This window comes from Bacillus rossius (genome assembly GCF_032445375.1).
Source record: "Bacillus rossius redtenbacheri isolate Brsri chromosome 4 unlocalized genomic scaffold, Brsri_v3 Brsri_v3_scf4_1, whole genome shotgun sequence".
In the NCBI taxonomy this organism is placed as follows: domain Eukaryota; kingdom Metazoa; phylum Arthropoda; class Insecta; order Phasmatodea; family Bacillidae; genus Bacillus; species Bacillus rossius.
Genome location: NW_026962010.1, coordinates 19,143,292 through 19,287,470, shown reverse-complemented (window position 1 = coordinate 19,287,470; position 144,179 = coordinate 19,143,292). Strand labels below are relative to the sequence as shown.

The 144,179-nt window shown below is 37.7% G+C and overlaps 1 protein-coding gene across 1 annotated transcript; it reads right to left on the bottom strand.

Annotated features, from left to right (window-relative positions):
- Positions 1 to 34,757: 34,757 nt before the first annotated feature.
- On the bottom strand, positions 34,758 to 142,930 carry LOC134541733 (uncharacterized). The gene is made up of 9 exons (XM_063385381.1): positions 142,792 to 142,930; positions 85,059 to 85,324; positions 80,651 to 80,868; positions 74,322 to 74,531; positions 73,868 to 74,276; positions 69,092 to 69,337; positions 65,064 to 65,206; positions 42,003 to 42,417; positions 34,758 to 37,796 (listed from the first exon to the last, which is right to left on the bottom strand). Exons 2-8 carry the CDS (start codon positions 85,317 to 85,319, stop codon positions 42,042 to 42,044), a joined length of 1,863 nt encoding a protein of 620 aa, XP_063241451.1. The 5' UTR covers positions 85,320 to 85,324; positions 142,792 to 142,930; the 3' UTR covers positions 34,758 to 37,796; positions 42,003 to 42,041.
- Between the last annotated feature and the right edge of the window lie 1,249 nt (positions 142,931 to 144,179).

The following is a 144,179-nucleotide window of genomic DNA, read 5'->3' as shown; positions in this document are numbered from 1 at the left end:
TGAGGTGCAAAATGTGGCGCCGGAACTGGGCCGCCATCTTGAACTGGTCTGGGGTCCTTGAAGCACTCTGGAATTCTTGAGTACTCTGGGATTCTGGAACCCTCTGGGATTCTGGAACCCTGCCTATAACCAATAATCCACCTGGATTAGCTTGGTTAGCGGGCAGTTTATGCCGGGCGAAGTTAAGGCCAAAAAATAGGCAACCTAACAGGTTTGTGTGGGACGAAGTGCAGCTTACCTTAGCTGGCAGGGTGAAGTAGATAGTGGCTGTCCCTGGGGGTGATCCGGGGACGCGCGGCGCGGGAGCTCGCGGTAGCCATAGAAGAAATAATTATGCCGAAAACCAAAAAAAACTAAAGTTAAGCTTAACTATTTGGGCAGCTACGAAGAAAAACTAAAAAAAATCTAGGCGACATGGCCTGGCTCAGAAAGCAACTACATTATTGCCGAAAGCGGATCACGATAGCTGCTGGTCGTTACTGCGACCTGTTGCGAAGATGCGCGCTGGACGAGAGCTGCCCTAAAAATCCCTGAAATGGCGCCGGGACGCTAACTTAAAATTAAGCCCGGTCGTCTGTTCCTCTGGAGGAGGGGATCGGGAAACCCGAAGTGCTCCGAAGGGCTCCGAAAGAAAAAAAGGGCTCCTGCGACCTATCGACTGAGTGTGAGGTCGACTGTTTCTCCTGGTGGGGATAGGATGGTCAGTAGTGCGCTCTCGCTCTCAGCTGGTTCGTCCTTTCGCCGATAGATGGTGTGGGCATGCGGATCGGAGTCTCACAGAGACCATTGCGGCACTTGGTGGCCGCCATTTTGCAAGGGGGGGAGGGCGGAAACACCTGGTGAATGACCTGCCCTGGGAGAGTTCGCCGTCCAGACGTTGGGACGTGCGGCGGAGCTTGAAAAAAGGACACCAAAACGTGTTAGAGACCGCAAACTTCAGCACACCTCCGAGAAGGGGTGGAGGCGACCATGGGAGGCTTAGGGCGGCTACTTTCAACACGCGTAGCGCTAAACTCGTGACGAAACGCGACGGCCAGTGGATACCGTTGCTGATGATAGCCCTGTAGTCGGCTAGACCCATCAAATTTGGTGGGAAACGGCGGTGAGAGCACTATACTGCTCAACAAGCTAGCCTGCCGGTACACTCGACCTAACAAGTTTGGATGGGGCGAAAGCAGCGGGCGAAAGAGGAAAATTAAAGTTATAAAAAAATTTAAAATTTGGCAAAACTAAGAAAATAAAAAAAATTCGTGCCTAAAGTAGCACTGATTCGGCACAATCTGCACAGGCCCAGACGCTGCCATGACTTCAGTAGCCGGGCTACTGCTGGCAACACCAGCATACGACCGTTGCCGGTCGCCCACTCCGACCTTGGCAGCAGCACTCATCGCACCGGCGAGGAAGACATTAGCATGGACCAGCCGGTCAATTGCATTCTGCATCTGGCACACCCGTGCCCCAATCTCACGCGCAGCTCCGCTGGTGACTCGCTCGCCGTCGGAACAGATGCTGTACAGCTCCGCCACAAGTCGATTCACTTCGAGTGCCTCACTGCTGAGAGCAGACGGAGTCATATTTAACTTCCTATGTTTACCCTGTACTTGGGCAGGAGCCATTTCTGGGGCGTGCAAGGGCTCTTCACCATTTGCACTACTGGGGGGTTTTCCCCGGGTTCCATCAGCGGAGGGGCCCGGCAGAGCATCTGTGGCCTGTTACTGGGTCAACTCCTTGTGCAAGCCCTTACGCTCGCCTTCACCTCGTTCCGATTCCTTTGGCCGCCTTTCTTTCCTTGACCTTTTCTTTCTCATTTCTTTCCATGGCTGCTCGACCATGCGTACCATCTTCCCGCCACGAGACCCGTTGGGCATCTCTGAGTCTTCGCTGTCCGCCATTGTCTTGACTTCCGATTCGGTTGGGGGGCGAGCCGGAGATTTTTAGTGACCCCCCCCCCCTCGTGCCAGCTGGCGGTCTTTAAGCATACGCATGCTTTTGCTGGGTTTACGGAAGACCTCGCGCTCCTCATCGGGGTTCATCCGCTCCCAGGAGTTTGCAGAGGTGGACGGGTCCACCTCTACACATGCGCCTATCCCATGTCTCTCTCTTCGCCGTGACAGGGAATCCGCTATCGTAATTATAGCAACACAGTCCTGGCAGTTACTTGTCATCTTATTACCCGCCTACGTGTACATTCACTACCACATGGAGGTGGAGAGACGTCACACGCAGCGTGTCTGTACTTTGCAGCGCAGGAGCACTTGTCGCCGTACACTAGGCCATAATCACTAAATAACCGCTACGCTAGCAAAAACAACAAAGTGCCAGAGATCCATGGTCTTCCGCAAACAGGAGATACCCCGAGAAAACCCATGCTTTGAGACAGCTGGAAACACTATCATGCAAGACGAGTGCCTTTCTCCTTGATGTCTACCGATGCCCTCCTCTTGCGATCGTGAGTGTTCATCCTGCATCCTACATGAAAAATAAATGATATATAATTTAACACGACATGTGGGGACATCCGTTGGTAAGAATAGAAACTACTCGCTGCAATTTTTTTGTATGAGTCCAATTAATTCTCGCTGATGAAATATTAAAAATTATATTTATGTAAATGTTCCAATTTAAAAATCTAAGTTTGCATCTGGCATTATTCGTAGAAGCTAATATGGATCCTGGTATGTTGCCTGCAGCTGTATCGGAAGGGCACTGCTGTATGTTATGTAGCAAGGAATGATAGAATTCACGAGACCAATGATTGTGTTAAAACACACTGCGTCAAATTTTAAGCTATGATCGGTGTAGAATATTTTAACACGAATTTATAGCTTAAAAAGACACTGCAGAACTTGTGAAGCCAAACCCTAAGGAAGAGTGTGCTGCATGATGTAAATAATTTTCATTGTCTTAAACATGATTATGTTCATATCTCTCCTGATCTTCACAAGGAACTTAAATTGAAGAAAGCTGACGGTTTAAGGAAGAATGAAACCACTGGAAGTATCATCACCTTAAAAAGTGAGAAAAATCTCATGTAAACCTACCATACTTTAAAAATGATGGACATTTAATAAGGAAGTTTGTAGACGATAAAGTTGTCGTGGAAGTAAACAATTTCGAATTCTTACAGTACCTACATAACCTAGGTGAAAATGCTAACATATACGTTGATGGCAACAGTGATTCTGAAACTGGTGACAAGATGCAAGACTGTGCTGAAGCACCTAATTTTGGCCAGATCGAAGTCTGTGATGATGCCCTGAGACCAAAACGATGGAAACGACGTGATAAAATAAATTATTCTGATCAAGCTTATGATGATCGTTGGGACGATAGTGATTTTAAAAATATTAATGACAAACATTCCAGGAAGATGAGGGCAACAGAAGAGAGAGATTACACATCATGGGAAAATCCTAACATATTGGTAGATCGTCGGGGACTACTCGTGGCTTGGCTTAGTACAGGAAACTACTCGCACCTCAATGAAGTAGTCTTCTTACTCAAAGAACTTAGGGAAGCTGGCTGCATACAATAATGGCTTGTTTAACGTGCATTTGTAAAAAAAAAAAAATTGGTTGTCTGTAAAGTCGGTTTACGGACGATAGTTTAACGTGACGTCATAACAAAACATTGATGAAATGGTTGATCCAGAAGAAAAGGAAATATCATATTCGGCCTGAGACTGAGCTGTAATAGGTTTTTGCAACCAAACCATTTAGGCATTAATAATATTATTTTCCTTGAGGAAGAATTTTTTTTTATTTTTCTATCTTTTGTATGATAAAATCTATTCCTGCATACTTTTATGAATAAAATTGAATCAATTTTATTGAATTATCACTTTTTTGTATGGATACAAAGACGGAGTGATGAAATGTACAATTTAATTAATAAATGTACTTTTATTTGCATTCATTAATTCAAATATATTTATAACTTTTGAAATGTTGCGTGTGGCGTATTTATTTTTACAAGTACAAAGAAAAAATTCGCAGCTGCTGGGATTCGAACCGACATCCTTTGTAGTGGCAGTCAGCCATGCTAACTGCACGGCCACGAGGCCATATATAAAATAATTGTTTCAGATGTTATAAATTAATAATATTCCACGCACGATATTTGTTTGAATTTCTTTTAACTAGCATATTCTCTGTTGGACTCGAAATATTTACACGCAGCTTCGGCCTGAAACGCACTTAGAGTCTTCCCTACCCAGACCCCTCCCAAATACACTTAGTAATTAGTTAGGTTAGGAAAAAAACACATCCGTAGTGGGACATCCGTAGTGGGACAATTTTTCGTTAGTGCAGCCAGCGTTCATAAATTTATTAGACGTTGTCACGTCAAAATGATTGTTTTATTCCTCGATTTATGATTTCTAACTAACACGAGTTCTCGCGACTGCATGTTCAGTGTGCGCATAGAGTGTTTATTGCATGTTCGGTGTGTGCAATGCATGTCCAATGTGTGTATTCCATGTTCGTTGTGTGTTCATTGCATGTCCAGTGTGTACTGCGTGTCCATTGCGTGTCCAGTGTATGTATTGTGTGTCCATTGCACGTCCGTTTCTTTTGTTGGATTTGTGTCTTTTCTTTTAATCTGCTTACTTAAAACTGTAGACACCGGACATCGCCTGTTTAAAATGTTCGTCGAGTATCATTGAAAAATACCCCTTGGTTCAGAGATGCTTGGCCAGTATGAAGATTTGTTGTTTCTTATTATTCGTGGCGATGTCTTTTTTTTTTTTGCGTATGGCCTGGATTAGACTCTGGTAAATGCACTACAAAAAGTTTCGGAGCGGTAATGTTACATTCATAGGATAGTTTTTAATTCTTGTGCCCATTTTTCGTACTTTGAAGCAATTGCATCAAGTACTTTACTTGTAACGGGTTAAGATTTCAACCTTGTTTTTACATATTTCCGCAATGGCTGGGAAACGAGGCCTCGAGCGAGTGGCCAGGTGAGCTGCCACCTGACACTTATGCTAGCTTACAACTCTCGCGCGAGGGGTCAAAGTTCATCTGCAGGTGTCGTTAGACGTGCCTCATTGAGCCAGCCTCCAACCTCAAGAATTTTTTTAAAAACTTTGTAGCTAAGCGAGCTTGAATTTTGGTACTTTGACAAGTTGTACGTGAAAACTTTCAACTTCACATATATTGGAAGTTATTTTCTACGAAAAGCAAAAATAAAATACAAAGTTGGGTATCCATCACATGGTCCTTACCACATGAGTGACTGGCACTTCGTGTGTGCTAACTCATGTCTCCTCTGTCCTGTTGTTTGATGTGTTGTTGATTTTTTAGTTATTGTATCCCGGACCTTAGACTGTTTAATATTATAATTAATCAATTTAAATATCTTTGTACTGCTTGGTATCAAACCGCTGGCCCCAATCGATCGAATCAATAATTATTTTAAAAAGCAATTTTTTTAATGATTTTTGGAAATTTTTCCCGGTTTTCTAGGTCAATAAATACTAATTTCCAAAATTACTGTCGTAAAGTCTTATTTGAGGTTGTTAGATGATTAACTTACGCTGCTTTTAGGATTGTAAATAGGTTTTATTAAATAAGTGGTTTTTACCTATAATAATTTTTTTTTGCATCAGTCAATGATCGAAACAAGAACTGTATGCGAACGAGTCAATCATTATTTTAACAAAGCGATTTTTTGATTAATTTGGGAAATTTTTTAATTTATAGCTTAAAAATCACAGATTTGCAAGATGGCAGGTGCCCTGGCAATAAATGATCCTGCACTCTAGTGGATAAACAATTAATATGACGCCAGCGCCCTGAATCAGATGAAAAAACATTTCGGATTCAAGTTGGCAACCTGGTGAAAAGATTTTAGCTTTCATAATGCTGCTTTGTGCATTATCAATAGCCATTCCGTTGCCCCTAACTAACTTTATTCCTGCAATTGGCACAACTCTCATTTCACTTGGTATTATGAGTAAAGATGGGCTTCTCCAGCAGACAAAAAACAAGATGGCAGTCATGATGTCTTAATGGTTCACTTAAAATGTCTTGGTTTTATGGTGGGAGGTCAGTCTGCCGTTAGGTTCCGTAGAGGAAGGATCCATCACCATTTGTAATAGATTGCCCTCACCGGGTTCAAAACGAGGACTCTATGATGTTTTTCATTTAGAATTTTGATACTTAATTATTTTTGTAAATTTTATTTTTTTTCCATTAAAATATGATATTTATTATGAATATTCAATATTGCGGACGATCTTCTAAATGGCGGAAGTTCTTTTTATTATATATTTTTTATCAATTTTATTATATATTTTAACGTTCGTCCCGTTAAAATCTGATGAAAATTGCGTATTTTCATGATGGTGGCCGTAACGAAAAGTGCAACAATTCTAGAATCCAAGATGGCGACCGTTACGAAAATTTCAACGTTAGCAAGTGGGGCGTTCGATGTCAAGATGGCAGAATGTTCTAGAAAACGAAATGACGGATACAAAATAGCCGCCGGGGTCAAAGTCAAACATCAAGGTCAAAGTAATTCAAGATGGCTGCCGTGAAGTCACAAGCTAAGATGGCGGACATCGGCTCCGGCTCCACAAACTAGAACCTGAGCTCGGACCTACATTTATATATTAATGCACTTATCTTAAGGAATTCCTCGTCATTTAATGGCATTGACCTGCAATTGAAACTTTTTGTCACATGGACATAATAAACATCTGTTTTTTCTCATTTGCAAAGGCTTCGAGGAATGTAAATAGTAACAAAACTAGAGTTTGTTTATGAACATCTTGTCTCTCGCTGCTGTTTGTTGATTCGATACAAAATGGTTTAATGGCCATATTTATATAGATTTATAATGTTCCTTAACTACATTTCACTCTGTGCATTGAATACACAAGTAATTTTATGTATGCAACCAAGAAAATCCAGGAAGCAAATCTAGGCAAAATAAATGCTGCAAAAATTATAAAGGAACTTATAGAAGAATGGGGAACAAAAATTAAAAATTTTCAAAGAAAGCAAATCGATGCGTGGGATATATTATTTGTACATTATCAATGATGTTAATTCAATTTCACATTGAGGAAGGAACGAGGTGTTTCATATGGTAACCATGTAGTGAATTTTTAATGTGCCAACCATATGATTAAGAACCTATGCAAGGAAACTGCTTGCTATTCAAAGTATACTACTCACGTCAACACTGCAAGGCTCCAACAGTTCCAGTTGATATTTGTACCTGATTAATTTATTTCCTTATATATGATTTTCTTTATTTACATAACATGGTGTAAAGAACAACTCATTTACATACTTTTAGTAAGCTTAAAGTTAATAATCAGTGTTAATTTACATGATAATTGGTCATATAAAATAAATCATACATTAAAAACAATTCACACTGAAATATCACAGGAAAGAAAGGCATGCTATATTCAATGAATGCATACAGCTGTGGCAATTGATTAACATTTACAATGTGCGCTGAGACATGTTTACAATTGTAATGTTGCTGAGTGCACAAACCAATAACTTCGGTGGATTGACCGATTTTACAACGTGGTTAATGACAAATATGCGAACATGCTTTCAATTTAAAAATGTTTATATTGCATTTTGTGTGTTTTTGTGTCCAGTGGGTTAGTATGTTCTTGAATTATTTGAATTTAAAGAGACGTTTAACTTAATAAATATACTATTTCTTTATTAAAAATATATATATAATGCTCTCTTGAAGGGCTGTGAATCAAACAACGAAATGATTTTTGAAGGTTTCTATAATCTACTATTTTTTATTTCCTACGCGGCGTTGCAACATTGCCAGATTTTTTTGTAACTTGTAAATGATTTTTTTTACATAGTAAAGACAGTAAAAAACATTTTACGCTATTCTCATTTGTACTATGAAAATAAGGCAAATATTATTGCCGATTTTACAAATGGGTCAGAAAAAAGAATAATGAAATAAATAAAATGTTTTTATTTTAAGTTTTACTGTAAGAAAATTTAGTACTTTAAATATTTATGAACAATTTTATTTATTTATTTTTTTGGTTCGTTAATTGATTATAGTTGTAAAGTAATTCTTTAAAATTTAAATCTTGTATCAGATAACCGTTAGAGCAAGGACCGTAGAATTAATATTTTCGAAGAATTAATATTTTCGTAGAAAACTGAAAATTCATTTTGTCTCTTGGTGCTTGTCGTTTTAAACAGTGAGGTTTTTTTTAATGATTTTAAAAAGCAGCTGGTGTGGATTTTTGTGACATATAACTTTTACATTCTATTTCTTTTACAATTTTAATGGATAATCACATAATTTTATCGATGTATGTTAATGTCTTCATAAGTAATACTAAGCATTAATATAGTAGTGACTTCGTAAAAGGCGTGGTTTTATGAGTTGTCTACTCTTATGTTATTTAGCATTGCAGTCGGTTGGGATAATTTTCCAGGAAGGGTTTGCTTTATTGTGTATTTTTATTCGAAGGTCAGATATTTGCGCCTCTTGGTGATGCAACTGTGTTGTTAAATAAGTTAAGGTCTGTCAGCAAGTAGGTAATCAATCTTGAGTATTTATGAGCAAACAGCAGCACAATTGCAAACGTTGATCAACTTCCACACAATTTAACAACAATACGAGTATTTTAACTGTAGTGGTACACAAAACATTTATTCACGTATAAAAATAGAAATTGTGAAGTACTGCTGATTTGCGTCATACAAATACGCCAAAAAACCACGCCGAAAGACGAGTTGATAGTAAATTTTATCATTGAATTTATATAATATATTCAATGATTTTATCAAAACCTATTTTGTAACCTTGAACTTTGGCTCAACAAAAATACTTTTCTGGTTTGATTTTAATTGGGGAGCAAATAGGAAGAAATATCCCTTTTATGTACATTTGTAAAAAAAATTGATTCCGATCGTAAAAAATTATTTATATCGGTATTTCAATAATATTCTAGTGATATAAGACTACAGCCCGGTTCAACGTCTATTCATCGCGTCCTGAAATCCTCGACCAATCTTTGCATCTCCCTCTGACTAGCACATCACACGTTCACCATTATCTACTGTACAAACACGTTTACAGTTATCCATGAATGGTTATCAAAACGTGAAAGAATTATGTTGAGAGAACATAGACTTCTAAGAAACCATGCAAGTTTTCGGTTTGTCACTTAAAATTTACTACCTAAGAACATACACTTACCTAATATATACGATTAAGTTTTTATTATTTTAGAAACATTTCACTAAAAAATCATTAAACTACTACGTTGGACCTCAATCCTAAAAACTAGCCATTCATGTCATTTAACTATTATGTTATTAACAATTATCAAGTGTAGAAAGCCTACTTCAGTATGGACTTTATTTGGTAAATTTATTCGTGATAAATTTGTCAAAGTAAAAAACATTTTCCAATAATAATTACATATACTAAGGTGACAAACCTATCAGAGAACCAATTCTTCTTCCACCATTGACTACAAATAAATTCGTAAAAACAATATCCTATAGCCACTATTGCTTCTGCACGGTTCTCAACAAGTGATTGTAGATGACTGTCTCCTAAGAAGCCTTAGGGAAGAGAGATGCTCTGCGCAGTGTGTGACACTGCATCGATGGAACCTTAAATACCATATAATCTCAACACTTGTACAAAAAGAGAAATTTTACTCACACCTTTTATGCTGTAACTCTAATTTAGTATTTTAGTTTCGATAGTTAATCTTTGTGAATTCAAAACTTTTGTTTTAATTGAATTAAAAAACTTAATTTAAGTCTTATCTTAAATACTATAACATTAAAAGAATATAATTGTACAAATGGTTATAAATATAACTAAATCAATCAATATATTTCTGGATATCAAACGAAAGCCTAGAGTTCACGATCCAAACAAATAAAACACCTAAGTCACTTTCTTTAACGAAACATTTCACCTTAGAAATAAAATATTTAGCGCCTATAAATAAATAATTTTCTAATATCCTCTCCAAAATAAAAGTTTTCTTTACTGATATACGTCTTTTAATATAAGTGATGTTTTTCACAACTTTATGAATATTTGATTTAGAATATGTGATGGACAAATGAAAAACCAATTCCTCTTAGAGCAGTTCTTCTCTAACATAATTGACTGAAAGCAAATTTAACTGATCTGAAACATACAAGACTCTCTGGACAGAGTTAACTATTCATTATTTTACTAACAATACTCAAAAAAAATCCGAGTTCAGTTTTGTATTGCTTTATACCAGAAATATGTTTTTGTATACAGAAAAGAGAATTCAAGAAAGCCTAAAAGTATTTTATTGAAGTGAACTGACGAGACTAGTCTCAGTAGGCCTCGAATGAGCCCCTACTTTGAATATAAACATCATGTAATGTTTTTATCCCCAAGAGCGTAATCTACATATCTCAACGTTCGCGTGCATTCGAAACGCATCGTGTTGGCTGTTTCGTTCAAAACCCAGGTAGACGCAAGCCGAGGACTCTTCCAGATGTTTTGGTGCAACAGTGGTTGCTCTGGCCGACTGCAAGTTCACGAAACACGAAGTTGTAGCAGCTGCCAGTTTTGCGAACAGCTGTCAACGGCTGTTGTAATTCTCTCAAGTCGTCACCGCTCCTACGACGACACTGCCTCCTGTGAACCAAAACACGGAGTTCATCTCTTTCTGCTGGTGTCAGATAAACGACATATTGCTCACTCTTGAACTGGAACAGAATAAACCACAAAATTAACTAAACCATAAACACACCACGCCAGGGGCGTAACCAGGAGGGGGGGGGGGAGGGTTTAGGGGTTCAACCCCCCCCCCTTAGCCACAAATCTTTGATTAATTTCTTATTCATCACTCAAACAAGTTTCATATTAAAATTAATAAAATTTAAACCATTACAATATTTAAATTTAAGAACCGAAAACTGCTAAAATAGCACTATTTTACACCTTAAAATCCAAATTTTCCCGGGGGAGGACCCCCGGACCCCCCACTTTGATACGTGCTTCTTAACACCCCCCATACACAAATCCTGGCTACGCCACTGCACCACGCTTCACGTTGTATACTAGATCAAAAATCAGAACTGGTTAGTTTATACGCACACTTTCTATTGAATGAGCTCTCTGGACTGCGAAGCCCTTCACCAAAATACGTCAACTATAAAGTCATAATTCTGCTTGAAGGCATAGAAAGATGAGCGCTTATTCGGCGCATTTACACTAGTTTGGATATTCTGTAATCGACATCCAACAGTCATTCTTGTCAACAGATAGATAACCAGGAGAAGATATTTGCAACAAAATATAAACTGTAATGCTTATGTAGCGGAACATGTCTAGAGAGGAAACCCTTTGTTTCCTAAAACACGATCAGACCCAAATTATCTGAAGTTAGCCCATCGCTCGTTACACTGAACGGTAAGAATAAAAATATTTTATGAGTTTACATTGAGTTTTACAATTCAAACAAATTTAAATTCTGCACAGAAAAAACAACCAATTTTTTTATTAATGTTCATATAGACTTATGAAATCATACTTTTATAAAACCATTAAAAATCTAATATGTGGTAAAATTTCAAGACAAAAACACAGAATTTACAATTGATTTATGAAACAGATCCAAATAAAACGACAAAATAAAAAATGAAAAAATGCATGAATATGTGTTAATCAGGGGCCTGACTGTGGCTTAGTGAATATAAGGTTCACATTAAGCGAACGATAACTGCACAGGTCTGCGAAAAACAATTTTGAAAAGTTTTTTTTGTTAAATGGTTAATATTTGTTTTAATTGTATTAAAAGTAATAGAAAAAGGTATTATGATAAATACCACGTCACATTTATCAGATTTAGATGATATAGGCTAGTATTTGAATACGAAAACGAACAAAACAAAAATTTAATAAAATGAATGAGAATCATTTTAGAATATTTTATAAAGTTTTATTGAGTCTATAGATATTAAAATAGAACATTGAGGTATACATGAAGAAAACAATTAATAATAACGTATTCTTTTTGAAAAAAAAACTGCGTTTTGTTGGTTTTAGTTTATGATATTTTATTTCATCTGTGTATCGTCCAGCAATATCCGCCATCATACTAACGTCCCAACGGCCTTGGTATCTTCTTTCCATCTCTCTCATGTTTTGATGAAACCGTTCACCTTGTTCTTCACTGTAGTCGCCTAGATTTTTTGGGAAACAATCAATGTGAGACTTAAAAAAATTAATTTTCAGACTCATATTTTACAGCCTAAATTTTTATAGGCGTTTAACATTTACTGGACAATATTTTTGTACGCAGGATCGTTTATGTTGCCTAGAAACTTAGATACGACATTTTTAAAGCCATGCCAGGCATTTCGTTTCAAGGTTGTCATCACTTTTTTTCAAATTCTGTATCCCTAATCAGTTTCCTGATATCCCGTAAATATTCCCTCTTTCAACTTCGCATCAGATAAGCTAGGGAAACATGAACAAAGATACTTGAAAGTATTTCCATCTTGCGGTAATGCCTTTACGAACTGTTTGATCAAACCAAGTTTGTTTAGAAGTGGTGGAAGCAATATTTTTTCGGGATCCATCAAGCTCGCATTGATGACATTTTTTACTCCAACTTTCAATTCCATTCTCATTTTCCAATCAGTTTTTTTCCAATGTAAATTTCTTGCTCTAATGTCCCATTCACAAATATAACACGGGAATTTTGAGTAGCCTTGCTGTTGACCAAGAAGCATGCATATGATTTTTAAGTCACCGCAAACTTGCCATTTGTGTTCTGTGTATTTTATTTTCTCCAAAACATTTTTCAAGTTTTTGTAAGTTTATTTAAGATAAACTGAATGAGCTACCGGTATCGGTGCAAATTTACTGCCGATATGCAAAAGGACAGCCTTTAATCTTCTTTTTGAAGAATCTATAAAGAGTCGCCATTCTTGTGTATTGTATTCTATATTGAATTTGGTGTATTAAACCGCCAATATCACAGCAAAATACTAAATAATCCTCTTTCTTAAAATACTCCAAAAATTCTTGTTCTCTGCTTCGATACCAGTAAAATGTAGTTGCAGCATCTAATAAAATGTTTTCTTTTAGTCGAGAACCGAGAAGTTCTGCAGCGTCCTTAGGTAATCCAAGATCACGTACCAAATCATTCAGTTCTTGCTGTTTTAAAGGTCGAGGGTCATTTGTTGGGTGAAAATTTTCACCACTGCTTTGCAGATGATCACTTTGTTCTGAGTTTTGTGATGGCGTTTCGAAGCTGTTAGTGTTAGTAGGAACTGGTATGGGTAATTCGGGTCCATGTGGAATTGGCTTTGTTTCAGACGAAACATCCGGATACACAAATTTGGCGCGGTTTACTTTGGTTACATTGGTCAAACAAAAATAACAATCATCTGTATGATTTTTTTTGTTCCCGCCACAACATAGGAACACCGAATGACAATGATTTTGATTTACCGTAAGTCCACTGTCTTAACACTTCAACACATAGCCGGCATACTGTATGCGGAACCCACTGTTTCTCTTGGTAACATAACCTCATTCCGAAATAAGCATAAGCATTTTTTTACAAAGGTTATTTTTAATATTTGCTTAACTATTGTATATTGTCCGCAAATATAGCAAAATACATTTGGATTGTTTTTGCAACTCCGAGGAGCCATAGTTACAGATTTAATAAAACAATATTTTATTACACTTTTTTTGCAGTTTAAACCACTATGATTAGTCATAGACTACATAAAACTTTTTTTTATACTTTTTCTCACAGCTGAAAGGCAGGTTAGTAACAATAGACTATAGGATGGTTGGTCATAGAGTATAGAATAGAGATATAGATCATTGATTCAATTTTGTAAAAGAAACTAACTTGCCGAGTTAACGAACTATTATATATTTATCTATATGCAAAAAGAACGTGACGTGATACGTTAAAACAAAGTTTATATTTGCTTTATACAGACTAACATCTACATGTTTGTGATAAATTTATTTAAAAAACTTTTTCGTCGCAGACCTGTGTTATCGGCCAAGGGACATGCTTCGTCAGAGGGATACGCTCTCGTCCGAGCGATACGTTTTTGTCAGAAGGATACGATATCATCAGTGTGATACGATCTCAACAGTAGTATACGATACTACAGACTTGACTACGCACGTTTACTAAAAGATCGTACATTTACACGAACATTCAACTTAATAGGATGTGATTCTCTCAGTAGGGTACATTCGCTTTATGTGGGATGCTAAATGCTCACTCACGATCACAAGAGGAAGACTACACTAGACATCAAGGAGAAGGAAGTTGGTCTTGCGAGTATGTGTTTCTCAGCTGTCTCAAGGCGTAGTAATAGACTTTTTACTAACTATTTTTGTCCAAATTCCACTTGATAGAAAATATTGTTAGTGATGATTTAGCAGCAGAAACTCACTAATAAAACGAACTTTCAAATAAATTTGTTTGCCTTCAAATGTGGTTGCTTTTTTTGATGTCCTTCCAAATGTTCTTTATTTTTCTGAATGTCCTTCCAAATGTTCTTTATTTTTCTGAATGTGCTTCCAATTGTGCTTTTTTTTTGACGAATGTGCTTCCAAATGGGCTTCCTTGTCATTGGATGTGCTTCATATCATACGTCCTTTTCACTGATTGTGCTTCATATCGTACTTCCTTTTTGTTGATTGTGCTTCCTTTTTTAATTGTGCTTCCGGTTTAAATGTGCTTACTTTTTTTAATGTGCATCGATAAATCTGTAGTGAGGCCATGATACACCTCTTGGTTCGGAGATGTCTGGTCTAAACGCCTGACATTAAAAATGACCTATTTAAAATGTTGGTAGAGTATCGACGAAAATTATCTCTTGGTTTGGAGACACGTGACCTAAACATTTTAAACAAGAACTAATTAAGACGTTTGCTGAGTATCGTCAAAAAATACCTCTTGGCTGCTGACTGAATGTTTTTGACCACATAGTGGATGCGCCTGGCTACCAACAAGAGGTGGTCTGGCCACCTACTGGAAATGCGTTTCTGGGTACTGCATAGACATGTCTGGCCACCGACTTGGCATGTTAGCCTGACGGTGTCTGGCCAACTGACTTCATCCATAGCTTACATCAAGATGTGGCTGGTTACCGATTGCATGTTTGGCCACTGAATAGACATGCCTGACCAGAAACTGGACGTGTGTTCCTGCGGCCACTGAATACACGTGCCTAGGCACGTACTTGATGTGACTGGCCACCGACTGGGCATACTTTGCCAGCCTGCTTGATGTGACTCTCTAACTTATCTGACGTGCTGCTTGTAGATGTTCTGTAATAAATTTTTCAATCGTAATTCTGTTGTATTATTTCTCAAACCTGTCATTATATTTGGTAATTTTAATTCAATTATATTTTTTGCTACAAGCAAAAATCGAATAAAAAATGGATATGTATTAAATTGATATTTATTTGAACCAACAATATTTTGATGATTTTTTGGAATATTTTTTTTTATTTCCAGCTTAAAATCTACAGAATTTCTAGATGGTGGACATATTTCAAGATGGTGGGCGCCTTTGGCAATAAATAATTAATGCACTCTAGCTGGTAAAAATCAAGCTAATATGGCTGCAGCACCTTCTAGCAAACATGTGTGTACTACATGACACTATCGCTCCTGGTATCGAGTACTGAAAATAAAATGGCTGCAGTACTCTCTTGCAGATTTTGTGTATTTATTAGCGCTCATACTTACAAATACCGAAACTAAAGATGGCTGCCTCCACAAGACTAAAACAAGATGGCGACTCTGATATTTTAATCAAAAATGGCAGTCTCCATTAGACTAAAACAAAATGGCTGTCATGACATCATACTGACTGAACATTACTTCTATCTAGGCATTAGTGGGTGGAGGTCAGTCAGACAGTGGCTTCCATGGAGTACATATCCTTAGCCATTTTGTAATCGATGGCCCTCGCCGGGTTTGAACCAAAGACTCCAAGACAAAGGTGCATTTTTATTAAAATTTAATTAAGTTTTTTTTTATTTTAAAATTTTTCAAATAAAATCGAGTAATAATTACGTATTTTAAAGATAGCGGCCATAATGCAAAGTGCATAAATAGTGATTGGGGATTTCAATTTCAAGATGGTGAAAGTAATTATAAAAAATCTTAACATTTAATTTTTGTTATTTTTAAAGTTTTCCCGATTTTCTAACATAATAATTATGGATCTTAAAGATGGCAGCCGTAACGAAAATTGCAATGTTAGGGAGTGGGGGGATAGAATTAAAGATTTCATAATTCAAGATGGTAACTGAGGTCAAAGGTCAAGTCAAGGTTAAAGGTCTAGGTCAAAGTCAATGCCAAAGATCAATGCAATTCCAAAGGTCAAGGCCAAGGTCATCCCAGATGGCTGTTGTGATGTCAGGGTGGTCGGTCATTAACCTCATCCAAATCCTGGCACCGGCTCCAGTGCCAGAACTTACATTCCTATATTACTGTACTACTCTTAGAAATAAATTAAATATTTAAAAACACACAATTAAACAAATTAAGGTATCTAAAGTGGTATTTTTTATATTACCATTCCACTTTTTACCCCATTTGTCCACTTTCACCCTAAAAAGGAATAAAAATGCTTGTCTCATTTGAATAAAATAACCAGGAATACCCAGAAACACTCGGAGAATATCAGCAGTAGTCTTGCCAGAAATTATTAGGAGCACATGGAGAAAACCAAAAGAAGTCTTCACAATCCAGGACATTGAACACATTTATATATATATGCTTGCATATTTAATATATTAATATGCTTAGCAGAGCTATATACATTGTATGCATAGGCTATACATATTTGTAACAAATATTCTAAGAATATTATTATGCAAGGCATATCATTATGCTAGGCATTATATATATTAATCGTTTGAATGTAACATTCACTGAGCCTGATTTTCCAGACTTCTCTTTTTTTTTCTCTGAGTGTTCCTAATTATTTCTGGCAATAATACTGCTAATATTATCTGAGTGTTTCTGGTTATTCCTGAGAAAACAAAACTGCATGTAATATTTTTCGTAAAGATACGAACATTTTTATTCAGAGTTTTACTTAGTGAACTCCTGTTTCCAAATCAAAACTTACAATATTTTAGTTAGGTGGAATTCAAACAAAATATATTTTTTACTAAGTCGATTACTATGCTTTGAGACATGTTTTCCGGAACATGTCCGGCTTTCCGCACCTCCTTCCTCCGTGTACCTGCACCTCAAAGGTAGAACCAGGGAACAGCTGATAGACATGTTAGAATACGCCTATCAAAGTTTCGACACAAGCTTGCTGCCTATCTCAAGGATCCGTGTTGCTCGAAAGCACGCCCCTCCACCTGTCCGGCTGATGCCAGGCAGGTTTCTCAGGTACACGAGGACAATCTAGGTTGCCCACGTGCACTTACAGATTCTTTAGGCTGATGTTCTAGCCTTCTAAGAAATCCGCGTATAGGCCGGGGTGTCACCCGCATTAACCCAGTTAGGGATGGTGAACTACTTCGAACCAGGTCGTGAGATCCACGAGCACCCACCACCGACTGAGGCTCAATTCAATTGGATCAGACTGTGGCAGGTGCTGCATCACTGTGCTGGCCGAGATTGTTCCCGAATGCTTCTGTCGGAATGTAGGCAATGATACTGGCCCCTACCACACACCCCACAGTCTCGTCGGAGGTGGTCCTCCCACCATCCGAATGTCTCCACCCCTGTGTCCCAGACATCTGGAGAGGATCCCTGCACCAAACCTTTAGGGCTGGTGTGCTGAGTCGTCCCGTGCAATCATTGCACCTATGCAACTGCAGCCAGGTCAGCCATCCTGGGGTCTCGGCGTCAAAAGAATTTCTGCCACACTTAGCCGGCGGACCACTTTACAGGAAAATGCTCCTACTAAGGCCGCTGTGCTCTTCTGCAGGAGCATTTGAGGCAGTATTATTTCGCCCTTCAGGAGCCCAACCTGGAGGCGCAGTTGTTCACGCAGGTCCTCCATCTTCCCACAGTTGGTCAGAACATGGTGTACATCATCGTTCTCATGGCAGTACAGGCAGAGTGGTGTGTCCACCAGCCCAAACCGGTGCAAGCTAGCCTGGAAGTTACCGTGACCAGTTAAGATCTGTGCTAGCGCATGGGTAACTTGGAGTAACCTAGCCCGCACGCGACGCCGCACAGACGAACACCGCGTAGGTGTGCCGCACTCTCCCCCATGTATCCCATCTGAACTGCCACACAGCGAGACTGTGCTCCCGCACCAGATGTTCGCGTGCAGAAGTCAACTATTGTTTGATTCTGAGGCGGGCTAATGCCCCACGCTCCAAAACTTCAATATCCAGGGGAGCTACACCAGCAAGGACAGGTAGGGCATCACTGGCCACAGTGGTGTATGCCTTGGTTACCGCAAGTAGAGCTGCCTGTTGGGCCGAGATCAGCTTCCTCTTTGTGCGGGCCTGGGCAGCCCGCTGTGACCACACTACCACCCCATACGTCACAACTGGGAGGAAGACACTGCGGTAAAACACCATAATTGTATTGATGGTCAGACCTCCAGAACTAGGCGATAGTTTCCTCAGGCTCTGGAACACCTCTGTCGCTTTCTGAGGCGCGCAGGTTACATGTGGAAGGTACGTAAGACGTTCATTCAGCAAGACCCCCAAGTACCGTATGGTCGTCACATAACCCAGCCTGTTGCCAGCAAGCTGGATCTGTGGATAATGCCACCATTTCCCCTTGAATTGGCCACACAGCATCATGCACTTGGTTTTGGCAACCGAGAAGCGCAACTTTGCAGCTGCTCCCCAATCCTCGATTGCCTGCATAGCTGTACGGGCCTTGTCTTCCAATTCAGCTCTGGATTGACCAGGAATCAGGACAAGTCCATCATCCGCATACCTGAAGGCTTGGCAGCCTGGGGGCAGTGGGATCCTGAGAAATCCGTCAAACAGGACATTCCAGAGCAGGGGACCCAGGACAGAGCCCTAGGGGCATCCCTTGGTAAGCGACTTCTCGACATCACAGGTGTTGAGCCTGAGTACTCCTTTACGATTTTCAAAATAGTGCGCCAGCAGCCGATGTAAGTTTGCCGGGCATCCAAGTTCATGAAGCTTCTCCAGAATCCCGGGCCACCATGCAGAGTCAAAGGCGCCCAAAATGTCAAGGAACACCCCTAACAGGTATTTGCTCTGACACGCTCCCACGCAAGACGTGACGTCGTGGAGAGCGTTGTCAGTACCCAGCCCTTTACGGAACCCGTACCAGCGGACGTTAATGCCATCAACATTGTCCAAGAAGCCAGTAAGTCGGCGACTGATTAACTTCTCCAGCACTTTCTCAAGCACCGGAAGAAGCGCCAGAGGCCTATACGAACCAGCTTCCCCCTGGTCTTTGCCAACTCCTTTGTACAGCACTCGGATCTCCCCAACTTTCCAGCAATCCGGGAACACACCATCAGCAAGACACTTGTTGGCAAAGTCGAGCAGGGGAGGAAGTAGCTGAGTACTGGCCCGTTTCAGGATCTCGGCTGTGATACCGTCAACGCCCGGGGCCTCACCAAGTTCTTATAATGTAGCGAGCGGGCGGTGTAAGCCGCCCTCGCCCGCTCCCATGCCGGCTCACACATACGCATTAGGGCATTCCGCTCACGAATGAGTGATAGCCTGAGGTCTTCAGCTCGTCCATCCACCACTGACTGGAGGCATGGGAGTATGTTCGTTTTACCAAAACTGTCTCAGCCATTTCCAGGATTACATCAGTCACCGCCTGAGCCCACCGATGTACCGTTCCACGACTCAAGTCAACCTCCCGGGTTCGAAACTTATGTCGCAGGACGTTGTCGAAACGTTTTCCAATTAGTGCCCTTATGGATGTATCGGGACCTGGGGATGGTACGCACCTCCACCTCCTGGCCAGGTACACCAAGCTGCAGCTTAAACCCGATATGTCTGTGGTCACTAGAAGATTCCTGTGACACTACCCAGTCCGTTATCTTACCCCTTCCGTGACGGGTGCTAAGCGTCACATCGAGGGTTGATTTAGTTCTGATCGTGTCGGAGACATAAGTTTGCAAATGTCCTGGATAATTTTAAGCGTAGAGGTCATGGGCAAGGAGAAACTGGGTGACGATAACCCCCTTTTCATTTGTCGTAGGGGAGTGCCAAAGTTCAGCCTTCGCGTTCACATCTGCATTAAGTATTACCCAGCGGCCGTGCAGAGCCCGAAGGATGCACTCCCACTGAGCCAGATGTTGAACGACCTCGTCAGATGGCCTAAAATATGACTAGGCCACGAAGACTGTGTTATGACACTCGTCTCTCAATTGCACCACCATGTGGTATGGGGTGGAGAGCCTCATGCATGCCATCATGTCCAACTTGTCGTTGCGAACGACCACGGCAGCCTGAGGATGTTCACCCAGGAAGGCTTTGCGCCCACTTATTCCAGGAATATTGCCGTAGACTGAGTACGGCTCTTGGAGTAGCAGCACATTTTGATTTTGCTGTCGACAGTAGGCCTCCAGTTCGGCCGTGACCACAAACGACCTCTGCATGTTGAGCTGGACACAACTAATCATAGTCGATGCTAGAGGCCTCCATTGTTATGGCTTTAGCCAGGACAGGGCAGGTCTGCTAGGAGGCCACATGGCTGTGCTCTTTGATCCCCGCCCGCACACAATTAGCACAGCACTCCTGAGTACCTTTAGGACACTCAGTTGTAGTGTGCCCTCCGTTCCACAACGCCCACACTGGGACTTCAGTTTACAGGTTGCCGAGTGGTGTCCGAAGCGCTGGCAGTTGTAACATCGCAATGGGTTCAGGTAATCTACAACCTTGCACGAAGTGTATCCTAGGTACCCTCTGCGCGCAACCAGCATCGCACTTTGAGCTTTTGGGGAGCACTGCAGAACGAGGTGTGTCTCGTCTCCTGTTCGGCTTCCCATCTGGCTCATGATCCGAAGATCCTTGCAGAACTCTGCCAGTGGGATGACATCTTCCGTGAAGCTCTTGCAGTGGATGTGCTTGCCTATTTCAGGGGTGGCCAAGTATCGAGGCACATCATACAGCAGCACCTCCGGCATCAGGTGCTTGGGTTCATGCACCCTAATCTTATCCACTTGTGCGGCCAGCTGCATGTGGAAGGTGATCATGATGGCATCATCGGCGGCCTCCACCACTACACCCCCACGTGCCATGGCGCGCATCCCCTTAATTTTGAGTTCTTCTTGCACTCCGGCCAGTCCACTCTTAACAACCTGCTGCGTGTCCTTGGACGGGGCAACCTAATCTACTGGGTAGACTACCATGACTTTTCTGGCTGGCCTGATCTTGTAATCGTAGTGCTGTGCTCAGGATAAAACCATAATTATTAATAATAAATGTCCGGTGGAAGCATCAGGATAATTAACAAAAAGGACTTGCCAGAGGGGCACAGCCCACTTACAAAATACAATTTAAAATTAACCTCCCTGACAGTAGGAAAGGTTACGTGGATTGTGGTTTCAAGTAGCAGCAAATGAAAACAATCGTATGGTTTGGTTTCATTAGAGGCTTTTACTGTTGATTAGTAGTTCAGTATCTTTTTCATTGCCGGTTTCTTACATTTGAAAATATCTTACGGCATTACAGCCATTACAAACAAAACAGGTAACAATGTTAGATTCTTATTTTTGATACATTACATTGAGTACACTAACGAATAAAATAGAAAAAAGGGTGACCAGGGGGGGGGGGAACACCATTTCATGCTATACTAAGTTCAACTGTTTAGGAACATTGAGCTCACAGGCTCATAAAACAAATATATGTGTTTAAAATACAATATTTTATAATAATAAGGAAAACGTCCTAAAACTAGCAGAGTTATCAAGATGTTCTTCACTTCTTTTTGAGGGGTGCCGAAAGATGGAGGGAGACTCCATTATAGAGGCTCACGAGTTACATTTTGAGTTGCAAAATGTGGCGCCGGAACTGGGCCGCCATCTTGAACTGGTCTGGGGTCCTTGAAGCACTCTGGAATTCTTGAGTACTCTGGGATTCTGGAACCCTGCCTATAACCAATAATCCACCTGGATTAGCTTGGTTAGCGGGCAGTTTATGCCGGGCGAAGTTAAGCCAAAAAAAAGGCAACCTTACAGGTTTGTGTGGGACGAAGTGCAGCTTACCTTAGCTGGCAGGGTGAAGTAGATAGTGGCTGTCCCTGGGGGTGATCCGGGGACGCGCGGCGCGGAAGCTCGCGGTAGCCATAGAAGAAATAATTATGCCGAAAACCAAAAAAGACTAAAGTTAAGCTTAATTCTTTGGGCAGCTACGAAGAAAAACTAAAAAAATTCTAGGCGACATGGCCTGGCTCAGAAAGCAACTACATTATTGCCGAAAGCGGATCACGATAGCTGCTGGTCGTTACTGCGACCTGTTGCGAAGATGCGCGCTGGACGAGAGCTGCCCTAAAAATCCCTGAAATGGCGCCAGGACGCTAACTTAAAATTAAGCCCGGTCGTATGTTCCTCTGGAGGAGGGGATCGGGAAACCCGAAGTGCTCCGAAGGGCTCCGAAAGAAAAAAAGGGCTCCTGCGACCTATCGACTGAGTGTGAGGTCGACTGTTTCTCCTGGTGGGGATAGGATGGTCAGTAGTGCGCTCTCGCTCTCAGCTGGTTCGTCCTTTCGCCGATAGATGGTGTGGGCATGCGGATCGGAGTCTCGCAGAGACCATTGCGGCACTTGGTGGCCGCCATTTTGCAAGGGGGGGGAGGGGGGAAACACCTGGTGAATGACCTGCCCTGGGAGAGTTCGCCGTCCAGACGTTGGGACGTGCGGCGGAGCTTGAAAAAAGGACACCAAAACATGTTAGAGACCGCAAACTTCAGCACACCTCCGAGAAGGGGTGGAGGCGACCATGGGAAGCTTAGGGCGGCTACTTTCATCACGCGTAGCGCTAAACTCGTGACGAAACGCGACGGCCAGTGGATACCGTTGCTGATGATAGCCCTGTAGTCGGCTAGACCCAGCAAATTTGGTGGGAAACGGCGGTGAGAGCACTATACTGCTCAACAAGCTAGCCTGCCGGTACACTCGACCTAACAAGTTTGGATGGGGCGAAAGCAGCGGGCGAAAGAGGAAAATTAAAGTTATAAAAAAAATTTAAAATTTGGCAAAACTAAGAAAATTAAAAAAATTCGTGCCTAAAGTAGCACTGATTCGGCACATACTCCCCCGCTTAAATGCGGAGCTTAGGGGAAAGCAAGAAAAAACCTAAAACTTCAGTAGGACGAGTTACCAGGTTCACCTGTATCCTACTACTAACATTTGACGCACTGCTGCGGCGCGTCGGCACCTGCAGTCGTGTTGAGTTAAAGGTGGGAGTCGGGTCGAGATAGAGGCAAATGAATAAAGGTTTTTGTTAATGTAGGTGGTAATACCTTACAGATAAACTCAATTACTAGTTGGGTTACTTTGAACTAATTTATTTGAAAAACACTTATTCTTAAAGAAAATTTATAATTATAAATTATTATTGTGGGTGCAATATTAATAAAGCAATTTTCAATTATTGTTAGGTCAAGAGACTCAAAATAAAATTTTAATATTTAGCATATGATAAATCTAAATTATATATAATGATCACACATAATTAGTTAATAAAGTAAATATTGAATCACGTCGATCTCAGATGTTGGACATCGTGTAGCTTTAAAAGTGGGCACTGTGAGGGAAAGCCGAAATTACTGAGGCCAAAACAAGGGAAATGCGTCCTTGAGCACTCAGTGATATATGGGGATTGGAGCCCCTGTATATGGGTATGGTGACCCGTAACTTACAAACTAAATGGGAATTAAAACCCCTGTACATATTTGTTTGTCCATAAGAAGTCGAAGGCATGGGTCCAAGCCCTGCACACTCTGACGATGGATCAAACTAAATTATATAATTTTATACTTGCTCAAAAAGCTAAGTACACCTCAGTCCCGAAAACTACATTTATTAACTTACATAGGATCAATATGTTCAAGCTCTGGTGGTTGATCAGACCAACAGGCTGAAGCAAAGATACCTACGAGGGAATTTCACCCTGAGTTAGATCGAGTTCGAAGCGCTAAATATCAACCAATTTAGATGAATTTAGGAAACCGATTAAAACAAGCACAGACTGTGTAAAAACCATAATATTCAGATTCTGAAAAATATTTTATTTGATAAACAATATTTTAAATGTTCGGTATTCTTGTTATTAATTGTATTTATAATAAAATATTAATTAATATTAATCCTCGAACTCAAAATTTAATTAATACAAATATGTATATATAAAATCGTAACATCTAATATTATAATCGTAATAAACATAATTAAATTTAAATTAATTATTTTCGCCGTCGGATCTTCCATAGCGGGCACAAAAGTTCACACTGCCTGAGAGGGGGTTTGAACATAGGCCGTCCAAAGATGAGTGGTGGGAATGGAACCCAAAGAACACTCGAAAACGGTCATGAGGTATTTCACTCAGAGGACCAGGTCTTGGCTCATTGGCTCAGAGGAACTCTCGCGATTTAACGCCTGAATATAGTGCTGCACTGTGGCGAGCGTGACCTAGTTCGACTTTAGAAATACACAAAATTAAACCTTAATGCCACCTTGGAAGTCACAATTGCAAAACAAAATAAAATAATATTATCACAATGATGTAAAATAGCTACTAATTTTAGAGTGAGTGAGCAAGACAATTAATAGATTTTAAAATAAAACATTAAATATCTAGATGCACAAATGTATCATCAGCTACTGGGCTCAAATTCCATTTACGTAGCTGTACAGTGGAAAAAAAATTAATTCTTCATGAAAATAAAACAAATTAGAAATCTTATTGAAACAATAACACAAAATTAGTTAACACTCAATACAGTCTGAGAAACTATGAATATACATTTCAGTTACTGGTTAAAATAGTCAAAGTAAATAAATGGACTTCACGTCCTAGGCAATCATCATCTCCGTACTAGCTTATTAAAAAAATGTGATTAATTAACCTACACCACAATAACTTAATTTAGGAACCTTTCGTCGAAGGCGAAAATGAATACACCTCTCATTGGGTGAACAGGAAATAAATCTAAACAAAAGCTAGGCACATGGATGGATGCAAATCTTGGAAAAGTAATAAACAATAATCAATAGCATCAATGCATACATTACTTTTAGAATTAAATTGACTGTAAACATGTATGTATAGAATACGATAAATATCTATTTCTTATTATAGTCATTATAATTATAATCTCTGACCTTAGACACATTTGCAAAATAAACTTCTTGTAAAATTTAAATGTTAATATATGGATTACATCTAGTAAATATTAAGTAATTGGGACAATAGTAATTAGCATAATTATGATTCGTTAGTTGTAATATTAAATGCTTGGTGTAAATTTATATTATGATTATTGAATTAAGAATGTTTATAAAAGTAATTTCTAGACCCCATTTTTAAATTTTATGAATCTTAACTTGAAATTATTCTTAAAATGTTAAATATAATTATGTGTGTATATATATATATATATATATATATATATATATATACAACAAAATTAAGTTATAGCCTACTTAATTTTAATTTTATATACCATATTTTATATTTCAATAAGGAAATGTTAGACTCCTTAAATTTAAAATGGGAAGCAAAAATGCAATATGTAATGTTCTAACTGAAGTCCGTGGTAGGTACGAAAACGTGTTTGCCTTATTACCAATACAAGGCATGTGAACAACAGGGAGGAAACAGTGCCCGTCAGGTTGGCGGTCCTGAACATGAGAGTAACATGGCACCGCGCGTAAGCGCCGAGAGACAAAAACACCACAATATCCGAAAGGATATTACTTTTGGGGAGATTTAGTAAATTCTTTAACAGAATAATAACAATAGGTTGGACAATTCTATGTACTGTTTTCACAAAGATGGCCTGGTTTGCAGGCGGATGTGTTATAAAAAACACAGATAAAAGGAGGAATTTAGACAAACTCAGGGCACTGTCGGCCGTGAGGAACAAACTAGATTGCAACGTACTGTTTACGCTGCCGGACACGGGGTCAACGACATGACCTTGCCTCCTCCAGCCGGTGAGGCTTGAAGGGGAGGGGTGAAGTGGTGACAGGGAGAATGACACGCGCGCCTGATAAGGCATGCTGCCTGAGGTACGTCGCACCGATGCGACGGGGCCGCGCGGTGTCTCACCGCGCGCAGTCACAGCGGGACGTAAAATACGAGAAAATTTTAATTTAACTCACTTTGGGTGAATCAGGTTGGGTGCCAGTTTTAGGACTTACAATAATACTATATAACGAAAATCTTAGTGACAAACAAAAAAAAATATTTATACCAAACAAATTTAAAGCATTCTCATATATCAATCCAAAATACAGTTAACATTTTAAGAGTAACCATAACCACACAAACTGCTACCAAATTGTAACCGTAACCACGCTAACTGCTACCAATTTGTAATCGTGGTGCTGTGCTCAGGATAAAACCATAATTATTAATAATAAATGTCCGGTGGAAGCGTCAGGCTAATTAACTAAAATAACTTGCCAGAGGAGCACAGCCCACTTACAAAACACAATTTAAAATTAACCTCCCTGACAGTAGGAAAGGTTACGTGGATTTTGGTTTCAAGTAGCAGCAAATGAAAACAATCGTATGGTTTGGTTTCATTAGAGGCTTTTACTGTTGATTAGTAGTTCAGTATCTTTTTCATTGCCGGTTTCTTACATTTGAAAATATCTTACGGCATTACAGCCATTACAAACAAAACAGGTAACAATGTTAGATTCTTATTTTTGATACATTACATTGAGTACGCTAACGAATAAAATAAAAAAGGGGGGTCGGGGGGGGGGGGGGGAACACCATTTCATGCTATACTAAGTTCAACTGTTTAGGAACATTGAACTCGCAGGCTCATAAAACAAATATATGTGTTTAAAATACAATATTTTATAATAATAAGGAAAACGTCCTAAAACTGGCGGAGTTATCAAGATGTTCTTCACTTCTTTTTGAGGGGTGCCGAAAGATGGAGGGAGACTCCGTTATAGAGGCTCACGAGTTACATTTTGAGGTGCAAAATGTGGCGCCGGAACTGGGCCGCCATCTTGAACTGGTCTGGGGTCCTTGAAGCACTCTGGAATTCTTGAGTACTCTGGGATTCTGGAACCCTCTGGGATTCTGGAACCCTGCCTATAACCAATAATCCACCTGGATTAGCTTGGTTAGCGGGCAGTTTATGCCGGGCGAAGTTAAGGCCAAAAAATAGGCAACCTAACAGGTTTGTGTGGGACGAAGTGCAGCTTACCTTAGCTGGCAGGGTGAAGTAGATAGTGGCTGTCCCTGGGGGTGATCCGGGGACGCGCGGCGCGGGAGCTCGCGGTAGCCATAGAAGAAATAATTATGCCGAAAACCAAAAAAAACTAAAGTTAAGCTTAACTATTTGGGCAGCTACGAAGAAAAACTAAAAAAAATCTAGGCGACATGGCCTGGCTCAGAAAGCAACTACATTATTGCCGAAAGCGGATCACGATAGCTGCTGGTCGTTACTGCGACCTGTTGCGAAGATGCGCGCTGGACGAGAGCTGCCCTAAAAATCCCTGAAATGGCGCCGGGACGCTAACTTAAAATTAAGCCCGGTCGTCTGTTCCTCTGGAGGAGGGGATCGGGAAACCCGAAGTGCTCCGAAGGGCTCCGAAAGAAAAAAAGGGCTCCTGCGACCTATCGACTGAGTGTGAGGTCGACTGTTTCTCCTGGTGGGGATAGGATGGTCAGTAGTGCGCTCTCGCTCTCAGCTGGTTCGTCCTTTCGCCGATAGATGGTGTGGGCATGCGGATCGGAGTCTCACAGAGACCATTGCGGCACTTGGTGGCCGCCATTTTGCAAGGGGGGGAGGGCGGAAACACCTGGTGAATGACCTGCCCTGGGAGAGTTCGCCGTCCAGACGTTGGGACGTGCGGCGGAGCTTGAAAAAAGGACACCAAAACGTGTTAGAGACCGCAAACTTCAGCACACCTCCGAGAAGGGGTGGAGGCGACCATGGGAGGCTTAGGGCGGCTACTTTCAACACGCGTAGCGCTAAACTCGTGACGAAACGCGACGGCCAGTGGATACCGTTGCTGATGATAGCCCTGTAGTCGGCTAGACCCATCAAATTTGGTGGGAAACGGCGGTGAGAGCACTATACTGCTCAACAAGCTAGCCTGCCGGTACACTCGACCTAACAAGTTTGGATGGGGCGAAAGCAGCGGGCGAAAGAGGAAAATTAAAGTTATAAAAAAATTTAAAATTTGGCAAAACTAAGAAAATAAAAAAAATTCGTGCCTAAAGTAGCACTGATTCGGCACAATCTGCACAGGCCCAGACGCTGCCATGACTTCAGTAGCCGGGCTACTGCTGGCAACACCAGCATACGACCGTTGCCGGTCGCCCACTCCGACCTTGGCAGCAGCACTCATCGCACCGGCGAGGAAGACATTAGCATGGACCAGCCGGTCAATTGCATTCTGCATCTGGCGCACCCGTGCCCCAATCTCACGCGCAGCTCCGCTGGTGACTCGCTCGCGGTTGGAACAGATGCTGTACAGCTCCGCCACAAGTCTATTCACTTCGAGTGCCTCACTGCTGAGAGCAGACGGAGTCATATTTAACTTCCTATGTTTACCCTGTACTTGGGCAGGAGCCATTTCTGGGGCGTGCAAGGGCTCTTCACCATTTGCACTACTGGGGGGTTTTCCCCGGGTTCCATCAGCGGAGGGGCCTGGCAGAGCATCTGTGGCCTGTTACTGGGTCAACTCCTTGTGCAAGCCCTTACCCTCGCCTTCACCTCGTTCCGATTCCTTTGGCCGCCTTTCTTTCCTTGACCTTTTCTTTCTCATTTCTTTCCATGGCTGCTCGACCATGCGTACCATCTTCCCGCCACGAGACCCGTTGGGCATCTCTGAGTCTTCGCTGTCCGCCATTGTCTTGACTTCCGATTCGGTTGGGGGGCGAGCCGGAGATTTTTAGTGAACCCCCCCCCCCCCCTCGTGCCAGCTGGCGGTCTTTAAGCATACGCATGCTTTTGCTGGGTTTACGGAAGACCTCGCGCTCCTCATCGGGGTTCATCCGCTCCCAGGAGTTTGCAGAGGTGGACGGGTCCACCTCTACACATGCGCCTATCCCATGTCTCTCTCTTCGCCGTGACAGGGAATCCGCTATCGTAATTATAGCAACACAGTCCTGGCAGTTACTTGTCATCTTATTACCCGCCTACGTGTACATTCACTACCACATGGAGGTGGAGAGACGTCACACGCAGCGTGTCTGTACTTTGCAGCACAGGAGCACTTGTCGCCGTACACTAGGCCATAATCACTAAATAACCGCTACGCTAGCAAAAACAACAAAGTGCCAGAGATCCATGGTCTTCCGCAAACAGGAGATACCCCGAGAAAACCCATGCTTTGAGACAGCTGGAAACACTATCATGCAAGACGAGTGCCTTTCTCCTTGATGTCTACCGATGCCCTCCTCTTGCGATCGTGAGTGTTCATCCTGCATCCTACATGAAAAATAAATGATATATAATTTAACACGACATGTGGGGACATCCGTTGGTAAGAATAGAAACTACTCGCTGCAATTTTTTTGTATGAGTCCAATTAATTCTCGCTGATGAAATATTAAAAATTATATTTATGTAAATGTTCCAATTTAAAAATCTAAGTTTGCATCTGGCATTATTCGTAGAAGCTAATATGGATCCTGGTATGTTGCCTGCAGCTGTATCGGAAGGGCACTGCTGTATGTTATGTAGCAAGGAATGATAGAATTCACGAGACCAATGATTGTGTTAAAACACACTGCGTCAAATTTTAAGCTATGATCGGTGTAGAATATTTTAACACGAATTTATAGCTTAAAAAGACACTGCAGAACTTGTGAAGCCAAACCCTAAGGAAGAGTGTGCTGCATGATGTAAATAATTTTCATTGTCTTAAACATGATTATGTTCATATCTCTCCTGATCTTCACAAGGAACTTAAATTGAAGAAAGCTGACGGTTTAAGGAAGAATGAAACCACTGGAAGTATCATCACCTTAAAAAGTGAGAAAAATCTCATGTAAACCTACCATACTTTAAAAATGATGGACATTTAATAAGGAAGTTTGTAGACGATAAAGTTGTCGTGGAAGTAAACAATTTCGAATTCTTACAGTACCTACATAACCTAGGTGAAAATGCTGACATATACGTTGATGGCAACAGTGATTCTGAAACTGGTGACAAGATGCAAGACTGTGCTGAAGCACCTAATTTTGGCCAGATCGAAGTCTGTGATGATGCCCTGAGACCAAAACGATGGAAACGACGTGATAAAATAAATTATTCTGATCAAGCTTATGATGATCGTTGGGACGATAGTGATTTTAAAAATATTAATGACAAACATTCCAGGAAGATGAGGGCAACAGAAGAGAGAGATTACACATCATGGGAAAATCCTAACATATTGGTAGATCGTCGGGGACTACTCGTGGCTTGGCTTAGTACAGGAAACTACTCGCACCTCAATGAAGTAGTCTTCTTACTCAAAGAACTTAGGGAAGCTGGCTGCATACAATAATGGCTTGTTTAACGTGCATTTGTAAAAAAAAAAAAATTGGTTGTCTGTAAAGTCGGTTTACGGACGATAGTTTAACGTGACGTCATAACAAAACATTGATGAAATGGTTGATCCAGAAGAAAAGGAAATATCATATTCGGCCTGAGACTGAGCTGTAATAGGTTTTTGCAACCAAACCATTTAGGCATTAATAATATTATTTTCCTTGAGGAAGAATTTTTTTTTATTTTTCTATCTTTTGTATGATAAAATCTATTCCTGCATACTTTTATGAATAAAATTGAATCAATTTTATTGAATTATCACTTTTTTGTATGGATACAAAGACGGAGTGATGAAATGTACAATTTAATTAATAAATGTACTTTTATTTGCATTCATTAATTCAAATATATTTATAACTTTTGAAATGTTGCGTGTGGCGTATTTATTTTTACAAGTACAAAGAAAAAATTCGCAGCTGCTGGGATTCGAACCGACATCCTTTGTAGTGGCAGTCAGCCATGCTAACTGCACGGCCACGAGGCCATATATAAAATAATTGTTTCAGATGTTATAAATTAATAATATTCCACGCACGATATTTGTTTGAATTTCTTTTAACTAGCATATTCTCTGTTGGACTCGAAATATTTACACGCAGCTTCGGCCTGAAACGCACTTAGAGTCTTCCCTACCCAGACCCCTCCCAAATACACTTAGTAATTAGTTAGGTTAGGAAAAAAACACATCCGTAGTGGGACATCCGTAGTGGGACAATTTTTCGTTAGTGCAGCCAGCGTTCATAAATTTATTAGACGTTGTCACGTCAAAATGATTGTTTTATTCCTCGATTTATGATTTCTAACTAACACGAGTTCTCGCGACTGCATGTTCAGTGTGCGCATAGAGTGTTTATTGCATGTTCGGTGTGTGCAATGCATGTCCAATGTGTGTATTCCATGTTCGTTGTGTGTTCATTGCATGTCCAGTGTGTACTGCGTGTCCATTGCGTGTCCAGTGTATGTATTGTGTGTCCATTGCACGTCCGTTTCTTTTGTTGGATTTGTGTCTTTTCTTTTAATCTGCTTACTTAAAACTGTAGACACCGGACATCGCCTGTTTAAAATGTTCGTCGAGTATCATTGAAAAATACCCCTTGGTTCAGAGATGCTTGGCCAGTATGAAGATTTGTTGTTTCTTATTATTCGTGGCGATGTCTTTTTTTTTTTTGCGTATGGCCTGGATTAGACTCTGGTAAATGCACTACAAAAAGTTTCGGAGCGGTAATGTTACATTCATAGGATAGTTTTTAATTCTTGTGCCCATTTTTCGTACTTTGAAGCAATTGCATCAAGTACTTTACTTGTAACGGGTTAAGATTTCAACCTTGTTTTTACATATTTCCGCAATGGCTGGGAAACGAGGCCTCGAGCGAGTGGCCAGGTGAGCTGCCACCTGACACTTATGCTAGCTTACAACTCTCGCGCGAGGGGTCAAAGTTCATCTGCAGGTGTCGTTAGACGTGCCTCATTGAGCCAGCCTCCAACCTCAAGAATTTTTTTAAAAACTTTGTAGCTAAGCGAGCTTGAATTTTGGTACTTTGACAAGTTGTACGTGAAAACTTTCAACTTCACATATATTGGAAGTTATTTTCTACGAAAAGCAAAAATAAAATACAAAGTTGGGTATCCATCACATGGTCCTTACCACATGAGTGACTGGCACTTCGTGTGTGCTAACTCATGTCTCCTCTGTCCTGTTGTTTGATGTGTTGTTGATTTTTTAGTTATTGTATCCCGGACCTTAGACTGTTTAATATTATAATTAATCAATTTAAATATCTTTGTACTGCTTGGTATCAAACCGCTGGCCCCAATCGATCGAATCAATAATTATTTTAAAAAGCAATTTTTTTAATGATTTTTGGAAATTTTTCCCGGTTTTCTAGGTCAATAAATACGAATTTCCAAAATTACTGTCGTAAAGTCTTACTTGAGGTTGTTAGATGATTAACTTACGCTGCTTTTAGGATTGTAAATAGGTTTTATTAAATAAGTGGTTTTTACCTATAATAATTTTTTTTTGCATCAGTCAATGATCGAAACAAGAACTGTATGCGAACGAGTCAATCATTATTTTAACAAAGCGATTTTTTGATTAATTTGGGAAATTTTTTAATTTATAGCTTAAAAATCACAGATTTGCAAGATGGCAGGTGCCCTGGCAATAAATGATCCTGCACTCTAGTGGATAAACAATTAATATGACGCCAGCGCCCTGAATCAGATGAAAAAACATTTCGGATTCAAGTTGGCAACCTGGTGAAAAGATTTTAGCTTTCATAATGCTGCTTTGTGCATTATCAATAGCCATTCCGTTGCCCCTAACTAACTTTATTCCTGCAATTGGCACAACTCTCATTTCACTTGGTATTATGAGTAAAGATGGGCTTCTCCAGCAGACAAAAAACAAGATGGCAGTCATGATGTCTTAATGGTTCACTTAAAATGTCTTGGTTTTATGGTGGGAGGTCAGTCTGCCGTTAGGTTCCGTAGAGGAAGGATCCATCACCATTTGTAATAGATTGCCCTCACCGGGTTCAAAACGAGGACTCTATGATGTTTTTCATTTAGAATTTTGATACTTAATTATTTTTGTAAATTTTATTTTTTTTCCATTAAAATATGATATTTATTATGAATATTCAATATTGCGGACGATCTTCTAAATGGCGGAAGTTCTTTTTATTATATATTTTTTATCAATTTTATTATATATTTTAACGTTCGTCCCGTTAAAATCTGATGAAAATTGCGTATTTTCATGATGGTGGCCGTAACGAAAAGTGCAACAATTCTAGAATCCAAGATGGCGACCGTTACGAAAATTTCAACGTTAGCAAGTGGGGCGTTCGATGTCAAGATGGCAGAATGTTCTAGAAAACGAAATGACGGATACAAAATAGCCGCCGGGGTCAAAGTCAAACATCAAGGTCAAAGTAATTCAAGATGGCTGCCGTGAAGTCACAAGCTAAGATGGCGGACATCGGCTCCGGCTCCACAAACTAGAACCTGAGCTCGGACCTACATTTATATATTAATGCACTTATCTTAAGGAATTCCTCGTCATTTAATGGCATTGACCTGCAATTGAAACTTTTTGTCACATGGACATAATAAACATCTGTTTTTTCTCATTTGCAAAGGCTTCGAGGAATGTAAATAGTAACAAAACTAGAGTTTGTTTATGAACATCTTGTCTCTCGCTGCTGTTTGTTGATTCGATACAAAATGGTTTAATGGCCATATTTATATAGATTTATAATGTTCCTTAACTACATTTCACTCTGTGCATTGAATACACAAGTAATTTTATGTATGCAACCAAGAAAATCCAGGAAGCAAATCTAGGCAAAATAAATGCTGCAAAAATTATAAAGGAACTTATAGAAGAATGGGGAACAAAAATTAAAAATTTTCAAAGAAAGCAAATCGATGCGTGGGATATATTATTTGTACATTATCAATGATGTTAATTCAATTTCACATTGAGGAAGGAACGAGGTGTTTCATATGGTAACCATGTAGTGAATTTTTAATGTGCCAACCATATGATTAAGAACCTATGCAAGGAAACTGCTTGCTATTCAAAGTATACTACTCACGTCAACACTGCAAGGCTCCAACAGTTCCAGTTGATATTTGTACCTGATTAATTTATTTCCTTATATATGATTTTCTTTATTTACATAACATGGTGTAAAGAACAACTCATTTACATACTTTTAGTAAGCTTAAAGTTAATAATCAGTGTTAATTTACATGATAATTGGTCATATAAAATAAATCATACATTAAAAACAATTCACACTGAAATATCACAGGAAAGAAAGGCATGCTATATTCAATGAATGCATACAGCTGTGGCAATTGATTAACATTTACAATGTGCGCTGAGACATGTTTACAATTGTAATGTTGCTGAGTGCACAAACCAATAACTTCGGTGGATTGACCGATTTTACAACGTGGTTAATGACAAATATGCGAACATGCTTTCAATTTAAAAATGTTTATATTGCATTTTGTGTGTTTTTGTGTCCAGTGGGTTAGTATGTTCTTGAATTATTTGAATTTAAAGAGACGTTTAACTTAATAAATATACTATTTCTTTATTAAAAATATATATATAATGCTCTCTTGAAGGGCTGTGAATCAAACAACGAAATGATTTTTGAAGGTTTCTATAATCTACTATTTTTTATTTCCTACGCGGCGTTGCAACATTGCCAGATTTTTTTGTAACTTGTAAATGATTTTTTTTACATAGTAAAGACAGTAAAAAACATTTTACGCTATTCTCATTTGTACTATGAAAATAAGGCAAATATTATTGCCGATTTTACAAATGGGTCAGAAAAAAGAATAATGAAATAAATAAAATGTTTTTATTTTAAGTTTTACTGTAAGAAAATTTAGTACTTTAAATATTTATGAACAATTTTATTTATTTATTTTTTTGGTTCGTTAATTGATTATAGTTGTAAAGTAATTCTTTAAAATTTAAATCTTGTATCAGATAACCGTTAGAGCAAGGACCGTAGAATTAATATTTTCGAAGAATTAATATTTTCGTAGAAAACTGAAAATTCATTTTGTCTCTTGGTGCTTGTCGTTTTAAACAGTGAGGTTTTTTTTAATGATTTTAAAAAGCAGCTGGTGTGGATTTTTGTGACATATAACTTTTACATTCTATTTCTTTTACAATTTTAATGGATAATCACATAATTTTATCGATGTATGTTAATGTCTTCATAAGTAATACTAAGCATTAATATAGTAGTGACTTCGTAAAAGGCGTGGTTTTATGAGTTGTCTACTCTTATGTTATTTAGCATTGCAGTCGGTTGGGATAATTTTCCAGGAAGGGTTTGCTTTATTGTGTATTTTTATTCGAAGGTCAGATATTTGCGCCTCTTGGTGATGCAACTGTGTTGTTAAATAAGTTAAGGTCTGTCAGCAAGTAGGTAATCAATCTTGAGTATTTATGAGCAAACAGCAGCACAATTGCAAACGTTGATCAACTTCCACACAATTTAACAACAATACGAGTATTTTAACTGTAGTGGTACACAAAACATTTATTCACGTATAAAAATAGAAATTGTGAAGTACTGCTGATTTGCGTCATACAAATACGCCAAAAAACCACGCCGAAAGACGAGTTGATAGTAAATTTTATCATTGAATTTATATAATATATTCAATGATTTTATCAAAACCTATTTTGTAACCTTGAACTTTGGCTCAACAAAAATACTTTTCTGGTTTGATTTTAATTGGGGAGCAAATAGGAAGAAATATCCCTTTTATGTACATTTGTAAAAAAAATTGATTCCGATCGTAAAAAATTATTTATATCGGTATTTCAATAATATTCTAGTGATATAAGACTACAGCCCGGTTCAACGTCTATTCATCGCGTCCTGAAATCCTCGACCAATCTTTGCATCTCCCTCTGACTAGCACATCACACGTTCACCATTATCTACTGTACAAACACGTTTACAGTTATCCATGAATGGTTATCAAAACGTGAAAGAATTATGTTGAGAGAACATAGACTTCTAAGAAACCATGCAAGTTTTCGGTTTGTCACTTAAAATTTACTACCTAAGAACATACACTTACCTAATATATACGATTAAGTTTTTATTATTTTAGAAACATTTCACTAAAAAATCATTAAACTACTACGTTGGACCTCAATCCTAAAAACTAGCCATTCATGTCATTTAACTATTATGTTATTAACAATTATCAAGTGTAGAAAGCCTACTTCAGTATGGACTTTATTTGGTAAATTTATTCGTGATAAATTTGTCAAAGTAAAAAACATTTTCCAATAATAATTACATATACTAAGGTGACAAACCTATCAGAGAACCAATTCTTCTTCCACCATTGACTACAAATAAATTCGTAAAAACAATATCCTATAGCCACTATTGCTTCTGCACGGTTCTCAACAAGTGATTGTAGATGACTGTCTCCTAAGAAGCCTTAGGGAAGAGAGATGCTCTGCGCAGTGTGTGACACTGCATCGATGGAACCTTAAATACCATATAATCTCAACACTTGTACAAAAAGAGAAATTTTACTCACACCTTTTATGCTGTAACTCTAATTTAGTATTTTAGTTTCGATAGTTAATCTTTGTGAATTCAAAACTTTTGTTTTAATTGAATTAAAAAACTTAATTTAAGTCTTATCTTAAATACTATAACATTAAAAGAATATAATTGTACAAATGGTTATAAATATAACTAAATCAATCAATATATTTCTGGATATCAAACGAAAGCCTAGAGTTCACGATCCAAACAAATAAAACACCTAAGTCACTTTCTTTAACGAAACATTTCACCTTAGAAATAAAATATTTAGCGCCTATAAATAAATAATTTTCTAATATCCTCTCCAAAATAAAAGTTTTCTTTACTGATATACGTCTTTTAATATAAGTGATGTTTTTCACAACTTTATGAATATTTGATTTAGAATATGTGATGGACAAATGAAAAACCAATTCCTCTTAGAGCAGTTCTTCTCTAACATAATTGACTGAAAGCAAATTTAACTGATCTGAAACATACAAGACTCTCTGGACAGAGTTAACTATTCATTATTTTACTAACAATACTCAAAAAAAATCCGAGTTCAGTTTTGTATTGCTTTATACCAGAAATATGTTTTTGTATACAGAAAAGAGAATTCAAGAAAGCCTAAAAGTATTTTATTGAAGTGAACTGACGAGACTAGTCTCAGTAGGCCTCGAATGAGCCCCTACTTTGAATATAAACATCATGTAATGTTTTTATCCCCAAGAGCGTAATCTACATATCTCAACGTTCGCGTGCATTCGAAACGCATCGTGTTGGCTGTTTCGTTCAAAACCCAGGTAGACGCAAGCCGAGGACTCTTCCAGATGTTTTGGTGCAACAGTGGTTGCTCTGGCCGACTGCAAGTTCACGAAACACGAAGTTGTAGCAGCTGCCAGTTTTGCGAACAGCTGTCAACGGCTGTTGTAATTCTCTCAAGTCGTCACCGCTCCTACGACGACACTGCCTCCTGTGAACCAAAACACGGAGTTCATCTCTTTCTGCTGGTGTCAGATAAACGACATATTGCTCACTCTTGAACTGGAACAGAATAAACCACAAAATTAACTAAACCATAAACACACCACGCCAGGGGCGTAACCAGGAGGGGGGGGGAGGGTTTAGGGGTTCAACCCCCCCCCCTTAGCCACAAATCTTTGATTAATTTCTTATTCATCACTCAAACAAGTTTCATATTAAAATTAATAAAATTTAAACCATTACAATATTTAAATTTAAGAACCGAAAACTGCTAAAATAGCACTATTTTACACCTTAAAATCCAAATTTTCCCGGGGGAGGACCCCCGGACCCCCCACTTTGATACGTGCTTCTTAACACCCCCCATACACAAATCCTGGCTACGCCACTGCACCACGCTTCACGTTGTATACTAGATCAAAAATCAGAACTGGTTAGTTTATACGCACACTTTCTATTGAATGAGCTCTCTGGACTGCGAAGCCCTTCACCAAAATACGTCAACTATAAAGTCATAATTCTGCTTGAAGGCATAGAAAGATGAGCGCTTATTCGGCGCATTTACACTAGTTTGGATATTCTGTAATCGACATCCAACAGTCATTCTTGTCAACAGATAGATAACCAGGAGAAGATATTTGCAACAAAATATAAACTGTAATGCTTATGTAGCGGAACATGTCTAGAGAGGAAACCCTTTGTTTCCTAAAACACGATCAGACCCAAATTATCTGAAGTTAGCCCATCGCTCGTTACACTGAACGGTAAGAATAAAAATATTTTATGAGTTTACATTAAGTTTTACAATTCAAACAAATTTAAATTCTGCACAGAAAAAACAACCAATTTTTTTATTAATGTTCATATAGACTTATGAAAACATACTTTTATAAAACCATTAAAAATCTAATATGTGGTAAAATTTCAAGACAAAAACACAGAATTTACAATTGATTTATGAAACAGTTCCAAATAAAACGACAAAATAAAAAATGAAAAAATGCATGAATATGTGTTAATCAGGGGCCTGACTGTGGCTTAGTGAATAGAAGGTTCACATTAAGCGAACGATAATTGCACAGGTCTGCGAAAAACAATTTTGAAAAGTTTTTTTAAATGGTTAATATTTGTTTTAATTGTATTAAAAGTAATATAAAAAAGGTATTATGATAAATACCACGTCACATTTATCAGATTTAGATAATATAGGCTAGTATTTGAATACGAAAACGAACAAAACAAAAATTTAATAAAATGAATGAGAATCATTTTAGAATATTTTATAAAGTTTTATTGAGTCTATAGATATTAAAATAGAACATTGAGGTATACATGAAGAAAACAATTAATAATAACGTATTCTTTTTGAAAAAACTGCGTTTATGATATTTTATTTCATCTGTGTATCGTCCAGCAATATTCCGCCATCATACTAACGTCCCAACGGCCTTGGTATCTTCTTTCCATCTCTCTCATGTCCTGATGAAACCGTTCACCTTGTTCTTCACTGTAGTCGCCTAGATTTTTTGGGAAACAATCAATGTGAGACTTAAAAAAATTAATTTTCAGATTCATATTTTACAGCCTAAATTTTTATAGGCGTTTAACATTTACTGGACAATATTTTTGTACGCAGGATCTTTTATGTTGCCTAGAAACTTAGATACGACATTTTTAAAGCCATGCCAGGCATTTCGTTTCAAGGTTGTCATCACTTTTTTCAAATTCTGTATCCCTAATCACTTTCCTGATATCAGGTCCCGTAAATATTCCCTCTTTCAACTTCGCATCAGATAAGCTAGGGAAACATGAACAAAGATACTTGAAAGTATTTCCATCTTGCGGTAATGCCTTTACGAACTGTTTGATCAAACCAAGTTTGTTTAGAAGTGGTGGAAGCAATATTTTTTCGGGATCCATCAAGCTCGGATTGATGACATTTTTTACTCCAACTTTCAATTCCATTCTCATTTTCCAATCAGTTTTTTTCCAATGTAAATTTCTTGCTCTAATGTCCCATTCACAAATATAACACGGGAATTTTGAGTAGCCTTGCTGTTGACCAAGAAGCATGCATATGATTTTTAAGTCACCGCAAACTTGCCATTTGTGTTCTGTGTATTTTATTTTCTCCAAAACATTTTTCAAGTTTTTGTAAGTTTATTTAAGATAAACTGAATGAGCTACCGGTATCGGTGCAAATTTACTGCCGATATGCAAAAGGACAGCCTTTAATCTTCTTTTTGAAGAATCTATAAAGAGTCGCCATTCTTGTGTATTGTATTCTATATTGAATTTGGTGTATTAAACCGCCAATATCACAGCAAAATACTAAATAATCCTCTTTCTTAAAATACTCCAAAAATTCTTGTTCTCTGCTTCGATACCAGTAAAATGTAGTTGCAGCATCTAATAAAATGTTTTCTTTTAGTCGAGAACCGAGAAGTTCTGCAGCGTCCTTAGGTAATCCAAGATCCCGTACCAAATCATTCAGTTCTTGCTGTTTTAAAGGTCGAGGGTCATTTGTTGGGTGAAAATTTTCACCACTGCTTTGCAGATGATCACTTTGTTCTGAGTTTTGTGATGGCGTTTCGAAGCTGTTAGTGTTAGTAGGAACTGGTATGGGTAATTCGGGTCCATGTGGAATTGGCTTTGTTTCAGACGAAACATCCGGATACACAATTTTGGCGCGGTTTACTTTGGTTACATTGGTCAAACAAAAATAACAATCATCTGTATTATTTTTTTGTTCCCGCCACAACATAGGAACACCGAATGACAATGATTTTGATTTACCGTAAGTCCACTGTCTTAACACTTCAACACATAGCCAGTATACTGTATGCGGAACCCACTGTTTCTCTTGGCATCATAACCTCATTCCGAAGTAAGCATAATAAGCATTATTTACAAACATTTTTTTAATCTTTGCTTAACTATTGTATTTTGTCCGCAAATATAGCAAAATACATTTGGATGGTTTTTGCAATTCCGAGGAGCCATAGTCACAGATTTAATAGAACAATCTTTTATTACATATTTTATTTTGCATTTAAACCACTATGATAAGTCATAGACTAAATAAAACTTTTTTTGATACTTTTTCTCACAGGGGAAAGTCAGGTTAGTAACAATAGACTATAGGATGGTCGGTCATAGAGTATAGAATAGAAATATTGATCATGTAATCAATTTTGTAAAAAAAAACGAACTTACCGATCTAACGAACTATTATATATTTATCTATATGCAAAAAGAATGTGACGTGATACGTTAAAACAAAGTTTATATTTGCTATATACAGACCAACATCTACATGTTTGTGATAAATTTATTTAAAAAACTTTTTCATCGTACACCTGTGTTACCGGGGCATGCAGATGCCGGGTAGCAGGTAGTGATATCAGATAGGATAGTTACCATGATAAGTAGAGTGCTGGCGGTAGGCAGTAGTGTTATAGGAGGGAATAAATAATGGGGTTCAGAAAGGTCGGGGAGGAGATAGTAGTTGTATAAAAGGTAATAATTACTGGGTGCAAGGTTGCTATGTAGTATGTTGCAGTTAATAAGAGAGGGGAGTTATCAGGGTAAGTTGTGTCCTGGCAGCATGTGGTAGTTATAAAAGAAGGGATGGTTACCATTGTAAGTAGTGACTTGGATGCAGATGGAAGTTGTATAAAATGAATAAGTTACATGGGTAAATAGTGGCCTAGCAGCAGGTGGGTCTGTTACAATATGGGGCAGTTACCATGGTAAGTAGTGGCCTGTGATGTGGTAAGTTGTATAAAAGGAATAAGTTACATGGGTAAATAGTGGCCTAGAACAGGTGGGTGTGTTACAATATGGGGCAGTTACCATGGTAAGTATAGTGGCCTGTAATATGGTGGTGGTTGTAAGTATAAGCAGGGCAGCAGAATGTAGTGCTATAAATGGGTTAGTTACCATGGTAAATTGTGGCCTACATGTAGTGGTAGTAGTGGTTTTAGTAGAGCCAGGGCAACAGTTCTATAATAGTGGACAGGTACCGTGGTAAGTAGTGGCTTGTCTGGTGGTGATGGTGGTGGTCATTGTCTGTAGAGGCAGGGCAGCAGTTGGTATTGCTATAATAGGGGATGGTTATCATGGTAAGTAGTGAGCTGTCAGGTGATGGTGGTGGTTGTCAGTAGGTCCCTAACAAAAGGCGGTAGTGCTATACCAAGGTAAGTAGTGAGCTGTCAGGTGAAGGTGGTGGTGGTCAGTAGACGCCCGGCAGCAGGCGGTAGGGCACGAGGCGGCAGTAGCGCTGCCACAGCTCGCCGTAGCGCCGGGCACACTTCTCCTCGTCGCGGCTGGCCCTGTGCAGCAGCAGCACGAGCAGGAAGGCCGGGTAGAGCAGGGGCGCTGCGCCCAGCCCCCAGCCCGGCAGGCTCCAGGCCAGCGCCGCCAGCAGCTCGAAGGTGTAGTTGAGGTGGCGCGCCACGCCCCAGCAGCCGGAGACCAGCAGCCGCCTCCCGCCGCCCCCGAGGCAGCGCGCCGGCCGCCCCCAGAGCTCGCATCGCCCCTCCTCCGAGGCCCGGAACACCTGTGCGGAGCACCCGCTTGTATGTGCATCCAGTCCTTCCGCAGTGCAGCTACAGTGCGTAGGTTTTAAGTGGTTAAATGGGCGAGTATGATGCGCAGCTTATTCGAAACTTGACAACGCCACATGGCTACGTTGGGCAGCAGAAGTTCCGTAAAGCTCCAAGGTTGGTTAACCTGCTATCGCTCAATGGACGACGGACATCTTGTACGTCCTGCATATCACCACTAAATTACACAAGATACTGACACACACATGCCAATACCTTCATTTTAATTCCGACTATCAGGAAAAAAAAACAATAAAACTGGCATAATCTACACTTAAAATTACCGAGATGAAATAATTATTTTTTTTCTGACAAAGATAACAGTTGCAGATTAACAAAAGCACCTTAAAAAAAACACACTAAATGGCTAACCACCTGACATCATAAAACTGTACATGACAAAACAAAAAAATTACCAATTATACAGTAAAAAAACAAGTGGCATATTGATTATTCATATGGTCTGCCGGGAAAAAAATTAGACCAATGAGAAACAAACACTGACTAACAACCGTTTCGAAGTCCAATTTCATTTTCAAAAGATGTTCACAATAGTAAAAGCAGCCATAGATAAGTTGCATTATCAGAGCTGTGTTTATCAGTTTCACTGCTAATGTGGTGGTGTGTACATTGGATAAACTGGCAGAGACCTTTCAACACGCATTAATAAGTACAAAATACAACACAAAGTAGGGTCAAACTCAGAAATTAGACTTTCCTGGGCCAATAGGCGTAAAATAATCTGAGATATACTTCATAACTCATGCATAAAGAATACCCAATCAAAAGTAAACTAATGGAATCGGCATTTATTGTCAGCGATAAAAATATTATCAGCCAACAAAGTATTGAATTTAAAAAAATGTACTGATACGTTTAATTAAAAAAAAAAATGGGGTGTGGTTGTGTCATGAACACGGCCGTGTGTTGTGCGTGAATAAGTGTACGTAACAGGTAATAGTTTTTATACAAAATATAAAATACGATATTTTTTTTAATTTTTACACCATTTATATTTACTGTAACTATTCTACACTAATGTATTAGATATGCAATCAATAGATTTTGATGAGAGCAGAGCAGACGATTGAAACTCAAACGAATGTCGTAGCTCCTCCGAGTCAAAAGTTATACTAAATGGAAATCTCGAAACGCAACAAAATGATTTCAAAATGGCGGCGCTTCCCCCTCCACCGCGCGCGATGCGTCACAGTCCTCACTTAGCGCAAAGAATTCTTTGATTCTTTAGCTATCCAGTGGTGTAATTAAATTTTGGATGGAGATGACAGATATGTAGCTGCAACACCAAACTGTATCCCCCGATTTTGTTATCATTCGTTTGTTGAATTGCCTACCACAATGCAAGCGATTTTAAAGACGTATTCGCGTCAAAATAAACTACTTTACTAAAAGAAACCAACTTGCAAATCCAACCACCAGCCAATAGACTCGGTCATGTGCTCAATGAAGCGCCCCATATCATCGGCTACCGAGCCTCCGGCATGTCTTGTGCCGCGGGTCTGAGGCTCGTGCAGAGCGCCGGGCCGTTGCCCCCGGGTTTGAGGTTGGAACAGCGCGGTTTCGAGGTCGGCGATTCACATGAGGCGGGGCAAACAGCAGACTGTTGAAGTGGTGTCAGGTGAGCAGTTATTGTTAAGGTAGTTATTGTTTATTTCTATTAATGGATATTAATAAGTTTTTTTTGACGTGAGAACGTCTAATAAATCGATGAACGCCGGCTGCACGCACGAAAAAGTGTCCCGTAACGCACATTGTCCCGTTACGCTGTGTCCCATTACGCTCATTGTGTGTTTGCGCCGCATTTATCTCTCTTCCACTCGATTGAAACAACCATCGATTTGACTTTTTTGAGGCACATTAAACTTCAAACACTCCCATTCGTTTCCTACTTTTCCTATCATCGTCCTATCCTTAACAGAATAACATAGATTGGAAGAAGTTAAATAACAAACATGTATAAAAGTTTTAGTTAAAAGAATCTCTTCGTTAAAATAATAAACATATTTGAATTAATGAGTGCAAAAAAAATTATCAATAATTAAATTGTAGATTATATTTCACTCCTTCTTTATATCCATATAAAATAGTGATAATTAAATAAAAATGAATCAATTTTATTCATGAAAGTATGCAATCATTTCATCAATGTTTTGTTATGACGTTGTCACGTTAAACTATCGTACGTAAACCGACTTTACAGACAACCAATTTTTTTAGAAAGTTAGTTATATTTGGTTTTGACTATCGGGTGGTCACAGTAATAACAAAATCATATCTCTGGAAATAACAAAACATGTTAAGAAATTGGGTTTCTATAGCCTAATACTTACTCCAAGACTATAGTTTCTCTGCACAATGAAGTATAACGTTATTACGTTTTTATTTTCAGAAATTCATTAACTAAGTGGGAGAGAACGGCATGAGTTTGGTTTTATAACTAAAAAATCATATCTCCGAAAATAATCAAGCTGATATCATGATAATACATATGTAAACAAACTTACTAAAATTATAAAATTCTGTTCTACTTTTCATATCTCCAACTTCAAGGGAGTGAAAAAATGAAGTTTTATCAATAACTAGAGATAATGCCCGGCATACGTTGCAATGCCTCTTTAATTAATATTATTTTTTAAATTTGAAGTCTTTACACACACAAAGCATATCTCTGTATCCATATCTCTCTTTATCTCACTGTAGCTCTATACATCTATATATTTCTTAATATCTCTATATATCTTTCTATTCATCTCTACATATCACCCCATCTCTCTCAATATCTCCATTTCTATCAATATATCTCTTCATCTCACGATATTTCCGAATATCTCCATATTTCTATATGTATCTTTATATTCTCTATATCACTATGCATCTGTCTACTCTATATAAATACAGCTGTATAATTACCTCTATCTCTACACCTCTAACCGATTATTTTTATCTCTCTAAAATATCTCTTCTATGTATAAACATTTAAATTTCGCTTAATCGTTGCATCTACATAAGTATAACACAATGTATATATATCCTTATACCTCTCTGTATATATATATACATCACTATATTTCTCTATCACTCTCTCTATCTCACTCCATCAATCTTTGTCTCTATCTTTCTATCTCTCTCTATCTCTAGCTCTATATAATTTTCTCTTTATCTCTCTATTTCTCTATATCTCCCTCTCGAATCGCACGCCACCATTATAATTCCAACCATAGAAAAGAGAAACTGGCAAAAAATAATTGGCGTAGCTGTGTTCATTAAGTTGGGGGGGACAAATAATGATTTTGATTTCATGTAAACCCATTCCTCTCCTACTAAGACGGGGGGTCCGGGGGTCCTCCACCGGAAAATTTTGATTTTAAAAGTGCAAAATAGCGCTTTTTAAAACAGTTTTTGTGTCTAACCATTGGATACATCGATGTTAAAATTATTATTGTTTCCTTAAGATAAAATTTAATGAGAAGAATTTACAAATAATGTTGGGCAGAAGGCAGGGAGGGCACAAACTCTCTTTTTTTTTTAACTCGAATGGAATTAAATAGTATTATTTTACAATCATAATGATATTTTTATAAATTATTTTCTACAACTAATTCATTTAAGATATTTTCAATCTAAATTAAAAAACACGTACACTTGGAAACATTAAAAAAAATTGTTTATAATTCATAAACTTAGCCTTCTTGTCCACTTAATAGGCAACATCTTATGTCACGACTACTTTGACTGATTAGCCCTACACATTTAAAATCTCCAGCACACATCACTATTCGATGCCTTAAACAACACTGCACATTTTTTTTTTGTATTAAAGTTTTTCTGCTATACTAGTGCCCGACTGCCTGTAGCTCGTTATCGTTTACCAAACAAATGTCCCCGTCTCTCATTCTTACTTATAAATTGAGACGTGATGACGTTTAAATCAAGTACGTCCAGCTCATGTTGATGAGCATGTAGTACAGCTACATGGTTAAAAGTCTTGTCTGTGTCATAGTAGATATGAAAAATTAAATTTAATGGTAATTACTTTCCGACACATGAAAGTACAAAAACAATATTTATTAAAGTCAAATAATTTTTTTGAGGTTTCACTAAAATTTAAACATACCTACCTGAGATACGTTTTAAGCCTTCGTAGAGAGCTGAAAATTCTTTCAGCTGAACAAGAAGAGCTGGGTACAACTAGCAGCAATCTCAAAACCACTTCTATATTTGAAAACAGCTGCCTAACTTCTAGCATAGAGTTCAATAGTATGTTTGATACATCCTTATATTTTGGCTTATGCTTCTTCAAAAATAGTTCAACTTCAGTCTTCAGTAACTGAGAATTCACTTCTGGATAACTTGCTAGCTCGTCACAAATTTATCCCTTGAGCAAACAGTCTTCCAGCTTCTGCATTTTCTTTATGCCTTCTTGGTTGAATCTGCAATGCAGCCCACTAACAGCAGAATCGACCATCATGAAGAACTCTCTGCGGAAATATTGATCAACGGTTGTTGCTTCAAAAACATCTGCTGGCCCAGTGAAACGTTTCGGTGGTTTCCTTTGTCTTGGTAACTGCAACTCTTTCAAGTTGTGCTCTGTAGTAAAACTGTTTACCTCAGTAAGTATATTTTGAAATTTCACTTCAGATCTCATTTTGCTGATTGAGTATTCTATCAGAGTAACTGCTTCCATCATTCCTCTAACTAATATGCTAAAACAGTTTTTTGTCTTTTCATCGTCGATAAAATGAAATGCTAATGCACACGTAAGTAGTTTGACTCTACATCTACAACTTTTTGGTCTACTGCTCAACACATATTTATACACCACTACTCCTTACACCCAACACGACAACAAAATAGCGAAATACTTAAGGTTATTCAAGGAATGTGCAAGTACACTCACAGACGATATGTATAGGTGTATGATACACGAGGAGGGAGGTAGCTCAGCTGCCTAATGACAGCAGACATTAGGCCTGGTTGCAAAGTGGAAGGGGGGTAGTCCTGCAGGTATACTCTATTTCAAATAACATCGGTACGTTTTGACAGTTTAAAGTAAAGTCACTTTACTATTTGTTTTTGAATGTTATAATTTCGATGCTGGACATATTTCTTGCACATAAACCTTATATACATGGTACCCGATTCGCTTAAAATTGCTTAGATTATTGATTTATTCAAATAGCATAACAGTAATGCGGAATAATATTATAAAATAAAAATATCACGGTCTAGAAAGTTGGGGGGGACAGTCCCCTCCACCCAAAAAGTTCAGAGGGACACGTCCCCCCTGTCCCCCCCCCCCCCCGGTTCCTACGTCCCTGCAAAAAATAATTACTGGCAATTATCCAATAGTCAATATTACTTGCGCGCCAACTTCCTTTTTGTGCTTTAATAGTTGGTTTTATCGAAATCTCACCTAAACAGTGAACTTCCTCGTGTTTTAAAAATGGAGGTACGAAGTACTGGATTTGGTATTTATAATCTTTGCCATATTAATACTTGAAGTAAAAATCAGTGACCTCTAACCCCGCCTTTTTTTCCTTGTGCATAGCAAAACAATTTTTTGTTATATGGAAGTTTAACCCTAATTTCTTGCAGATGTGCTGTATTATGTTTCTTTAGCAATATTTACTACATGCTGGCATATTTACGATTCCTCCTAGCAAGTTCTTTTCAAGCTATTAAACAATTTTATAGTATATTAGTTTTTATACAGCTACTATATAAGCTACTTCAGAACAGACAACCATTCCATAGACTAATACCTCCATGGTTTCAAAGGTCAAGCGTGCAAAATCTTATAAAGATCGGATGAACTATATCATTGCAATGACGAAATTTTATCAGAATAAATAAATTCTGCTTTAATGATTAGTTTTATCAGAATCTCACCTAGACAGCATGGTAATTACCATTACAACGATTTCCCGTTTAATGCGGTCAAATGTTTCGTTCGCGCCAATAATAGGGTATACTTTTTTCTTCCAGTTTAAGATGTTACCCATAAACTTATTTTCCCGCATAAAACGACGTATTTTAAAAGTTTAAAACCAGTATTTGTTAGGATATTACAGATTACTTATTTAATTAAGATAAATATGAAGTTGGTGATGTGTAAAGTTTCCTTCAAAGGCGTTTTCAATATTATAGTCTTTATCTACAGCGCATTCGTAATTTGTTAAGTTGATTACTGTATAGAGTGCGCTCGCATAGTCCAATATCGATATAGATCGCACGTCGATTGCATGCAACGCGCACGCTCTGTCTCGTGCCGAGTGAACTACATTTAATAGCCTGCATTATTTCGTGGTTAGTCTGTACTAAGACGATGTAATGGCGAGATTTCACCAACACTTAAAATATGCTTTAAGAGCGCGTGGGAGATAATATTTTCTCGCGCGCGGTCAGTTGCAGTGGTTCATTTTTTACTCGTAGGATAGCGCAGCGTTCGGTCACGGGCGTGTAGAGCGTATCCAAGTATGTAAGTTTTCTTTTAAATTGAATCTTGAACAGACAAGGTATTTTACTGAGTCTATTGCTTTACATACGGATGTTTGAAATTTATCGCATATTGTTATTATAAAGGTAAACACTAGAACTATCCTGAAATTTGTGTAAGCGAGTCCGCGGATGGTTAGCTAGTTTTGTGCTTTAAATGTTTCACGACGTGACAGAAAGGTCAATTATTATAGTTCTGGCAAGTTGCTGGAATCACTTTAATACGTAAGTAATTACTATCGTAGGAGCGGAAAAAAAATCCTATGCTTTGTGTTGTAAATACCACAGGTGTCTTAGTAGTTACGCTATTCAATGGACATTAGCTTTTGACAATTATGTTCGGCTAGGTCGTATGCGCTGTTGAGTCATATAAGTAAAATACTGAAATATAACAAGAATGTGAAATATCAATTATGAACCGTTATACTTGTATACAGTGGCATGTTTTAAGGCTAAGATCCTGAGTTTCTCCCGAGCGCGCAAAGAAAGAACACAACACACGTAGTTCCAAAATCCTCGATAGAGAGCACTAGCTGTACGGATCAGCTATGGTAGGATGAGGGGGGATGGGGGTGGAGGAGTAGGAGGAAAGAGCGCGCTTTTCTTAGAATTCCTTATCGCCCAGCGGGGTGTCATGTTCTTCAACGAGCTTAGGGGGGTGGGGGAAGCCAGCCAACTGCCTGCCTCGGAGAGAAGTAAGATTTCCGCTCGGTTTTCTCTGTCAATTCTCCCCAGACTTCTTCGACCGCTCGACCCTCAGCGCGTAAGAGAATAAATATTACTATTTTCAGTACATTTGACATTTCAGTTATAAACCCGTAGGTAACCGTATGCAACCTTATGCAACCCAGCAGAATTATAATAAATATTAATTTTGTGCATACATATGCAAACAAATATAAAGAACACTTCACTTATACGATAAACATATTGTACATTTTACCGCGGTGGGTTGGTGGCGAAACTCTCAGATTTGGTCTCTTCTGCAAGTTATGCACACAGCTGACCACTACAATCAGTGAGGTTGGCCAGTAATGCAGTTTTCCTTCCCGTAAAAAAAAGTATTGTTATATACTGTACGAAAAAGGGTTTGAGCTTTTATGGGTTTTCTTCTTTTACACATTTTGCCACAGATATATGATTGAACATCTAATTACGCGACTTTCTGTTGTAAAGTGATATTTTTGGGTATATGATTAAAATTTATAGTTTTCTGTACGACGATATAAAAATGACCTTTTTATACAATCAATTTATATTTGTAGTTGAATATATGTCCACAAAATATTGCCGCTTATTGCACTAATTTTAGTTGTTTGAATATATTATGCATGTAAGTATGTATAGACGAGGATAGAGCTGAAGCATTTTTTGGTTTGCTTTTAGCCTACCTGCAGCTTGTGGCTTTCGATGACCCCTTCATTTTTATTTATCATGAATGATGTTTGAAATCCATGTCATTAGTTGCTCAATGACCCTGGCATTCGTCAAAAAAATATTTCTTTTAAAAATACGTAATTAAAATTTACAAAATATGGTATCGTGTAGTAATTTATAATTGCAACATAAATATTGGCGGTCGCGTCTGACGAAATGGAGAGCACCTTCATGCTATCCCTACGGGTGACGTCAACCATCACCGGTAGTTCTCCTTGTAGGTATTTATGTACTGCAGGTCGGACAAGCATGAAATAACATATGTTGTAATTAATAATTAATATTTCTATAATTAAACTTTAACTCTGAAAGGGTCACAGACCTTTACCACAAACCGCCTTCGCTACCCAGTCAGAAGTGTCTGAATGAACATATGTAGGGAGTAGGCTATTCGTCGTAGGTAACAAAATAATATTTCAGAGGTGGCTAGATAAAGTGATACGCGAAGAGTAGTAATTCTCCCCTTCCCAAACCGTTAAAAAAAAAAAAAAAAAAAAAAAAAAAAAACAGTTGACACGTTACCACATGCAAAACACTGCTTCAGATCTGGACCTGGATCAGGTAAGTAGAAAAAAGGCGTGCATAAATTACGACCACTGATGTAATACACGGAAATCAACCAGAGTCTAAGTGATTAGGAGCGAGGAATACTAGTACAATAAATATAAGTCATGGACGTAGTTTTATAGTAATTTATACTCACGTTTTAGAAATTGTAATTGCTGCATACCAAATTTACATTTTAAAATTGCATAATAAAGAAAAATTGAGAAAAAGTAAAAATTAGTAAGCTTAGTATATAATTAAATGTCTTTGGACAAATGAAAATAAAACAATTAGAGGACAAATTATTTATTAAATAGCAATGTATTAGACAAATTTTGTAGTAAAATAATTACACATCCATTGCAAATTAATGAGAAAAATTATATTTTTTCTTATATATACAAGTATCATTACATTACATTTTCCGCAACTGGTATACATAATTATGCTATGGGCCCTGTCATTATACATTGTCACTTTTTAATCAAGAATATATAAGGGCATAAACGTATGAAACCGATTTCTCTGACGTCACGGCGGCCATTTTTAGTGTCAAAATTCCTCAAAAATGACTCAAAATTCCTTTTAAAAAAATTCCTAATTCGAGGGAAAAATTCCCGTTTGAGGAAAAATTTCCCGTTTTAGTCATCAAAAATGTCAACGGCTTGTAAATTCCTAAAAGCGGCTTAAATTCCTTAGCGTCAAGCCGCTCTAAACTGCCGAAGTCATGACCTTGTCAATTAGGATGACATCACCGCCATTGTGAATTATATCGTAACTGTTGCAATTATCAGTACGCCTACTATTTTGAAAATACGTAATTTTTATGCTATAAAATCGGCAAAAAATTTAAAATTTATTAAATAATTTAATTAACAAAATTTAAATAAAAAATATTTAAACACACCGTTGCACATATCGTTACGGCCACCATCTTGGATTCCAGAACTGTTGCATGTTTCGTTATGCCCACCATAATGGGTGTGTATAACGCCATCATTTCACTTTTCTTTACGCCCGCCATCTTGAATTATAGATCTTTGCAATTTTTGTTACGGCCGCCATCTTGAAAAACAGTAATTATTGTCCAAAAAATGCATTAACGTTATTAAAATGTATAAAACATAAAAATTTAAATAATATCACTACCACCATCTTGAGAATCCGTATTTATTTTCAGATTTTAATAAGAACAGATTCAAAATTTATAAAAAATTTAATCAATATTTAATAAAGTATTATTTAAAAACGCACTTACAAAATGAAGTTCGGAGTCCTCGGTTCTAACCCGGTGAGTGCAAAAAATAAAAAAAATGGCGACCCATCCTTCCTCCATGTAAGCCGCCATCAGAATGACTTCCCACCACTAATGCTAAAGTGTATATATATGTATATATGTATATATATATATATACACATATATATACATATATATATAGCCCGCTAGTATGACGTCACGCCCACCATCTTGGATTACGACATCATAGTCGTCATCTTGTTTACGTTTGCTAGAGTGCGCTACAGCCAGTTAGTTTAATTTTTATACACACGATAATTGCAACAGTTACGAGATAATTCAAAATTGCGGTGATGTCATCCTAATTGTCAAGGTCATGACCTCGACGGCTTAGAACGGCTTGACGCTAAGAATTTAAGCCACTTTTAGGAATTTTAAAGCCATTGACAGTTTTGATAACTAAAACCAGAAATTTTCCCTCAAAACGGGAATTTTTCCCTCCAAATATGAATTTTTTTTGGGGAATTTTGACACCAAATATTGCCACCGTAACGCCAGATCAATAGGTCATTGACCCCATCCTCAATCCTCAGCCTGAAGCCAGGGCTCGGAGCAACCAAACTATAATACTACTACTAACATGTTTATTTAGGCCGACCCGAACTCAAGTTATGTAGTTATGAGCTTGCAACCTTGCGTACTTCACTTGCCCTTGACTAATCTGGACAGGTTCAATGTTTGGCCTCTTCACATGGTAATATCTAGCCAAAAAGGATGTTTACATTTTATTTTTGCACACAATTTTTATTGAGAAAAATGTTTTTAGCCGAAAATAGTCATATAACACTTATTACTGTCCCGCGAATTTATGGCAATTTAATTTATTATTTTACCTACGTTTTGTAGTTACCAACGGTAGGCTGTGCATGTGCATGTAATTGTTTAAACTTATTTGTAAACGTGTATAAATAATGTTTTCATCAAATTTATAATAAAAATTATTAATGTTTTTAAAGAGTTCTTAAATTTTTAAAATCAAATATAACCTAAAATCGTTTTTCAAAATGGTGACGTTTTTTCAACTGGAAGTACGTGAGAAGTACACAGATTTATTTACTTGCGTACTTGAATTTACTTAACTTTCAGTTATGCAGCCCTTGTGATTTCACTTCCAGGGACAAGTACGTATAGTATTATATACTTCAGGCGAATACGGACACGGCCTTACAAACTTCAATTTATCTAGAAGAATTAATTTAATTTAATAGAGTTTAAAATTGATTTTATGAAACACGAAAGCTATTATAAGTTTAAATCCACTGCGGAAACACTTGCTAAGACAGTATTTTTTGTGGTTCTCTGCAAGTGTATTTTTTGGTTGTTTCTGGATCGATAATGAAGTTTTTTTTCCATGTTGTTTTGATATATAAAATGGATACAAAGATAAAAATATAAGGAACAGGATGAATCTTAACGATTTAAATAGTTTTCGGTAGTGACTGAAGTGGTTTATTCATTTAAATACTTACTGTTCATTTTTTTTTTGTTTAACTTGGATTTGTTTATAACTCTAAAAATTAATGCCGCAACTAATAGAGTGATTATAAAAAATGCTGTTCGCATGCAAATGTATTGGCATGAATTTGCTAGCCTTTAAATCATTGAAATAAGTGATCTTTTTTTATAGAGTTGGGTAGATTTCGGAGAAAGACTTCCTATTGTAGCAGTTACCACTGTGTGACTTCCGGAAAATTTCTACAAAGTTTTTCGTTACATAGTTTAGTGTCCCCAAAATCATCATCTCAAAACATTATATATGCATATATATAACATACATAAAATTTTATGAGCACGATAACTACGTAATTTTGCACGAAACATTTCCAAATTAATGAAGAAGAAAAAATGAGAAATCTTGGTCGAGTTTGTTAATGGAAAATATCTGACCAATGGAGCAGAAATGGGGAAGGTTTATTTTTTTAAATAGGACAATTGCTATAACCCGCGCATCCGTATAAAGAGTTATTATATATCTCGTTTAATTTATACCAAAAACCTTTTGTCAAAATAACTGCAAGGTTAAATAAAAATGGCTCAGAGGACAAAAGAATTTCTTAACTTCCTTAGCAGGCACGCCATCAAATCAGTTCAAATTGTTTGTAAACTTTAGATGTGTTCTAGAAAATGTTTATAAAACTATTTTTGATAAGTCTAAACATTGTTGCAGGGAGTTCAAACGATTAGAATTGAAAAACAAACAAAAATTATAACATTCTTGCCACATAAAATATAAAATACATTCTTATTTTCTGCAAACTTAATAAATAGTCTCTACAACTTTAGTCTGAAATAATACTTTATACAACCAACCAATACTGTAAGGGATTGTAAAAAAAACAGTGGCTAAAGAATAGAACATTTCTTAACTACCATTCACTACCAAATATGATACAATTTATCGAAAATCTTCTAAATAGTATCTAAAACGTTTCTCTGAAACAAACATTCGTACATTTGAGAATATTTTTTTTTTTTTTTTTTTTTTTTTTAAGGAATTGTGTTGGCGTCATCCGCAAAGCTAATGAGATACACATTTTTACTGATTCTTCCGCAACATTCACGTATTCAATAATAGGTTTGGACAATGCTTTCTTGGGCAACCCCGATATTTGTTGTTTGGATATCAGAATTGACAATGTGGACCTAATCATTCAGGCTGAGCAGAATGGGTACTATATGCTTCATGTCATTAAGATAAAACTGAAATAATTTGTGTGTTTTTAAACTATTCCCAGTTAAAATAAAATTTTTATTCAACAATATATTTTGATTAATCGTGTCAAATCGTGTTAGATGCGTTACAAAAAATTCCTATCGATTCATCATCAATAATTGCCTTGTATCGGTATCTTTTATAACAAAAATCAGCAAAAGCCGTTTCAGTGCTTCTAGCTGTTGTAAATTTGATAGTATTTTGTAATTTTCATACATATAATTTCAACACATTGTTCAAATATTATTGCAAAACAAGACATAACTGCTATCAGACGTTAATTTTATATATTTGATTTATTACCTTTCTCATGCAGAGAAATAGTTATTGCAATTTGAAGATATTATGGAAAGATTCCAGTAGTAAAATATGACTTTATTATAGGAAATAAAGGAACGTATATACCATTAGAAAACCAACCAACTAAAAAAAATAATAATTATAAAAATTAAAAAATACTTTACTACACATAAATCACAAATTTTAAATTGCCAAAATTACAATAACATTCAAAATATTGCGTGACCTGATACCTACAGAGCGGACCATGGGGCGAAAGAGGACGCGTGTTGTTGTAAAAAGTAAAATAAAGAAAAGACATTTAATAGGTCACGTTTGATCCACGCAATATGACTATAATCATAAAAACAATAAATCTTGTCTCAATAAAAGTTTACAATTAAAGTTCTACAGAGTTTCGTTAAATCATATCTGTGCAATATTAGGATATAGATGTTTCATTGCTCAATATAGTTCGAAGGAAATGGAAGAGTTTTCAATTGGCTTATTTCTATTTTCAAAACACAACGACTTACTGTCACCAAAACAAGTTTTGAAGTCGAAAGTTTAAAATAAATTTTATTCCCTACAGAAATCCTCTGCGATAGTTGGGACATCTAGCGGGCAAACTCTAAACTCATCGTGCCTGACGTCTAGCGGCGTAAAGCTGAACTAACACATCATTCGTCCATTTCACGAGCTACACGCGTCCGTTACATGACAAGTTTTAAACTAAAATTATTTAAATTCTGTACGTTATGTTTCAGTTTTGGGCTACAGGAATTGTAAAGGATACTCAATTTGATTTGTATGTAAAATAAAGACCGTGTACAGTTCTTATAAATATGAAATACGTCGTTTTAAAAATTTCTTAATTACAATTTAGTAACAAATAATTTTTTGATAAAATTTTTTCTACCACAATTGCAAAAATCAAAGCTTGATCTTATAATGCTGTAATTTACAATTTTTTTTACCGACAGTGCTATTCGTGGGATAAATAATTTCCGTCGTGCTTGCAAAACTATGGATCTCGGCCTTAAGGAAATGACTTTTTCTTGTTTTTAATTACTTAATCATAACCTAGCCTTTAATGCTTGATAAACCTAACATGGCCGGGAATTTCCTCCTAAAACTCTTTTATGTAATCGGTACAATAACGGCACAATCTGTTAGTTGTTTTGTTTATTATTCAATCACGCATAAACGACCAAGTTTATGGGAAAAACGTTTTTCGTGATTTCCTGACCTGCACAAATATAAAGATTACATAATTTTCATTTCTATTGCCTCAGTGGTTCGTACAAAAATAGACATATATCAATATTTTAAAACTTTAATTTCCTTTAGTACCAATAACAACCCATGATTTATGCATATCATGCTACTTATACTAATGCATAAATATCAGATTTGAGAAGTATTTAAACAAAATTAAATTACGGCAGTGAAACTATTTAAATGAAAACATTTTCATTCGGAGCAATATTGAGTAACTTTTAAATACAGGAAGTCCATAAAAGAATTTAAATATTCAATGGTGTATAATAATAGTTTAATTTCGAATATTTTCAACAAATCATACATAAAATTGACGGTAAACGAACCTATTTTTGCTTACAAATGTTCAATATGTGTACAATTAGCTATTCGTCACACATCCAATCTAAATTCCAGTTCTTCCCACACTTTGGTTAACACGTCCGTAGTAATGGAAGTAACAGTCTTCATTTCTGTGTCTCAACCCTGGCAAATCATTAGGTAGCGGCGGAACGGTAGACACTATCTTTCATAAATCCCCAAAGGAAACAGAATCGCATGGCGTTATGTCAGGTGAACGGGGAGGCCACTACTATTACGAACAATCCAACGGTCAAGGACTTCGACGTTCAGCCACTCTCGTACAAATATACATATTCTGATCAGGAGGGGCTCCATCCTATTGCCAAATAAAGTTTACATGTTTACGCTCTACTAATTGAGGAAATAGCCATTATTTTGATCTGCAAGAGAAATACACAGCAAAGCAGTATTATCTAAAACTGGTTGAGTTACTGATTAATTGTGTCCTTGAACTAAAAACTCTACAACACTTACAGTTGATGCTATTCAAATTTATAACTGGGGCATTCTTTCAAGGACATCCGCGCGCGTGACTAGCGGGCAATCAGTGGCTCGCGAAGACGTGAAGGCGACATGCGTCTCTGGTCTTCCGTGGGCGTGGCGTGTGATTGCGTCTGATTGCGTCTGATTGCGTCCGACTGCCGTAGGGCGGCCCACGCGGTGAGTGTAGAGCTCCCAGCCTGTGCGCGGCTCCGAGCAGGAACCTCCCGTCACAGTCACTTACATCCTCGTGGCGCGGAGGATCAGCAGGGTCACAAGGGGGGGGGGGAGGAGCTTTTTGCTCTTTCAACATGAGTTTCCAACAGGAATATGGACGTCTTCAATCCCGGGGTCGGGTGCCACTTCGGCTGAGGATTCCACACCGCTTAAAACTAGTATACCATGAAGGCTACAGAGTTCAAGTAAATGTATCTTATATGTTAGTAGAGCAGACTTTGCTCGTGGTCGTTACGTGTGACTCACCCGTTTACCATTATTTGCAGTGATGACCTAATGAGTGTCGGCGGGGAGCGTCGAATTGAAGTCAGCGAGAGGCGTAACTCTTAAAGTAATAGGCAGATTTGCGTGATATAAACTTAAAGTTGCTCGTGAGTGAGCACTGAGTGGTGCTGGTTGAGTGAAACAACTGTAAAGTTAACTAACTTTGGTTTTTGGAGCCATTAATAGTAAAAATACCTAAGCGAAAACAGGTTATGTTGGGGAAAAGAAAGAAAACAAGCGAAATCGCCCGAGCAGAAGCAATTAAAAAATTAGAGAAGTTTCGTAGGTATCGAATGAGGCCGAGGGAAATAAGCCAGTAGGGCAAAACAAGTCCTTGAACGAGGCGCGAAATTTGCGCTTGATCGAGCCTCAGCCGTCTGCCTCGCGAGAAGCGACGGGGAATACAAAAAATGTTTAGTAATGGAAGTTGATATATGCTCTCTGATGATTAAGGTGTTTGTATGAAGTCAGTTGAGCCAGTGGTTGTGAACGATGGGCCGAGTTTGTCGTGGTCGCAATTTTTCTGGCGTGGTAACCCGACAGTTAAGTAAGGCGTTCATCGAATTTACGACGTCAAAATACAAAGAAACATTGTTTTCGTTAAATTATTTTATATATTCCGTACACAAAATTCCCATTCAGCGCGAAGGAAATCCATGAAACAAACCTCTAGCGGCTGTAGTCTAAAATACAACCTACCTAGAATTTTGTTTTCATGCTTTACTCAAGAGCTGCTCATGTACGACTCGGGGTTCCTTTACTAATTATGTCATGTATGTATATATGCACACAGTATAGGGGAAAGTCGTCGAAATTGGAGTGTTGCCTAAATTGGACCACCCTTGTTTCTCACCACGTAAGAACATTTGAAACTGTCGAGTTGGCTCTACTGATAGTTTATAGTGCCCAGGTCTCGTCACACAACGAGCAGTGAAGATTCAGCCATTGGGAGCAGTAGGATCGTCGCATTAGTGTTTCCATAGTTCGTGTTATTATTGCACTACGGAACATAAGCTATTGTAGTGAATAAGAGAAAGTAATTAAAGTTGCTGTAATATATTTTAAAAGTGTGTTTCATTAGCTACAAATATCATAGTGTAAAATAATTCATGAAATTACTTTATTTTTTTAACGCCATTTTTTCACTTATGGCGACCAGTTGCCAAAGTTGGACCGATCAGTGACTCCTAAATTGGACTGGTCCAATTTAGGCAACATTTTAGATAAGCTAATATTTTCAGTCAATACAATTCGGCTGTAATATTTTTTCGTTTTGTACAGGTTTATGTTTCACAGAGGATCCGTTTTAGGCAAGTTTGACTAAATTCACTTATGTGTTAAAACATTTATTGTTGGAGTTGTCTGTTTAGGTTCCTGAGATGGCCAAAAAAAGCGAGACATTTAAGAAGACTATAAAAGAAATATCACCGCTTCCAAAAGTATAAAAGTTGGTCTACTGTCTTTTCGTGGAAAGGTAAAAAAAGGGGGAAAGGCTCAAGGTGAATTCGTTATCACAAGCAGCCCCTACAAACGAGAATTGGAGCTCGCGAAAGATAGGCCTCAGTTGAAAAAGTTGAAGACAGGTTCACTTTTCAAGTAACACGATGATAATAACGCAGAAGATTTGCAAACTGGTTATGTGTATTGTATGATGAGGTAAAGGAAGAAGACATGATACAGTGCATGGGCTGTAAGTCTTGGGTACACAGACGATGTACCAAAGTGTGGCCTGGCATCAAAAGGTATTACTGTGCAAACTGCAAATAGACTTTAGAAACATTTTGTTTACTTTACTATGCCATTATTGTGCTATTGTTAATGCTATTTATATATGTAATTTTGAGGGTCCAATTAAGGCAACCATCGGTCCAACTTAGGCACCAGGTTTCCTAATTTGGTCCGTTTACATACTTTTAGTTTTCTCCATTTAATACATATAAGGGGTCAAATATTTGAGCAGTTTGACATATATGGTGAAAAAGAATTCGTTGATGAATATTTTGCGCACTGTTTTGTTCAAATTGCTTACTTAATAAAATCTATGGCTAAAGAAAACAAAAAAGTGGTCCAAGATAGGTAACCTTCCCCTACATACATGTTTGCCCATGTAAATATGATGTTTTAACACTATAATATTTTACGCCAAGATAGTATGCAATCCAAGTAGTGTGTAATAGCCCTAGCGCCAATCCATTCGCACGTCCGCCATTATATCAGCCAGTTCCCCACTCTTCTTTCAGCACGTTACTGCCATCTACCGGCGCACAGTGACACTTCGATCTCCGACTCCAATTAGCGCCGCACAATGGACACGTTTTGAAACTTCCCACTCAATAGTGTCGTTCCTGCTCACTCTCGGTTTTTTATTACATTGCAGTCGCTAACATACCACCACCTAAATACACAATAAAATTAATATCTACCTATAATTATATAAAGAGCTGCCGCATACATTTATTAAATTAATATTAACTACCTTCTAGAGCTGCCCTTATGAGACATTAAGAATTACAATTAAACAAATACTAAAATAAAATATACCTATAGAATGCCAAAAATTTAAGCACAAAAAATACACACAATTTTTGATTTGACCTGTGCAAGGACCACAACAAAAAACACTGATTGGTTCTAAAAAGTGGTCAAAATAAAATAAGCGAACCCACATGAATTTCCTCAAGAGTAACTACGTCAGTAAAACAAGCACAAAAAAAATACTCACAACCTCTTAACAAAATAATATTGTAATAAATGCAAGTGTTAGAAATGAAAGGCAATTTTATTTTTATTTTTTAACCTTTATTAGTATTTTGAAAAAAAAAATTAATATTTACAAACCTGTTTACTTGGCTATTCGTGATCCAGACTACCACAATGTGGTAGGGCATGTGTAATAATCACAAGCAAATAATATTGATGTGGTGCAACACATCTTAAACTGTAGAAATGTGCGGAATGACTGACAGTTGGCACGTTGTTGAAAATTATAAATATTAACAACTTTGTATGTTTGGATTCCTAAGAAGTTATTGGTCGATAATTGTGACTAAAACATTTAAAAAATATATACTGCGTTGAAATACTAGTTAAAATGTGAAAATTCTAACCAAATCGCGAATACGTTTGATAACCAATTGTAAACATGCTCATGTGTCATCTTTTACATCCGCTGATTTTGGCAGTTCTGTAATCGTAGGTCGATGTTGATGCTGCGTGTAGAATAAGTACACTAATCGACTGAGGTCCACACCGTCATAAGGCTATGGTCACAATAACACAACTGTGTGCTCGAATTTCAAGACGGCCAGAGTTTCGATGCGCGTGCATAGACTAACCGATGCTTGTTTTCTGTGAATGGTTCTAACACTGAATTACGATTGGCCAATAGAACTGATGAGATCTGCGACGATGCTATGTTATTTGTTTGTATTACAACATACAGATGTTTTGTTAAATATATATATATATATATATAATTATTTTTTGAAGCAGTTCATATACTAATGCACAGGTCACGAAACTTTATACATCGTCAATAATTAACCGGTAATATCCTAACAAATAATGGTTTTCAACTTAAAAATACATCGTTTAATACGGGAAAAGAAGTTTATGGGCCACATATTACTTTGGAAAAAAATTACTTATATCTTATTGGCGGGAACGAAACATTTGACCGTATTGGACGGGAAATCGTTGTAATGGTAACCGTAACTTGAAAATCGATTGCTGTTGCGTGATGCCTAAGGCTGTCATGTTTACTACCTACACTGAGCTCGGTATCTGACAGTGGGGCGAACGGAAGTGCGACGATAATGCAATAAAACACGGAAAATGTGTTATGACGTTTCCTCTCTTCTGTGGTCCGAGTAATAATGGTGGCGCACGAGACGTATCAGATATTTACAAGTTAGTATATTTTCTGACACACGCACAGCCTAAACCGGTGGGTCTAGAAGCATGAAATTTCGCACAGGAGTAGGTACCTCATACAACGTAGGTGAGCACTACGAAATGATTCTTGAAGATTCATACCCTAATGGAGTTAAATAGGGGATGAAAGTTTGTGTGCATGTGTATATCTATTAGTCATAGATATATAAAGTAACAGACGTACAAACTGTTTTTGGCATTTCTTCATGTCCACCAAGCAATAGCCATGAAGCCATTATGTTTTGCTTTTGTAACGAATAAAGTAGAGAGTAAGAAAAATGAAAGCTCTTTGACCGTTTTTCGTCGCCATGTTTGATACAATTATCATTACCCGTTTTGTACTTTATTGTTTACTGTTATCATTAAAATAAATTACTACAGCACATTAGCACAGAACTGCATCACATTAGTTCTACAATTTAGTTTAGAACTTCGAAAATAGATGGCGTTGCATTGAATTTAAATTATTTGTATTGTATTGAATAAAAATGTGTAATTTGGTATTTAAATTTCTGAAGAACTTCGAAAGTTAGTAACAAAAAAAAATTATGTTTTGACAAATTTAAGGGTTAATTAATTAAATGATAATGTCATGGATATACCTGACAATTAAGTACCTACGAAACACTCATAGAATCCAACGGGGAAGAAAGAGTCAGAGATATTTATGTTAAAATGAATGTATGCAATAAAGTAAAAAATAATAAATATTCTTATTCCGAAAATAAGTTACTTAAATGTATTTATATTTTTAGGTTTAATCAAATGTTTTGGTTTAGCTTTTGTTTTGGTTTAGCGTTTGAGCAATTTTGAGTAAGGTTATATTTTATAATTATAAAGTATTGAATTTAAATAAGTTATTTTTTCTTATTCCAAAAATAATAGTTTTAGATGGATGTAAGTTTTCATGTTTATTAACTATGTACCTATAAAATTTTTATTATTTTGCGAAATCAAACCGTATGGGGAGAAAAAGGGGAATATATATTTTTAAATAATCTTCTATGACCATAAAGTATACCGTGACTGACTGACTGCCAGACAAGCCACAGCCTAAACTGGTGGCCCTAGAGATTTGAAATTCGGAAGAAATGTTGCAATGTTGATGCCTTCTGCGTCTTCTGGCGATGTCTTTTACACTTTAGTTCTTCACTCACTTTCGGACCCGTGGATTTTGGAGGCGTTAAAAGATAAAAAAATTCCCGTGCGTCAGTACATTTCCCACAGACTTGAAACTTGGCAGGGGTTTCTTTATATTACATACACATTAACTGAGCAATGGATTTCTTAAAATCAGTCTCCAATGTGATTTTATAATGGTTTAAAGCTAAAATTTCCATTTTTTTTTTGTTTTATCATAATGACTTAAAATTCGGCAGTGAAGTTCCTTATAAAACATAACCATCAACTAAGAACGTGGTTCACCAAAACTCAGCTCCCATAGAGGGTTGCGGGAGCGTTAAAATATATATATATATATATATGAGGTGGTTGACCCAAATAAGGCCATGCTTTTAATAAGGCCACCTATCGATATCTTGAAAAGTACATTGAAAACACCATAGGAGGCAGCATTTACTTGATCTGCATTGGAGCAGTATCTGGTGGCTATGTTTTTAACTACTTACTCTCGTTCGTTGTAGACTATATTGAGAGCAATGTTTATGAGGTGTGTGTGTTATAATATTTAGTATCGATATCTGCGTGAAAATTAGCCGTAAGTAGAATTTAAAAATACTGATTTATATGTATTCTTGCACTATAATAAGTGCTCTTTAAGCATTTGTCATAGTATATTCTAAAAGTAATAATGTAATGCTGTAAAATGTAATAATAAATAAGCATGCAGTTGCCCCGAATAAGGCCATGTGTGGCCTTATAAAGGTCTATGGTGGCCTTGTTAGGGGCACAGAGTACTTTATTCAAGATTCCAAACTATTTACAATTTTAAACTTTTAGGTACCTAGTGTCAAAGAACTTGTAGTAGCTGCGATGCATTTAAAATAATGGTATAATTTTTTATAAAGATTTTATGGTGTTACTAATTCTATTGTTAATATTTTAAAGATAATATAATTAGAGCTTGACAAAACTTTTATTTGACCAGTACCAATATAGTTACAGTTACACAGATAATAAATATCCTATGATCTTACGAAATATAGAATTATTCTTATACGTTTTAATTACAGATAACTATGGCTCCCGTGCAGTCAAAAGTGCGGAGAGCTCAGTGGACAAGTGAGCAAATGAATGCAGCCATATCAGCCATCCGCAATGGGCGCTCTGTCAAAGGTGTGGCATCTCAATTTGGTATTCCTCGAAGAACATTACGGAATCATGTGATATCAGGTAGTACAGACAGAAAATTGGGACGGTCTCCTGTCTTGACCATAGAACAAGAGATAGAGTTATGTCGTAGGCTCTTTCGGCTAGCAGATGTTGGCATGCCTATCACAAGTAATGTTATAAAGAGAAGTGTTTATTCATTATTAACTCTACACCATCAACAACAGGTTTTTGCTCGTAAATGTGTTAAAAGGGTTCACATCATAGCGTCTGAGCATGCAGATAATATTACAGTTGTAACATGTGGGAATGCTATGGGACAATTTGTGACACCAATGATTTTATTCAAAGGCAAACGACTGAAACCTGAATGGGAAGAGAACTTGCCACCAGGGTCCAATGCTGTAATGGCACCAAAAGGAAGCATGACATGTGAAACTTTCTCAAAGTGGATTGAACATTTTGCTAAGTATAAAGCCAGCATATGTAGAACACTGTTAATCTATGATGGTGCTTCCTCGCATCTAGATGCGAATATTGTTTCAGCTGCGGACAGACATAACATAACACTGTTTTGTTTACCTAGAAATACTACCCACGAGCTGCAGCCCTTAGACAAATCTGTTTTTAAGTCATTCGAGTCATTTTGGGATGACGAAGTCTTGAAATTTTGGATGACTCATCCCGATCGAAAAATAAATCGCAGCACATTTGGAAAAATATTGTCCACAGTATGGCTCAGGTCTATGACTCCAATAAATATAATCTCAGGATTTAAAGCAACAGGAATTTACCCTTATAACCCGGATATTGTCCCTGAAGTAGCATTTGCTCCTGCCTCTTTGACTGACACTCAATCCACAAATGATGGTCCCGATCTAACCTGTGTCTCAGAAGACACTTCACAAATGAACAGGGAACAGATAGGCCTACCTTCTTCTGCATCACCACACTCAGAATCAGAAGATGAACCCTCAGTTCCCACATTAAATGTTCCTTTTCAGTATGTTTCTTCTAGGTCAACTGTGTTAGAACCTCATGTTACAAATGTGTGTGCTGCAGTTCGTGCACTGACAGACAATATTTCCTCTACTCCAACAAACACCCTCGTCCAAAATTCCGTTGATTCTATCACCACTTCTGGTCGAACACTCTCGGCAATCCTGGCCACACCAAAACTGAAATCACAAAAGACCCAGCGACGTAAATCCATCAATTCGAAGGCTCAAAAAGTCGTTAAATCTTTATTTCAAGAAAACAATTCAAGAGCAGTGACTAAATCTCCGCGAAATAAAGTGCCTAATAATCTACGCAATCAAGTAGGGAGACTGACTTTAAGAGAATTGTCACAACCAAGCACCAGCGGAACTCTGTCACAGCCAAGCACCAGCGGAACTCTGTCACAGCCAAGCACCAGCGGAACTCTGTCACAGCCAAGCACCAGCGGAACTCTGTCACAGCCAAGCACCAGCGGAACTCTGTCACAGCCAAGCACCAGCGGAACTCTGTCACAGCCAAGCACCAGCGGAACTCTGTCACAGCCAAGCACCAGAGAAACACAGCATAGCAGAAAATTCAAGTCATCTGACAGCTGGTACTGCTTCCTTTGTGACCAAGATCGTCTTGCTGATATGCGACTCTGTGCAAGTTGTAAGCAGTATGTGCACGAGGAGTGTGTTGGATTGTCAAAATCAGACAAAGAGATCTTCTACTGTCCCAAGTGTGCCTAAAATGTTTTTGTGCCCCTGACAAAAAGCTACTTATTCTTAAGTTTATATTATCTTCAGAGGTTGTTCAGCTTCTTGTGTGTTATATTTATCCAATAATTGTGAACAAATGCTAAGAGTGTGATGGACGAATTAATCATAGAGATTTTGCATTGTCCTCCATTTGCCATGTTTTGCTTTTATGAATAGTCATTTTTAAGTATTTAATACCTTCAGAGTTTGTCAAGCTTCTATTGTGTTCTTTTTTAACAATTAAATACCATTCTATACCTGTTCCGATTTTTTTTGGAACTTGTCTGTTTAAATATTATTATGTGGCCTTATTTGAAGCACCTCGCTCCTAACAAGGCCACTTTGCACTTTTTCGAGTAAAAATAAATAAATGGCTAACTATGAACATTTTGGAGTTAAGAATTTTTCAACATGATAAGAATGGATCAAACAAGGTTTGATAAAATTGTGTAACTCCTATTATTTATTTGAAAAATTTGAAAAATTCATTAAAGCTTAAGGTGGCCTTATTTGGGTAACTTATTTCAACAATACGTTCTACGAAATTTTGAGGGGCGTTAAAAATAAAAATTACCATTTTTTTAAGTATATTTTTCTTCTGAGATTTTGAACTATGCAGTGGTGTTCCTTATATAACACAGTTAACCACTCAGAACAAGGTTTCTCTAAAATTACTCCCAAGAGGGGTTTAGCCCGGGCAACGCCGGGTACTTCAGCTAGTTAATAATAAATATTACTCACTATTGAAAAAATTCACACCATAAAATGTTATATTATGTTATATTAATATTTTCAGGACGCCAACTCAAGCATGAAAACAATCCTAAACTTTTTCAAGTATTTAAGAATCCTAACCTTTTTGTATTTAGTAGAAATTTGTTTAAAATATAAATACATTAATAAACACGAACTGACAAAATTATTACTCACGTAAAAATAACAGCTCAGGATATAAATAATATTTTATCTGACAATATTGTGATTAATTAACAATAAATATTACTCACTGTTTAAATACTCACACGATAAGAAATTCTTTAATAAACATCCATTTCATGTTTGATTATAATAATTTAATTATTAAATTAATTTTCTATAAGGTATAATAGGTTAGATGTGATTGAGCATTCTAAAAGACTGATTTTGTAGTTATGCAAATATCACCTTATCATTGAGTTATAGTGCATCAGATTTTGCCAATAGGCTAAATAAACGTACTGTAATGCATTCATAGGTATTGATAATGTTCTGCTATCGAATGAATGAACAATGAGTAACATGTCCGCTACTCCGCGACGCGATAGCTAAACGGCAAGGACCAAGGTAATACTTTACATTATAACCATATTGCCATAAAGTGAAAATAAAAACAATTAATATTCCACGCAAGGAATTTGTTTCAACTTTTTTAAACTACCATATTCTCAGTTGGACTTAAGGGGCCCGCCTCGTCAGGGGTGTATGTGTGTTAGTGAGGCGGGATGATAAGCGCGACGCTCGATGGTATTTCTAGCGCGGTATCGCTTCTAAGCTCAAGGCTCTGAACTGGCGCGCAGTCTTCTCGTCGTCAATTGATAACTGTGAAATTTGTGCGGTGACCGTATTTTTATATTACGGAGAAATGAAGATAAAGGTGTAATGCAAGCCCCTTAAGTGCTTTCAAGAATCTGTACCACTTGTTTTACACCTAAAAATTATTCTGAAAACATGCGTTTCAGCCATTTTAACTCTTCTAGAAATACAGTTTCAAAACATGATACAAAATTAAAAGTACTTTTCGGGCCTCAGCGAACTCTTAAATGCTTTTCGTAAACATACCCCACTCGGATATCTTGAGTAGTTTTGAAATCGCGTTGTTTTTCCTGAAGCTCTGCACACCGTCTGTGTGACCAGGTAGGCGGGCCCCTTAAATCATTTACGTGATCGTGGGCTCATAACTATAAAACTGTGTGTATATTTCGTTAGTCAAATAATAATTTGTGGCAAATAACTACCCTGTCAAACTAAAGCGTGAAAAGCATTACACAAGCAAAAATTATTTGGTTACACGATATTCATACAACAATGTTCAACAATACCTACTGATTTACACAAGTAATTAAAATAATACGTACTTCAGACAACACAATTTTCATGCGAATATGGCCCATGGCGTGGTGAAAATTAATCTCAAACCCTATTGTGTTGCCCTCTTCCCAAATACTCCCTTACTAGATGCCAGCAAGTCGGATGAAGTCAGGCGCAGGTGGGTCCCTACCGCAGTGACCCGCCTATCCCTGCAGCAAGGCAGGGTTCAACCTGAGCCGCACGCCGCCATGTGTTTTTTTTCCTAACCTAACATAAAGCTATGAGTGTGCGGGAGAGGTCTGGATAGGGAAGACTCTAAGTGCGTCTCAGGCCGAAGCCTATACGCTCTAATCATACACGTGAAGCCCGCCCAAAGGAACGGGGTCCGACAAGTTTTCTGCACCATCCGCAACCTATTAGCGTCAGAAATCTTTTCACAGCAATGTTTCATTATTATTCGGCCTTAAAATTTTACTCCCATCGTGCCCAAAGAAGTTTCATTTCAAAAAATATACTTCTTAGGAAAACAACATTTACTCACTTTGCTTCTTTTGTTTAAAAATGGTTACACATGACATTTTCATCAAAATATCTTAAATGTTACCTCGTGCAGAGTCTAAAATTGTTACGTAGTGAAAACTGTTATTAAAATTGGCAATTCCCGCCCACCTGGACTTGTGCACCTTCACCACCACCCCCCGAGAGGGTTTATGTACCCTCCAGTAGAACAGTAACCCGAGAACACTCCCGGGAACAAGAAGGCCCTGGTTGCACCCAGGCTGTGGAGTAATTAAAAAAAATTGGTTGTCTGTAAAGTCGGTTTACGGACTATAGTTTAACGCGACAACGTCATAACAAAACATTGATGAAATGATTGCATACTTTTATGAATAAAATTTGATCATTTTTACTATAATAATAAAAGAATAAATACTTGAAATTATACTTAGATTTTTAAAATTCAAGAATAATTAACCTTTATTGCCGAAATTCTTGTTGTAATTAGCAATGAAAACCACATTTTTCAACTTCACTTTATAAACAGTCGACGAAACAGTTCACGTGTAGAAGACTTGTAATTAATTTTAAAAACTGGCGTTTAGCTATAAAGTTTAAATATAATTATGAACAAGTTTTCATATAAATAAACTATAATCAAATATCCAACATAACCTATTATTACTGCACTCGCCGACAGATACTACTTTTTTTAATAATAAAAGAGTAAATACTACAGGCTGAGGAGCAGCGAGCTACCTGCTTCTCGTAGTCGACGCGGTAGTTGAGGAGCACGGCGGCCGCCCCCAGCAGTCCCAGGGCCGCGGCGGCGGGGGCGCCCACCAGGGGCGGGTGTGCTACCAGGTAGTACGAGGAGAAGGCGTACAGGCACGGCACCCACACCAGGCAGCCCCAGCAGATGTAGTAGCCGGCGCGGTCCAGCGTCATGTCCAGCGTGCCGAAGTAGCCCGCCTCCCACCAGAAGAACTTGGCGATGTACACGGACTGTGCAGTTCACAGTCTCCCAGAGCACAACCCACTGCAACACTGCAGCAGCTGCGTTCCCACCACCTTGCCATAGTTTGCATTTTTAAAACTGTTCAGACAAATCATCAAACAATATCTTTCGAAAAGTTTTATACATATTTTTTAGTATATCGGCATTTATTTATGTCTAATGAATAGTACCATATTTCTGCCACTATTGTTCTGTCAATGGTATTTGTAAACAACACGTGATTGCCAGTGTTTGTAAAGAAACAAAAAAATTCGTTTTGCAAATAACTGTTGGGGAACGGGCACCGCTGGTATAAATCTTTAGAACGGTCTAGTTTGAGTCAAGTAACATAACAGCGACTTTAACGGACTCCAGTGTGTAACTACCGAAATGTTATTCTAGATTATTTCACATCAATGACTTCACATGATGTAATATTTGCTTTATGACACAGCTTTTGACTTCAACAAACTTTAAAAGCTAGTTACTATGCCATAAAATTAAATTGTTTATCTTTACTGCACACCGTGGCTGATAATGTTTAAAGTCAAAATAGCTTGGATAAACTCCCATTCATAGCTAGATAATTACCAAATTTACAAAGAGTACCTGGGGTTCATAATCTATGAGGCATCACTTCCATGCTTTTAGAGTCCTAATTCTAGGCTCAACTTTATTCATAAGCATGTTTTTTTTTTTAAATATTTTATTGAGCTCAACAATGTTCCCACTTTCATGCTGTTACAATAATTAGAGGATGAATTAAAAACTGAATTTAACCTAGACTTGTTAAGGAAAACGCCACTCATATCCATGCCTAATCCCGGAATTTTAAACCCTGAACCCCTCGCACCAAAGTTGGCACTTCAATCAAATGCACTACGGGGGTCAGCCTTATGAGAAAACCATGTGGAGTAAAATAAAGTTAATTTAATCTTGGTGGGTTTTATCGTCTGGACCATACGTACATTATCTTGGACACCAGATTTACCTTTAACAGAAACCATGGGTCATTATAACCAATAACAACAATACTGTAGTTGATCCTCAGGTATCGGAAGTAACCAGGGTCCTCTGTGACTGTGATAGACAATGTGTCGTGATCATGTGGCGATGGTCAAGGGTTTGATTCCGGAACACCGGAATGACCCAAGTTTATGAGCACCATATGGTTTTCCACATGGTGCCGCCGTGCCGACTATAATATTGGAAGTCCCGTCACCTTAAGTCTCTGTGCGTAATTGTGTTACGCAAAACCCTACGAAAACCAATTTGAAAGTAAGCAAACTGCAAAATCATAATGAAATATACAGAGAGTGCAAGGATTTCACTCTTCCATTCAATTGGTGAGATATAGGACCAAACTGTAATAAAAAAAAGAACAAATTCCCCAACTTCCAATAAGAAGATCTTGAAGCAGGTTAGTGGCCAATAAGCGCACTTTCACTCCCTCCTTGCCACCTTTCGATGGGCCACATCCCATAATCAATGGCATCAATTGTCCTCTGGGAGATACAGCATCGCAGCTGGGCCCCAGAGCCCACTGGCAGAAGCAGCCTATCTTGCAGTCATGTTCGAGAGTATGTCATAGTTCATGACAGCTTAATTATAAGAAATGGCACTGAGGCAGGAGATAACAGCACCTACAGTTCAATAAGGTTAACACCACAGTCGTCACCACATCTGCCAATCTGCAACACTCCCACACCAAGACCTAGCCAGAGAGAGAGGCGGCGCGAAAATATGCCACATCCTGTTATCCCTCTATTATAATCAACCAAGATACTGGTTAATGATAGCTAGCGATATCTCCTTCACTTCTACTGGAACACCTTTTTATCACAGGCAAGGAAACTAAAGTACCATTTTCTCTTAACATAGGAGTTGATTTCTGTGCTTTGTTATCTCTGGTAATTTTTGAGGCATTGCAAGTCAAAACATGCATATTTTGCTACAAATTATGCAACAATTTCTTTAGTGGGCAATTAACTATTCCGATCATTTGTGTCGATTTCCTCCAGTGTTATGAGCCATTGTTAGAAATCTGCAAACAATATTTGTCGATAGTACCACATATCTTGTTGCCTGCTCCAATAAAGACTACATGTGCTAACTATTCTGAAAGCTTGGAGGTAAGGGGGATGATATACATTTGTATTTGTTTGATCTAAATCTTTATATAAGGTGAGATTTTGGCATTGGTTTAGCATCGTTTACAATGATGTAAAAATCTACAAGATAATCATAATCAAAATGATCAAAAACCAGTCTCATTCAATGTTTTTTTCTTAAAAGAAAAGTTTTTGTAGTGTTTTATATGTATTAATATAAACGTAAATTGGAGAATGAATGATAAAGGAGAAGAGGCGTAGTTTGCCCCTTCAATTTTACATGTAGGAGTAGGGTGGCCACTCCCCCACCCCATACCCTGTTGGCATGGCTCTGTACATGTGACTTCAATAGCATCACACCATTTCCTCACTCGCTCCACTCATGATGACCTTCACAAAAATAGCAATCTCAAACTCCACAACCTGTCAAACATACTACTGTTCATCGAAGTCATGTTGGATCTTAGCCAAGAGGAGATGAGGCCATGTATGGAACACTTTTTGCTCAATGCTAGTACAATCCTCAACTAATTCCACACAAACATAACTTGTTCCTGAAACTTATACATAACTGACCTTGTTCAAGCCTCTAACCAAATCTCTCTCGATCCATCAGGTGTCTGCAAAACCGCAATATCAAAATCTTTCAGGCTCTATTAAAATCAGTTCTTGTCTTTTCCTTGGCATTACTTGCGCACACCTTCCAGATGTTCATTGACGAAGTACTAAGAGGCCTTGAATATTGTGTGTCTTATCTCTAAGACATCTTGACATCATCTAGCAATAAAATAGGTACAGCACAAAACAGATCTCAAGTAGCTCTTTAAGTATATCGATATGAATTAATCCTTATAAGCCCATTTAAGTGCGTATTGAGAAACCAACTGTCATTTTCTAGGTGCACAATTTCTCTGCAGATGAAACCAATTCTGTTTCAGATATGATGGACGTAATGATAACCTATATAAAGCCAGCAACTTCAAAGCGATATTGCCAGTCCCCAGGAATTCTGTTTTTGGAGTTTTTAACCTAATACTACAAATTTGCAAGCTGTTGTAAATGGACTTCTAAAAGGTAGAGTGAAAGTCAATAAGCTAATAATCCGACAGTGACCAGTCGTTTGAGTATGGAAAACCAATATTGCCCAAGCTGTCCAACTAACCCATCCTATTACAACTGCTCGATTGTAAATAATGGCAGACGTATCATATTTTGCAGAGGAGCAATCGTTTAATAGGGCATTAATGATTCTCTAAAAATATTCTGCCGAGTTTAACAAAAATATGGTGCCTGTTATTTAAAACTGCTCTCTATCACTTTGTCACCAACATCCACCATCTGGCTTACTTAGGCATCAATGCATCTGTCATGCTAAACACCCAATGATTTGTGAGTTCACCTATCAATTCAGACTGCCAGAACTGAGCACATGTCTGCCAAACATGTCAGCACTTCAAAATGTGTTAGCATGTCTTCTCACTCATTAAATCCTTTGTGCCATATTCGTCCCATTCCGACGATGTCCATACCTTCCAATGCATGTGTGACCATCATAACTGCTTCATTTGGAGGCTTTAGGCAGTTCCAGAAGGAAATGTCAAAGACAAAACAAGATTACTTTACACCATCTGGATTGCACTCTTTGATACTCCACTACAGATTCCTTCCAACGAAGAGAAATAGTTAAAGTTCTCTCTTTTCAGCGACGTCAGTAACTTGGTTAGAACGAAACATGATCGTAACTCGTGACAGTTGATTGCACATTGTAAGATTTTGTTACTCGCTCGGTAGGGTCAGTAAGTACCTCTCACTCATATACTTGACGATTATATATAAAATTTCCCCATCAAGTGTTAGTGAAGAAGCTACAACATCTTTCCATTTCTGTCGCTCCTCCACATTAAGGTGACACATTTAAGAAGAACTCGAGCCATTGGTAAACATTATCTACCGGGTGTGCACAGTACGTGTATTTGGAGGAAGAGAAGATGACGTCATATCAGCATATCGTTTATCGCTTACCCGTATTAAAGTCAGGGCCGGTGCAAGGTAAATTGGCGCCCTAGGCGAAAAACCTTAGCCCCCCCCCCCCGGCCCCTCCAGCTCGCCGGACACCCAAAAAAATTTTTCCTTGCCTCAAAATACATCACGTAAGCCTAAGATTTTGTCAACAATCAATAAACAGGTCACCATGGACTTTAAATAATTACTTATATCAATATAAACATTCCAAACTGTTACAAAAATCCATTTTCATCTAGTTTCAATAATCGTTAAACATATTATATCAGCCCCCAGCTACTTGGCGCCCTAGGCGGTTGCCTAGTTCGCCTATATGGACGCGCCGGCCCTGATTCAAGTGGAAAGAGCGAAGCAGTCAGAAGGGGAGTGCAGTAGTCGTGACCGGCAGACGCAGCGTGCGCGCACCTGCAGCAGCATGTTGACGAGCGCGGCGGCGCTGAAGCCGTGGCGCTGCACGCCCGCCAGGTAGAAGGCGAGCACCAGCAGCTGCCAGCCCATCATGCCCACCCGGCAGTTGGTCAGCTGCTTCACGTCCACGCCGAGCAGGCGCGGGTGCAGCTCCAGGCCCGTGAAGAACCTGCGGCGAGGAGCGAGGAGACACTGAAGCCGTGGCGCTGCACGCCCGCCAGGTAGAAGGCGAGCACCAGCAGCTGCCAGCCCATCATGCCCACCCGGCAGTTGGTCAGCTGCTTCACGTCCACGCCGAGCAGGCGCGGGTGCAGCTCCAGACCCGTGAAGAACCTGTGGCGAGGAGCGAGGAGACACTGAAGCCGTGGCGCTGCACGCCCGCCAGGTAGAAGGCGAGCACCAGCAGCTGCCAGCCCATCATGCCCACCCGGCAGTTGGTCAGCTGCTTCACGTCCACGCCGAGCAGGCGCGGGTGCAGCTCCAGGCCCGTGAAGAACCTGCGGCGAGGGGCGAGGGGACACTGAAGCCGTGGCGCTGCACGCCCGCCAGGTAGAAGGCGAGCACCAGCAGCTGCCAGCCCATCATGCCCACCCGGCAGTTGGTCAGCTGCTTCACGTCCACGCCGAGCAGGCGCGGGTGCAGCTCCAGGCCCGTGAAGAACCTGCGCCGAGGAGCGAGGGGACACTGGATCCGTGGCCCTGCGCTGCGATCCTGGCCCCACCAGCTTACAGCAAGCTTGCTATGTCATCAGTAGGGACCGGAAATATTCGCGGGTTCAACGACCTGCAGGATGAACTCCATACTTCTACATACACTCGGTCAAATGCCACCCACTCATCGGCTGCTGTCTTGTGAGACATCCCAACGTAGCAGCCTGTGATTCGATGAAGCTTTGGTCGGGTGGTTTCTCATTGGCCCAGAGTCATTCAGGTGAGTTGTAAGCCAATATCAGAGGCAGCACTGAGGTATAACTATTTGTATTTTAGCCTATCGCGAAATGAATTCGCGAATTTTTCCTGTCTCTAGTCATCAGGGATGGTCTCCCTGCATCACCCCATTAGAATTCTGGGATGGGTTCAATCTTTACTAAGAGCTGCTATTATAGTAAAATGTTTTACGTATTATTTTTTCATAGATCAAATATAGATCCAAGGAAAGGAACTGATCGATTCAATCAGTATATTGATTGCAGATTTTTTAAAATATATTTTGGAATTTTTCCAGAATTTATAGCTAAATAAATATAGATCTACAAGATGGCGAGCAAATGTCAAGACGGTGGGCGTCCTGGCATTAAATAATTACTGCACTCTAGCGGGTGAAAATTAAAATAACATGGCGGTAGTGCCCTCTAGCAGACGAAAACAATATGGAGGGCGTGCCGTCATACTAGCTGGCAATATACTGTAGGGCCGCGACGTCTTGGCGGGTGGACTCCCTAGAGCTCAGCGACCTTGTAATCGACACGTCCCGCCTTGCCTGCTCCGCTGATAGCAACGGCCTGGAAGTCTCCATGCCGTTCCGAAAACATTGGTCGAGAACAATCTCACGTACGGTGCAACACAGCGCAGATCTTAATGATACAAAGATGCGATAATGCTTTACGGTAATTTATTATTTACAGGTAGTGCACTAATTGCTCGACTGGGCAGCTTAGTTAAACATAGTTAAACATAGCTATACAATACTTTTAAGTTAAGAACTAAATTTGTAATTGAGGGTTGCTGCAGGAAACACAATTAATTAAGACTTGCAGGTAACTCCCTCGCTAATGCTTTCTTTTCCATTTGGTTTGGCTGAAACGTGAAGACGATCGACATGACACTTTCACGCACGTCAAGAACCTTAACACTTTTATGCACTCGGGTTGGTATTTTTTCCATAACAGCACTCTGAAAGAACCATTTTAGTCATTTCGAGGGGGCCGAAAACCATATTTATGACAAACCATCCTCGGGTATTTTATAAAACATTGACCCATAGATAAACGTATATTCTTTTCATGTACAATCCTACATACTGACAAAACGTTTAGTACTTTGACTCAGAAAATAACACGAATGAATGCTATTATAACATTATTTAGCAGCCAGTAGAGATTTAAAATTGATGAATGACAGCAGTGTGAAATAATGTTAACATTAAAAACACGATAATAGTAACAATGTTTCGCAACAATAGTATTAAAACAGAAAAAATAACACAGTCATAACACAATAGTAACATCTAAATATATATAACTCAAAGGTGACTGACTGACATAGTGATCTATCAACGCACAGCCCAAACCACTGGACGGATCGGGATGAAATTTGGCATGCAGGTATATGTTATGACGTAGGCATCCGCTAAGAAAGGATTTTGATTAATTCTACCCCCAAGGGGATAAAATACCACTCACTGACTCACTCATCACGAGATCTCTAAAACTATACACTCGATTGACTTGAAGTTTAGCATAGTTACTCATTTTGTGATATAGACGCTCACTAAGAACGGATTCTGCGGAAATCCGATCCCAAGGGGAGTTTCGGGGGCGTAATATATCAAAATTTCCAGTTTTTGGTAGGAAATCACCATGGCAACGGCTGTTGCTTTGTTGATGCTTCATTCGTCTCTATGGCAACGACTATGTCATTGTTAGTGCAGTCCTCATCACCGTTGAAATTTTGGCGGGTACTTTAAATATCAAAAATTGCCATTTTTTTTCAAGTATATATATTTTACAGACTTGAAACTTCACAGTAATGTACCTTATGTTACGCAGGATGACATTTTCCGAAAATTAGATGCCATGGGTGGTTAAAACCAGGCAACAAAGTTTGGCCGTTTAGAGAATCTGAAATAAACAGTGTTGCATAGCAGCGTGTATATGAATCTCACAATGGGACAGCAAGAACAGATTCATCACTACTGTCAGTAGTTGCGTCACTATGTTCAGATGCACTGTCATCGCTGTCATTACACATATTTATAATAAAACCTTCCAATACATCCTCCATGGCACAGTCCTTTTCCCAATACTCGTCCTCTTTACTGACCACGTGTTAACAGTAACCTTCCCAGTCGGTGCTTGTGATGGAATCTAAGGTGGTTTGCGACTGCAACGCTTGCAACGAAAGTTCACCAGATGTATTGTTCTCACGAATTAAACGCTTCATTTTGGCCCTCGCGAGCCCAATAGCATTTAATTCACAATTATAGGGAGGCAGACGAATTACACGATGACCATGTAGCTCAGCTAACCTGTCTACTCTGAAACGTTTTTCTCTCGGTCGATGTTTTTCAACAATTTCTGTAAGTGTTGTTTTCCGCATTTTATTGTCACATTTCATACCTTTTCTCTTAAACCAAGCTATCATTGCACATTTACTTTCGTACTTTGATGGCGGTTTGTCTTCCTGCTTGCAATGGTATGGAGCATTATCCATAACCAAGACTGAAGCGGGTGGAAAATTTGGAATCACTTTTTCCGTAATCCATTTTTCAAAGTTTCCAGAGTTCATCTGGCCGTGGTAGTCTCCTGTCGTTGTGCCTGCTTTATAAACAAGAGAGGCTCCGGGAAGGAAGCCCTGCCTAGAACCAATGCGTACAACTATCAGTCTATGCGCTGCATTTCCTGTTGCCATTACACCTTCAACGTCACATTTCTTTTGCCAACATTTCTGAAAGGTTAAATTAGTGTCAATCCAGGATTCATCCATGTAAAATATCTTCTTCCCAGCCTCCCTGCACTGTTTCATCTGAGTCAGGTACCGTGATCGCCAAGCAACAACGTCAGATCTTTCGAGAAGAAGCATTCGCTTATATTGGCTTCTTCTCCACAAAAAACATATTTCTTTGAGTATTTTACGCAGCGATGTCTTTCCCCAACTCCATCCGATTTTTTCTTTCAAAACTGGCGGTAGTTTCCTTGTTGTGGGAAATCGTTTTTTCACTGCATAAAATTCGTGGATAGTGTCTCTGATCACTCTTCTATCAAAGTCATCAACTGACAAAAAACGTTTCCCAGTTTTTTTTGCCTGAAATGAATAATTAAACATGAGAGGCTGTTTTACGGTCAAATAAAGGAGTGTTATATATATGTATATATAAATTGTAAATAAATAATATATTAATGTAATATACATTAATATATATCATAAAATCATATATATCATAAAATATATACCCAATGCAATATATAATGTATATGCATGTATAATGTATGTAATGTAATATAATATCATGTAATATAATGCAATATAATGTGTAGCAATATCGGCTACACTTGTAGCTAACAAATATTCTAACAAGCGGTGCAGAAAGTCTGGAAAATTGCCAAATGCAAAACAAACAAACCGCGGGTGAAATTACGGGGAATGCGTTGAAAAACTTATAATGTAAGTATTATTATTTAAAGTTATAATTACCTTTTTGCCTGGTGTTGTTTGTTTGTTATTTGGCGTCTCTCTGTTGTGTTTTCGGATAAGCGAAACTGATCTTTGGCTTATAGGCCTACCTGTGTATCGCGCAGCTCTTTCTGTTGCTTTTGCAAGAGGTACTAGCAGACATTTGCTGGCAGCTTCTTCATCACAACACTGGATTACACTACTTATAATTCCCCTCTCCCCACTATGTATTACTTTATTGTATCTTGAATGTCCTGTGTCGGTCTCCATTGTTCACTTCAGACTGAGAGCGTGGCGCCTGATGTTTTTGCTATGAACCGCATAGCGGCTGATGTGCGCGCGCAGCTGCTTCCCCTCTCATTTACTCTTCCCCGCTCCATCGCAAAACGACACGCCAAGACGTCGCGGCCCTACAGTATCTACCTTGGCATTGGTGGTGGCAGGTCAGGGTATCGGTGGTTTCCATGGATGAAGAATCCTTTGCCATTTTTTTTTTTATCTCGCTAGGGTCACTCCGAAGACTCCTTGACGTAACTCAGATTAAATACTATTTTACTAAAATGATATTAAATAATCTTTTATTTTTAATTTTTTCCTTAATTTTTTACAATAGTACTTACAAATTTTTAAGATGACGGCCGTGACATAATCCATAATGGTTGAATGTTATTTATTAAAAATTTTATTAATTAATCTTTCTTTTTTTTCTTTTGAATTTCTAACATAAAAAAACATTTCAAATATGGCAGTCATAATGAAAAATGCAACGTTTCTAGAACCCACGTTGGTGGGTAACATAAGCAATTTTTAATATTTAAAAAAAATTGTAATTAAGAATTTTTAATTTTTTTTACATAGTAAAAGTTTACTCTCCACAGGAATCTAATCAAAGACTGGAATGGATTGCGTAACTAAATATTTGAAGTAATCAATTATTTTGTATATTTTTTGGAATTATCTCAGAATTCTTTGGTAAAAAAAAATAATTTTAAGATTATGGTCAATGTCAAAGTTATGATCTAGGTGGCTTGTAGATGCGGACTTTAGGCCGCTTTGCGGGATTTCGGTTCTTTAAAAAGAAAAATTCTTTTTAGGCATTCCAGATTTCGAATTTTTTTAATTTTTGAGGAATAAAACGGGAAGTTTTCTCTCAAAAACGGGAATTCGTCCTTAAAAATAAGGAAATTTCTATGAATTTTGAGTAATTTTTAAGGAATTTTTAGAAAATTTGAGTCTAAGATGGTTTAATCCGTACAATTGTCAATCCGCCACCACCACCAAAATGTAGTCCAATAAGAAATATATTGCGTCCACAGCACCTTTTTTCCTCTACTGATAAACTAATATTATCGACAACACAACGACGACAACGCCGAAGAACACAGTATGTTTTCTATGACAAAAAAGTGCTAAGTACTGATGCGACGTCTATTTGGGCCTGATGACGGAAACAGAGACGCCAGTTCCCAAAACCTCGAAACCGTTTCGTCATAGGAAACCTGTGTTCTTTGGTACTTGTTCATCCTGTTCATCGTTGAACATATCTGTTTGACATCAGCTGATGTAGGCTTGTTTTCTGTGGGTTTATTATTTTTTAAATTCAATTATTTATTTCCACTTATGAAATTTTTTTCATTGCAAATAGTACAATGACAAGTGTCCAAGAAATTTTATTATATCAATACATTTCAAGAGTACGAAGATTTGCAAATGTTGCTATAAGAATATGTACAGGCTGTTTTATGCCTAAAAATTACTCTGAAAACACGCATTTTATCAATTTTTTAATTTTAAAAACTTAATCCGGAAACAAAACTACTTATCGGCCCTCGTCTCTAGCGAGTTCTTAAAACGCTTCCGTAAACAGATCCTACTCAGTGAATGTTTCCCGTGGCTGGAGTGACCTGTAGATAGGAACCTGAAAAATTCGCAGGTTCAATGACCTCCAGGATGAACACCATAGTTCTACGTACACTCGGTAAAATGCCACCCACTCATTGGATGCTGTCTTGTGAGACGTCCCATCGTAGCAGCCTGTGATTCGATACTAAAGCTTTGGTTGGGCGTTTCTCATTGGCCCAGAGTCATCCAGGTGAGTTGTGAGCCAATAGCACTGAGGTATAACAAGAGACCTGAAAAATTCGCGGGTTCATTTCGTGTTATGTTAAAATTCAAATAATTATACCTTAGTGCTGCTTCTGCCATTGGTCCACTGTTAATCTGGAGGACTGAGGGCCAATTAGAGACCCTCACTCATTGAAGTGTCGAATCACAGGCCACCCAGTCGAGACGACTCACAAGTCAGCAGCCAATGAACAGTTGGCATTTGCCCGAGTGTGTAGAGGATATTGGAGGTCATTGAACCCGCGAATTGTTTCCCGGTGTGTACCTGTAGAGCGGCGGCCCGGCGGGGGGCGTGTCCCCGGGACGAGGGGGCCTGCGCGACCCCGCCAGGTACAGCCACGCGCACAACAGCAGCGCGCTCGTGTTCAGGCTCGCCAGCAGCTGCGGCATGGCGGCGTGCAGCTCAAGGGACAGCGCCGGCCGCCAGCTCTGCAGCGCGAAGAACAGGCCGAGGCTGGCCCAGTAGTACAGCACGCCGTTAGCCTGCCGCAAGCCCCACGCAGCGCTGCAGTCGCGGCCCTGCCCGTGGCCCCCACGAGGGTGGGGCTGGGTGGACCCCTCTAGGCCCGGGCCCAGCCACGTTTATTCTTCAATGTTTAACCATCATACATTCTTTACAAACTAGAAAAAAAAACCATAATGGATATTTCGACGCGATGACGTCTTAAAAATCGATGAACGCTGGCTGCACGGCACGAAAATGCATGACTCATTGTCACGTTCCGCCTGAGCCGAGAGTGCAAGAACCGTGCAAGAACCATGCGAGAAAATTTTCTATAATATCAAACAGGTCAGGGGCGGGCTTTTAAACTAATTGTTCGTGATTATATTTGCAAAAACTGTAAATAATATTTGAAAATTTAAAAGTATGCAATTTTTCATCAATGTTTTCTTATGACGTTATCACGTAAAATTATCGTCCGTAAACCTACTTTACAGACAACCCCTTTTTTTAATAATTAAAGCTTAGTATGGACTTATAAAATAGTAACCATAAGTATACCCTGTATTGAGGTTAAGTAACATTGTAGAAAAAAGTGTAGGTGAGAAATAACCATGCAATTATAATGTAGCACGTGACTGTAAAATTTGTTGGTGAGGGGGTAGGGTAACCCGTCTCCAATCCTGGGTCCAGGGCCCGTAATCGAATGTGGGGGCCATGGTACAACATCACTTCCACAAACCAATGTCCCAGCTATACATTTTAACAGCATCGACTGTAAGCGTTGTAGAGTGTCGGTACACGGTCAAGAGTAACTCAAGCAGTTTCAGATAAGCGCATGCGTGAGTTCTGCGTTCTTGTTTTCTTTCTTGCAGCGCCAACATCTCAAAATTACGACTCCCGAGCGTAAAGCGTTTCTTCGTGTTCCGCGAATGTTTCATTTCAATTCAAGGTGCGTTTAGTTTCAAGTTTAATCGTCGAAGTTCCTGACCGTTGGATTCGTCGTAATGGTCGAGACGACAGAGCTGGTTTTCGCTGGCCTCCACCTTCACCTGACATAACGTCATGAGATTATTTTTTTTCCTTTGGGGCTTTATAAAAGACCGTGTCTATCGTTACGCCGTTGTCTAGTGATTTGCCAGAGTTGAGTCACAGAACTGAAGAGCCTGTTGCTTTCACAACTCCGGAAGTATAAGCCAATGCGTGGGAAGAATTGGACTTTAGGTTGGATGTGTGCCGTATAATTAAAGGGGCACATATTGAACATTTGCAAGAAAAACTAGGTTAGCTTACCTTCAATTCAATGCATGATTTGTTGTAAATAGTCTAAATTGAACTGTCATAATATACCATTGAATTTGGGACATTATTTTGTGGACAACCTGTACTATGGTGTTTAAAAGCTGTTCTATATAAAGAAAAAATAGAGATGAGCGTTGTTCTTCTTGAAATATATCATTACAAAAATTTACCCGTGGAACGTAACCCTCTAGAACAGTGGTTCCCAAACTTTTTCAGCTGATGACCCACCTTTCCTTATTGGAATACCTCCACGGTCCATCGGTCCATGGTAGAGTAAAAAACCTTATTTGTATCGGATCCCTTCCTTATGTATATATAATTTACCACCAAATATTGCATATATATAATTTTAACAGTTTATAATTTCTATACAGCTTTCGCAGTATGGTATCTGGGCTGACTGTAGTTTATGTTCTCCTCCTGTTTTTGGTTGAAATTTATTCATTAGTAGACTGGTTTTCTGCTCTGGTTCAGTTTTGAGTACTTTTAAGTGATTCAAGCAAGTACTTAACATGTGCTGGGATTATGATTTCACAGACGTTTAACGTGTAATGAGATGGTGGGCTAGTGGCACGCTGTAGGTATGTCTAGAGCGAACATCTGGGGTCAATGTTCATCAGCAGGCTTCGGTAGGCGTGCCTCGATCGAGCAGCCTCTGCCTCTAGCCTTGAGAACTTTCTAAAACCTTAGTGTTTAACGAGTTTTTATTTAGGTACTTTGACTAGTCGTAAGTGAATAATTTTAACTTCACATGTGATAGAAGTTATTTTCTACATGAGGCAGGGAGAAAATATAAAGTTGCTTCTATGCCTGATGTAGGTGCCGATCACATGCCCCTTAGCACATGAGTGACGAACACTTGGTGTGTGTGTGTGTGTGTTATATCTTTAACTAAATGTTCCTTAAGATAATTATGTTTGTTTTAGGAAATAACGATAACAATTTTGGGCAGAGAGTTCTTTGAAAATAATACTAAATTTGGTAGTCGGTTAGGACTAAGAGATAATTAAATAAAACATGTAAAGTCTATTGCAGGTAGGTTTTTTGTTGTCTAGTGTGTAAAATGTTAGTATCAGAAAGGCTGTGTGTGTGGAACTGGTAATTAATTAGCATACACTTGAAGAACATTAATATGTCTACAATGAAGTATTTAGACTCTTGCAACGAGGGAATGTGGCACAGTATTACAAGATAAAAATTAATATTATGAGATTTCTAAGATTAAATGAATAGAAATTAGTGTTTTTCATCTATAATTAATTCATCGATTTAATTATTAGTGATGCGTGGTGAAAAGTTAAGTAATACTGGATACACCAGATTTGACAGAATATGATAATGGAGTAGCCATGGACTTCAGAACAATATAGAATAATGTGAAACTATCAAGACTGTAGTAAATAAATCTCTGACAAAAAACATTTGGAAATGACACGATAAAATAAATAATACTGTTCATGATATTGAATCTTTTAGCTACGATGTTGATGAATTTCATTATGTTATCTTTGAGGCTGGTGATAGTTATGAGATTCGGAGATTCTCTGATTATTAATAAAAATTTGTACAGAAGATTGAAGCAGCGTAAGAGACATATTGCACATCAAGAGATAATCTGAATTGATTGGTCGGCAGGCTAAGACTACTTCTTGGTCTGGAAAAAAGCTGAAAATGTATCATTATAGAAAATTGCACTAGGAAATGCGATGTTTGTAGAATACAAATTATAATTTAGTTGATATGATGTATATTTTTTATAAAACGTGTTTTAAATATTAGAGGTTGGGAACTTGGACCTAGCTGTCACAATGTTTTTTGTTTTTTGCATGACTCTGGGCGGGTGGTGGGTGACCTTGTTGCAGACCAGTGGCAGAGACTGACTCGATAGAACATGTGTACCATCACAGGGTTGGGAACTTGAACCCAGCTGTTCTTATGTTTGGTGTTGAAATCCTTGGGAGGTTGGTGGCTAACCTTGTAGCAGACAAGTGGCAGAGCCTGGCTCTATAGAACATGTGTACCATCATAGGGTTGGGGAACTTGAACCCAGCTGTTCTTATGTTTGGTCGTTGAAATCCCTGGGAGGTTAGTGGCTAACCTTTTAGCAGACAAGTGGCAGAGCCTGGCTCTATAGAACATGTGTACCATCATAGGGTTGGGAACTTGAACCTAGCTGTTCTTATGTTTGGTCGTTGAAATCCCTGGGAGGTTAGTGGCTAACCTTTTAGCAGACAAGTGGCAGAGCCTGGCTCTATAGAATATGTGTACCATCATAGGGTTGGGGAACTTGAACCCAGCTGTTCTTATGTTAGGTCGTTGAAATCCCTGGGAGGTTAGTGGCTAACCTTTTAGCAGACAAGTGGCAGAGCCTGGCTCTATAGAACATGTGTACCATCATAGGTTTGGTAACTTGAACCTAGCTGTTCTTATGTTTGGTCGTTGAAATCCCTGGGAGGTTAGTGGCTAACCTTTTAGCAGACAAGTGGCAGAGCCTGGCTCTATAGAATATGTGTACCATCATAGGGTTGGGGAACTTGAACCCAGCTGTTCTTATGTTTGGTCGTTGAAATCCCTGGGAGGTTAGTGGCTAACCTTTTAGCAGACAAGTGGCAGAGCCTGACTCTATAGAATATGTGTACCATCATAGGGTTGGGGAACTTGAACCCAGCTGTTCTTATGTTAGGTCGTTGAAATCCCTGGGAGGTTAGTGGCTAACCTTTTAGCAGACAAGTGGCAGAGCCTGGCTCTATAGAATATGTGTACCATCATAGGGTTGGGGAACTTGAACCCAGCTGTTCTTATGTTTGGTCGTTGAAATCCCTGGGAGGTCGGTGGCTAACCTTGTAGCAGACAAGTGGCAGAGCCTGGCTCTTGACCTTGCTGCCCCGATGTTTGGTTGTTGGATGGTTGCGGGAGACAGGCGACTGACCTTGTAGCTCGGAGCCTCGCCGTAGGGCGCCGGCGGGCCCTGCGTGCTGGCGGAGGCCAGTCGCAGCCACAGGTAGGCCCACGCCAGGAAGCAGGACACGGTGGTCCACGAGAAGACGCTGCCCAGGAGGCGGCCCGCCCCCAGGGGGCGGCTCGTGGGGCCCTGCCCCCACTGCGCCAGCAGCTGCACTATGCCGGTGAAGAACACCAGCATGCAGGGCGGCGCGACGCGGTAGCGCACGGCATCGTCCCAGCGCGCCATCTCGCCTGCAACACGTGGTAACTAGCTCATACCACAGTGGCTCATTCGAGGCCACGGCTCACCAGGTCGTGTGCACGGCAACTCTGTGATTTCAGTGATAACAATAACACTATATGGCGGATACATGAAGATTAAGAGGTAATGCAAGGCCTTTTAGTGCTTTTAAGAAACTCTAGTGAGTTTTTCGTATTGAAACATAATTCTGAAAAATGCATGTTAACCTTTTTACACTTTAAGATTAGAGCTAAAAGATCTAAATACAGAACTTAACTACTCATCAGCCCCCAGATTGTTCTTAAATGCTTTCTGTCATTATACATCACTCAGTTATCTTCAGCAGTTTTCAGATGCCTTTTTTTTCTGGTGGGAGCCATAACTGCACCACGCACCCTGTGATCCTCTGATCCAGTGATCTACAGAACAGACTCCACAGTTCTCTACATGTCTGTTTTACTGGCAGCTGACTTGCACGAGACAAGACCGGGTTGGCTGTGAACCGTTACTTTTTCCATAGTTTCTGGTTCGTCACTGGCAAAAAAGAATTCCACCATTTGCTGACATGGTTAAAAGATACAAAGTATTTAATTTCAGACATTCACGAAACTATCCTGTGAATCCTTCATGTCTGAATCAATCATTGCACTTTTCGTCACGGTAGAACATCCGACATCTTGGATTCTAATGTCACGTCTACCATCTTGTTTTCGTCAGCTGGAGGTCGTTATCTTGAATTATGACACTACAGCCAACATACTTTTTTCATCTTCTGGAGGTCGCCATCTTGAAGTCTGATGTAATGACAGTCATCATGTTTTAATTTGCTTGTGCCCATCATCTTGAATAACATAATAGCAATTATATTGTTTTTTATGCTGGAGTTCACCCTGTTGGATGAATAAATTTCCGCCATCTTTGTTTACACTGTTTGTTCCTAGAATGTGCCAACATAGCTCTGCCTCCTGCACATAAGGTCGATGTTCCGTTACCTACCAGTGTTGTTATTATCCTTAAGGGCATATTAAATTTAATTTTTTATACAAAACACATTGGAAGTAAGTTGATTTGAATCACAGCAGGGAACTCTAGGTTGGAAAACAAATGCTTTTAACCACACAATCATTGAGAAATTTACCAGAATGAAAGTTAAATCATGTCTATCATAAAAATAACACACATAGTCGGACATGTAAATGGATTTAATATGAATTAATAACTGCAATATCTATTGGAGGCCGTGCCAAAATTTTATTTTTAGTACTTGCTACTATGAGCACTAGTGTCACAAGTTGCAGACATCTTCTTCTAGAGAGAATTGTCGCCATCTTTGTTTTCAGTACTTGCTACTAAAAGTGGTATTGTCACATGATATATACGTAATCTAATAGAGGATGCTGCAACCATATTTGCTTAATTTTCACCGTTAGAGTGCATTAGTATTTATAACCATGGTATCCACCATCTGGTTGACCAATTTAGTCACCACATTGAAGTTTGGTAATTATCAACCTAGGAATTCCGAAAAAGTTCCAAAAATCATTAAAAAAAATCAACCCTTATTCTACCTATTTATTCGATCGGTAAAGTTTGGTCGAATCTTTGGTCGAAGTAAAAAATATTATTTTAAAAAATCTTATTTAATCTAATAAAGGAAAAATCCTAAAATAGGCTTAAATTCCTAATCTATCAGCCTCCAGTAAGAAGCAAATGTCATAAAGGCAGTCTGTTGAAACTCTATAATTATTCACCTAGAAATAATTATTAAAATCGTTAAAAAATTTACTTGTTAATATCTTGATTGACTCGATATATTACCATCCTTGGTTCGATCCTTGATCAGTGCTAAGAATAATTAAAGCTTAAAATGATTATGTAAATTATTTTTCCAATTAACAAAATTCGAAATTGTTAATCATTCACACATGAAAAGTTACTCTATACAAGACTAATGCCCGGCTGAATAACTATGATACTCTATATCACCACACCTACATTGGTGGCTGTATGCTATGTACCTAATGATTACTAGACAACCAACTATAATTATATAGACCTAGTATATTCGAACCATGACGTCTTATTTGTTAACGCTAAGTATGCAATATGTCCAAGTAAAAGCCAATGACAAGCATGTATAACGAGTGGCTCTGAACCACGAGGTTTTCTTTTTCTATACTTGGAATACCTTGCAACCATGTCATGTTCTATGTCATGCATATAGGCTAAGCGAGACCTTTTTCGAACACGGTCATTGCAAAAAATATATATATATGTATTGCCAATTTCAATCAGGCAAGACAAGAGTCTCCCAACCATCGGATTTACCTTATGGAATTTAATATATTACAAGAAAGAATACCAACCAAATACGTATGTTTTATGCTTACTATAGGAACAAGAATCATTGAAAAAAATGCTACAAGACTGTGCCGCGAATCAGTAACCTCTTGGCACAAATTATCGTTTTACCTCATTTTTATTTTTTTTATGATCTGATGGATCCAGCCAATTAAAAATTATTTTCCTTACTGTACACTCCAACTTAAACTTCGTGGGACTGGTTTCCGCCTGTGTTTACCAGTGCTGTGTTTCCCACGTTAATTAAGCATGGCTCATCCTTTTCTCTTCGCTCCTGATCACGGCTTGGATGTAATTCCTTCTCCCTCACCGTGACTCCAGATGAGACTCCTTGGAGTTACCTACTGCTCCTGTCAGCCTCGTCCGAGTCACGAGCTTTCTAAGACGTCGGCTGAAGTCGGCGACTTTCAGTCAGGCATGAAAATCTTGTTCGCCACCGCCAGGACACACTATAGAAGCCAGTTTCGCCAAGTTCCCACCGTGCAAGCTTTCCCCCGTACATCCTTGCCCACTTTATCTTCCGCTGTGCTTCCTAGAACCAGGTGCCCGGAGCATCAGTCCGTTGACTGTCTCCCCGCTGGTGGAACAAAGCCACGCCCCCAAGCGCCCTGCAAGCACCTCTCACGCGCGACCTGTCGGTCATCTGTAGTACTAAGACCAAGTTAGTTCTTTCCCGACTGCAGCCAGAGCCATCGGCTATCAGCCGATCATTAGTCTTAGCTCCCACGCGCGCCATCTGCCGGCAGTCTTGGGAACCATTGGGCGGTGGGTCTCAGGTATATTTTTTGTGGGTCCCTACCACCTAAGGACCAATGGTCAGTCAGAGGCTGCTATCTCTTCCCATCTCCTCGGCATAGCTACACCCCTTCCCCCCTTTCGGCACCAGGGAAGGCACCTTGACTATTCGAGCTCCGGCTGGCTCGCGGCTGTTACCTTCCAGTGCGCGAGCGAGAAAGACACCGACCCTCGCCTCGCGACATGGAATTCGTGGTTTGCACCGAGATAGAGACCGTGGGAATACTGTTTCCATTTATTAATGACGTGGAGAACTATTGGGTTCGTATTGGGATAGCCCAATTAAGTTTTTATTACACAGTTTTATTGATGACTAATATTTACAGTAATAATAAATAATTTTACTCATAAATTCCTAATCACCAATGTTTTTTTTTCCCAAGTCACTCAGTGTCTAGAGTTCTGACACGCCGCACCGCTCACGCAACTCCGCCGCAGCACTCCTAGTGGAACTCCGCTCGGAACTGCCGCGGAGGCCGGCGTCGCGGGTTATATAGTGTGAGCCGTCCTTTCCAGAACCGACGAGCGCAGTTGGGGCCAGTCGCGTCATCCCGCGCCGACCCGACGCCCGGGGTGTCGAGAAAAGCAGCGTCTATTCGCTGCGGCGGCCCGCGGAATTCCCCAGACCGCTCAGCGACAGATGACGGCGCCGAGGCAGGACGATGTGCTTGCAGCGGAGGGGGAAAATGGGTAGCGACGACCCTTGTAATCCGGCCAGGCACACGTGGCATGCCTTATGTCAGTGGACGGCGCGTGACGTCAGTGGCCGTACGGGGCCGCCAGCCAGCTCCGAACCTGGAATTGTGGTCTGATCTCTCGCGGTCGTAACAATACTATTTATTCCCTTTGCTATCTTGTCTTTTCTGTCTTGTATTAAGCAATACCTCCCCGCAGTAGTATTTCAATTCGGTCCCGCGCGTTTGCCATTTTCTTTAGAATAGTAGCAATAGTAGCATTGTCCTCTATCTTGTCTATCGTGTAAGTGGGCCTGGCTTTACAAGTTCTGACGTATTTTTGATCTCTCTCTTCGCATAAATGTACTACTACATACACCATAAACATCATTTAGCACAGTGTTGTGTTGTCTGGCTTTCCTCCCCCCCAAAAAATATTCCTTCCTGCATAAATTACACCTGAGTCCTTTAGGTTACAATGCAAGCATCGATCCGGAACTCATATTAACTTCTGTTACTGTAGTTACATACATAAAGAATTTTTATTTCCAAATCAAATACGAGGGATGTCCGTAAAGTAAGTAACGTTTGGTCATTAAAAAAAAAATCGCGAGAAAAGTTTGTATTGGCAGTTTTAGTTTACCACATATCTACTTCACATTTTTACATAGTCACCACTTAATTACAAGCACTTTTCGTAACGCTGCACCAGTTTCTCTAATCCCACTGCAATGAAGTTCGCCGCCTGCGAATGGAATGGACACCTTGGCCATAGGCATCACGGACTTCGAATACGGTATGCGTGAAGTCTAATTACAGGCGCTTATTTAACATCTACGGAAAACGTTTAAGTGATGTCGTTAGTAGAGTCTAAAAATGATGTTTTTTTATTGTTGTTGTTAATAGCAGAGAGGCTAACATTATAACATAAAAATAAAACATAGGTTTCATACATCCAATACTGTCAACATTATAACATCGTATACATACAAAATTACCTTGGTATACATATATACACCATCCGACTTATAAGTTGGTATTCAAGTCATTGCTGTATTTTGCATAACAAATAGGTTCGTAAGTGTTTCCTGAATATTTTTTAATGTGGACATTCTCTAATGTAAACTGGCAAATTGTTGTATTCCTGGAGACCTTTAGCATAGATTGACTGTTGAGCTGAAGCAGTCCTCCTATATTGCAAATGGAACTTATTGCAATTACGTGCGGCATGAGAATGTACATTTGAATTTTTTCTAACCTTTTGCTTGAATATTTTGGCATGACTCCAATATTAATCTTAAATATAAAAATCATACAATTGTAATAAAGAAATTCACGGACACTTAGCAAACACAATTCCTCTAGCATAACATCAATTTTCTCGTACCGATCTTTCAACAGTATCCTCGCATTGCCCTGTTCTGTAATACTTGCAATCTGGCTTTGTGGCTTTGATCTGCAAAGTGCATGACAGAAGCACAGTAGTTTAGATGAGGTAGTATGATGGAATTATACACTGTTAATTTACTTTGCCCAGTTAACTTATGCTTTAGCCTCGTTATTATGCCCACATTACGAGCTACCTTTTTAATATCATTTTTTAAACGAAAAAGTCGTTATTCTGGATTATTGAATGAAACGTGTTGTCAACAACTACCGCAAAAATGACAAAATTATGATTGCCAACTAGTTTAATTGCCATGCAGCGAAATTCTATTTAGAGGGGTTAAAGTAACTGGTGTAGCGTTACGAAAAGTGCTTGGAACTAAGTGGTGACTATGTGAAAATGTGAAGTAGATATGTAGTAAACTAAAACTGTCACTAAAATATTTTTCTCATGAGTTTATATTTTTAATGACCAAACGGTACTTACTTTACGGATATCCCTCGTACTTAAATTGTAAATTAAATATTCCATCAGCGAGAGTTTATTTTCCATTTTGGAAGAATAATGGCCAAATACTTTTGTCAATAGATTGAGGCCGGTCCCACCGGGAAAACACACCACTCAATGCCAGCTTCAACATTGGTTACCAAGTTTATGCACAAAATTCCAAAGTAAACAAAGATGTGCCCAGATGGGGCCTAACCTGCATGTTAAAAATCTAAATCAAAGGAAAGAATAACCTAATGCGTAGTTCTTTACAAGGTGGCAGGAAAACCATCAACAAGAAAATAAGTAGGTTAACTATAATTATTGTTTTATTATGCTCTTCAAAAAGGCTAAATTTATGGCAATAAATAGATGATTATCATGTTTCTACTTTATCGGTTGTTAGAAAACAACACAAACCGAAATATACTGAATATTATTATAAGCCAACTAGTCAGAAACATTTCTGGCTGTATATCTCCACATAATTAATTTTCCCAAATTACATTAATAAATATCATTTAACTTAACACAGGTGATTGGAGAGATAATGAAAAGAAAACTATTAACTGAAAGAAATATGGCCGCCACAAGAGCATTCAACAACATCTTAAACACTTTAATTGTAAGCAGATAAACATCGCAAGAAATACAAACTAAGGGCAAACAATGCCAAAAAAAAAGTTACAACTACCATTTAAACATTAAGTTCAACAACAACAACATTTAGAATTTTACTGCTAGCCATTACAAATACTTAACTCTCCTAACACCCATTCTAACTCGCTCCCTCTCTCTCTCTCTCTCTCTCTCTCTCTCTCTCTCTCTCTCTCTCAGCGTTTATTATTCCTCCATGGTCGGCTGACGGTCCTGCTGCTCCATAACTAACTGCCCAAAACACGAGTATATATGTTCACCACATTATTAATATATTTAGCATATGCATACTATGCATAATATTTAAATCGTCTACATCGTTGTCTAAGAAGAGTGAGCTAAATACAATAATGAATTGTTTGACCAGCATATGTATACAAAGAAAAATAAATTATTTTTTGGATGGAATAACTGTAAAATCATAATATAAATTCGGACTAAACCCGCGTTCTTGTAATACAACTTCTAACTTAAAGGTGTAAATAAGGTCGTTTCGGAAATATGGGCCAGTTCGAGAAAATATGTAATTGAAATCATTTGGAGCCAAATGTAGTTGAAAACAGTTGGAGCAACTGTAGCCAAATGCAGTTGAAGCAATTGGAGCTATTTTAGCTGGAACCTATCTTAACTTTTCGTATTCTAAGGAACATATCCTAACGATTGTAGCGTCCTTTTTTCCGAATGTGCTTCCAAATGTGCATCTTTTCGTCGAATGAGCGTCTTTTTTTTTGGGAATGTGCTCAAAATGTGTTCTTTTTTGAATGTGCGTCAAAATGTTCACCCGAAAGTGCGTTCTTTTTACGTCAAATATGCTTAAAAATGTGCATCCATATGAATTTCTAATGCGCGTCCATATGTGAGTCATTTTTTGAACGTGCGTCAAAACGTACGTCCTTTTTTAATGTGCTTCTAAATGTGCGTAAAAGTTTTGCCTATTTTTGAATATGCTTAAATATATGCGTCCTTTTTGTTGTTGACTGTGTCCTTTTGTGTGACCATTTTGTTTATGTGTGTCCTTTCTGTTAAATGTGTTACCAATGTGTGTCCGAGATGACGAAAAAAGTGTCTAAACTGTATACCCTAAATACGAGTGCGTGTCTTTTTTAGTTAATAACACGTGTAGTCAAGTCTGCATCATGACTGAATATTTAATGGATCACAACCAGTTGGCATTGTAGCAAGCAGAAATAATTTTTACATGGATACTTCATCCTGTAGTAAGCATAACACATGCTTAGTTAGTTGGTCTATTTGTTTGTAATAGATTGTATCCATATTGTAGGTCTGACAGTTCGGAGACTCTTGTCTTGCCTGATTGAAATATATCATATTTGTTTGAAAAGACTGTGTTCGAAAAAGAAGGCCACGTGTTTCAGATACACTCAGTAGTAAATATTGGTAGGTCCTGCTACAGAGTGTGTAAGGAGATGTCTGAGGAGACGGCCGCCATTTTTTATTGTGTCATCAATCGGACCATTCTGATGTCAAAATCCCTCAAAATTTATAAAAAATAAAATAAAAAAATACATAAAATTCTGGCTTGTACTAGAACTCTATCTTTGTTCAACAATGAGAAGTTCACAAGCTAGCAGAATATATTTATGTATTTTTTTATTTTATTTTTTTTTAATTTTTTTGTTAATTTATTTTTATTTTTTATTTTTTCCTGAAATTTTATTATATCAAAGAAAACTTGTGGCGGTTTTCTCCGTGTGCTACCGTTTATTCTTGTCAATATTATGGTGGTTTTCTCCGTGTGCTCCCGTTTATTCTTGACAGTATTATGGTGGATTTCTCCGTGTGCTCCTGATTATTCTTGACAATATTATGGTAGTTTTCTCCGTGTGCTCCTGATTATCCTTGACAATATTTTGATGGTTTTCTCTGGGTGCTTCTGATTATTCCTGACAAGACATCTGATGGTTTTCTCCGAATGCTTCTGGTTACTGAGGAGGAATTGATCTCTGCATGAAGAATTTTTAACTTAATGAGTCATGACATTTTTTATTCAAGGTTGCATTTAATTATTGAAATTCTGCCAATAAATCAGCACTTGTAATATTTTTATCAGGTGGAAATTTAAAACACAAATATCATTACTCAGTCAAATAATCTCTGAGAAATCTAAGAAGCACTAACAGGATGGACGAACTTCCTTCTCCTTGGAGTCTAGCGAAGCCATCCTTCTTTTGCGATCGTTAGTGAGCATCCCGCATCCCGCATAAAAGAACTAAATATTATTTACCAGCAAGTAACATGTGGCGACATCTGTTGTTGAAAAGCAGAACTACTTGCAACAAGTACCTTTGAATGAGATAAATTAATTCTCGCTGATGAAATAATTAAAAAAATTATATTTAAGTAATATATCTAATTTAAAACTCTTTGTTTGCATCTGGCATTAGTCTCAGTAACTAATATGAATCCTGAAACGGGATTTGTTGCTGTATCAAAACGTCATCACTGTAGATACTGTAGCAAGGTGTTTACCTTGAGAAAGAATGCTAAACGACATGAAAGAAGCGAGTGTAATATGTGTCCTTGTCAAAAACCATTTCATTGCAGTCAGTGTCAGAAATCCTTTGGTAGAAGATATTACTTGGATAGACATTTCAAGACCTGTACAATTAAGATGAATAAAGATAACGAAGACTGGGCTACAACATCGCGGAAGAGAAACGAAGGCGAAAAAGCTAATGCTAAAATTAATGATCTGGATCAAGATAATAATTTAAAATTTAAAACAAACTATGGAAGTTGTAACCACATTAGAAATGAAAAGATATTGACTCCAATATCTAGTCGTCTCCATGAAAATGAGAAAGATGGAGAACCATATGAAGCTTACAAGGTCGAAGACTTTGATGAATCATCTGAAGCGGGCATGATTGAAGATTGTGGTGACACATCTGAGGCTGACATGATTGAGTACTGTACTGAAGCACCTAAAGCAGGCAAGATCGAAGACTGTGATGGTGGTCTGAGACCAAAACGATGGAAACGACGTAATAAAATAAATTATCCTGATCAAGTTTGTGATAATCACTGGCAAGATGACGAAAGTGACCTTGTGGTTGGTGTTAAAACGATAGACACCAGAGATAATAATATTTATTATAAACATGCAAGGATGATGAACGCAGCAGAAGAGATTGATTATACCTCATGGGAAGATCCTAACATATTGGTTGACAGGCTACGACTACTACATGGATCGCTTTGTGCAGGAAACTATTCGAACATTAAAGAAATATCCTTCATACTCAAAGAACTGAGGGAAGCTGGCTACAAACAATAATGGCTTAAATTAAATGTATGTGTATAAACTTGAAGATAAATTAATATATTTTCTTTCCAGATGGAAGCTACCATTTATCGAAATCTGATTTCTAAATAAAACTTATAACTTAAAGGTGTAAAAAACGTTACCACTGCCAGTCAAAATGTATACTAATAAAGTCATGTCAGAAATCATGCCAAGTTCGATAAGAAAAGTAATTGGAATCAGTTGGAACCAATTGAAGATGGAGCTGTTGGAGCAATTGGATCCTTTTGAAGCAATTGGAGCCTTTTGGAGCTGTTGGAGTCATTTGGAGCATTTGGAGCCTTTGGAGCATTTGAAGGCAATTCAAGCATTTGGAGCCTTTTGGAGCATTTTGAGCATTTGGAGCCATTTGGAGCTGTTGGAGCCATTTGGAGCTGTCTTAATCATGTGGAGGCTGTTGGAGAATTTGGAGGCTGTTGGAGCAATTGGAGCCTTTTGAGCATTTGGAGCCTTTTGGAGCCATTTGGAGCATTTGGAGGTGTTGGAGCCTTTTGGAGCATTTGGAGCTGTTGGAGCCATTTGGAGCAATTGGAGCTGTTGGAGCCATTTGGAGAATTTGGAGCATTTGGAGCTGTTGGAGTCATTTGGAGCTATCAAGCATTTGGAGGCCGTTTGGAGCATTTGGAGCCATTTGGAGCTGTTGGAGTCGTTTGGAGCATTTGGAGCTGTTGGAGCCATTTGGAGCTGTCAAGCATTTGGAGGCCGTTTGGAGCATTTGAAGCTGTTGGAGCTGTTGGAACCATTTGGAGCTGTCAAGCATTTGGAGGCCGTTTGGAGCATTTGGAGCTGTTGGAGCCATTTGGAGCATTTGGAGCTGTTGGAGTCATTTGGAGCTGTCAAGCATTTGGAGGCCGTTTGGAGCATTTGGAGCCATTTGGAGCTGTCAAGCATTTGGAGGCCGTTTGGAGCATTTGAAGATGTTGGAGCTGTTGGAGCATTTGGAGCTGTTGGAGCTAAGAAGTAGTCGTTGCACGTCTATGCAGGGCTAAATGTTTATAAGATTGCTGGTTTTCGCAAGTGATTCTGAAGGATAGAAATTGTGTAATAAATATTATGTTTGTAAAAGACTTTGTGGTGTTTTATTTCTCGAACCTTACACTTTTCTGGTACTTTTTTAAAATTAAAGTTGTTTTGTATCGACCAGGAATCGAACCAAGGACCTTAGTCGATCTAATCAATCAGTATATAGATTACAAATTTATTTAATGAATTTTGAACTTTTTCCCGAATCTCTAGCATTAAAATTATGAATTATCTATATGTTGGTCTTGATGTTTGATAGGATGAATGTAGTAGAGGATTTAAAGTCTCTTTAAGAACGATGAACATGGTTTATTGCAGTTGTTATATTTTACATAAAATTAAACATTATTGCATCGATCGAGTATCGAACCAAGGACGGGAATCGATTGAATCAATATGTAAATTAATGAGTGATTTTTTTGATGAATTTTGGATTTTTTTCCCGCTTTTCTAGCTACATTATTACATGATTTCAATATGGCGGCCGAATTTCAAGATGGCGGGGGCACCTCGGTAATAAATGATTACTGCACTGTAGCGGGTTAGAATAAAATTATCCAGATGGAAATGTACTCTATAATACGAGTACACACACAAGATGGAGTACTCCAGCAGGTGGTAGCTCCTGGTAGCAAGTACTAAACATAAAATGATGGATCCATGATGGTCGACAAGGACAAAGTCAAATTTCAAGGACAAAATCAAATTTCAAGGTCAAGGTCAAATTTCAAGGTCAAGGTCAAATTTCAAGGTCAAGGTCAAATTTCAAGTTCAAGGTCAAAGTCAAATTTCAAGGTCAAAGTTCAATGTCAACAGTTGAGGACAAAGGTATGGTGACCAGATATTTATACTAACATGGTATCAGCACACTCTAGTGGACGAAAACAAGATGGTGATCTCCAGCGGGTGATTTCAAGATGGCGGCCGTCACGAAAAAGTGCAACGGTGGTTTTAAGGATTTTTTATTTTTTAATTAGGTTGATTAATTTTTTTAATGATTTTTAAATTTTTTCCCGAATCTCTAGCATTAAAATTACGGATTTTCCAGATGGCGTCTAAATTTTAAGATGGCGACCATAACGATAATTGCAACATTAATAGGATCCAATATGGTGGTCGTAACATAAAGTGTAAGAATGACATGGTACTCAACCAAGATGGCGGGTGTAACGAAATATGTAAAATTTATATAATCCAAGATGGCGACAGTTACGATAACTGCAACAGTGGTTTTTAAGATTTTTATTATTTAATTCGATTAAATAATTTTTTTAATAATTTTTAAAATTTTTCCCGATTTTCTAACATAAAAAATGCGGATTTTCAAGATGGCGGGCGTAACGGAAACTGCAACGGTGACGTCATAATCCATGATGACGTCAGAGGCTCATCTGAGGCTGTAGACATGGATGCTTAAGCCTACATATGGACATTTCTAACTGCTGGAATTTTTGAGGACTAAAACGGGAAATTTTCCCTCGGATCGGGAATTTTTCCCTCGAAAACGGGAATTTTTTTCTTAAAACGGGAAATTTTGAGTCATTTTGAGTCAATTTTGAGGAATTTTGAGGAATTTTAGTCCAAGATGGCCGCCGTGACGTCACAATCCAAGATGGCGGTCGGCACCACAGGCACCACAGCCAGAAGCCAGTTTCAGAACCGCCATTTACATACTACTTAAGAAGTATTAAACAAATATTACTTTATTTTTAATGCGATCAAAAATTGAATCAAGGTGTAGCCTCCCCTGCTGCTGAAATCACCATTCAACCCACAGTGGAGTACCACTTCGTCGCTCTCTGTCAGGAGTTGCAAGCATATACAATAATTGCAAATAATTGCGATCCCAAACACCGTAACTCCCCTGAACGACCGACTTAAATACAAACTAAGATTAGCAAAGTTACCATTAAGGAGAAATGCTTGGAACCAGGAGAAAATACTGAACTTTCACCAATTACAACACCAAATTTTAAGTTCTGTTGTATCATGCGCTGGTTTATTCAACATAACTCGCGATATCATACAAATTACTAAATTACAAATAGTGGCTCCCATAAAGCATACAAATGTTTTTAAAATCATTTATGAGGCCATAAAAAACTTTATAATACTTTCCTAAAATAACCATTGCTTAAATACAAGTATATAACACAATACGTTCTTTCATACTATACCTAAGTCAAAAAAGCTCGGCAGCTCTAAAAATAAATAAATCTTAATAAATATAAAACATGTTTATATAAAATTGATTCTTTAACATAAATGTGATTTCTTCACAACATAAATTATTATATTTTATAAACTTTATTGCCTTCCTAACAAACCGCTAATGTCTGATAACGTTCTATATCGCATAGTCTTTGGTAACAACTTTTTTTTTTAAACATACATCTTCGGTGAGCTAAACCTATTTTTAAATTGTAAACGCACAGAAAAATGCTGCTAAAAGAAGTTCTCCGATCCACAGGGACTAGCGCAGACCGCCAAAATGACACAAGTCTGTAACAACTCGCAGTCGTCTAAAATTGCCTAGCAATTTTAAATTGAAGTACTGACGTTATTATCTCCTGCTTCACCATGAATTGAAATCGGGCAAAGTTCGACGTCCCAACTGTTGCACCGATGTCCATCATGTCCGGGCTGAAGTTGAAGCGAGCATTATAAAACTGAAGTATTACATCTTACATTTTCTCTTCTAAAATGCACACGTCCCGCATGCACTGCCAGGATGTTGAAAGGCAACGAACGCCATGGCGACGGCTGAAGACGTCACCACACACACTCGACTCGCCGGCGATATTCGCTCGCGCACGCAGGCCTTGTCGCAGTTCACAGCTTCCCGGGCCGTGTTCATCTCCTCGCAATGGCGGCTCCAGGAAGACATATCGGGCAGGGCTCTCACACACAGGAGGATGCAGTCAATAATCATCACATTGCCCTTGGGATATTCACCAAATATATGGTCTCAAATACTGCAATTTAGTATTTTCGTACAAATTTTGATTGAAAGAAGAGTTTAGCACATTAATGAAAGTATTTAAGTTAACATTAATATTCCCTACAAAGAAATAAGAAGTAAAATTTGGGCTCGGAAGGAGCTATCGCCCCCTGCGCCATTCCTCTGGAGCCGCGCTTGTCTCCTCGCCGCTCCGAGCACGCCCCTCAATCACGCCAGAGTCGACCACACTAGCACCACCTGCCAGGCCTCTGTTGCACTACTTCACAACAGTACGAGACTAGTGTCACAAGCTCACAACAATTGTTTCTCATGCGCTCACCACAGCAGTTTGATAAATGTCTTATTACTGAGAAGCAGAAGTAACAAACCACATAATTAAAAAATAACTAAAAACTTATGAGACTGCCGTTCACAAATAATAGCTTACATTCACCTACCTATTTGAGCTTCCATAAATAAATATTAAAACTTATACAATAAAATATATTACAGCCTATAATACATAGACTAAAACAAACTAAAATTTAAAAAAAAAACATGAACCAGAATATTTTGTGGCCTTCGCATAGCCCACAAAGTATTATATCTATCGACTCAATCAATATATTTTTAGGTGATGTTTTTATGTTTTTTTTTGGAATTTTTCCCAAATTCTTGGGTTAATAATTACAGAGTTTCAATATGGCGACCAAGATAGTCGGTAAGATGGCGGATACTATGGTTATAAATTAAACTAATATGGTTGCAGCGATCTCTATTACATGATGTGTGCTCTATTTGACACTATTAATTTTAGTAGAAAGTACTGAAAATAAAGATTACTGCTCAGTATTTAACAGGAATTGATATTATTCCTTCATTTTATAAAAAAAATTACAAGTCCTATTATGTGTTTTATATATATATTCCATATTTTATTCTCATTCTGGTAAATATCACAACAGTGTGTTAAAAAAAATTTTTTTTTTTTCAACCAAGGGTTCAGAGCTGTCATATTTTGAATCACCTTAATTCCAATGTAATTTGTATACAAAATTAAATTGTATGCTCATAAGGGCCATAAATACATGGTAGGTAGTGGAACATCGACCTTACCTGCATGAGACAAAGCAATTATGGTGCACTCTGGGAACAAACAGTGGGAACATGGTTGGCGGACATTACATCATCCAAGATGGTGACCACCAGCAGAAAAATGGCGGCTGTGATGTCATTTAAGAAGGTGGAATCCATCAGACGAAAACAAGATGGCTGTCATTATTTCAGACTTTAAGATAGCAACCTCCTACAGACATAAAAATGATGGCGGCTGTAATGTCATAAGATAATATGGCGACTTTCAGCAGACAAAAAAATTATGGCTGTGACATCAGAATACAAGATGGCAGAAGGTTCTACTGTAATGAAAAGTGCAATGTTTGGGAGTGGGGCATTCTATTACAAGATGGCGGAAATCAAAATGGCGACTGAAATCATCCAAATCGGCCAACGGTGTCTTGGTCAAAGGTCAGGTGAAGGTCATCCAAGATGGCCGCCGTGACGTCACAATCCAAGATGGCAGACCTTGTCACCACCACCACCACCACCACCACCACCACCACCACCATGCACCAGCACCAGTAGCAGTAAATCATTTTATATAATACTTATATATACATCTCATTTTAAGTTTAACACAACTTTTTAGTAAACAAAAGCAGCACGTCTCGTGCCAACGGCTAAGAAATAAATAGACTTTACTATATTGTACTAAAATCTGCTGTTGGGAAGTTACCTCGGACGGGTGGCACGGCCGTGTGTCTGCTGATGAGGCGACCAGCGGTTAGCCGTGAGCGTGACACCAAGTGAAAGTGTGGCTCGAGCTCATACCGGCTGCAGCCAAAGGACTGGAGGGGGTCTTGTTATTGTTCGGGGCGCAAGGGCAGAGTCGGGCCTGCCAAGTGGGTCACCGGGAGCTATCTGCATCGGCGAGCTGACTTCCGCTTCCGCCGCTCACCCCACGGACCAATGATGGATACAGACCGCGTGAGCAGACTGCCCAGCACTGGCGCAGTTAGCACGTTCTTGAGGTTTCAAAATCTCTTAGCGTTCAGGCCATTGAATGACTATGGTATTTATACGGTATTTAACAAAAATTTACTTTAAATGCTAGATAGTTTTTAACAGAGTGCGACTATTTACAATCGAATCACAGACATTAATTGGTACATCGAACGTAGTTTCATTGGTCCAGTCAATCAAGAAAGACAGGTTGAAGATGTGAACAAAGTGTATTTGAAGTCCGTTAAGAAGTTTGATTGGTTTGTGAAACACAATTCTCTCAACCTATGAGACATTGCAACTGGATTGCAGTGGACATGTTACTTTTTTGATTAAGGGTTTCTCGTGGCTCACATTCATCCAGACAAACTGTGGAGCACAGAGGCAGCGCAAATGTAAAATGGATTGAATTACAGCCGTCAGTGATGTTTTCCAGTCTCCAATCACTAGGTTACGGGAAAAAACACTTTGGTGATGTTAGCAACTCTGTCTTCATTGGTGAGTGTTGTTCATTCCGCTCTAGAATGGGTCATTAATAGGGCTTGGAAAAATTGCGGGCTGAATGTCCTGCAAGATGGACTCCATTATCCTCTGTATACTCGGGCCGATGTTATCTGGTAATTAGCGGCTACATTTGTTGAAAGTCCCAAGCGTGTGCTCGTGTAAGGCACTTATTCCAGTAGCATGTTAGTTGTTGACGTACAGTTTCTCGCATGAATATGCAGTAAACAGATACAAGTGTCTTCAGTACCAGCCTGTAACGAAAAGACTCTTACAAACATTCCCAGTCTCTCCATTAATAATGCGTATTCTGTTCATGTATCGACTGTTATTATCCCAAAAATTAACCACACAATATTAAATATAATTTTAACAAACATAAAATAAGACGCCACAGTAACATGAAATATTAACATGAAGCTGTCACTGCACATAAAACAGATTTCTGTACTTGTACAAAAGATAATCAGGTGACAAGAAATAGTTTGTAATACAACAAGAAATGTACTGTAACTTTTTCAACACATGGCTATGGTTGTTTTGGAATATTTTAAATACGTTTTTATAATTAATACCATAATTTTATATTTTAATTTATATTTTATTCAAGCATAATCTTTTTAAACGATGGAAAATAGTCAATATTCAATTATTGGACTTTATTATTTATATTATGTTTATTCACGTGCGCAGTTAATACTAAGAAGCTATTCAAGAACCAGTTTACAAATAACTTTTAACTATTGGAGGTACTGCGACAACACAAAGCATAAATTCCTGGGTAGGAATCCGAACCCAGTATTACTGCGGACACTAAACTGGAGTGATACAATTGTTTTCATGTAAATGTATAAATGTACAAATATCTGTAATTTTGCATAAATATTTCTGTTCCATTTACAAAAAAATGTTACAGAGTGATTTATAATCATAATCATTATAGATGATGATTCACCGCGAAAATGTTTTAGTAAAAATATTCAGATAACTGTTTAACTTCCTAGTAGAGACCGGAAAAATTCGCGGGTTCAATGACCTCCAGGATAGACTCCAATATCCACTACACACTCGGGCAAATGCCAACTGTTCATTGGCTGCTGACTTGTGAGTCGTCTCGACTAGGTGGCCTGTGATTCGACACGTCAACGAGTGAGGGTCTCTAATTGGCCCTCAGTCCTCCAGATTAACAGTGGACCAATGGAAGAAGCAGCACTAAGGTATAATTATTTGAATTTTAGCATAACACGAAATGAACCCGCGAATTTTTCAGGTCTCTACTTCCTAGTGCTATTTCCGCTGGATGAAGAAAGCGTAGTAATTTCCATATGAATCGCGACCGTTCTGTTGAACAGCTTTGTTCCCATTGGTCCATTCAAGAGCCATGCACGCTTCTTTCAGCAGACGTGGCCTGACAGGAAAACATTTTACAGACGTAAGCAAAGCGTTTTAAAGACTAGAAAACTGTTAAATCGCACACCGAGAATAATAGGGCCACATCTCAAAAAAACATTCTACTTAAAGATATAAAATATATATAGATATAAGATATAAAAAAAGGTTGATTAGTTTTATAGAAACAGTGCCGACATTATGCACTTCCTAATGGCTGAGGCTAAGAATGAACTTTCAATTATTCACTCTCCTGTAATATTCCTGTAAAACTTAGTTTTTTTGAGATGTGGCCCTATTATTCTCGGTGTGCGAAATGTTCCCGCGATAATTGCATATCGCTATTTGTTATAGATATGGCGATGTATATTTTAATTTTCATGTGAAAATAACAGGTATTTGTAAATTTTTGTGCATTTACATGAAAAATAATATATCACTAAAAAATAATGAATACTGGGTTTGGATTCTTACCCGGGTATTTATGCTCTGTGTTGTCCCAGTACCTCCAATAGTTAAAGTTATTTGTAAACCGTTCCCTTATTAGCTTTCCAGCACCAACTACACACATAATAAGAAAAATAAAACAAAATAAATTCAAATTATTGAATATTAGAAAATCTTTTCCATGGTTGAAAAATATTATTTTTGAATGTAACATCAATTAAAATATATAATTATGTGTCAACTTTCATAAAAACACACAATATTGTCTCGAAAAAAGGAATTTCATTTATGCAAAAATAACCATAGCCACGTATTGTACATAATTACTACATATTTCTTGTAGTGCTACAAAATTATTTATTGGCAACGGGATTCTCGATACACTTCGCTCATATTTACCCTTATTCTTTTTCGTTGTTATTCTTGTTTTGTTTATGTTCTCTGATCGTTGAAAGAATAATGTTCCACTCTTACCTGTACCATCAAGTAAGAGGCTGCTTAGCTACGGAACGTCAAATTGTAGACTGAAGATGAACAACGTTGTGTTTAAAATGTCTCTCACCGGTAGTTTCACTGTTCTTCAATTTATCTTGGCAGCTGAATTCTTGTATAATATAGTTGAGAAGTCAGCCAACTTCAACGACGGAAATTCAAGGTTCAAATCCCGGGTAAGGCTGTGGTATGTATGAAGACTTTTTAATAGTAAGTTTTGTTATGTTTGTAAGCTATTCTCGCTGGCGTAAAGTAATCAGTCACAAAAAAAGCCCATAATGTTGAAAAAAAAATTCTTACTTTTTGATAAATTCTTACTTTTCAATAGGTCGATCTCAAGGACCGATCCAGACACACTTTTTATCTTATCTCCTCCCTGTTAGCAGAAGTAACAGGTGTGTTGGGTGAAATACAGGCACTTACGACCTTGTTAGCATATCTTTAGTGTTTGCTTGAGAACTGATTGCAGCAGGATTTGGAGATAATGTTTGAACATCTGGTTGTTGTTACCAGCTTAGTAATCAATATGCCAAATTTGGGAACAATCGTTGTACATTGGCAGTCTTTAGTTGTAAATATTCTTTACGTTCTTCAAATGATTCATGCAACGGGGAATTTTGATTTAATACAATTTCTTGGGCATGCACCATTGCAGTTTTGCACTGTCTGTCATGGAAAAAATTCATAAAATATAATAACTTATTAAAATGATAACATAAATACATAGAAAAACCTAAATCAGCTTATGTCAAACATATAAACATATTATGGACAACACAAAGACAGCAGAGCCGAACACATTCAATAAAGATCGCAGGCATCTGACATCTGATGAAAGACAAAACCCCAGCCGAAAACCTGGCCGGTGTGTACAAGATTCCATGTTCTTGTGGCGAGGTATATATAGGACAAACTGGCAGACGAATAATCACAAGGGTTAAAGAATATATTAGTGACTATAAACATGACAACCCACGATCAGCTATAACAGAACACTCCTTGGAAACCAGACACAGCAATGCTTTCGACCAATTGCACACCATATCCAACATCCGACAATACAAGGAAAGTTACATTCGAGAATCAGCAGAAATTTTAAAACAAACGACAGGTCACCTCTGGTTGGCCAAACAGCTCAGCCAATGAAAAGAGAAGATTCCACTGCCATATAGTTTTCGTCTGCTGGATGCCATCATATAAGATCCAACATTTTTTTTTTGTCTGCTAGAGAATCCTGCCACCATATTAGTTTGATTTTTAACCGCTAGAGTGCAGAAATAATTTATTACTGTGGCACCCGCCGTCTAGAAATTTGGGCGCCATCTTGAAAATTCGTAATTATTTAGTAATGAATTCGGAGAAAATTACAAAATTCATTTTTAAAAAAACTGTTACCGATATACGAATTGATTCAATCAGTTCCTGTCCTTGGTACGATACTTATTTAATGCAAAAATTATAATTTTACATGAAAATTTTTATTCGATAAAAGCAGCTTAGATTCCTAGTCTACCAGCCTTCAGTAAGCCGATGATGACATATTGGCCGCCATTTTGGAAATTTGTTTTTATTTATCTACAAATACGGAAAAATTTATAAAAAATCATCCAAAATTTCATTTATTAAAATAATCATTTACTAGAAGGATTTCCATTCTTGGTTTAAAAAGCTTAAAATAAATTTTAAATTCTGTTTTAATTAACTTTCGTGGAGTTTATTAATAATTCTCTACGAAACACGACTCTAAACAAGATAACTAGCCTTGGAAATAAATATATATCTGTGCCTACCATGGAAGTCTAATTTTTCTATACTTGAAATACCTTCCAACCATGTCTTGTACTTTGTTAGGTGTACAGTCCAAGTGTGTTCGGACCACGAGGCCAGGTCATGTACAATGTCAGGCTTATAGACCATACTTCCCCAGACCACAATGTCTTCTTCGTCGATAACAAATATAACATATTTCAAGCAGTCAAGACAAAGTCTCTGAAACGTCAGACCTTAAGTATCGATAAAATCAATTACAAGCAATAAGACCAAAGGAATGTGTTTGACGCTTACTAAAGGACCAATAATCCCTGAAAAATGTTTTAAATTCGACTAAGCACATTTAACGAAACGATACACATTAAACAAAAGAAAAGAACACACAATATGCATACAATAGACATACAATAGACAAACAATGAACACACAGTACAGACATAGAACACACAATAGACACACAGTACACACAATGAATACACAGTACACGTAATGGACACACAGGACACACACAGGACACGCGATGAACACGCAATGCACACATTGAACATGCAGTCGCGAGAACTCAGGCTTAATTAGAAATCAGATTTCGTGATATAAAAAATCACTTTCAAAATCCAAACATATCATTTTTTTTTAATTCATACAAATGCAGGTAAAACAAGTCATTATTGTATTCAGCCAGATTTCCTCAGTTATTTGAGTATGACGACTACTTATTTTGTGTGCGAACAGTTTCCTGCACAATGCGAAGCTTGTAGAAGTCTTAACCTGTCGACCAATATGTCAGGATCTTCCCATGATGCGTAATCAATCTCTACTGCTGTCATCATCCATGAATGTTTATTATAGATATTTTTAATATCACTATCTGCACAGTGATCATCGTAAGCTTTATCAGAATAATTAATTTTATCACGATGTTTCCATCGTTTTGGTCTCAGTGTTTCATCACAGTCTTAGATATTGTATGCTTTGGGTGCTTCAAAACAGTCTTAAATCACGTCACCAGTTTCAGAGTCACTGTCGCCATCACCATAGAAGCCAGTGTCATCGTCTAAAATCTTCCGTTTTAATCGTCCATCAATATTCCAACGTATAGAGGATTTACTTTATATGGGCTTGAATTTATTCTCACTTTTCAGGGTGATGATACTTCCGTTGGTCAGTCTTCCTTAAACCGCCAGCATCATTCAATTTAAGTTATTTGTCGAGATCAGGAGAGCTATGAACATAATCACGTTCAAGACAAGGAAAATAATTTACATCATGCAGCACTCTTTTCCTTATTGTACTGGCTTTATCGATGTCCTCTATCTCGTAAGTGGGTTTGGCTTTACAAGTTCTGCTGTGTCTTTTTAAGCTATCAATTCGTGTTAACAACCTGCCACACCGATCACGACTTGAAATTTTGCATAGCGGGTTTTTAACACAATCATTTTTTCTCGTGACCTCTAGCATTCCTTCTCAGGACAAATTCTTTGCTGCAGTATCTACAGCGGTTACCTTGAGATTCAGCTGCAGGCAACGAGCCAGGATCCATATTAGCTTCTGTAACTATGCCAGGGCTTACTGAAATTTTCAAATTGGATCAATTACTTAAATAGAATTTTTTTATGTTTCGTTATCTAGAGTTAATTTATCCCATTAAATAACTGGCCGCAGATAGTTCCTATCCCTGCCAACAGATGGCGCCATATGTTGTGGTGAGGTAAATATTTATATTTTATGTGGGATACGGGATGCGAGATGCTCTCTCAAGTTTGCGAGAGAAAGAGGTTTTCGCTAGACATCAAAAGGAATTAATATTTTTTGTTTGTATTACACTTGATTTAAATATTGAAAGTGCTGATTTAGTAGAAATTTATACGAAACTCTGAATGAAATCGAATGCCTCCTTAAGTAAAAAAAAATTCATGTAGATATTGATTTCTCAAAAATAATTAGAAGCACTCGGAGAATATAAGTAGAAGTCTTGCCAGGAATAACCAAGAGCGCACGTAAAACAAAACCAACAGAAGCGTCACCATGAACAACCAGAAGAACTTGGAAAAACCAACAAAATATTGACAGGAATAATCAGGAGCACATGGAGAAAAGCAACCAAATAATGACAGGAAACAGGAATAAACAGGAGCACAAAGAGAAACTAACGCACGTTTTCCTAAATCAAGATCAGTGATCTACAAAAAGAATTAAAATAAAAATTAAAAATAATAATAATAAAATATGAAAACAGAAAAAAATAAAAATTAAATTAATAAAATACAAAAACAGCTTCTGCAAGCTTGTGAACTTCTCATTTTTTTAACAACGATATAGTTCTAGCAAGAGCCAAACTTATTTTGTAATTTTTTAATTAATTTTAATTTTTTGTTTTTGTATTATTATTTCCTTTTTTTTTTTTGTGATTCACTTTTCTTGATTTAGGAAAACGTGTGTTAGTTTTCTCTGTGTGCTCCTGATTATTCCTGTCATTATTTTGTTTGTTATCTCCATGTGCTCTTGATTACTCCTGTCAATATTTTGCTGGATTCACCAAGTTCTTCTTGTCATTCATGGCGATGCTTCTATTGGTTCCCCCCGTGTGCTCCTTATTATTCCTGGCGAGACTTCTGCTGATGTTCTCCGAGTACTTCGGTTATTTCTGATAAATCAATCTCTGCATGAAAATTTTTTGCAGATCTATAAATGTTGTTATTCTGTGATCAACTGTCCATTAGGTTTATTATACACGTGTGACGTGCTCTTAATTTTGTTTGCTTACTGCGATATCTAATTGAATAAAATGAGTTGTTTGATACTTGAAAATATATTGTATTATCTTTGTATCGTGAACACGCCGTTACTTATGAACTGCTATACACAATGATTTGTCTTAAGAAACTAGTAGAGAACGCCCACACCACTCCTTGATTATGGTGGCTGTTTTGAGCGACTGTTTGCTCTTTAGCTTCCTTTATCTGCTATTGGGCCGCTGTTCGATTCCCTGAGGGGCCTAATAGCCTTTAGACTGATAAAGTTTAAGGCAGTCAATACCCATAAGACATACTAAAATATTAAGTTTTGTTTTATGATTGATTATGTACGCATTTTCATACTTTAATATTTCTTTTTAAGGCATGGTCTTTACTGTTTATTAGAAACAGTATCAGGGCGAATGCCAGTGCTGTGGCCAGATACTGTCACCATTAAGGCTCTTGCTTGCCTTGATATTCAGACCCTTGCCAGTTTATTATTTCTCTGAAATATTGCTTTCGATAAATTTGTATTTGTTATTTTTACAGACCTGGTGCTGTAAGGGAGGCAAGCACATACTAATGCCTGAAATTTTAGATGCAAATAGTTGTTGTGATCATGTTTTACTGGATTCGAAATTGTAGGTATAATAAATGGTGTTATCGTACGTATGCATTCACTCTCGCTTTTTAGCCGACGTTAAGTTGTCTAGAGACCCTCTCATTTTAAGGGAAATTTAACAACCTATTTCATAATTTAAGAGGGATGATTTACTAACTACTTTCTTTTAATTATCTCCGTTTTGCTGTTATTAGTTTATTTATTTTTTGTAATAAAACATTCATAACTGAATTTCAAAGGGAAAATACGGTAACCCCTAATCATTTTGGCGGAAACTGATGCATGTGCTTATTATTTTGTTGTTGTCGCTGGTTTTTTTTGTTTGTAAACACGCTGTATAGACGTATTCGTGAACTCCAAGGTGAGCAGGTTGCCTGCTGTGAGGAAGGAATGGAAGGAATGTAATAAAATCAGTTGATGGCCGCGAGAATTTAATTAAATAGCCAGTCCGGCTTGCGAAGCGAACAACACCTTTTTCAAGCGTTTCAACGATATTTAGTCGCAGCGGACTATTATGAGGCGTATGTCCGTTTTGGTAAAAGTGCTTTAAACGCTTAGTTTAGCTGGAAATCAGGTTTGTGGAAACCTACTTTTTTACAAACCAAAGAAATTAAAGTTTGTCAACGCTTTTCGGTAGAGCAGAGTATTTTAATACGACAAGCCCTTTTGGTGAAATACAGTTAAACGCATAGTTTGGCCGTAAAATTACCAGTTATAAAGTTATGGAGGGGGGAAATTGGTAATGTAGAACGGGTAAAGGTTGACTGACAGGGGAAAATAGTTTTAGTACAGAAAGACCTAGGTTTCCAGGAAAAGGCGAAAAACTGTACCAAAGGTTATTCATTATTAAAAAAAATAATGCAAGCAAATTTCTGAAGGAAAACCTATCCTGGAAAAACAAATATCAAACTATTTTTATAGTCCTACTGTGATAGTTTTAAATAACATTCATTATGTTTTGTTCATTCACAGATATTATTGATTAACTTTGTCCACGCTTTTAAGTCTATATTTTTGTTTTAGCCATTCCTTTAATAAAGAAAGGAATTTTTCTCCCGCTGGCTGGGAACCTTATAAATTTAATATCAGGTGATGTTAGCTACACAAAGAAAATTTTCGTCTTAATAGCGCCTTTAATAGTTTGAATGCCCTTAAGTTTGTTATTTTAGTTTTTGTGGTTACGTTAACATTCTTTCTTAGCTCAGTTATTTTTAATCACGTAAAATACACCTATATCAACATCTTAAAGTGGTATATTAATTCCACTTCAAGTGTAGGCTCTTTCGTGGCTTCATAGTTGAATTCAATACTTTCCCATACGCGAACATTCAAGCCCAGCGCCTGTTTCTGGGTGGTAAGGAGCCAATTCTAATATTAAAGATCACTGTCTTAGCATAAATATGCTGGACTAAAACATAAAAGCTTCATTAATGTTATCAAAACAAAATTTTCTTAAAAATCGTTCTATCAGCAGAAAGCCAAAGTAAAATTATATACCTTTTTTGACGTTATAACGTCTTATAAATCGATGAACGCTGGCTGCACGCACAAAAAATTGTCACGTTCCGCCTGATCCGAGCGTGCAAGAACCGGCCAAAAATGGAGCGATAAAATCTTCTATAATATCAAACAGGTTAAGGCGAGCTTTTTAACTAATTGTTCGGGATTATATTTAAACAAATTATTTAAATTAAATTTGCAAAAACTGTAAATAATATTTGAAAATTTTAAAGTATGCAATTTTTCATCAATGTTTTCTTATGACGTTATTGCGTAAAATTATCGTCAGTAAACGACTTTACAGACAACCCCTTTTTTTTCTTCAAATAAATTGTGTACGAAATGTAAATGTAAATTAAATTATTTTTTATCATAAAAATAAATTAAAAGGCATAAATATATTCACGGTATCATCTAGGACCATAAACAGAAATTATAAATGCCATTCCATTCATTACTGACATACGAATGAATAACTCTAAATGCCATCCTGAGTTAAAGTTTACCTGTCGCATGATGCATAAGCAAATATGTGTGAAGTTTTTGCAATCGTAACAGGAAACGAAAAAAAATTTGTTCTGATAAAATGTATATTTAAGTCAAAGATCAATTTAAAGGTAGTGAATAAGCTACTAGCGACTCTGTATACAATAATGGGACAAATAATTAAGTTTTGTTTGTGCTAAGTATCAATAAATCGTTTATAATATCTCAAGATAAAGGAAATCAAGAAAGTCTTCTAATATATATATATATATATATATATATATATATATATATATATATATATCATTTACAAACATACATACGCGTCTAAACTGTTTACATAGTTAAACGAAAAGTTATAAATTATAGATATAGATGACACTGATTAAGATCAGATTTTAAAATAATAATATGCGTCGCATTGGAAACGATATTAAACAACATATTTTTAAAAGTATCCTCATGGTAAAACATTTGTCATCTAAAAATATAATGAAAAGTAGTGACTGCAGTATTTACTTTGGCAATTTTAAGAAACACTTCGTATCTAAGATCGTCTGTCTAACACGAGGTTTATACGAGAACGCGGCACAAGTAGAATATAGCGCTAGACCGAAGGGCCCGCCTAATCAGGGTTGTACGTGCGTTAATGAGACGGGATGATAAGCGCGACACTCACTGGTATTTATAGCGCGGTATCGCCTCTAAGCGCAAGGCTGTGAATTTGGCGCGCAGTCTTCCCGTCATGCATAGGGCAACTATGAAATTTGAGCGGTGACCGTAAAATTTATTTGGCGGAGAAATTATGATAAAGGTAAATTGCAAGTTCCTTAAGTACTTTTAAGCATTTGTATGGGATGTTTTATACCTAAAGATTACTCTGAAAACACGACTTTTGGCCATTACTAACTAGGACCATGAAAATTTCGCGAAAAGATCCCGAGAGTAGCTGGAAGTTAAAACACTGTAGCATCGTCTGTGTTTCGTGATTGGGTGAGTTACTTTGAGGTGCATGTCGATTGTTACAACCAATCACACTAATTCAGTGTGGAAGCAAACTCGTCCTTAGTGGCTCGTGCAAATAAGGCAACGACTTCTCTCGCAGACGGCCGCTAATCACAAGGAAGAAACCGCTGGTGTGGTTATACCTTTTTGCAGTCTAGCAGGCGTTCAGATTTTTTCGCGAAAATTTCCTGCCCCTATTACACAGTGTAGAAACTTAATCTACAAAATCACTTATCGTCCCTCAGAGAATTCTTAAATGCTGTTCGTAAGCAGACCCCACTCGGATATCTTGAGCAGTTTTCCAATGGTGTTGTTCTTCCTGAAGCTCTACGCACCGTGCGTGTGCCAGGGTAGACGGTGGCCTTAACGTGGCATTCTTAAAACTACCACCAATCTGTCTTTATTTTTATTTTTTTGAGCGTGGTCATTGGAGAAGAATAAACTCAACAACACAGTCCAATGAAACCTGGTAAGGAATAGCCCATGGCATATGTGAGGATTCATTTTATTTTTGCTGAAGTGGTGCCGGGAGTCAGTGAAGATCGTATAAATAAGGATGACCGGGTGGTATTCAATCCCGAGACCTCTGGACTGAGATGCCAGCATCTTAGCTCTGACACCCACCCCCCCCCCCCCCTCCCCCGGCTACAAGGCGGTCTTCGTAGAGTTGTGTGCAACAACGGCACTTTGAGAGGAGAACCAGCAAAAGCAGTGGAATGTTAAAGTGCAATCGCGTCGATCGTAACTTTGCGTCTCTGAACACTCCATTGGTAAATCTCAAAATGAACGCGACGGAACGATTTTTTTTTTTTGATACGTCGGTAGATATAAATATATTTTTTCTAACACCTATATATGGGATTTTGAAAGATAGAATGTATGAACTTTTAAATAAAGCTTATAATTGTTGGGCAATTTCTTTACAAATTAATATTGCAAAACTAAAACACGTGATCGAGTCTTTCAATTCTCGCCAGAAAAATGTAACATCGAACTTCGGTACGAGCGTGTTCTCATGTTGCAAATACACTTATAGTACGAAAATCGGACACACAATTTTAACCTAGAATTTTTTAAAATAAAACAGAGCGGGATAAATACATACCAAAATTGTGATTCAACTACATTTCTTGACACGAATCATACATACTACATAGATTTCGGACCCACCACTAGAATTCGTTGCCGGAGCAACTACGTCAACCTTTAATAATATGATTAGCAGCCTGAGATTTCAAACTGTATAATTAAATTACTCCAAAAAAGCGAATATTACTTAAAAGAATACTAAACCCCAGACTTCGACCTGATTTGTGTCAATGAACTTTATTGAAATATTGCGTATATTGTTAAAAAATTCATCAAACAGTTAAAACTATAAAGTTTCCCTTCGGCTTTGTGAACTTTGGTTAGCGTCATCCGCCACAGATGGCAGCGCCGTGGTTATAAATTTCCCTTCATGCGACTTCCGTTCCATTCACGATATTTACTCCTACCACATGCCGTATACCGAGAGCTAAAATGTAACACATAAATTAAAAAAAAAACTTCAGTTATTTTGAATTCGCTGCTACGATGCAACTGAAACACTTGGTAGGCATAATATGTAATAAAATTGAAAGGTTTTATTATAATAATAAAATATAACGTAGAAAAAAACATTTCGGTGGTTTGAATTTATATAAAGTGGAATTCTGTTGACGTTTGACATTCATCCATCTTGCATGGAACAATCACGTTTCGCTTCTCGACGAACGCTGTGTGTCCCGCCTTTCTGGAGTGAAGAAGGGTCGCGATGACTAGAAAGCTGGGACACTCCAACACCCCCCCCCCCCTTTTCCCCCCACAGGTGTTGGTTCACTTCCCGGTGGGTTCAAAGCAGGACTTCTCGCCAGCTGGAGACGTGGTGAACGTTGCCGCACTGAGAGAAAGGTTTGTTTGTCTCAACAAAATATTTGTTTATACAAGGCGAAATAAATATATTTTGTTAATTCAAACAAATATTTTGTGGCAGGAAAAATTCTGTTGACCCAACAAAATTATTTTGTCAACTCAAATGTATATTTGGTTAGGTGTAACAAATTATTTTTGTTACTAACCGAGTTTGGTTAAACTAGAAAAATATTTTGTTCCACCAAGTAAATATTTGTTTCGCCACATATAAACAAATATTTGTTTGATTAAAGCAAACCTTTTTCTCTGTGCGTGAACCGGCTGGTTTTTTCGGGGCACTTCCGTTTCCCTCGCCTGTAAACTCCGTTGCATCTCCACTTCAATCTCACCACTATCTCGTCGTCTCCAGTGAAACCCCCTGTTGACGAGACTTCAAGTAACAACTCATTCTTTTCAATTATGAATAGAAAAGCTTTGAGGCAGCGAACAGAAGCGTGAACGCAACACTGCCAGCGTTGCAATTGTCCAACGAAATGATGTCACGAGTAATCACCATCACTTATAGAAACACGCTGTATAGAATTTCCTTTGAAGTTACGTGATCAATATTCGGTGTTTTCAAATTTCAATATTTCTACGTTTTGTGCTTCTAAAACTATCAAGACTTCCAAATTGTGTTTCTAAGTTATGACACTTCTAGGTTAGGATTTTTATAAGTCAAGTCGTTTCGGCGTCGTGTGATTCTAAGCCACTTTCACCTGAGGACATGTTATATTTGTGGTTTTCTGCCTTGTGAAAGTTGCAAGTGGTGGCAGTCGTATGTGGCGATGCCTCCGTGTGTTATCTCCGGCAGAGCGCGCTCCCTGGTCGCTGTCGCAGTGACCCAGTCCCGTGGTCGCGGGGAAAGCGGTAGTGACCCCGCGGCGAACCGGCGACAGCAGCTTCCAGTTGGCCGTCAAGTAAAAATAGACTTCGCGCCACGTGACTCCGTGTTTCCGCACTTGGCCCCGCCCATATACGTGAGATGGAGCGACAACAAGATTTCTTGAACATGCGCCATTGGAGTTTTGCACTGTTTGTCAAGGGGGAAAAAATCACGAATGCAAAATAAGAAATCAAAATCAAAACGCAAAAAACAACAGAGAAAAAGTGCAAATTAGCTGATGTCAAACAGATCAACCCAACGATGAACCTAAAGAGGTATTATGGACAAAATTAACGACAGTACAGATGAACACATATATAGAAATAATTTAGCCCAGACGAACACAGTGAGCTAACAACGACGGAATGTTCCAAAAATGAAAGTAAATGCAAGACAGACAACAAAACCTGGACAAGTATACGAACACAAAGATGAAGATAAACAGATGTTATCACCAAAATGACGACAAAACCGACGAACACAGTAGGTTTTTCCCATGACGAAATAGTTGCGACGTTTCGGGAACAAGCATTATGTTACCGTCACCAGGAACGAACAGGGGCAAACTGCAATGGCGTATGTACAAGAACTTGTATTAAATCATGTTTACCCACTGCATGGATCATTTAAAGAACACGAAGCTGTCTCCATCGGCCACGGTTTGGGGCAGCATCAATGATCTGTTGCCATGCGAGGAAATACACATGTGATGGTATGTATGTACCGGTGTACTCCACTACTCTAGTAGTTTAGCTACAAGACAATTTACTTTCGTATCTTATATACCAATCAGTTAAAGACCCCGTACTTGGGCCACACTCTTAAATGTAAACACTGTACCTTCTCAACAGTATTGTAAACACATATAATTATAAATAAAAACATCTATTAACCATGCTGTCTAATGATAAAACAATATTTACATAATTATCTCCCATGTAGCAGTACAATAAGTAATTTACTTTCATTTCAAAGTTATTATTTGTATGGAGAGAGTTATTAAAATGGTAGTTTATATAACAAAATAATTTAAACAAAACTATTATGGTGTACTGAAATAATTATTAGCAAAGATGTTATTTAATGATTTTTATTTTCTATTATATTATGAAATTTAACACTTTAATTATGCTTTTATTTTAAATCTGTGTTGTTTTACACTTATCTCATCTTTGTTGACAGTTTCTATTGTTACATTGATTTGGTAAATCGTTTAATCTCACAGCTTTCCAACAACAAATTTTGAAACTGAACATAATCTGTAATTTTTGGTTCTTGCACACACTCAGTGGTCCTATTTAAAGTTTCTTCTGCTAACTCCATTACTTAAAAATATCGATACATACTTAACAATGTGTTGTTATTTTCGAAGGCTTATAAACTGATCTAAATTGAATGAACGATTGCTATTTTTAATGTGCCCGACCTATATCCGGCATTTTATATATAAAATTAGTCTTTCGACCATAAAATAATTCATGTTTTAGGAATTGTGTATAAAGGTTATATAGTAAATTTATTACATTGAAATAATTTACATAATTTGTTTCAAAGATATATTTATTCATACACTTTTACAGTAAATGATGTGTATGTTCATTATTACTAAAACTATGTAATTTATTGTTTTCAGTATAGAACCTAAGTATAAATAACTTCAATATATCGGTTTTGTTTTGTTTTTCTCTTTTGCTTTTCCCCACAATGAACTACAGCACTTTGACCTGTTACAACACACATAGTTTTGCTGATACTGTTAATATTCTTGTTTATTATATTACTCATGTCTAAAATGGTCAACTTATATGAGAGTGATATTAGCAGTCACATATAAAATAAATTGTGTTACAATAATATGGTGAAGTTAAAAAGCCTATTTATGACTATTTTAATTTTTTGGCTGTAAATAAGCACACATAACACTTTCAATAAACACATAATATTATATCACTTACAATAGACATCGCATTCAATATTATTACACACAGCAATGTTACACAAGAATATAAAAAAAATTTTAAAGGAACAAAATTTAAAAGTTTAATATTTTGAATAAAATTACGATTATATGAATATAGATGCCGCTACGCCACGCACAGCCAGTTTAATATAGTACCTCGGTGGCTTATGTAAGCTAGGCGATTAGGAATTTTAGCCGCTATGAGAATTTTTTTTTCTACGACAGATGTCTTTTGAGGTTTTTCGAATTTCAATTTTTTGAATTTTTTTACGGATTTTGTTTCCTTAGAAAATGGATTTTTTAAATTTTTTAAATTTTTTTTTAGCATATTTGGCGGAATATTTTTTCCTAAAATTTTTTTAGACATATTGACAAATTGTGGTAAAATTTGGCAAAGGTTGGCAAATTTTGAAGGTCAAGGTCAAGGTTCAAGGTCATCCAATATGGCCGCCAAACCGTGACAATCCAAGATGGCGGACACTGCCGCCGCCGCCGCCGCCACCACCACCACTACACCCAGAACCCAGTTTTAGGAGGAACTATTATATACCACTGTCAACGACTGACGGTAGAACTAAATATGTAAACTTTGATAGGGATGGGCATCGACACTTTCAGCTTACGAATGTATTCGTGGTTGTTTCACAGCATGCGACAGTCTGTCCAAGAGGGCCGTTAACATCGTCAGATTTTGTTGGGTAAGTAGGTTTTTCCAAATCCTTAAAAAAATTAGATTAGTAGTGTTTACTGAAATGAAACCAAACAAAAATTTATGATATCCCATCGTGAATTAAAGAGTATTTATTAACTATGTATTTCAAAATAAATTTTATTCATTTTCGAACGCCAATAAAGAAACTAAACATATATTTTTGTGTGAAGGGATCAACAACTCCAAGACTGTTTACATAAAAAAAACACTAAGCTGAAACTGTTACAATTGTTTAGAATGTTCTGTTGCTGGTATTGAAGTTTTTTTTGCAACCTTATTATCTATTACAGAGTTTTCTGTTATAACTAGGTTGTAAGGCGCCTAAGGCACCCGTTGAAAAATGATGAATATAACAAACACTTAAATTAAATAGGTATACAATAACATTTATTCAAAATTAAATTCGTTTTATAATTTGACAAATAAAAATTATTTCTGATAAATATAGGCCTATATAAATAATATCTAATATTTTAATCACTATGTATATATGAAGATTATAATATAAAAATTCAAAAGTGTGTAACTGAAAAAAGCAAATCTGACAAATATATATATTTCAGAGTACAAACTTATTATATACATAAAAAAAATTTGTTGTCTGTAAAGTCGATTTACGGACTATATTTTAACGTGACAACGTCATAACAAAACTTTGATGAAATGATTGCATACTTTTATGAATAAAATTGAATCATTTTATTGAATTATCACTATTTTGTATGGATACAAAGAAGGAGTGAAATGAAATCTACAATTTAATTGATAAATTTACTTTTATTTGCACTCATTAATTAAAATATGTTTATTACTTTAACGACGAGATTATTTTAACTATAACTTTTATACATGTTTGCTATTTAACTTCAAGATCGTCGAGAATGTTTTACGCTTTTTCCCAATTACACATTTAACGACGAACTTTGTTCGTCGCGAAAATAAACGTATAATTTAATAAAAATGCCCTTGCAGTTAATAAAAATAAGTATTAGTAAGTTTAAGAAAGAATTTCGGCTTTAATCTCCAACGCAGACACTCGTGGTGCGCTGGGGCCGAGATTAAAATTCGTAGAGAATATTTTACGATTTTATGTCTTCCAGTGCTCAAAATGATATGCAATTGTGGCTCCGGGCACGAAATTTTATTTATAATTCATTAATAACAACGCCTCTCGCGATAAACAAAGGAAAATATGTATTGGCGAGTGCCTGGTTGCCGCGGAAGCGGCTAGATAGCACGATAATACGATTTTATAACAAATACGCATCCCAAATACATCAAACTTATTTATAATGTGTTACATTATTTTTTAAAACATTGTGCAAAATATCCCGGGTGTAATTTGAATTATTATGTGTAACTGTAAAACACCATTGTTCGTACAAAAACGTATTTGAAAATTCAACATTACTTTTAAATAACTGTACCGATTTTGCTGAAAATTGGTGCACGATAGTTAAATTACATAATATTAATCATTCAAACGACGAAAACATGATTGAAAAGTCAAATCGATGGTTGTTCCCAGGGGCGGATCCAGGGCCGGGCGACCCAGGCAATCGCCCAGGGCCCGCGCCTAGTAAGGCCCCGCGTCTGCCCTCACCCTAGCACCTGTCATGTAAGGTGTTCGAAATTAAGGCGATTGGTGCACGGTAAAAAACGGTCACAGGCCCGAAAACAATGAATTTTGTATCATATGACCACTAAAGAGTCTAGATGCCTATGTGGGTGACCGTTACTATGTAGGGAGGTCAGGAGCTTAGTTCCAGCTCGTCAGTGGCGAGATGGCCTTCATACGGGAAGGGTGTCGCTGGTGGTCGCTCTGCGGCCTGCCATCTAGCGGGAACTAACAAAACCTCGAAGGTTGTATCTCGCTCTCCCTCTAACACACAGCCGATAAGGTTCTATCGTGCCCGGAGGAGGGGAAGGTTTATCAGGTTTCTCTTTCACTCATTCTTCGCCATGGGGAGGCGGAATGGATTATTTTGTCCGCAACTGCGCAGACGTCATGTGGCCACTCCCGCACTCTTCTCACTCAACTCGCTCATTCTCTCACACTATTTCAATAAATCTTTTCAAATCTTCAACATCAATACTTTAAACCATTGCGCTTCCTACGGATTAATTATATTTCATGCAAGTGCCCGAATTCAGCTGCAAAAAAATAAAACGCGTAGTTAATTTTTTTCTTCAAAAACCTTCCCAAACACTGTGTGTTAAAAAACATTCTGAAAGCCCATTTTTCTAGCTAAATGGAAATTCTAAATTACCTACGCCACAAGGAAACATTGTGCTTTAATATTATGTAAAGAAAACACCTCTTAGTTTTATAGTTATGTAAAGGTGGTGTGATATGTTTTAGATGTCCAACCATCTTATCATCCATGTAGAAGAGTTACCCGAAAAGCTAACAAGACTATTGCCATGGAAATGGAAATATGTTTAAGGAAATATTTTTCAAATGTTTGTAAACAGTAAACAACATATAAAAAATCTTATAACTGTAAAATTAAAATACAAACAACCCTATAGCAAATTTAATTTCAATATGAAAAAGTCTACAATAATGTTTACAAGAAACGAAATTGCAATATCAATACAAAAATATCGCAATTTTGTTACATTGTTAATATATATATTATTTTTAATAAAGGCAATAAAAATGACATACTCAATATTTGGAATACAATAAATACCTTAAGCCCTACATAATTGCTGCGATATTCACAATAAATGCTTTTCTTAAATATAGTAATTAAAAAACATCGTAAATAAATTATGAACATACATATTATGGTGAAGGAAAGTGGACACTATCACACTGAAAAATCTTAGAGGGTAGTTTTCCTCATCTTATTTCTTTCTTTGCGTTTTTGGTCTTGTTCGTTAAAATATTTCATGTTCAAATACTTGATACGCATATACGTTCTTGCCCTGACAAAACAGTATATAACTTCTTCTGGATATTTATTTTCAGTAGTTCCGCAAATAATTTTAGTCATTGATTCAAAAATCCGCTCTTTTTTGCACAAATTGTTGCCATGAATATTATCAAAACACATTTCAGCGATCTTTATTAATTCAAAAAATTCATTAGTGGGACATTTTAAGTTACCCTTTGATTGTACATGTATCCAGCTATCGTCCTCCGAATTAAAATCCGTAGTGCCAAGGTCAGGATATTTATTTCTGAAACGGCGAGCTATATAGCCAGAAACATATTTCAGCCCTTCAAGAGAAATTTCGTCACTTGAAAGGGGCCTGGCCTCTAAATCTAAGTCTATTTCTTCCATGTCAGCAAGATCTATTTCATTTAAAGGTGATTTCTCTTGAAATGTCTTTGTAAAATACATTTCCTTGCACAAAAGTAGTTCTGTACTTTCATTCTGATAAGCACTGTCCTGTTCCATTTCATTTGACGAAAAATCACTTACCAAACACATTTCTTCTGTCTTCTCATCCGTGTTTTTCCGTTCAGCAAAAACTGCTGCAGAATGTTTTCACAATATGTAGTTTATAATTCTGTATTTAAAGTAAATGGGCGACAGATGCGTATTTTATTACATGCTTTATATTAGCTTCACCTGTATGTTTGTTTGTCTGTCCGTCTGTAACTCTTTCGACTAAGAGTGAGTGGCTCATCACTGTAAAATGTCCCACCAATTTCATCACGTTCGTTAGCCGAGCGGTCTAAGGCGCGCGACACTCGCTGTCCGCCATTCTCCGCCCCCACAGCCCCTTACCAGACATGGACAGAGTGCGCCTCTTCAAGGCGTACATTGTACCTATTTTGCTTTACTCCTCAGTAATATTTGCACATGTACCCGACACCCGTTTCCACCAAATAAAAACATGCTTCAATAAATTACTCAGAGCAACACTCGGGAAATACAAACATGTAACCAACATACAGCTCCATGCCCTCGCAGACACACAACCACCACACTCACTTGTAATACAATACGCAGACAGATTCTTTAAGAAAGCAGCACAACACCCGTCTACACTTGTACGAAACATCGGCAAACACAACATCACCAGACCTCACCCTCATAAACTCATCACAGAATACCACCCAGGCAGGCCACCCTGACTGGGCAGTTCTCAAGAATCTTAACATCGGTCAAGAAGATCAGTGCAGTGCAACGGACGCCCACCACAGTGCCGGTGCGACGCACTACCAATGAACGCCGCCCATAGCGACATTGCCAGAAATTAAGTGTATATATATTGAGTTATCTATCTACCTGTATGCTTTTATCTTTTCCTCCCTTTTCTCAAATTTAATTAATGTGTATAGTGTATATGAGTGAAGAATAAGTTCCATACCCCAAACATAGAGCCCCGGGGCTCCAGACAAAATCAAAGGTTTTAAACTTTTCCTTTGTATATACCGCTTATATTTTTCTGTTAACCTCTGTGAATTTTGTATATACCAGCAAAGTGTAACTTGTATTTAATAATCATGTATTTTAGGCAAAAGAGCACTGTGTGCTGGCGTGTCTTGTAAACCATTGTCAAATAACTGTGAAGTGTAAAAATGTATAATAAAAATCTTTTGAATTGAATTGAATTGAATTGAATTGACTTCTGAGACGTCATCTTTCGGATTCAGCGATCGTGGGTTCTACTCCCGGCCACGTCGAAAAAAAAAAAGTGTTTTTTTTTCTGGTAAATTCTAAGATTATATCCATACATCTAACTGTAAATGATTCGGAGAGACTTTACCATTTCTTTGTGACGTTGCAACTCCAAATAGTTATCTCAGATGGTAATAGGTAGTGTCGGTAACTCATTTCCCTATGATAATTATACATAAATATAGTTTAAAAAACTAAAAAAACATGCTTTTAAAGAATATCAAACTAAAAAGTTAAAAATAAATATAGTTTAAAAAACTAAAGAAACGTGCTTTTAAAGATTATCAAACTAAAAAGTTAAAAATAATTTTAAAATTTAATTTATGACAATAGTATATAAGCAATACTAGTATAAATGAGAAAAAAGCATGGGGCGCTTAATATACAAAAAATATGGCACAAAGCGCCTCAAGCTTTTTTCTCATTTATACTAGTATTGCTTATATACTATTGTCATAAATTAAGTTTTAAAATTATTTTTAACTTTTTAGTTTGATAATCTTTAAAAGCATGTTTCTTTAGTTTTTTAAACTATATTTATTGATGTTCCATGCCTCTAATATACGGACAGAGAAAAAACCACTCTAACACATCTTAGTTCAGTTTAACTGTTAACAAATATTTAGGTTAACAGGTCCTATACATATTTCCGAATGTTTTACTGACTGAGTTATACTGGACATTAATTAAATTGATCGCTGATATTTATACTTCTAAACGAAATTTTGAATTTATCATTTTATGCATTAAAAAGTGTAACGCAACACTACACACAGGTAGTGATGTCTAGTGCACTGCCCTATGCACATTAGTTAACAAAAAAATAAAATGAAATATTAATTACTGATAAATAATACCTTGATGTCGTGATACAAGTAACACATGCTTATCTGATATTTATCTCAATTAGAATACGAAATAGGAAGATAAAATAATTAACTGATTTTAAGACTGATTTATTACTTACACAGTACAGTGCATTTTGAAGACAAATGGGTCTTAAGAAGCGAAAATCGTACTCGATTAAAGGATGGTATGGTGTTCGGTATATTAAGGTTTCCCTCAAAGTAACGGTTTCAGAATGCTTTTAAGATATTAGTTACATCCCAACATAAGTTTAAAACATTTCTCTTAAGAGTGTGCTTCGTAGCATTAAAAAATGTGCCTTAATTATTTTGCAAATTTATCATTGTTATGGTGACGATGTCAGAGGTTTTCGTAATTTTTTTTTAGAAATATAGTACAGTATTAGCAACTACGTTAAGAACTGTTATTTTATTCACACAGAGAAAAGAAATACAAAATGCTAAAATTTGGCGTTTGTCTTTTTATATACTATATAGGTTTGTTATTATATGTGTGTTGTAACATGTATAAAAATGTTAAATATATTCAACAATATTTGGTAATTATATATATTAAGGCTAAGATCCTGAGTTTCTCCCGAGCGCGCAAAGAAAGAACACAACACACGTAGTTCCAAAATCCTCGATAGAGAGCACTAGCTGTACGGATGAGCTATGGTAGGATGAGGGGGGGTGGGGGTGGAGGAGTAGGAGGAAAGAGCGCGCTTTTCTTAGAATTCCTTATCGCCCAGCGGGGTGTCATGTTCTTCAACGAGCTGAGGGGGGTGGGGGAAGCCAGCCAACTGCCTGCCTCGGAGAGAAGTAAGATTTCCGCTCGGTTTTCTCTGTCAATTCTCCCCAGACTTCTTCGACCGCTCGACCTTCAGCGCGTAAGAGAATAAATACATATTACTATTTTCAGTACATTTGACATTTCAGTTATAAACCCGTAGGTAACCGTATGCAACCTTATGCAACCCAGCAGAATTATAATAAATATTAATTTTGTGCATACATATGCAAACAAATATAAAGAACACTTCACTTATACGATAAACATATTGTACATTTTACCGCGGTGGGTTGGTGGCGAAACTCTCAGATTTGGTCTCTTCTGCAAGTTATGCACACAGCTGACCACTACAATCAGTGAGGTTGGCCAGTAATGCAGTTTTCCTTCCCGTAAAAAAAGTATTGTTATATACTGTACGAAAAAGGGTTTGAGCTTTTATGGGTTTTCTTCCTTTACACATTTTGCCACAGATATATGATTGAACATCTAATTACGCGACTTTCTGTTGTAAAGTGATATTTTTGGGTATATGATTAAAATTTATAGTTTTCTGTACGACGATATAAAAATGACCTTTTTATACAATCAATTTATATTTGTAGTTGAATATATGTCCACAAAATATTGCCGCTTATTGCACTAATTTTAGTTGTTTGAATGTATTATGCATGTAAGTATGTATAGACGAGGATAGAGCTGAAGCATTTTTTGGTTTGCTTTTAGCCTACCTGCAGCTTGTGGCTTTCGATGACCCCTTCATTTTTATTTATCATGTATGATGTTTGAAATCTATGTCATTAGTTGCTCAATGACCCTGGCATTCGTCAAAAAAATTTCTTTTAAAAATACGTAATTAAAATTTACAAAATATGGTATCGTGTAGTAATTTATAATTGCAACATAAATATTGGCGGTCGCGTCTGACGAAATGGAGAGCACCTTCATGCTATCCCTACGGGTGACGTCAACCATCACCGGTAGTTCTCCTTGTAGGTATTTATGTACTGCAGGTCGGACAAGCATGAAATAACATATGTTGTAATTAATAATTAATATTTTTATAATAAAATTTAACTCTGAAAGGGTCACAGACCTTTACCACAAACCGCCTTCGCTACCCAGTCAGAAGTGTCTGAATGAACATATGTAGGGAGTAGGCTATTCGTCGTAGGCAACAAAATAATATTTCAGAGGTGGCTAGATAAAGTGATACGCGAAGAGTAGTAATTCTCCCCTTCCCAAACCGTTAAACAAAAAAAAAACAATTGACACGTTACCACATGCAAAACACTGCTTCAGATCTGGACCTGGATCAGGTAAGTAGAAAAAAGGCGTGCATAAATTACGACCACTGATGTAATACACGGAAATCAACCAGAGTCTAAGTGATTAGGAGCGAGGAATACTAGTACAATAAATATAAGTCATGGACGTAGTTTTATAGTAATTTATACTCACGTTTTAGAAATTGTAATTGCTGCATACCAAATTTACATTTTAAAATTGCATAATAAAGAAAAATTGAGAAAAAGTAAAAATTAGTAAGCTTAGTATATAATTAAATGTCTTTGGACAAATGAAAATAAAACAACTAGAGGACAAATTATTTATTAAATAGCAATGTATTAGACAAATTTTGTAGTAAAATAATTACACATCCATTGCAAATTAATGAGAAAAATTATATTTTTTCTTATATATACAAGTATCATTACATTACATTTTCCGCAACTGGTATACATAATTATGCTATGGGCCCTGTCATTATACATTGTCACTTTTTATCAAGAATATATAAGGGCATAAACGTATGAGACCGATTTCTCTGACGTCACGGCGGCCATTTTTAGTGTCAAAATTCCTCAAAAATGACTCAAAATTCCTTTTAAAAAAATTTCTAATTCGAGGGAAAAATTCCCGTTTGAGGAAAAATTTCCCGTTTTAGTCATCAAAAATGTCAACGGCTTGTAAATTCCTAAAAGCGGCTTAAATTCCTTAGCGTCAAGCCGCTCTAAACTGCCGAAGTCATGACCTTGTCAATTAGGATACCATCACCGCCATTGTGAATTATGTCGTAACTGTTGCAATTATCAGTACGCCTACTATTTTGAAAATACGTAATTTTTATGCTATAAAATCGGCAAAAAATTTAAAATTTATTAAATAATTTAATTAACAAAATTTAAATAAAAAATATTTAAACACACCGTTTTGCACATATCGTTACGGCCACCATCTTGGATTCCAGAACTGTTGCATGTTTCGTTATGCCCGCCATAATGGATGTGTATAACGCCATCATTTCACTTTTCTTTACGCCCGCCATCTTGAATTATAGATCTTTGCAATTTTTGTTACGGCCGCCATCTTGAAAAACAGTAATTATTGTCCAAAAAATGCATTAACGTTATTAAAATTTATAAAACATAACAATTTAAATAATATCACTTCGCCATCTTGGATTATGAGATCACTACCACCATCTTGAGAATCCGTATTTATTTTCAGATTTTAATAAGAAAAGATTCAATATTTATAAAAAATTTAATCAATATTTAATAAAGTATTATTTAAAAACGCACTTACAAAATGAAGTTCGGAGTCCTCGGTTCTAACCCGGTGAGTGCAAAAAATAAAAAAAATGGCGACCCATCCTTCCTCCATGTAAGCCGCCATCAGAATGACTTCCCACCACTAATGCTAAAGTGTATATATATGTATATATATATATGTATATATATATATATGTATATATATATATACATATATACATATATAAATAGCCCGCTAGTATGACGTCACGCCCACCATCTTGGATTACGACATCACAGTCGTCATCTTGTTTACGTTTGCTAGAGTGCGCTACAGCCAGTTAGTTTAATTTTTATACACACGATAATTGCAACAGTTACGAGATAATTCAAAATTGCGGTGATGTCATCCTAATTGTCAAGGTCATGACCTCGACGGCTTAGAACGGCTTGACGCTAAGAATTTAAGCCACTTTTAGGAATTTTAAAGCCGTTGACAGTTTTGATAACTAAAACGAGAAATTTTCCCTCAAAACGGGAATTTTTCCCTCCAAATATGAATTTTTTTTGGGGAATTTTGACACCAAATATTGCCACCGTAACGCCAGATCAATAGGTCATTGACCCCATCCTCAATCCTCAGCCTGAAGCCAGGGCTCGGAGCAACCAAACTATAATACTACTACTAACATGTTTATTTAGGCCGATCCGAACTAAAGTTATGTAGTTATGAGCTTGCAACCTTGCGTACTTCACTTGCCCTTGACGAATCTGGACAGGTTCAATGTTTGCCCTCTTCACGTGGTAATATCTAGCCAAAAAGGATGTTTACATTTTATTTTTGCACACAATTTTTATTGAGAAAAATGTTTTTAGCCGAAAATAGTCATATAACACTTAATTACTGTCCCGCGAATTTATGGCAATTTAATTTATTATTTTACCTACGTTTTGTAGTTACCAACGGTAGGCTGTGCATGTGCATGTAATTGTTTAAACTTATTTGTAAACGTGTATAAATAATGTTTTCATCAAATTTATAATAAAAATTATTAATGTTTTTTAAGAGTTCTTAAATTTTTAAAATCAAATATAACCTAAAATCGTTTTTCAAAATGGTGACGTTTTTTCAACTGGAAGTACGTGAGAAGTACACAGATTTATTTACTTGCGTACTTGAATTTACTTAACTTTCAGTTATGCAGCCCTTGTGATTTCACTTCCAGGGACAAGTACGTATAGTATTATATACTTCAGGCGAATACGGACACGGCCTTACAAACTTCAATATATCTAGAAGAATTAATTTAATTTAATAGAGTTTAAAATTGATTTTATGAAACACGAAAGCTATTATAAGTTTAAATCCACTGCGGAAACACTTGCTAAGGCAGTATTTTTTGTGGTTCTCTGCAAGTGTATTTTTTGGTTGTTTCTGGATCGATAATGAAGTTTTTTTTCCATGTTGTTTTGATATATAAAGTGGATACAAAGATAAAAATATAAGGAACAGGATGAATCTTAACGATTTAAATAGTTTTCGGTAGTGACTGAAGTGGTTTATTCATTTAAATACTTACTGTTCATTTTTTTTGTTTAACTTGGATTTGTTTATAACTCTAAAAATTAATGCCGCAACTAATAGAGTGATTATAAAAAATGCTGTTCGTATGCAAATGTAATGGCATGAATTTGCTAGCCTTTAAATCATTGAAATAAAAGTGATCTTTTTTTTATAGAGTTGGGTAGATTTCGGAGAAAGACTTCCTATTGTAGCAGTTACCACTGTGTGACTTCCGGAAAATTTCTACAAAGTTTTTCGTTACATAGTTTAGTGTCCCCAAAATCATCATCTCAAAACATTATATATGCATATATATAACATACATAAAATTTTATGAACACGATAACTACGTAATTTTGCACGAAACATTTCCAAATTAATGAAGAAAAAAAACAATGAGAAATCTTGGTCGAGTTTGTTAATGGAAAATATCTGACCAATGGGGCAGAAATGGGGAAGGTTTATTTTTTTAAATAGGACAATTGCTATAACCCGCGCATCCGTATGAAGAGTTATTATATATCTCGTTTAATTTATACCAAAAACCTTTTGTCAAAATAACTGCAAGGTTAAATAAAAATGGCTCAGAGGACAAAAGAATTTCTTAACTTCCTTAGCAGGCACGCCATCAAATCAGTTCAAATTGTTTGTAAACTTTAGATGTGTTCTAGAAAATGTTTATAAAACTATTTTTGATAAGTCTAAACATTGTTGCAGGGAGTTCAAACGATTAGAATTGAAAAACAAACAAAAATTATAACATTCTTGCCACATAAAATATAAAATACATTCTTATTTTCTGCAAACTTAATAAATAGTCTCTACAACTTTAGTCTGAAATAATACTTTATACAACCAACCAATACTGTAAGGGATTGTAAAAAAAACAGTGGCTAAAGAATAGAACATTTCTTAATTACCATTCACTACCAAATATGATACAATTTAACGAAAATCTTCTAAATAGTATCTAAAACGTTTCTCTGAAACAAACATTCGTACATTTGAGATTTTTTTTTTTTTTTTTTTTTTTTGTTGGCGTCATCCGCAAAGCTAATGAGATACACATTTTTACTGATTCTTCCGCAACATTCACGTATTCAATAATAGGTTTGGACAATGCTTTCTTGGGCAACCCCGATATTTGTTGTTTGGATATCAGAATTGACAATGTGGACCTAATCATTCAGGCTGAGCAGAATGGGTACTATATGCTTCATGTCATTAAGATAAAACTGAAATAATTTGTGTGTTTTTAAACTATTCCCAGTTAAAATAATGTTTTTTATTCAACATTATATTTTGATTAATCGTGTCAAATCGTGTTAGATGCGTTACAAAAAATTCCTATCGATTCATCATCAATTGCCTTGTATCGGTATCTTTTATAACAAAAATCAGCAAAAGCTGTTTCAGTGCTTCTAGCTGTTGTAAATTTGATAGTATTTTGTAATTTTCATACATATAATTTCAACACATTGTTCAAATATTATTGCAAAACAAGACATAACTGCTATCAGACGTTAATTTTATATATTTGATTTATTACCTTTCTCATGCAGAGAAATAGTTATTGCAATTTGAAGATATTATGGAAAGATTCCAGTAGTAAAATATGACTTTATTATAGGAAATAAAGGAACGTATATACCATTAGAAAACCAACCAACTAAAAAAAATAATAATTATAAAAATTAAAAAATACTTTACTACACATAAATCACAAATTTTAAATTGCCAAAATTACAATAACATTCAAAATATTGCGTGACCTGATACCTACAGAGCGGACCATGGGGCGAAAGAGGACGCGTGTTGTTGTAAAAAGTAAAATAAAGAAAAGACATTTAATAGGTCACGTTTGATCCACGCAATATGACTATAATCATAAAAACAATAAATCTTGTCTCAATAAAAGTTTACAATTAAAGTTCTACAGAGTTTCGTTAAATCATATCTGTGCAATATTAGGATATAGATGTTTCATTGCTCAATATAGTTCGAAGGAAATGGAAGAGTTTTCAATTGGCTTATTTCTATTTTCAAAACACAACGACTTACTGTCACCAAAACAAGTTTTGAAGTCGAAAGTTTAAAATAAATTTTATTCCCTACAGAAATCCTCTGCGATAGTTGGGACATCTAGCGGGCAAACTCTAAACTCATCGTGCCTGACGTCTAGCGGCGTAAAGCTGAACTAACACATCATTCGTCCATTTCACGAGCTACACGCGTCCGTTACATGACAAGTTTTAAACTAAAATTATTTAAATTCTGTACGTAATGTTTCAGTTTTGGGCTACAGGAATTGTAAAGGATACTCAATTTGATTTGTATGTAAAATAAAGACCGTGTACAGTTCTTATAAATATGAAATACGTCGTTTTAAAAATTTCTTAATTACAATTTAGTAACAAATAATTTTTTGATAAAATTTTTTCTACCACAATTGCAAAAATCAAAGCTTGATCTTATAATGCTGTAATTTACAATTTTTTTACCGACAGTGCTATTCGTGGGATAAATAATTTCCGTCGTGCTTGCAAAACTATGGATCTCGGCCTTAAAAAACTTTTATGTACGCGACTTGAAACTACGTGAAAGGTTTTCAGTCTATAAAGGCCTATTCTATGTTTTTTTTTAATTATTAATTCTTATGCAAACAATTAATAAAATTGGAAGTTTCTTACATTGTCAGTATATGCATAGCATTACAGTTATTCCAAACAATTCTCTACCAGTGTTTACCTAAGGTTTGCATGTTACATTGGTTCTTCTACTAATACACGTATATTACAAGAGGTTTGTAATAGATTAAATGAGGTAAGTAAGAATTCGTTTTTATAAACGTTGTGTATGAAATTATAAATTTTGAGATGTATAATAACAAAAAGAAGTGCGTTCCGAAGACATATGTCGGTAGTGTTACCCACTGAAACATTATTCCCACTTCAACTCTCTGTAAAAATAAAAGTATGGGGTTGAATGCGTCAAAAGGGGTAAATAAATAAAATTTGAGGCTTCTTCCTTATTTCATACTCTAGTGTCCTCCACTTACAATTGCAAACAAAAATTTTTCCTCGATGTTGTAATTTACTCTGCGTAATCACAAAAAATTTTGGCAGTAAATAAGTATTCAATTTTTAAAAATGAAAGCATTCATGTTTCGAAAAAAATATTAAAGCGATGTGGGGAAAAATGTTTATAGATACTCCAGTAAAATTTTCAGTTTGATTGTTTTGATAGTTTCGGAGCTGTTGCGAGTTTAGTTTGGAGGATTCTCGGCCGCGCGAGGCGAGTTTGGATCTTTTTCATTTTCTTCCAGCGTAGGAAGCCGATACCCGGCTTCACCTCGCATCCTCTGCTGGCCTTCCCTTGTCCTCTCCAGATGTATTACTGTATATTAGCTCCATGAGCGCGACCTTGACAGTCCCTTCGTTTCTTCGGTCTCCTCTCGTCATCCCTCTACACCCCATTCTTCCCCCTCCCCACCCGCAGGCTGCGGCCCGCCGAGAGTTTTACACGCAGCACTAGAACTGTCACTCCAGAGGGCATGTTTTGAGTCGGATCGTATCAAAAACAAAAGGATATGAAAATATATACATAACTCAATAGTGTTCTGCCAATTATGTTTTAATTTTCATTTAAATTTATTCTTTAAATCGCTCCTGAAGTAGTCCAGCAGTGATCAATGGAAATTGTCAATATTAAACTGTAATTTTGACGATGAAAATTTTTCTTCTTACTTTTATATGTGCAGAAACCTATTCGTACACTCGTTTCTTGAACTATACTTAAGTTTAACATAATTATGTGTTTTCTAAATAATTCTGGCTTGGAATAAAAATAAATGCATTTAAAATGACATAACTCAGTAAAAAAAAGTTTATTAAAAATATCCTAGGTATATTATGTCTTAAAAAGAAGCATCAAAAATAAATATGTACAGTTAAATTAGTTTTGTCGTAATATTTTCCATGCACCAATCGCCTTAAGTTGTACAACTCCTAATGACTATTAGAACCTTTTATATGTATTACCCGCAACATGCAGGGGACGAGTGTCAGATAATCGGGTTGGCAATATGTGTATCACATTACCTGACACTTGCCAGTCGGCGATGCTGATTAGTGTTTGCTTCATGTTACAGTTATCACAGATACGGCGACAACAAGGCTTTGCTCTGAGTGTCGTTTTCCTCTGATATATCTCTGGGGAAGGGAGGTGAAAAGTAGGCTGAAATTTTTATTTGTTAGTTTCAGTCAGATTAATTTACAATGACCTCTCGTGATCGTGAATTTGGTAGGAAATATGATGCTGGCAGTTCCAAACGGAAAAAAAAAAAAATTGAAAAACGCAAAGAACTTGAAAAAAAATTAAGTGGTTCTTTAACAAAATATTTAAAGACTGATAAAATTACTGGAGATAAGGAACAGTTGTGCGTTCAATATTCAATACCATAAACAGAAGTTAAAGACATAAAAATACCCAGTAGCCAAAGTGAATCTCCCCTGAAAAACAATCAAGTGTTGTGTTCCGAGTGTATGTCTGCATCATCTGAACATCTGTGCGTGCGAGATTCAACGATGGCAGAGGAAGAAGTTACTATCGCTGCAGAGGTAGGACTCAGTAGCCACAGTGATACACCTTTCGGAAGCAACGATATGATGTATCCTGAGTCGACGTCATCATCATCTGCACATGTGCCATTAGAGGATAACGATGCGGACTTCGACATCCATGAGGAAATCGATACCTTACCTACCAATGTAACTGTGAGTGACCCTTTTTTATGGCCTAAACAATTAAGTGTCTTACAAATAACTAGTATAGTTAAAAACGGCCCCGTGAGGGTATACAAGAAATCTTACCCCAAAAATGAAAGTGGTCGACATTTCACAGACACACATAATATAAAAACACTTATAAATGGTGAAGAGCAAGATAGGCGATGGTTAGTTTATTCCGAGTCAAAAGATGCTGTTTACTGTTTTGCATGTCGTTTATTCTCTCTAAGACCTAATCCCAACAGTGCCTTTGGATCTAATGAAGGTATAAGTGACTGAGAACATCTATCCGAAGTGCTCAAGTCTCACGAAAAGAGCAAGTGTCACAAATAATGCATGGTAAAATGGCTTAGTTTAATAAAACGGCCTTTCTTGTGAAAAAATTATTGATTCACAAACCCAGGCTTAGATTCGTGTTGAACAACAACGCTGGAGAGATATTTTAGAAAGGCTATTAGCCATCGTACAGTTTTTGGCTACTCATAACTTGGCTTTCAGAGGGCATTAAGAGAGGTTGTCCAATTCGAATAACAGTGGAATTTTTTTGGATTTGGTTAATTTGATTGCACGATTTGACCCAACATTGCGAGAGCACTTGCACCAAACTATAAACAAGACAGTTGCCAGAAACCACTACCTGAGTAAAACTATTCAGAATGAATTCATCGACATAATGGCCAATCATGTTAGAGCTAAAATAATAGATAAAGTATTAAAGAATAAGTACTTTGCAATCATTTTGGACTGCACTCGAGATATAGCTCGGATTGAACAATTGTCAATAATTATAAGAATAACAAACCAAGACACTGCAGAAATTGAGGAAGATTTTGTATAATGTGTAGCTGTAGAAAAAACTACTGGTGAAAAGCTGGCCGATTACATAATAAACAAATTGGAGGAGTTAGGCTTGTCCATTGTCAACTGTAGGGGTCAAGGCTATGACAATGGTGCTAACATGCGTGGGGAAAAGAGCGGTGTACAAAGAAGGCTACTCAACATTAATCCTATTGTATTCTTTGTACTGTGTGGAAGCCACAGCTGGAACTTAGTATTGGGAGACGCTGCTTCATCTTGTGCTCAAGCGCAGACATTTTTTTGGTCTTTTGCAAAGACTGGACACAGTTTTCTCTTGCTCAAGTGAACGATGGGGTATTCTGAAGTCGCATGTAAACATTTCTTCAAACCTCTTTCCGAAACCAGATGGGAGTGCAGAATTGAATCTGTAAAAGCTGTGAGGTATCAGCTAAGCAATGTTTGTGATGCTTTGTCAAGTCTTCGTAAGAGTAACACAGACTCTGGTTTAATAAGTGAGTGTCAATCGTTAGAAAACGAAATTACTACATACGAGTTTGTTGCATCTCTTGTGGTGTTGTACGATATTCTTGTCAAAATAAACACCATCAGTAAGGTATGGCAAAACGTAAATGTGCATTTAGGTGTGGCAGTTAAGTACTTAGAAACATTTGTCAAGTGGTTAGATGAATATCGCCTGAGTGGCTTCAATACGGCATTGGTAACAGCAAGAGAAGTAGCAGAAGAAGTTGGCATCAATAGCGTGTTTAAGAACAGCAGAAGACGGCGTAAAAAGAAAACGTTCTTCTATGAAAGATAAGATGAAGCTCCCGAGCTTCCACCTGAAGATAATTTCAAAATAAACTATTTTCTGGTGGTAGTAGATGCAATACGAATGAGCTGTCAGCCAAGATTTGCAGCTTTGAAGACCTATAAAAGCAAATTTGGCTTTATGTATCAAATGAAGGGCCTACAGAACATGAGTGATGAAGATCTGATGAATAATTGTCAAGAGCTACAAATTTCATTGAGCGCCGGAGATAAAAGTGATATTGACGCTGTGGAACTCTATGAGGAATTGAAAATGTTGGCCCGTGTCTACGATGGAGAACAAGACGATGTATTTTCAGTTCTTAAGTACATTGTACAAAATAGCTTGATAGATGTATACCCAAACATTTTTGTAGCATTGAGAATAATATGTACAATTCCTGTGACAGTAGCATCTGCAGAAAGGAGTTTCTCCAAGTTAAAGCTTATTAAGACTTATATAAGAAACTCCATGACACAAGATCGACTATCATCTTTAGCACTCCTCTCCATAGAAAACGAGTTGGCAAACAGTCTAGATTACACTGATATCATAGAAGACGTCAGCCGGAAAAAATGTCACAGGGTTACATTTTAATGAAGTGCAGTAACAGCAAAAAGTCACAAGAGCTTGTCTTGTGAGATGAGTTGGTGTTGTAATATTTTGGCTTGAAATGTTGTTGTTGGGTTTTTCCCCTAAAACCATTTATTTTCATAAGTGAGGGAAAAAAATTCAACCATGTGATTTTTGTACCAAATTAATTTTACGACTAATTTACATAATTATATAGCTTTAACAACTAACCCTCATTTAATGTGGCATATATTTGAGTATTTGTACAAAAACAATTCAAATTTATTTTCGTTTTTTTTATTTTTCTTCTTTGTATAATTTTATTTTATGTGAAAAAATTTGGTATGTATGTATGTATGTAAATGAAAAAAAAGAGAAAATATTATTGTTTATTTGTTTTTGCTTTTGATTTTTTATAATTTGTTTATGATTTCACTTTTAAAAATATTCACAGCTTTTATAGACTTATAAAATGACCAGATTTCACCAGAATTAAATTGTATGCATTAATAAATCTATCCCAATTACAATTTCCACGAAAGAAAATTTATTTACCATCGTCGAAATTTAGGTTCCATGTAGGCTCAAAAGTTTAATTTTCTAATTTTCCGGGAGAGTGACCACAAATCCCTCTTTCCCAAGTGGTATTCCATACTCCAGTCTGATTAGAAACCCCCCCCCCCCTTCTCACCGAGATACAAGGGCCCCGCTGAAATAAATTGTCCAGGGCCCCGCAGAGTCTAGGTCCGCCACTGGTTGTTCCAATCGAGTGGAAGAGAGATGCGACGCAAGCGTACAATGAGTGTAACGGGACACATCGTAGTGAGACAATGTGCGTTACGGGACACTTTTTCGTGCGTGCAACCGGCGTTCATCGATTTATTAGACGTCACGTCAAAAAATAATATTTTTTAAATATAATTATAAACTTCAAAGTTATAAGCATATTTAAAAATTAAAAACGACGATTTCCTAAAGGGCAATAGTAAAAAATTCAATATATCATCGCAAGATTTCCAATGACGCAAACTTAGATTTCCAAAAAGTTAAAAAATTTCGTAGTTCGTTTCGTTTAGATATATAAGCATTTTTAGTAATTATAAGTATAGATATTCGTAAGGCGTCTAAGGCTGCCGTTGAAAGATGATGAATACAACCAACCCCATTAAAATTAATAATGTAGTTAATTTCAATTGTTACTATTGTTACACTTCCATTTCTATTTTGTACTTATCTCTATGTATTAGGCCAATATTTGTGCTCCATGATACGTTTTTATTCAAGGTGTGTGTGTGTGTGTGTGTGTGTGCATGTATATTTGGCGTTACATAGTCAGTGAATCAGTGTTGAGCGTAACTATGTAAAGGATTTCACTGTGCTCATATCCAACAATGCATAGTTATGAATCCTAGGTAGTTTTCTCCAATTGTAGACAATTTTACAAATTCATTCGGCACACATATACCTATTAACTTCACATCATCTTTGAATGCCATCAATAAAATATCACGTAAATCTATTTCCCGCCCCTCGCAAATAATCAACATAACAGTAATCTTCCTATTCTTAGTCGTTGAAAGCATCTTATTAATCTTGTTAATCTTTTTTATCATTCCAATTTTGAAGTATAAGTATATTATATATAATTCATTAGCTTAATGAGTCATACATACATAGAGACTGGAAAAATTCGCGAATTCACATTAGCATACGTAAAATCGGGGTTTTAGTCAAATTCAAACCAGTTTACCTTATTTGTAGTTATGTGAATGGCCCACAGTTTATACGTATAAGCCAATCAGAACTCATCACTCAAATGAGTACCTTGTCGACAAATCTTTCTTAATGACATGTGAACATGTGACATTAGCCCAAGTGAGTAAAATATTGTATAGATTTTTTTCAAGGTAGTTGAATCATCTTGATTTTTCCAGTCTAAACAGCAAAGAGGATATCACTCATTTTCCCTTGAGAGTAGGCTACAGTATCAGTAATATTCTCACCAGCCCAATGATGTTTATGTAAAAATGAGTGGAAGAAAATCAACAAAATGCTGAAACGTTATTCTGAGTTCAGAATTTTTTTAATATAGATTTCGGTAGACATCCAGGAGGATAAAAGAAGGGAAAAAAAAGTGTAATTTTTACAGCAGTAACCATGGAAAATATGTTTTCATTTGTTTTTAGTTTGATGAATATTGGGTGTTTGAGAAGTGTTCCATTTGAGCAATGTTTCGTGTAAATGTTGAATAACCAGCTGCTGGTATGCGCAGTTTCCCTGAGGAGCAGTCCCAGCGGTCACAGTTGCCGAGCGCACACTTCAAGGTCTCGTCTTGCGCAACGGACAGGACTGCCATCGTAGTAGCACGCCTTCACTCGCAGTCCTGGCCTCGTCACGCCCAGTGCACGGATGGTTCATCGAGAAGCCACGGTCATGCGATATTATTATTTACAGCAAAAAAAATTGGTTGTCTGTAAAGTCAGTTTACGGACGATAGTTTAACGTGACAACGTTATAACAAAACATTGATGAATTGATTGCATACTTTTATGAATAAAATTGAATCATTTTTATTGAATTATCACTATTTTGTATGGATACAAAGGAGTGAAATAAAATCTACTATTTAATTGATAAATTTACTTTTATTTGCACTCATTAATTCAAATATGTTTATTACTTTAACGAACAGATTATTTTAACTATAACTTTTATACATGTTTTCTATTTAACTTCTTGCAATCTGTGTTATTCTGTTAAGGATAGGACGATGATAGGAAAAGCAGGAAACTAATGGGAGTGTTTCAAGTTTAATGTGCATCGAAAAAGTCAAATCAATGGTTGTTCCAATCGAGTGGAAGAGAGATAGATGCGGCGCAAGCGTACAATGAGCGTAACGGAACACAGCGAAACGGGACAATGTGCGTTACGGGACACTTTTTTGTGCGTGCAGCCGGCGTTCATCAATTTATTAGACGTTGTCACGTCAAAATGTTTCGTTTCATTGGAAATATACTGTAACTTCTTGGTACTTTCTTTTGGCCTGAAGCCCTGAATATATATATATATATATATATATATATATATATATATATATATATATATATATATATAGGACATGACGTAGCTATTATCTGACATAGCACGCACGATCTCTTACGGCGCGTGCCCACTGGACACTGGAGCGTGGCGCGGCGAGGAGAAGAGAGGGGAAGCGACAGGGTTGTCCATACACTGCCGCGAAGATTAGAGGCGACCAAAGATCTCGTTTTGCGCCACTGCGTAGGGGAAAGTAAGAGCATAGAGTGCACCTTAAGATAAAAGCTACAATTTCGTTATATAATGCCTAGAGACCTGAAAAATTCGCCGGTTCATTTCGTGTTATGCTAAAATTCAAATAATTATACCTTATTGCTGCTTCTGCCATTGGTCCACTGTTAATCTGGAGGACTGAGGGCCAATATTAGAGACCCTCACTCATTGAAGTGTCGAATCACAGGCCACCCAGTCGAGACGACTCACAAGTCAGCAGCCAATGAACAGTTGGCATTTGCCCGAGTGTGTAGAGGATATTGGAGGTCATTGAACCCGCGAATTTTTCCGGTCTCTAATAATGCCATATTGAGCTGTAATTGCAGTTGTGCACACTTCACTTTATTGATATTACTCATATAAACAACTTGAAAGCATTTTACCATTAGTACTGCAGTTGATGTACAAAAATTACACTTACCACAATGAGTAATTTTACCCGCAATTTAGGGTAAAATGACACATTTATTTGGGCAATATGAAGCACTACGAAAAATTGGGAGGAAGCCTTTAAATTAAGAAAACATTATATTTATCATGATAAAATAATATGTAATGGATTAAATACATAATATATCAAAGTAGACATCAAAATTAATATAATGATTATTGATACTAAAAAAAACTTAAATTTAGTAGGAAAGTTTTTTAAGACATCATCTACATGGCCTATTCAAGAGACGTACAAGCTTACCAACCTCCCCCCCCCCCCCCCCCTCAAGAAAAAGGAGCCAGTAAGATAAACATTCTGCAGGCACAAACAAAACTCATTAAATATTATCAAACAGGTGATTTTTTACATTTTTGTTCTACTATCGATGAAAACACGCCCATCAAAAAGAAGTATCGAATATCAACTGACATCCCTCCCCCTTGCCGACTGAGAGAAGGTAATTTTGAATCGCCCTTCCCCCTTACAGAAAACTCATTTATCAACGGTCCTGCTATGTAACTTATTATTTATCAAAGCTGGTATGAATACTGATATACGCTTGAACTACGTTCTCATTGGACCACATGTAGTTTTGACACGTCCCGAAGGTCAAAAATAAACATAACAAGTTTAAAATTACCCAGTTACGTGCAATTCGGCTGGAAGTTAAAATGTGTCAGCAGCCAACGGATAGCAGACACCGACGTCTGGTCCCAGAAAATACCGCGAATTTGGCAGGCGTCTACTTGTCAACAGACGGAAAGCCGTTTACCTAAAACTAGGGACACCTGTATTTCGCGATTTCATTTCACGTCAAGGTATTTCACAAAACACTGTTGCTTTTTCTAAGAGCCATGGCAAATTGTGAGGGTGCAGCAGTACGATGACCACATTCTCATTGGCCCCCTTCAAGAGCGGGACGACACCTCTCACCGACCTCAGCCAATAACCACAGGAGAAAAGCTACAGTATTTTGTGAAACACCTTGACACGAAATGTATTCGCGAAATACAGGTGTCCCTACCTAAAACAAACGTGAGCTATTCTTTCAGTACTTACCGGAATATGTAACATCTAACCTCTGCAACGAGCAATTCAGCTACGTCGACTATAGAATCATTCCATTTGTCGAACGAAATGTTAAACTATATAATGAAACGGCTCCGATGAAACAGAAAAAGACTTGAAATAATTACTAAACTGCGACTTTGGACCTGATTTTTGTCAAGGAGTTTTATTAAAATTACTACCCATCTTGTTAAAATTCACTTAAAAGTTAATATTGTAACGTTCCCTTTGACTTTGCGAAAGTATTCATGAATAAATGGTGAGTTATGAATAGGTTGTCTTGTTCATATGGTATTTTCCTATTCTTTAATTTTGAGACCACTTTTGTTAGGGGTTGTTCTCACTTGCACATAGCTTCAGATTCGTTCTCTCCCTATTCCAGCAAAGAGCTTTGTTTTTTCTTAATTTCTGCGCCTTTTATACTTGTTATTGCGTAGATTGGAGGTTGGTGGGAACGATCCAACCGGGATTCGAACCCAGCACCCTTCAGTATATATAATTTGGATCCTAGTACTATGTTGATGGTTAGACTAAATTAATTTGTGAATAATCAAGTTAGTATAATAGGATTTTTTCTGCTTACAAAGATACATTTTTTGCTCAAAAAGCACTATTCAATAATATGTAAATCCACTCTTATATCACGAATTATTTCCGCTCCAGAATACACTTAACTGTTCTTCAAGCCACTTTACTGCACTTAAAGGGTGTTGTCGTGTGGAAAGGTTTTTCAGAACTGTGTTGCATATGACTGATTCACACTGCAACATTTTGTTTATTTCTGGTTCAAGTTTTACAAGGCGTTATATACCAAGAACTGTGGACCAATCTTCAGTGTAAAGCGATGTATAAAAAATTGAAGCCTTTTTCGCTACCAAGTGACTCTACGATATCCTCGCGATATATTTGACGAACAGGTTATACTTCATGATCCTGTACCTCCTCGAGAACGTGTGCGCTTTCCATTGGCTGGTAGAATGTATCGTGGCATACGATAGTTAGAGAGACCCAGAAAATTTCACGGATTAATTACGTTTCAGGCTAAAATTCATATTACTATTAATACTCTATATATATATGATTTTCTACTGGCTGATTTTTTTACTGTAGAAACTCCAATTCTTTGGAGTGAGTCGATTTGAATCGACTATTATATTGCAAGCTGGTAGTTGACTGGCCCACAGTTGTAGAGGGGCGTGTTAGAAAACGTTAGATCCATTCGTTAAAGCAAGGCAAAGGTATACATGTTTGCAGTCTACCTTAGAACAAAAATAATCCGTGAAATTACCTGGTCTATAACGATAGCTCTATTACTAGTTTTCCACAAAGGAGACCTGGAACTGTCTTTTAGTTCTGCTGACTAAGTATACCGCAAAATAATAGGGTCTCTCTTTACCAACTAAATGCGATTCAGAGATATAGAGGTGATAGGTGTGTATGAGTGTTCTCAGTTTAGATGCTCAATATAATAACGCAATTTTGCCGCTAAATCATTCCCTTCATAAAATAGGTAGAGCCCGGACGAACTAGCGCAATCATTTAGCGTCAGTATGACTTTCAAACACTTGAATCTACTAGTGCATATTTTATTGGTCCACTACTCATGCGGGAACCCCCATTCCAGTAAAAAAAAATATCCCCCACCCGAGACTCAAACCAGTTTCACAGCCAATGAACATATAGTAGAAACCACCAGAGATATAATATATCCACTCTCTAGGGACACGCATGGATGAGTCTAGAGCTGTGAATTTTTCGCGAAACGATTTAGACACGAACTGTGTAAGTTTTGTGATTGGTTGAGTTTGTTTTGGATGCATGTCTGCTGTCGACACATGAATCATAGAAATTCTGCGTGGAAGCAAACATGTCCTGAGTGGCCCGGTTAAATAAGGCGATGGCTTATCTTTAGAGCCACGGAATTTTCGCGGATTCATTTAGTCGCAAGCTAGAATGCAAACATCCACACTGTCGCACTGTGTTCATGATTGGCCCGCAGTTGTTTGGACACGCCCCTCTACGACCGTGAGCCAACGATGTCCAGCTAGGAGAGAAGTAAGCGAATCAGGTAGTGCCAAATAACAAGGATAAAAATGTTCTCGCAAAGAAATCAACCAATGGGAAAGTAAACATGGGTCGAGCACACCTATAACTTTGAATTCTATCCTGAGGCCAGAGGAATCCGCGAAATTTCCGGGACTCTCCTTATCTTGCAGACGGTTATCTTGCTGACGGTCGCCAATAACAAGGATGGTGGCGCAGGCATATCTTAGTGCAGTCTAATCCACGCTCAGAGGCACGGAAATTTTGCGGATTTAATTGGTCCCAAGCTAACATGCAAATCTTCATACTCTGGCAATGCATTCGTGATTAGTAGAGATCGGAAAAATTTCGCCTCTTCATTTCGCGATAGGCTAAAATTGAAATACATGCACGTTTAAACTACTTTTCCTATTGGTTCAATGTTTCATCTGGACGACCCCGAACCAATGAGGAAGCCTCAACCAAAGAACCATCGATTAACGGCAAACCACTTGAGGCGACTCACAAGTCAGCAGCCAATGAACTAGCGTTATTTGCCCGAGTGTACAGAAAACTGCGTAGTCTATCCTGAAGGTCATCGGAATCGCGAATGTTTCCCAGTCCCTAATGATTGGACCGCAGTTGTTTGGACACGCCCCTCTACGACTGTGAGCAGCTAGGAGAGTGTAAGCGAATCAGGTACTGCCGATTAATGAGAGTAAAAGGTTTCTCACTTAGAAATCAGTAGAGACCGGAAAAATTCGCGATTTCAAATCCCTAAAGGATAGACTCCATGATCCTCTATGCACTCGTGTAAATTAAGTCTGCTGATTGATTACCGACTCGTAACACCTTTTGACTGGAATGATCGTGATTCGCTAATTCTTCTGTGAAAGATTTTTCATTGGCCCAGAGTCCTTCAGATAAACTGTGGCCTTATCACTGAAGCAAAATAATGTCAAAAGTATTTGGTCTCTATCCTATCGCGAAATGAATCCGCGAGTTTTACAGGTCTCTAGAAATCAGTAAATGTAAAAGCAAACGTTGGTAAAGCAAACTTAAGGCTTAGAATTTTAGATTGACAGCCAAACTAATTAGCGAAATTTCCGGGTCTCTACCCACGGACGAGCAGAAAGAGCTGGACGAAGGTGCAGTACCTGGCAGTGGTCAGGATCTCCGGCAGGGCTGTTGCGTGGCTGACGGCATCGTGCCTCGACCCCCCTCGGACCCGGGAGAGGCGCGGCAGAGCAGCTGGGAGCGTGCGGCCGGGCTACTGGCGGGGCGGGCGACAGCTGCGGGATGTGTGTCAGCGGGCCGCGGGGAGGGGAGGGGCAGCACTGCAGCCAACCTCCGCGAGAACAACACAGATCACGCCACGCAAGACGCACGGCTCAATTAAAAAATATATATTAATCGCTATTCTACAAAATAAACCTTTGGGATCTAGTTGACAAAATATTTAACTACAAATCAACAAGATCCTAAATTCCGGTAAACTTGAAGAGGAACTCAAATTTGACTACCTGAGCAAGCTTGCCATATGAAGTTTGATTCATTCTTGCCTAAAGTTTAATTCTGATAAAAATGATTCTGACTTACACCCGATCCGCTGGAATGTACATGAAGTGCAGCATGTGCTGCTCGTTCAGCATGTGTAGACTGCGCTGCGTGTTTATCATGTTCAGCATGTCCAGCATGTTTTATGTATCCAGTAAATCCATTGTGTCAAGCATGTACAACAGGTCCAGCATGCCCAATATAACTAGGATGTCTAACTGTTCAGGATATCCAGCATATCCAGCGCATCCAGGTAGTCCAGCATATCTAGCGTGTCCAAATGTCCAGCATTTCTAGCGTATCCAGCATTTCCAGGATGTCTAGAGTGTCCACGATGTCCAGTACGTTTAGCATTTCCAGTTTGTCCCGAATATCTATCATGTCCAACAAATCCAGCAAGTCTAGCGGGTCCAGGATGTCCAGCAAAAACAGTGTGTCAGGATGGCCAAAATATCTAGCATGTCCAGCATGTCGAGCATGTCTAGCAGGTTAAGGATACCCAAAATGGCATGCAGGATGTCCAGCATATAAAGTGTGTCAGTAAGTCCAGCGTATCTAGCACGACCAGGACTACCAGCATGTATAGCATGTCCAGCATGTCCAACATGTCCAGCATGTCCAGCATGTCCAGCATGTCCAGCATGTCAAGAGTATCCAGAATGTCCAGTATGAAGAGCGTGTTTAGGATGTCTGCATGTCTAGTATGTCCAACATGTCCAGCATGTCTTACATGACCAGAATGGACAGCATGTCTAACACTTCCAGCATATCCAGCAAGTACAGGATATCCAAAATGTCAAGGATGTTTAGACTGTCTAGCATGTCCAGAATTTCCAGATGATCTAGCATGTCCAGCATGTTTAATGTGTCCTGGATGTCCAGTATATCTAGTATGTCCAGGTTGTCTAGCATGTGTAGCATGCCCAGAATGTCTAGTATATCCAGCGTGTCCAGCATGTCTAGTATATCCAGCATGTCCAGCATGTCT

Bases quoted from the DNA above. Each gene is read 5' to 3' on its own strand.
- LOC134541733 (XM_063385381.1), bottom strand. From the start codon at position 85,319: ATGGCGCGCTGGGACGATGCCGTGCGCTACCGCGTCGCGCCGCCCTGC. The intron at 74,277-74,321 runs GTGAAGCAGCTG...ATGGGCTGGCAG, and splicing joins CGCGCCTGCTCGGCGTGGAC to CTGCTGGTGCTCGCCTTCTA. The intron at 69,338-73,867 runs GTGCGCGCACGC...TGAACTGCACAG, and splicing joins TCGTCAACATGCTGCTGCAG to TCCGTGTACATCGCCAAGTT.